We start from the raw sequence: 144,179 nt of genomic DNA on the forward strand, positions 1-144,179 counted from the left end.
ATGCATGCAGAGGCCATCCTCAGGATAAATTGACTTTTTTACAGATGACAAATCAATCCTTGCTTTCATATGACCATCGACAGAATATTCTAAATCCTCAAAACATCACAGTTTATGAATTTCAGTAAATTGTAAAAACCTATAGTAATATAATCCTGACAAGTGTGTATTAAGCTTCTTTGGATGGCTTTTAAAGAAACCAGATAACAAATATCTGACTTGCAGTGTATTTTAACATACTATACTACTTTAAAGTTCATACTGTTTAAATGAATCATAATATTTTTACAAAATATTTACCACACTATCGGTATATACGGAATTAGTACTTTAGGTAAAATATTGTTAGAACAATGTTTTGCCATTACTAATGATTTTTCATCTTAGTTATAAAATATTGGGAATGTAAATGATTTTCGTCTTTGCTCACGCACGAATTGGTTTGTTTCGAGAGTTTAATCAGTGGATGCAGGCCTGACAAATATTTTTTAGTTTACTGGCTGCCAAAAGTATCTTTGCAATCTTCTTATTCCTCGCAGGATGAAGTTTAACTTTTTTTCTACCTTACAGTAATAATTGTAACTATATAATGTATAATGTAACTATGTTATAGGCAAATAATGTATAGCCTTGTAGTATTAAATTTATACATTTTCTTTTTTATTATATGTTTGGTTGTGTAGTTTTTAATCTAAATTCCTTATTTAATAAGTAATACTATAATGTCCTTCTACTATATAAATACTACGCATAGGACATGATTTATTCTTCAACATAGTGAGTTCAAGATGTTTGGATATAAAATGTCTATGAACGTTCAATTTAATTACAACCTACTAATCATATTTTGTGAGCGGTTTGACCGTTACCGACAGTAGAGAACAGTATGTCTAATTCCTCAATAAATATGTATTCACACGTATTTGTTAACTCACAAGACAAATAAATACAAAATAAAAGATGGTAAGTGGTAACTGATTTCGATTCAACAATCCAATCATCGAACGACCCAATAGAAAAATGATTCATTGTTAAATAACAAAGTCCTACTCACAAATTTGAACATATATTTTTTAAATTATCTTCTTATGACCAAGTTCGAACTAAAAGCCCTGGTCCTGGATACTTGTACGACCGTAGAATAACGACATATTTGCTAACTCTATTTTAACCTTCTGATAGAGTATCCATATTAATTCCAGTCACGGACGTCCTGGATAACTGATGTTGTGGGATTAGCGCAGACTATTGATGTTTGACATCATCAATGACAATGTTTAATGGTGCAACACTATGTTAACCTTCTGATAAAGAATCGAAACTTAAATTTTAGTAACATACATGGAGGATACCTGCACTTTGTACGGTTGGATTCAGCCTCTGGATATTTCAAAACAACAACATAAAATGTTTTAACTCAAATAACCAGCTTTAACTTCTAGTTTAGTATCCAGCTTAACATTATAGTTATATTATCCTCGGATGCTGTACTGTAAGTTCAAAAAAATTACTTATTCATTTATTTATTTGTGATGGTTTTACAGAGTAAGAATCGACAATAGGAGTTTCTTCATCCCAGAAGAATAACTTCGTAAATTAGAAATACTATTGTGTTATTTTAGTTTTTCATTCTTGGTTTAATATTGAACTTTTAGACCAACTCTTTCAAATAGTTTATAAAAATTAGGACGTTGAATTTTCACCAAACATCAACTACTTACATTTATTTTTATAGAACTATCCTCAATGTATTTTTTAGCTATTCTTTAGTTACATTTTATGTATATTGAAAATAGGAAGTTGAGATTAATTTCTTAACTCTTGAATTAACTTTATGTGGGAGTTAAATGTACACCTACGCCACCTTTAAACCACAGAATATGTAAATCGCTTTTGCAGTTCCAAAGATTAAAGAAAATATATTTATAATCATTTCGCAGAAAACATTGTAAGTAGTATATGTTTAAAATAATGTTTGAAAAAAATCATTGCTTTATAACCATGAATATTTGTTATTGTTTTCATAAAAAGTGATTTTGGGTGTTTTGCAACAAATTACAAATTAATCCATAGTTCTAACAATATGAAAGTAAATTCTGTCCTTGTTTTACATTAGACTACAAAATAAATTGTTAGTTTGAATATTGCTCTAGTTTTATGTGACGGATAAAAACGTCCAATAAAAATTGCCCTTCTGCACATCCAATCTTTTTATCACGTTTTCATGTCTAGTAAATAAATAAAAAATAAACTATGGATTCACTATCGATGGACACTATTGATTAGTTACAATACTACAATATATACTTAAAGTAATTGACGTTTCAATTTTACGCCTCCTTTCAATTCTTTTTAGAAACGTCATGTTAAAAATGCTAATTTACATTGGATAACTTTAAAAGACTCTTAAAATAAACCTTAATCTTGTAAATGGTTTTGAATCTTTAGCTTAAAAACCAAAGCTACTTGAGGTCTAACCACAATTAAAAGAGCCCAGTTTCATTTGTCAAGCATTAGTAAGAGTTCAGTGAACAAACATAACATTGATTGAAATTCCCTCTCGAAAAACCTTTTGCAAGCGTTTTCAAAATCTTAAGAAATATACCTATACAATGTTGTTAAAATATAACAACTGTTTGGATTTTAAAAATCGAGAATAGTCTGAATTTTCGTAAGGTATAAAAACAAATATTCAGTGTTTATTTAGTATATATGTTTCTAACTTTTTATCCAGTATAAGTGTTATTATGAAAAAACCCAAACATAATCTGAATTATTTCAGATTGTACTATGTTTTAGACATATAACAAACTATAGAACAATTTAGCAGAACAATTGAAAAAGCTAGTACAGTATTGTGAATTGATTTTTTTTATGTATTTCAAATTTTATAATTCTGGGTTAAACTTTTATAGATATTTGTAGATGATAAGCTGTTTTTCATAGTATAAAAACGTAATCTAAAATTAAAAGAGGTAGAAAAGTTTACTTACAATTCTGAAAAGGTAACACACATTCCATCCCACTACGGTTTACAAGAATGTCTGCATTATTGTTCACTAGAGTGTTAACATAAGATTCCCCTTGTGAAGATGACATACCTGCTAATACATGAAGCTTGAATACTGTACATGGATGACTTTCGTTCATGGAAATCAGTAAATTTAGAAAAGCTAAATATAAATCTTCAAACATTAATGAACAACATTGATCGTGAGTGAGAGCCAATTCTCTATGAACACATTCGATATAGTGCATTTTCAAAATATACTTGCACCCGAAATAAAACGTGAAATATCGTATGAGGTGTTTTACTTCACGATAATTCTTTTATATGATGTTTTTATCTAACTATTTCAGTATTGCTGTTAATTTATCATCTGAAAACTTAAATTTAAATTATAACAACCAACACTGGAGTCACATATTAAATATTTTATAAATCAGTTAAAATAAAAAATGTGAAATACGATTAGACTACATTTTTTTCTGATAATCCCATCATTTTTTATCTTCAAAAGTAAGTTTTTATCGTTGTTGTGTAGTTTACTTTGCCAAGACCCCTATATACTCTACTTTGCCTTACAGTTTAACCAGCCAAAACCAAGGTAAAATCATCAACAGTAAAAATCACGGAATGACCGGTAAAGTTTAAATTAATGTAAAAATGGGAAAATTAAAACTCAACAAGTTGTATAACAATGGCAAGATTACATTATATAACAATGAGCTGGACACAATGCTGGGTCAGCTACCTTCATTGTCATCTTGTCTCTTTCTAGGAATAACAAATTACGCTTTCCAAAGAAAATTGCTCCTTTTTGTACCTGGTTGCCCCCAAAGTGTTTCCACTTGTATATTATTATTTTTAGTTTGTTCTCTTAGAATTTTTTTGATGCTCTAAAAGGTAGATTTCTGAAAATTGCCAAACAAAATGACAAAGGACTGGTGTTAAATTGTAATGACACTTTAAAAATATAGATTAATCACTTACCTGTTATTTCAAAGTACTTTTTGTAAGTAAATTTTGCTGAATATAATTTTACTTTGTTTTTAAAATGGATTGTAACATGGAATTTAAAATGTAGTCAAATTTGTGTAGCTTTGTTCAAATGATTCCTCATCAAGGATAATTTATGATAATTTCAATGATAAAAGAAACCTTGATTCATTACAATGATAAGAAAACTACTAAAAAGGTCTCAAGATCCAGCCAGTAAACTTATAGTTGCTATGTAACATCTTGATCAAATCCGTTGAAGATAAATAAGTGATTTACTTAAATTCGTTTTGTAAACCTATACTGCACCAAGCTAAGCAATGATCATTTATTTAAACGGTCAATTTGTTTTCTGGTACATTTAGTACGAAACATTCAAAATAAACAAACTTACAGGAATAAACCCAAAATCACTAAATATTATTAAAGTAGCACCTATCTCTAACTATTTTTAATATTTAAATTATTATTTGTGATGCTATTGATGTGATTCAGACACAGAAATATTACGTCATCAGAATGTAAATTACAGTGTAAATGTTAATTAATTACTTGTTAATTACTGTCACAAAGTGATTGTCACAAAGCATTGTACTATAACTATAACAGCTAACACACAGGAAGGTGATTTGATTAAAGCCAATGATTACTTTATTTGTGGCTTCTATAAACACTTTGGCAGGATATTAATCTATGATTGAATGTAAAATCTTGTTCAATAAAGATTGTGTAATAACAAGGTTGCAAAATCCTAGCAGGTATATTTTCAATGACAAAGTTCAAATAACTACTTTGTATCAATGAGAATAATGAATTGTTATCTAGTACCAATAACAAATAGAAGGTTTTTATCTTATTTGCGTTTGTTGATTATTCAATATAAAAACTGCTTTATCAAATTGTTAACATTAATTAATTTTAAACTTATAAGCAACATGTTTGGGCCTAACTCCAAGAAACTTTTCTCATAAAAAAGATGGAGTGGAGGTCTAACTAAAAGTGACAACTTCTCGGTTGGCGGTCATCGTCTAGTGAAATATCGCCACTTTTTACTTTTCTCCTTCTACTTGACAAATTATTATATTTCATGGTTGAATTGTAGTTTAAATTAGTATGGCAAATTTGAGGGTAAACATAATTTTTATTATTAAATAAGATTGTTAACTATAATTACGCTTACAACAAATAATTTACTGCCTGTAGGAAATTAAATTAATAAACTAATAAATGATTTAATTGGCTATTACAATATAAAAATATAAATTAATTTCGTAAAAAAATCTTGTTCTATAAAACATATAAATCATCCAATAAAAAAAATGTAGTACTGTCATAATGACTGTAGCATACCTTTATTTTTTTAGGTTGAGTATAAGTGTAAATAGAATGGTAATTGTTAAACGTAATACGACAGGACACGGTGTCACTTCAGGTTACAACAGGAAGCGAATGTTCCTAGTAGGAACCATTAGGAACAGGAAGTGCACAAGTTAGTGTAGGAACATTAAAAAACATGGGTTATTCACTGTAACATAATAATTTTGATGAAGAGGATAGAGTTAAGAAAAACATATTGTTCTCTGAAAGTAGAACTATTAAGTTATTATGCTCATACACTTAATACCTAATAAGTTTTTAATTAAGTTTTATTTCATTACAACCAGAAAACATTATTCCCATTATTTTATATTCAAGGTCAACTTCGAAGATGTTGCTAAATTTTTTTCATATACCAGACGTATCGGACACACTAAAAACTTGAAAAATCTACAGTTACAATAAATGCGTGTAGAATAAATACCCTGGAGTCTCATTTATTCTGATTTATCAGAATACAATTGTAGAGAAACAAAACATCTATAAAATGAGCAAAAAAGGTTTCCTGATGTGAAAAGGTGCACAACGATATAAGGGCATGAGTTATTTTCAACAGTAGGTTATTATTAAAATTAATTTAATTTATGATAGATTCCATTTACTTACTTACTTTAGCACATTACGCACTTGTACACTTGTAAGCACTTGTACACACGCTATATTAAGTTTTTATATTACCATTCTAGTGTCGATGTTAAGGTTTGTTTCATCAAATGTTAAGTCACGGCACTGTTACAATCATCCAAATATATCCCTACCGTAATGCAGGAACATTATTTAAAGATTTTTTAAACCTAGGAAATAAATATTTTTTTATTTACTCATTTATCTGAAGTTTAAGTGCTATTGTATTTTGAAATAATTAAACCTTTTGTTACAAAATATAAGACGAAAAAGAAGAGGGGATCCTTGGATTAAAACAATATTATGTCTCGTGACTGCAGACACAGTTAAAATAATTGCAACAATTATATGTTTTTATCGCCTTGGTTTAGTTGTGAACCTTTAAATAAATTGATTGATTTTCGTTGCACGTTAATTATTGTTACTGGCAGAATAGGCTAAAGGTCTTGTTAAAGTATTATTTCGGAAAAACTCAAACATATTAAAAACGACTATAGTATGCATTATCTTAATTGCTTAATGAACAAAAATAGTTCTCTACCACAGTCGAAAAAAATAATATTTAATTTTTACGTCATATTTACGTTTTGTACTGCCAATAAATGTCAGTAAAAAACATAAACTACATTTTATTTCAACACATTTTGCATTCAACAGTTATTTGCGTGATCCTGTCAGTACGAAACTACAAACAGGAACGGATAATAAATAATCTGTGACACACGGAAACATGGGACAAGGTTTGCATGGGGCATGAGAACCAAAACATCGTGCCTTGCATTCAATTGTTGGATCATACTGTTGTAGTTGGTGTGACTTTTAGAACTTTAGAACTTTAGAACTTTTAGACTTGTTGTGACTGTAGAATTTTATGAAATGGTAGCTAAGAAAGAATGAAACTTTAGCAGTTCTTTATATAGATTATTGTTATCTCCATCTTTAAATACACAATAAATTTCATGTTTAAAATGATAAAAATATTGAATATGTTTAAAATTTAAATGGGGCCCATTTATAGTTTTAATATAATATTTATTAATTCATGTAAATGAGTATTTAAGTGCATGTATATAAGTGCAAGTATATATTTCAGGTTTTCGTAGAACTTTTAAATTAAAAATATAAATCTTGACATGTTGCAGTTTTATTTATTTAGGCTTACAATAGAATCCTGATTCCAACCTCATTAAACATCAGGCAGTTCCATTTGTCAAGCATTATAGACAGTCCAGCAGACGAACATTGCTTTAATTGAAATTCCCAGTGAAACTCGCTTGTCCAGGCTTGTATCACTGGACTTCTTTAGTTGGGTTGCAAAAGAACTAAGTGACAAATTGTTTGCTTTGCTTTGTAAAAAACCTCTGGTTGATGTGACATACGAATATATTGTTGTTATTTTTATCAACAATCTTCCTTGCTGTCAGTATATAAAAATTATTAGTAAAAGTTAACTTAATATAGTAAAAAAATATAGTAGATTAACAAAATGTGTGTCCTTTTTTAAATATTTAAATCTACAAGCAACATTTTTAACAGAAAATTTGTTGTTAAAGTTCTGCTTCCCTTACAGCCGGTTAGTTTCGCTTTTTTCCAAAGGTTTTTTTTCCAAATATACTGGTTTACCTGTAGTAACTTTGTAATCTCTTAGTTCTAACGGTTTAAATAGTTTTGTTTGTATTACTTTATCGAAGTTAAAATGTATTTCATTTTAGTATTATTAGGTTTAAATGAAAAAAAATCTGTCAAATACAGCAGTACAGCACCGTACAGCAGTATTTTTCTGTAAATTATTATCATGAATAGAATTCGTCTTCCCCTTTTTTAGGAATAATTTTTTTGAAAATTAATTTACAGAGTCATTACCTTAAGTACATAAAGTACCATCAAAGAATCATGGGTGGAAAGGTAAATATTCCCTGAATAGCAAAGATAGAAACCTTCACCTTTGTAAGATGAGTTAAAAACTTTGTAAGGTGAACATTAAAAGAGGAAATTTCTATTGAAGGATTAAATTTATTTGTAAAATGACAATAATTAATAAAAAAAAAACATAAAAGTAGCATTGTCCATGTCAAAAATTATTCGTGCCGTAGTAAATTAAGTCTTGCGGTGAATTTCCATTTACCTGATTCAATTTTCACTCAAATATTTCCTTGAAGTTGTCATATTAATTCACTTTTTAAATAAGATTAAGTTTAATTAGAGAAGGTGATGAATTGTGTTTTTGTGAACGTTTGTTAGGTTGGTATGAAACGAATAAATTTGCCAAATTTTATCGAACTATCTAAATAAAGAAACTACAACAGCTATTCTACGTTCTCATTAGGAATAACATGGACATTTTTAAACTATTCTCCGTAACCATTTTGTGTGAAACCCCTCTTAAATTATACCAAATTATTATTTGTGTAACCTATACAAAGCTTTCGAGAAAGAAATTAATTGCAAAGATGTATATATTTAAGGTCATAAATGGCGAAGCGAGCTGGTATAGTTGTTAGAGCGCGGGACTTCGGTTTCTGAGGTCTTGGGCTTAAATCCTACCAAATCACCAATGGATTTTCTAAGTGATAATGCCGCAACCCCTAGTTCTAACCTGAAGTATTGCGAAAACTATACCGGGCTAGTGCCTAGCGTCCAAGGACGAAAGAATAAAAAAAAATTATAACCCTATTTCCACCCCATAAAACCCTGTTTCAATGGTCAGATCATGCTGATTCATGAACTGAAACTTAACGGTACAAACCTTATAGTCAAGTCAATTTCCAATACCTAATAAATGTGTTTATCCGCTAGTAGGGTATCCATACTTTAATGCTGATCACGTTCGTCCTGGGTACCTGCACTATGTCGGGCTTATCACAGCTCAGGGTATTCGAAAACAGCAAAACTACTTTAAGTAACTCAGCTAAAAGTGTAAATTTGCTGTTAAGGATTTTAGAGTTTCATTGCCAACAACAAACGCGTTAACTAAAATTGCTATGTTTACACGCTTCAGGGTGTCCACGCTTGCATGTCATGAAAAACAACATTAAAACACCACCCAGTTACACTTTCCAAACAAATATGTATTTTCTGTCCAAAAGAATTGCCCGTAGATATCTCTTATATGACGTCATTTTATTACAATCCATGGGGAACATTCCAGTAGCCTAGTGTGGCAATATTTTAACATGAAGGTATTCTATAAGAATTTTACGGAATATGTAAAGATTTTCATCATTGATTTCACTTGTATTTTTCGTAGGGACGTAAAAGGTAAATTTTAAAATATTTTATAGTTATAAAATGCAATTTTTCTACACTTACCCGACAAAGCTGGTTCCCTTGTTCTGATTATAGTACAGAAAGCTGCTAATTGTTGCATTTACTTACTGTGGCGCACACCAGTATTCCAACTAAACAACACAAAACAGCGTGGTTTTATTATATACGTAATCAGTGTTACGTTTGGTAATGGGTTAGCAACACAGATACTACTACTACTATGCTAATTGACTATTATAACTAGGATTTAACCTGCCCTTTTGTGTTTATATTGTATTTTCGTTCAACACTTGATTTGAACATAACCTAAAGTGTAGTATTTGAAAGAATAACTATAAGTGGGCCAACTTGTTTGAGAATAATGAGTTCAGTGTTTAGGTTTATTATACATCCATAAAAAATAGAATGCGAATTCAGTTGTAAAAAATATACAAATAAAATATCTAGCAGATACTGTATATTCTATGTTTGGGACCGGATATGCCGTGCATGCAAGTACAATGTTTCCGTGTGCCACAAATAATTTATTATCCGTTCTTGTTTGTGGTTTAGTGCTCACACGATCACGTATATTACGAATGCATGCAACGTTTATGAACATAAACCCAAAAATCCACGTAGAACTTATCAACAACTTTACCAAATACAATGCTTGTTATTATTGTTCCACCCTCTTGGTCAGGTAGTCTGCCTCAACTTAACATGAGTCAGCCTTTAGCAGTTACCGTTCATTTAACCTATTAGGAAACTTAAGTAACGATGTTTTGGCAGAAATTCGTATGTATTATTTAATTCAAGAAGCTAGAGACAATGCATGTTTTATGTCTTCAATATTATGAAGATACTTCTAATAGGAAGGATTTATATTTTGAGTAATGTCTGTAGAATTCACACGGTATCTTTTTTTAGATAACCTACGAACCTTTCAAATAATTTTAACAACGACTATTTAATAAAGTAACATACACGATTAACCAATTTTTCAGTAATAATCCATGATTAGAACACAATCGATATTATAACTGTATATTTTGCTGAAACTGAAAATAAAATAGTATTAATATAAACTATTCCAAGAACTTCCTTTAATGAAACGTAAATATCTACAAATATTACATCAAAAATCCAATACAACTTAGATGATGAAAACTTTGATACTACAACTATAAATATTTAACTATATATTCACTTAGGTTTGAGGGAGCCAGGATGGAACAGGATACATCACTTCCGACTTGTAATTGGAGGAACAATGACTCATTAACTCAATAAAGCTCGAGTATCGTCTAGGAAACTGGATGGGAAAATGTTCTTAGCAATATCTCTCAACCTTCGGAAAGTGTTGTTCTTTAAATATGGGTAGATTAGTTTTGATACGGAAATGGAAATGTTGCCATCACCAATTACTTCAGCAGACTTAACATGTAATCGATTAAATTAAAAGAAAATGTGAATTCCAATTGTACTTCCAACCGTTACATTTTCAATATAACAAAACTACATAATTTATATTTGTTGTCTTGATACTAAAAACAAAAACGCACTTATTAAAGAAGTTTACTTTAGATGTAGTAAGGATCTGCAGTTGATAGCAAATTCTTAATAAAACGATTAATTATAAAAAATAGAGATACCAATTATAATTACAAACTTGAGTTTTATTGTTTATTTTCCACGTTATAATTACGATTGTTAATAAAAGTTTCTAGTAACTTCTCAAAGATACTTTCAAACTTATATTTATACAAAATGGTTTGAATATATATTTGCAAATTTGTTTATGATTGATTTAGAATTGGCAATATTCAATAACTCTGAGGTACGATAAACTAATGTGAAGTATAACATGGAGTACATTCATACACATTTTTGGCTACCAGATATTCCGGAAATTAAATTGTGAAAGTATTACGTGGGTCATAAGTTAGAATATACCTACATTCACATATTCTGTTATCGTAAATTTCTTTACATGTTTAAAACATTTCCTCATTGTGAATTATCTACAGAAATTTCCTACAAGAGCGTTGTAACGTTAAGTCTTTATGGTTTACTAGCAGAATACCCGTCCTTCGTACGTCTAAAATGCTTATAGAAGTTATGCTCGTGCTTTGTGTTAGCAATTGGATAACACACGGTTGAGGAAATTTGGTTCTTTGAATTTACAGTAGGCTATGCTACAGTACAACACGTATACTGTAGCCATTATGTTCTTCCACTACATCTAAACAAAATAAATGGTATCAGCAATCTGACACATACTTTCTCCCATTAGCTTGTCAACTACCTCTATCGTAAGTGACGAATTTAACTAACTATGATATTTAAAGGCAAAATCACAAAAGATGCACTAACTTTTGAACCTTAATTTTTACAGGAATAACAGGTTGTACCAGTTTGTTTAGAATTTAAAAGGCTAAAACATACTAAATTTTTGTCAAAATAATTCAGGTAACTTTTAGAAAATCTTATTTTTAATTTATTTTATGAGTCTTAATGGGAAATATCACCATTAAATATAAACGTTAAACAAATTCAGAAAATCTTGAAAATAATAAAGATTAGGACCTACATACCAAATGTCATCAATATAAACACCACTCAAAACTCAAACTCGAAAATTTTGACGAAAACAAAACCTCTCCATATATACTTTCTCCAGATACTATGTATAGGGGGAGAAAGTAAAAATTAATAGTGCTGCACCCGGTTGGTAAACCTTAGAACTATTTAATGATATTGAATATCATAGAACCTACTTGTGTAATCGAAACAGCTGGCAAAATGATTTAATTAATTTTATAAACATGGATAATAATAAGGTTAACATGGGAATCTCCAGAGCCACTAGGGCGGAGCCCTAAATGATCTTTAAGATAAGAGTATGTCTATATGTTAATCGGGAACATAAGCTATCATGATACTAAATTTCAGCTCAATCCGACCAGTAGTTAATGCGTGATTGAACTTCAAACAAACAAACAAACTTACAAACAAACAAACAAACACTAATACACACAAACTTTCACAATTATAATATTAGTAAGATTATGCAAAGAAAATATTCACAGAAGCAATGGGTGGATCCTAAATTCCTTTACAAAACCCGCAGCTCACGTTACTTAACGATAATTTCTTTAAATATAGTTTAGATATATGAGTTCACGTTTGATTGGTATATGATTGGTATATGATTGGCATATGATTGGTATAAGATTGGTTTATGATCGGTATATGATTGGTATCGTAAATGTTTCGATACATGAAATAAGATATGTATAATATTTTTGTTGTTTTAAGGTTGTTGATACTCCCCCTTTCCAACATTTATTTCTAATCAGATATGTCTATAGTTTGGTAAATTTAAAATCTATTTTGTTGCTATTTCTTTTTTTCAACTATGTTGCATCGATCGTTTGTTTATAGTTCAATTTCTGTACATTTACGTATACATTTACGTGTACGTTTACGTGTACATTTACGTGTACATTTACGTGTACATTACGTATACATTTACGTTGACATTTACGTATTTACGTTTGTATTTTCTTGTCATCTCATAGCTTCACACTCATTTAAAAGTAAGCATGGACTGATATTAATTTTAAATCCATTTAAACGGTTGCACCCCGTATTGATTGGGACTGGGTTTGATGTAAGTACTTAATTCTAATCGGTAACTACTTGATTCCTATATTTAAATGTATATAATATCTCGTTTATGTAGTTAAAAAAATAGACAATTTTACCAAACCTTTAAATACGGTTCACTAAACTCAAATGAAATAATTTTTAAACCCCACCAAAAATGGGAAAAGTACCAAAAACAAATCGTGTTATATTTAAATTTGTGTATCTCTTGAATGCAATTGATTTTTAACAGTAAGTCCAGTGAATTTCAGGTAAATGATTACATTAATACTACACTCTCAAGCTAAAAATGTAAATATTAGGGTTGCAAAGACATACCATGTCAGGCAGAAGGGGTGAAAGTCGAGAGAGGTGATATTTCATTACAAGATGACCACCAACCGAGAAGTTGTCACTTTTAGTTAGTCCTCCACTCCATATTTTTTATGAGAAAACTTTCCTAAAGTTAGGCTTCGATAAAACTAGAGATGGCATTTTTAAATAATAAACATTCCTTTTAATAGTTGATTTTTCTTAATTGACCTATGATTCGAACAAAAATATGTGATAGTAAAATAACATGGTGTGGACCAGAACTCACTTTTATTCAAAGTGTAATAAAAAAAATAAAAAAAAAACAAGCTTAAGAACACCTTTTAAACAAAAAAAGAAATGTTTTAAAGACGCAATTTATGTTAACATTATACTAGAAAATATAAATTAGGCACATCATTGGTATTGGTAGAAAAGCCAGTAACTTTTATAAATATAGCATTACAAAATCTGTATTAATATAAAAAATAACTTAACTAGTTCTTTTTTTACAATGCATTTTGATGAAGCTGTTGCTCTCGTATTAGCATTGATTGAGCATCTTAATAATGAGTAAATTGGCGATAATTGGATAGTTTGAAACTAGTCTGGTCTAATCAAAGCTCTTTGATCAGAGCTTCAGTTTGAAATTGAGTTTGATCAAATGTCGTAACAAACTGATTTAATGTAATAAAGATTTGTAACACTGGCTGAAATAAGACACCTTATTAATTTACTTCTTGATAAGAAAGAAAATCAATAAATTACCCTCCAACACCCATCCTAATTTAAAATATTCCTATAAATCATCCTAATTTATGTTAAATTCTTCAATTATTTTGCCTGTTTAATATTATATTATTGTTATATTATTTCCCATTTCATTGTTATTGTTATATTTCTATTTATTTAATATCTTTTAAACATCGTTATGTTTTTTATATCGTTACATTGCTGTGTTTGTTTTTCTATTTATTGCATATTTGCCTTCAAGATGGCTGCTAAGTGCAGACTGTTTTTCTAAACTGATCCATTCGTTTTGTGTACATTTATGCATTTACAGTTGGAATGAATAAATAAATAAACACTAGCATATTATTTGTAATATGAACTATTAATTATAATTTGTTCGTGGGTGACCAGTTAATGTTTTAATGGTGTGTTTTGGGAATATTTTTGACATCCAACTACAAAAAAAATAATAATTTACTTTTTTACTGCAGTTTTGATCAATGACTTAGTAGTCAAAAGAGTTTCGTTCGACTAAAGATATAATTGTTAAGGAATCAGGTTCATTGATTCCGGTAAGGAGATGTGCGTAAGAGTGGTTCTCATGTCTGCGACAAAGCTTGTATTTTTCAACCACAAGGAAGGCCTCGAGTGGCCTGGCGAACCCCCAGATCCCTCCTATTCTGCCTTCTGGGCTCTATGACCATCATTCTTCTTCTTTTACTGGATCTTCTGTATCCCACACTTTACTAATGAATAACTCTTGAAGGTGTGCGTGTGCATACGAGTTTGCATGTGTGTAAAATGAGTTTAGCATTCTTTGTTTTGGAAATATATTGTTTTTCTCTCTATTAAACATTGTAAATAGATTGTAGGCTAGGATATTGTACGGTATAATATGTTTGGTTTATTTACAGGTTAAGGGTAAGAAATCTCCATTTGGCCTTAGCTTTGCCTTTTAAAATAAAGACATTTTTCATTTAATTTTTACTCTTCTTCCCCTTTATCTTAGTTTAGTTTCTGTGCGACGAGATTTTCTGCACTGGAAAAAAAAATATTAAGAGTGCGTGCAGTCGCAACCGTTTGCCGGGGATAGCTCAGCCTACGATGGCTGGGTAAAGTTCCAGGGTCTGCGACAAGGTCAGGGAAACCACTAGGCCAATCGCCGGGTCTAACCGGTATAGGACTGGCTCATACACGGGCACTGTGAACAAGTCAAAAACAAGTCACCACAACAAACGTGCAATAATCACTACCAGACCTACGCCGATTCTCCACACTCCTAGGGGGTCGTTGCTGACTACGCAACTCGGGCTTCGTCCTAACTATCCAATAGCTAAGCCCAGAGTGCCTAAAACACGGTGAGTTACACGACGACTTGCCAATAAAAACCACAACGCGAGTTATCACCAGGCGGGGTCTACTAGGCCACTATAATCCAATACACAACTCTATTGCCCAAGCTGACAATCAAACAGTTCACTCAATAATAATACCAGATAACAATACAAGTGCACTATAGGTAGAGTGACTACACCACTAGTAGCTGGTCTCAATAAATACCAAGCCAAACAAGCAAAGCTAAATGGCAATGGCACTGCTATTAAATTATTGAGCTACTTAGTAGCAGATAAATAAATATTAAATGCGTTCCAAACACTAGATAAATATATTATCTGATAGCCGGTACTCCGCTATCCAAGCTACCAAGCTAACGTGTTGGATTACTAAGCAAGCTGTTCAGGTTAAATTAAAATAATTTAATGATTAATCAATACCAACCCTACTGCTACTACCACTACTGCTACTATATCAACGTTATATTGCTTAGCCGGGCTTCTGTTAATAGGCTAATAAAACTAGCTACTAGCCTACTGGCCTCATGCTTCCAACTACGCACGCTAAATCGTGCAGCCTAGGTTTGTCGGGCCTCAGAGTTATTAGTAATATAACTAACTCTAGGTACAACGCAAAATAATATCTACTACAGTCAATTAAATTATATTATTTGCGCTCTAGCACCTGCCCAGAACCGTCAGGAATACATTTAAATATTATTCCTGGCTAATATAAATCCTAACTACCGTCAGGCTTTGACCAGCACGGTTACAACTCTAACTCTCGCAATAAAGTGTAAGATTAATATTAAATCAAATCTTAAACCAAAGTGTAAGGAACGTCGTCCACTCACCAACAGTGGGTCTGTACCGTCTGTACCCAACTTACACCAACACTCGGCGCGATCACACCATGTACACTCTGTACCTCCAACGTACGCCGGCCGTTTACACAGGACACCAACACTGCCTTCTTCACTGTCCGGGATCCACCACTAGAATGTCCGTCCTAGGCTATCCTGTGAAACTAGGATATCCCAGGCTTATCGGCACTGATAAGCCGGGTCAAAGGGCGCTCGCTAGCTTCGCCGCCGCCGCTTGCTGATGCCAGCAATAGGTGCGCGGCCAAATAGCAAATATTTACCCCCCTAGGAAAAATAACTCGTTACATCCCCCACTTACATCGGGATGAAAAAAAAGAAAACGGCCAAAAGAAAAAAAAATCTTGAACTCCGGCCAAAACAAAATACTCAAGCCCCTAACCCAATGGTGAATCCTACACCACAGGTCTCAAACTCAAAATAAAGAAAAACTCTTGTACTAGTCACTTCCAGCCAACAAGGTGCTGAATGGTTTAACATCAGCAACCAGACGGGGATTTCCATTGCAAGGGCCTTCGGGGTCTTCGTCACCAATTTTGACACTGTCTATGCGGCCACCTTGGCCAGAACAGTCATCACCCACGCCCATTCTTACTACCTCTGTCCCACATGTCACCAATCCGAGGTCTCGGATGACATCCATACCCAGAATCATGTCCGTGGTGAGAGTGGGGACATACAAGGCATCTCCTATCCACCGTCTTCCCGCAGCTTCTCCTGCTAGCCGAAACGAATACTCGGCCGTTGACTGTGTCCCATCTGCCATCCTTAGAGGAGCGGTAATCTTACAAGGCTCAATCCCCTGGCGTCGAAGATGTTCGGCGACTCCTCGCCCAACCAGGTTAACTACGGACCCAGTGTCCAATAACGCCTTAAAAACGCTGCCCATCAGCACAACTTCAACAAAGGGCCTTGTCTCCGAAACCAGCCGTTTCTCGTCTACTCCACCAACCAGGCTGTTTAGTTTTCCGAGCCACTCGGACCACTCTTCTGAGGTCGTTCGTTTTCGGTGGCCTTGCCCAGTTGACCTCCTGATGTCTGAGCTGGCCTGCCGTTTCCCTCACGACATCCACACTGGTTCACAGTAAGACCGGGTTTTCCACACCCAAAACAGGAGACGGTCCTCAGTTTGCCACAGCCTCTGGCAAAGTGACCAATCTCCTGGCACCTAAAACAACGTACATCCTTTGCACCATCTGCAACTTCCCTAGTCATTACGGGCCTTTGTTCACGGACCCGGTTAGAGTCAAAATCTACTCGCTGTCCAATCGACTTATCCTCAAGAGATGGTCTCTGAAAATAATGTCTTTCAACCGCGGCCGTTTCATAATATTTCTCAGCCTTCTTCTTGGGAACATAGGCGGTTTCCAAAACCAGCGCTACGTTTGGTGAAGGAGGAGGTCGGAAGGCGGCCTTCTCTCGCAAATAGGCCTCATAATCTTCAGCCAACTCAATCATCTCGGCCAGATTGCGGAAGTCACGCCGGCGTACCATGAGTTTGTATTCCGGACGCATGTTGCTGTAGATTAAGTCTAATCTACCATGCTCCGACAACGTACCGCTACGCCTAAGCAAGGTATTTATGGCAACAACGTAGTCCCGGAAGTGTTCGGTCTCACCCTGCGTCCTTTTCCGGATCTCCTCATCCAAATTCCTCTGATAACCAGGTGGAAGGAACTGGATCTCAAATTGATGCCGAAAAGCTTCGAATGAATACAGGAGCTCCTTGCAATTCCTGTACCATAGAAGCGCTGAGCCTTGCAACAGCTCCGGCAGCGCTCTGAGCAGGTCCTCTGATTTTATAGAGTACGAGACCATCAGCTCTTCAAGGCGCTCCAGGAACGACACAGGGTCTCGTCGGCCATCAAACCTTAAACCCCACTTCCGTACCATGTTGCATACTCTGGAGCAATCCTTTGGCTCCACCCTGCTGGCCTCATTTGAGAGCATATCCGAGCCTCGAGGCAGCTCCAAGCTAAAAGGCCGGGCTGGTCTCTCAGAACTATCATTGGGCCGCTGCCATCCCTCGGGTCTACTAGGTAACCTAAAGGTAGGCATTGGAGCAGCCACAACAGGGGACGTAGGGTTGGCGGGTCTCCCGAACCCATAGCCGACCTCATTACTCGGCGAGCCCCTCGCCTGTCGCACCACCAATGCAAGTTGTTCTCGAAGAGTCCGGGTATCAGTCTCCAAAGACAACCCAAGAATCTCTTTGACCGCCTCTAACTCCCTGCTAAGTTCCCCTATCTCTATTTGGCCCGATCCCGTATTACCCAGTACCTGAGGTACGGTTCTCAGGGGGTCAGGAAACTCCATAGTTGTAGTAGCCGGCACTATCGGTGCAGCCGCCCCAGCCGTACACAGCCTATCATCGCTGTACCGACGGGCATTCCGCTGCTTCCAAAACGACGAGAATCTCTGCCGTAATTCCGCAGAAGTTCCAGTGGTCACCAAACCATACTGGTCCATCGTCCTCATGAGCTCCCCTTTCGAGAGGTCATATATCCAACCCACGCGACCGTCCCGGGGCTGCGACCCCAAGGACATAGTCGCTGGCGCGGAATAAGTCAGAGACGTTGTCACCGTCGTACCCACGACCGATGAAATAGTCGGCCAAACAGGCGAAGACGCAGGCCACAATGACGACGTCGCCATCACCGACAGTTCGGAGCTAACCCCAGAACTAGTTGTAACAATAGCAGACGTGATAGGCGTACCGCCTAGCACAGACGTCGTACTCGTAGTCACAACCATATTTAAAATCCAAATACCACGACTAATCCGCAAAAATAAGAGCGAAACCAATTAAAATATATTTAACACCGTTATAATAAATCAAACCAATTATAGGTGTGAAAGTCAAACCACAAATACACAATAAGGGTTATCACTCAAATAATATTCAATGATAAAGCTCAATTAATTAGCAAAATAATAAATCAAACCAATTATGGGTGTGAAAGTCAAACCACAAATACACAATAAGGGTTCTCACTCAAATAATATTCAATGATAAGGCTCAATTGATTAGCAAAATTAAAATTACTAACTAATATCTATGTATACAACCACTAAATAAATTAGGGTTCACAACACACCACGCTGTAACAGAAAACAGGTTAGGCCTACCCAACCGACTATAAAATCACAGCAGGTCTGCCTAAAACTCTGCTCAACAGCTCAGGTCCGCAGCCAATCTGCACAAGTCCGCAGCAAATCTGCACAAATAAAATTATTTTGTTCGGGCGCCGTTAATACGTCAGCAACTCAGCACCACTGCCAACCTCAGTCCCTGTTCGCAGGCGCCATCTTGCGACGAGATTTTCTGCACTGGAAAAAAAAATATTAAGAGTGCGTGCAGTCGCAACCGTTTGCCGGGGATAGCTCAGCCTACGATGGCTGGGTAAAGTTCCAGGGTCTGCGACAAGGTCAGGGAAACCACTAGGCCAATCGCCGGGTCTAACCGGTATAGGACTGGCTCATACACGGGCACTGTGAACAAGTCAAAAACAAGTCACCACAACAAACGTGCAATAATCACTACCAGACCTACGCCGATTCTCCACACTCCTAGGGGGTCGTTGCTGACTACGCAACTCGGGCTTCGTCCTAACTATCCAATAGCTAAGCCCAGAGTGCCTAAAACACGGTGAGTTACACGACGACTTGCCAATAAAAACCACAACGCGAGTTATCACCAGGCGGGGTCTACTAGGCCACTATAATCCAATACACAACTCTATTGCCCAAGCTGACAATCAAACAGTTCACTCAATAATAATACCAGATAACAATACAAGTGCACTATAGGTAGAGTGACTACACCACTAGTAGCTGGTCTCAATAAATACCAAGCCAAACAAGCAAAGCTAAATGGCAATGGCACTGCTATTAAATTATTGAGCTACTTAGTAGCAGATAAATAAATATTAAATGCGTTCCAAACACTAGATAAATATATTATCTGATAGCCGGTACTCCGCTATCCAAGCTACCAAGCTAACGTGTTGGATTACTAAGCAAGCTGTTCAGGTTAAATTAAAATAATTTAATGATTAATCAATACCAACCCTACTGCTACTACCACTACTGCTACTATATCAACGTTATATTGCTTAGCCGGGCTTCTGTTAATAGGCTAATAAAACTAGCTACTAGCCTACTGGCCTCATGCTTCCAACTACGCACGCTAAATCGTGCAGCCTAGGTTTGTCGGGCCTCAGAGTTATTAGTAATATAACTAACTCTAGGTACAACGCAAAATAATATCTACTACAGTCAATTAAATTATATTATTTGCGCTCTAGCACCTGCCCAGAACCGTCAGGAATACATTTAAATATTATTCCTGGCTAATATAAATCCTAACTACCGTCAGGCTTTGACCAGCACGGTTACAACTCTAACTCTCGCAATAAAGTGTAAGATTAATATTAAATCAAATCTTAAACCAAAGTGTAAGGAACGTCGTCCACTCACCAACAGTGGGTCTGTACCGTCTGTACCCAACTTACACCAACACTCGGCGCGATCACACCACGTACACTCTGTACCTCCAACGTACGCCGGCCGTTTACACAGGACACCAACACTGCCTTCTTCACTGTCCGGGATCCACCACTAGAATGTCCGTCCTAGGCTATCCTGTGAAACTAGGATATCCCAGGCTTATCGGCACTGATAAGCCGGGTCAAAGGGCGCTCGCTAGCTTCGCCGCCGCCGCTTGCTGATGCCAGCAATAGGTGCGCGGCCAAATAGCAAATATTTACCCCCCTAGGAAAAATAACTCGTTACATCTGTTTCAGCTGAACCTCAGCGGTATCAAGTAGTGTACCAAAGAGGTGAATGCCACTGGGATTTCTAGTGTTGTTGCGTACGGAGACTCTAGGATACCCCCTGGAGTAACTACCTGGACATGTGGGGCTCTGCCTAGGCTTGACCTTTAACCTCACACAAAGGTTGACGTTTGGCATCTTTGAGGTTACTAGAAAACCAAAAACTTACCAGAACTAAATCGTGAAGTAGGCTTACTCCAGAAGCTGTACACCCAACACCCCAGGGCGCTCATAGTAAGACCCCACTCTCAAAACGAGTGCGTCAAAAACACTTGATGTGCTGATGCTCTCAAAATCAGAAACTTGCACCAACAATGAAGTTAGCTTCTTGTCGTCCTAGGACCCGAGTTCGCCCCTCGTACAATATAATGCATAACAATACTTAATTTCTACCCTAATTAAGTAAGTATAAACCGAACCTTTTTTTAATTAGTTTTTATGTTGTTATTTCGAAAGGTAAAAATATAACAATAGACGCAACAACTTCAGAAAACGAACGTATGAAGACTGTTGTGGATAATGTATAATCTAGACCACACGAATTTGGTAACTAACAAGCTAATACAGAAAAGTCATAAACTGTATATATTTTTTAATGTAGAATAATAACGGTAAGACTGCTATTAATTAACCTTCTTCAGTTGCAGTAAATAACTTAGTGTAATATTTTGCTTCATTGTACATGATTTAGTTATCAATAGCTTAAATTCATTCGTATGGTCTAAAATTTATTTTTTAGATATTACTCAAATAGATTTTAATTGTTTACTACAATCGGATAAATAAATGTGATTGATCGTAGACTGCTGTAATCCAGCTTCTAGGAAGTCACGTAATGTGGATATTTATAGACATGCACTGTGGATGCGATACTCCATGGTGTGGATTAACTTCCGCACTAGTGAGTACTACGACTATCCGCAGTACTATCCTGATAATTAGACCAATTCGTTAATTAAAAGGAAAAAAAGGTTCGGATTCCACTATAAACTGTAGATCCATTCGTTTCATTGGCTGTATTGGCTATTAATTGATAGCTGTATCTAAGGAATATGCAGGCCTTAGTCACTAAGAAGACTACAAGATCGAGCCACTCACCTACACTCCTCTCAATTCATACTTGGCTTACAATACCTACTTTTATAAGGTCACCATTTCAGATTAAAGTAAAATAAGTGAAGAGAAGATTTACCGGGCTCTGCCTTGTTAACTTGACATAAAATACACTACATCAGTAACGATTGTATTTAACACAGCTACACAGTACGGATGTTTTCTAGGTCGGAAGAGGAAGCTCTCAGCATGTGTCAAGCCTGGTTTATTGACTTCTCCCTGTTAGAGTAGATTATTAGCTGTCTTTCTCTGTGATTAAAATACATGTATGGGACAGAGAACTTTTACCTTGTCTTTAATTCGTCCAAAACACAGGGTATCTTCATAGATTTCTCGTGTTTGAGTTAGCTACTATAAGGCTTCTAGATTGTTTCACAATTAAACAAAGAGTTACAGTTTAACGAAAGAATGGAATAAAACAATGCAGTTTAAAATTAGGCTACATAAGTAAATTTACATTTGTTTTGACAACATATAGATAAGGGGTTATTAACAGTAGACAGATAATTCATTAGCCTTGTACATTCGATATATTACACTATGATAAGTAACAATATATTCAAAAACTAATACGATAGTTTATTTTTATTGTACGATTTATTTAACAAAATAAAAGGTCAATGTTAACGAACAGGAAACGTGTAAATTAGTTGTTCTAGGCAGAGACTAGCTAAATTGTTTAGTCTTAGGAATAAATTTATTCAAACTTTATTCCCTAAATATATGCTTTTTAAACTTCTGATCACTTAAGTATAGAGTAAAAAGCTTTCAGTTTTCATGGCTAAAATGTAATCTGACAATATTTTCCAAACATCATTTTCAAACAAAGAAACAATTTATTTAATGTCAATGGAATTAAAAAATTTAGCATTACATGAATGTGTATTTTATGACTATAATTTAACTTTTCACTGGAAATTAAATTGTGAATAGTTTGCTCAGTCTTATTGAAAATGATAATGAAAATTGCTCTTAATTTCACGATGCGAATATGCGTTCAATATAAAGGAATGCTTTATCACATATTGTACTTAGCATATTGTAAGTCTTCAAACTCCGAACAGACAAACCAGCGATTTTTGTATGTGATTAGGTAAAGAAGATAAGATTAAGAACAGTTTTTTATCCATCAAGTCAAGCTAAAAACATTTTCTAAACAAATTAGTTCCATAACTGATTCCTACGTTAATGCATAACAATTGTAGTTATTAAATCAAATAACTGTTTCATTGGTTGACGTAAGAAAGAATCGAATGTAAGTTTATTATACTGTAAATCTGAATATATTTTTTTTCGAGTATAAAAAAATATATATTTTATTTATATCCTGCATTAGATCATTAGACAGTAATGGATGTTTTTCAAATATATTTGTTTCATTTCAAAGAATATAGTAATAAATAATGTACGTGACCCCGTTGTTTTTTTTTCGAGGCAATACAAATAATTACAAGTTACCAAAGCAACATTTAACAAAACATTAATGCAACCATCCAGACTACTATCTTTTCACAAAACATTAAGAGTGGATATTTTTCTGAACCTGAGCCAGATGTGCCGTAGTTACATATCTTGATCCTGTGCCAAATACACAAGTTAGTTTCAGCATTGTGATTATGCTTACCATATTGTACATTCAAAGATAACTACAGCGAAATTCTTGTTGTAAGGCCAACTTGTTTGCTACCAGTTTCTTTCATGATGTATTTTAATACCAATGCCCCATATTTTTTTGTAATAAAATAACACTTTTGTATATCGTAGAATATTATAAATACGTGTGTGATTTAAATTTTTCTACTAATAGTTTTCCTTGGTCAATTTTACATGATAGTTTACATTATTACAATTATGTTGTTAGAAACCTTTACCACAATATCACAATTTTATCAATTTAATATAGAATTTTTTTATATTATGGAATTTCTTTAAAATTCTAAACTCTTTGAAGTGTCTAGTATAGTGTCACTTTCAATGTTTAGCCATCAGCCAAAGTTTTAGTTTACAGTTCAAATAACTATTTAAAAGTAGCCTAAAACATTGAGGATACAACCAGAATTTAGATAAGATAATTTAAAATAAAATATATTGATTATAATAGTACCGTACTTAAAATTTTTATCTATTTATCTAGCTTGACAACCTTGAGATCTCTGTTTGAAAATAGTTATTAAGTATTATTATTTGACAATAACTCATTATTTATTAATTTTACATCATTTATTTTATTTTCCGCTTGTTGCTTGGGACTACCTTAATAGCAAACACAACAACAATATTTTCAAACAGAAAGGATTCAAAAATATATTAATATTAAATCGTCATATTATTACCGAAGACATAGGCTACTTAAAAAAAAAAAAAAAAAAAAAAAAAAACGTTGTATACAGTATGTAATGTAAAAAAATAAAATATTACAAATCATATGTTTACAATTATTATTATTTTACTTATTTACTTCGGTGAACATTTTTTAAATAAAGTATTGTATGTGAAGAGTTTTGTCTGTTGGAAGGATTCCAACAAATTACTCTTGTGTCAGGGACATGCATCATTGTGTAAGGTCACTGACCCCATGGCTCATACTGCTCTGTATCCTTCTTTATCATAATATTGTTGAATAAATCTTTTATTTGTTTGTTTACTTTTAATAAACCAATTGTATGTGTACCATAGTGAAAACAAATTGCATTTATAAAAAAATCTACTAAATTAAATAATAAGCAAGATTTTAAATAAATTATGTGTCCTAACAAAGCGAAACAAATAAGATAATTTAATAACTTGTTTAGTTGTGTTATTGCATTTAATAAAAAAAACTAGATTAGCAATGAGTGTAATTTTTATCTCTTAGTGTTGTTGCTGTCATAGTTTAAATGGTTCATATAAAAATATTATAAATGAATTGTAATAACTTTTAGTTAAGAAATTGTATTGATTGCTTAGCATCCTACGGTGTTTTCATACTGTATGAATCAAATTAAAATAATATTAATTTACCATATAGTGTACTCATCACTGAATTCGTTTCAATAAAGAAAAAATAAAGGAAACTGAGATTGTTTGGTAATTTATTCTAAAATATTCCTTAGAGAGTGGTTATTTTAGGTTTGATGATAATCTTAATCCTTTCTCTAATGGTCATTTTGGTCAAACTATTTTAATATTATTATATTAAAATAACTAAAATATAATACGTATGTTTAAAATTGTAGATGTATTCAAACCTCTTGCTTTAGGGAGTAATTTTACTACATTATAAACAATTAATTTGTTCTTTCTTTTTGTGCCCCAACTTTATATCCTAGGCTCTACTGGATCTTCTGTTACGCTAGGTTTTAGCCTGAAACTGTTTTAGACATTAATTACTTCAGGCTAGTCCTAGAGAGATTTTGCTTGGCGGAATTCGATCCATAGGCTTCGGTCCCAATAAACAAATAACACGATTAACTAATAAAACATTTTTACAAACACACAAGGTAACCCTGTTATTTCTGACGCACAGAACATCCATCATGTAAATATAATTTAAGGTTGATTCAGTTGGGATGACAGAATTAACATGGACCCGTTGTTTGGTTTGGTTTCAACCCCTCATAAATCTGCTGCCGTGTTAGGTCGAGTCACTGTGTTTGCTGGCTGCTGTGCTCACCACGCTGATAATGTGGAACTGTAAAATCACGTATATTTGCAACACCACTCCAACACTATTTAGAATATACTATTTAGAAGTACACCTTTTGTTTTACACAGGGTGAACAACTTAACTGTCATACTATTCTGGTATCTAAAAAACTATTTAATTTAGAGAACACGTTAAAATAGAACACAAAGCCTTTTCATTTAAATTTGAATTGCACTTTTTCCGGCCATATTGGTCATTCCAGTTATGTTTACATTGGAAAAACATGAGTTAATGTTTTTTTTATGTAATTGAAAAAATAGTTTGAGATTTCTATTTAATGTTTTTCTAAATATAATTGATCTAAAGAACCAATGGCTTCTCAGTTAAGTAGTTCACCCTGTTATCTAGTATAATAAGAAAGTTTTTATGATGATGTCGAATCTTTGAATAAGTTGGGAGTTTGAAATTCCATGGAAGCAAATAGCTTAGCTTTAGGTTTTTTTTTATCTACAAAGTGGTGGCAACAAAAAAAAGGTCTATAAAAAGTGTTGGCCAGAACAGGCTGTGCACTGCACCATACAACATAAGCTTCTAACCTTTTTGCAACTAAATATTCCTGATTTTCTATTTCCGTGTCTGTGTCCTGTTTATTATTAATGTTAACGCCCTTAATTGAAGTGGAAAATAGTACTAATCTGAATATGACTCGTATGTGAGTCGAGACTAGTTTCATAATCGCAACAGTTCAGGTCTCATAATTAATTGTCTTGTTACTTACACCAAATTATAGAAGAAAGTAATATAATTTCTTGTCTTTAGTATTTAAGTATGACCAGTTCAATTTGTCCAATAAGGGGATTTAAAATATTTTCAATTCGTACTAAATCCATTTTGGGGAAAAACTGTATTTTTTATTGAAATAAAATATTTTTTTCTGAACACATTATTTATAATAACACTTTTTTAATGCTGGAGCAGCAGGTTTGACAAAAGAAAGTTCATATCCGAAGCTTAAGAAAGACATTAGGCTCACTTGTCCTTAATTGAAAGAACTATTGGAGCGGATCGGCAACAAATTAATCCCTTTTTGTAGAGCTATATCTCTAATATTGTTCTGAAAACAATTCTATAAACCATTTAGTTTTTATACAAATTTGCTTTCATGGGAAAACTAAAAAATATGGTATGTCACCGTGTCGAGTCTCCACATTACAAAAATATATATTATATATATATATATATATATAGTAAAAGGAACCTTTACCTTATAAAATTAAAAAAAGAAACTATATTTTTGAAAAGTGAACAATATTTAGACATTTTTAACCATAATATATGTGCATTTGAAAATAGACAAAAAAAAATTTATTTGTATGTAAACTACTCCTTTTGGTCATAACGTTTGACAAAACTTTAGCTTGAGGACACAGATTTAAATTAATCCCACGGGATCATTATCTACTCAACCAAATATTTTAGGGGGAGTAAAATTTGTTGCCACTAAATTGTTGCAATAAAATAAAGAACGTGAACTAAAATAAGTGAATCTAACTTTGAAAAGGGAATTGCTCCAAAAGTGATTTGTTCGAACCACCTGCCATAAAATCCATTGTAGCCCCGCAAGGGTACGACATATTGTTCCACTTGTAACGTTACAAATGTTACACTCTCGTTTCTACGTCTTTATTTCAGTCTTTCTTTCATAAGATATTGTTTTATCATCGTTTTCTAAGGACCTTGTGTCTCTTAAAACCAAAATATTTTATAATTAATTGTACAGAAACTTGTGTTTTTCGTTTATTGAAAAAAGTACGAAATGCCCAGTCTAATTAAACTTAAGTTCATGCAACCACCTAAATTCATACTTGTTTATAGCACAGGTTTAGTTCAGCGTGAACAGTTTTGTTCAATAAAAATGTTTGCAGTGTTATTTTATCAAAAAGATACATTTTATTACACTGAATAATGATGATAAAGGATCAGTTTTGTTGGATTTCATGTTCAGTGTGTTGAGTAAAGACATTAATTTACACTTTGAAAAACAATTTAAATAATAATATTTATCTTGATTTATTTCAATATTTTTTAATATGAAACTTAAGTAATCCATTTACATATTTTACATTTGCACTTTAGTTGACCAAAAGATCCTTTGCAGTAGTTTTTCGTGTTCTTCTCTCAGATTTATTTTTTCATCATACGAAACAAATGTAATAGTTTTTCGATACGTTGAAGGAAATTCAATAATACAGATTGAGATCATCAAACCTACAAAATGTCCAATAAAGGGAGTTCCTTATATTGCTTCTCTTTCAGAATTTTTTCACCCTGATGGTTTATATTTGTTACATAATATTTATAATCTATAACACCATAAATACAGTGTGGTGGTTCTTACAAAACTAAGTTCAAGTATGAAAAAATATTGTTCGTTATCATATTAAGTCATCAAAGTTTTATGTTGCATTGAATTGAGTTTAAGCTATTTCATGAACTTTAGTTCATGAAAGAACAATTACACAAAGTATTAACTTTGAAACTATTATTTATGCTTTTTTACTTTAAAAATAAATCAATTGAAAAATGCATGTGATTACATTTTGTTTCTTAGCCAAACTGATTTTAAAACAGCACTTGAATTAAATGTGTTGTTACTCGCATTTAAGTAACGATGGTAGAAAGGCAATAAAATATCACATCAAATGAGCATATAGTATATTTCAAATTACATTTTTACAACTAATACCCTGCTTTTTTAAGCACATGTCGTACTCATACATGTATACATAAACCTTTATTTCTTTTACATCCAGAAAACAGTAATTTAATACTTGTAGATGACACACCTAGTAATCTAAGTAAGAAACGAGTTGAATCCGATTAGGCCTAGACAGTTCCCTTGCACAAAAGTGGTAAATATAAATTTAAGAAAAAAATACGTAATATTATTTTTAGTGTACAAAATATGTTTATTTTTGCCATATTAACAGTTTTAATCACAAATTTGAATAATTTAATCATTGCTACTATCAAGAAACTGATTTAAATACATTCTTAAAGAGTGTAGAAAAGCCAAATATTTTACCTTTGGGTATGGAAATAAAATATACCCAACAAACTAATCCTTGATTGAATGGTTATGTTATATGTCAATACTGTTGGATTATTAACTTTGCACAATGGAATATAATTTTTAATTTAACATACTTCTTCTGTGCAGTAAAGCTTCAAACTGTTGTTGACTATGAAAACGAGTAAAAAATTAGTTTCTTGGGCCAGATACATTCACCACGATCTGGCTTGATTTTTGTTTAGATTATCATAACATTGCACTTTCAATAAATTATATTTACCATAAAATAATCAAAAGAATGAATATAATCCATCTTAAAAGAATATTTACTACTTGATTCGCATCCAATACTTCTTCAATCGATGAACTATCACTACAATAATATGTGCAGGATTCAAAATTATAAAAACATGATTGAAATATACATATTAATTCTCTTTTGAGGAAAAGTCGACAATGATGTATTTACAATAAGCGTTTCGTGGTTGAAAATGGATTTTACATCGAAAGAATGTCTTAACAATGATTTTCACATTAACACCCTTATTTTAAATTATGATATGGTCAGGAGTTTAAATAAACGATTTCACATCTATTAACACTGTACACGGTTTCTCATGGAAATAAACATATACTCAGACGTTTAATTGACTTACACGTAACCCTACGATCTAAAATCACATACTTAATACTATAGAGTATATTGTAAATAAAATATCACAAGGTATAAATAAATTTTGTTATAAAGAAAAAAATACTTTTATAAGAATTTGATTCCACAGAGCTTTTTTAAGCCTCTTTTCATGTAATATTGCGATTTGTAGAGAGAAAAAAAACAGTCGTTTGTCTTGAAATTTATTTTAAGTTTTTCTATTTGCTACTGAAAAAAATACATAACATTATTAATTTTGGATTTAAAATTTTTGTGAGAATGTTCTCAATACTCTATCCGGAATTCGATTAAAATGTTGTATTATTCATTGAATGCTGCTAATAAAAAACATCTCGATTACATGTTCCACCTAAAAGTCCAATATTTTGAATTTTAAAATACACAAGTTGAATTAATCTTCCTCTTCAACAAAATGTTGTACGGGGCTCGGTACTAATTGTTGAAGAGAGAGACCAGATAAATAATATCCACATTCTACTGCACATACAACAACAGTATCGTATATCTTAGCAGTCTCTGTACATTAAAATCAAAGTAATATCAAAATATTTGTCAAACATTATAAACAAATGTTTACATTTCGTTAAAAAGTAAAAAAGTAAAAATCATTGAAAATAATTGTACGTTTGTATCAATTTATATAATACTGTTTTTGTGGTGGTCGTTAATGAACAGCACAATGTTTTCAGCATTATAGTACAAATAAATCGGCGTACATTTAATCAAAAAGAGAGTCAACGAAAGATTGTTGGTACATAAACAAGACATAACTTATGATAGCTTCTTTGGTAACGACTATTAGAGCCATTTCACGTTTGGTTGGTTATCACAGTATTTCGTGTAGTCAGAAGATCCTCCAGGTTACATTGCACTCTCCAGCACACCACTGACCACTGTGTCCCTGGAGGAGAATGTGTCCTAGAGGTTGGTCGGAGGAAGGATGATCTTCACTCCGTTCTTCACCGGCGTAGTCACCGCGCTATCTTTGGTGTCACTAGTCACCGTGACATTGGAGCGTGACGTCATCGCTGTGGAGTGATCCGTCTTGCTGACTAAAGGTCCAGTCTCGCCGTGCTCGTCGTCCGCTCCCCCTTGGCAGATGATGGCAGTAGGACCTTTAGTAGGCCTCAACCGCTCGGAGCCTCCACGGTTATGCCTCCTGGGGAAAACACTGTTCTCCATGTGAAGAGTCGCGTTCACCTCCTTTCCTGCAGCGCAAGTGCAGGCCTTCAGGAAACTCTTCTTGAAGTTGTCACTCAGGAAAGCGTACAAAATCGGATTCATGGCTGAATTTGAGTAGCTTAAGATTCCTACTAGGAGGAAGATGGTGATGGCAAAGTGGGATTGGCATTGTTTCGGTGGTGTGTAAATCAACGCTACTTGTGTAATCCAGTAGGGCAGCCAGCAGACTACATAAACAGTGATGACAGTGAGTACTAACTTTGTTACTTTCCTGTGCGACTTTTTCTTCTCTTTTGATTTGTTTTTAGGCCCAACTGTCCTCAGCTTTCTAATCACGAGCACGTAAAAGCAGAATATAAGCATCAGTGGGATGGCGAACCCTAAAATGAAAGAGTACAGAGTGAACGCGGTCTGCCCACTAAGATTTTCCATCTCGGGCCAAATTATGTTGCAACTGTTGTTCATTATGCTGGAGTACATCACGACTGGAATCATCAGGAATACGCTGGCGGTCCAAGCAGAAAATGAAACCACTTTAGAAATCATCGGAGTTCGAATTTTCGGAGCGGAAATAGGATGACATACTGCTACATATCGGTCAGCTGACATAATCGTGAGAAATATACTACTGGTGAACTGGTTGATGCTAGTCGTAGTCATGTAAATCTTGCACATTATCTCTCCAAACACCCAGGATTGAAGACTCATCGTGACGATTAAGAATGGAATTCCTATCAGGAAACATTCGTCAGCGATTGCCAAGTTGACAATGTACATGTTAGTAACTGTTTGCATTTTGCTGAAGCGTAACACGACGTAGATGACTAACGAGTTTCCGAAGAGACCCACGATGCAGACAAGAGCGTAGAGAATTTGCGTCAAGAAGAAGAAGTTTGGCGGGTCTGTGGTACAGTTAAACTGAGTCTCGTTGCTGGAGGTGTTGCCAAACAAAGATGTGTTTACTACATCTACTTCTACTGTAAGCCAACTCGGGGTTGACATAAATTCACCAGCCATCTTGGATTTCTGCTTTAATATCTTGTAACTATCTTAATGAACGATTTCTGTACTTGTATGTAAGAAAATATTAGTTCTTGGTAAGATAACATCCATTTCACTAGTGTATTATAACTTTTAGGTGATGAATATTACTTATCGAATCAAACTCTCCTTATATACTCAATTTTGTAATGATATGTTGACACGTTTTGTGAAAGTTTGTTTCATTCTTCTGGTAAGTGACAGTGGTCCTTCAGCAGCATTGGGCAACCTGAAACAAATAAATAATTTTATAGAATAATACTTCTAATCACAATAATAATATCTTTATTGCCGTCAAACAAATTAAACAATTGAAAGCCGTGTTTAAGCCCCTGCATGAGCTGTATAATAACAAAATAGGATTTACCTTCGTCACTGCAACTCAAATTCTTGTGGTGAAACGGCCGTAACGCAGTTACACCACAAGAATTTGAGCTGCAGTGACGAAGGTAAAGCCTAATTTTAGTTAAACAATTGCATGGCATCCTTTATCATTTAATACACGCAAACTAATAACAGAAAAACAAATAAAGACAACAGCATAAACAATTCAAAATACTCATGACTAACAAATGACGCAAAATTAATCATTTCATTGATTTAGAATCTCAGAGCAGCCGAACGCACACCTACTCATTTGTATCAAAAAACTCACCTACAGTGTAACATTTCTCACCGACGGGAAATATTTAGGAGTAGTCTAAAAAGGCTAGTTTAAAAAGTTTTTCGTTTCTCTGTTTCCTTTCTTCTTCAGGAATTCAGGAATCTCACCCCCATCTGTGAGGGGGGGGGGTAAAGAGGTAAAAATAATTAAGAACTAATTAATAAGAAATAATATAAGTTACATTTTTGCTTATATTATGTTGAAAAGTTATAGAGTCTGTCAAATTATTTCATTTCTGAAGGATAGATTTTCATTTAGATACCTTTTAAACTACATTTTAAAAAGAATTGAGAAAAACAGTGATTTAGCACGGCTCAATTAAAACGAGTAAAAACCCGATGAAGCCCGTTAATTTTGTAGCTACGATTAATAACGAACGATTTTTGCTGGAAGGGTGGGGCATGTGGCAGTGAATCAACCCCACTGACACTAAGTGTAATTTGCTGGAAATTTTCCAAAACCAACGAGAAGGGGCATCTAGTGCGTTTACTTTCAGTACAGTATTTGTTGGTACAGCTACGAAACTTTCAATGATATATTATTCTAGACTAACAGTTGTGTTAATTTTAAATGGTATTTGCTAATTTAATAATTAGACTGCAAAATCAACATAAAGTCGATTTCTATTTCTATTTTCATTTTATAAATTAATTTACTCATGTTTATAATCTTCTTAATTTTACTTTCAAAGGCGGTATTATCTAATTGAAATAATTAATATATCTTCGAATTTGATACTTATTGTGAGCTATTTGCAACTAATATGAACCATCAGCTATGTCACACACAAAAATAAGGTGCCCGAAAAAAATGCAAACGCCCTAAAATCTGGTACCTAAGGGCAGGCCTCCCGTTTCACGGGCACGCAAAATCTCCCTTCCTGCAAACATAATACACAACATGACCATTGGATCCTGAGCAATGTTCGTAGTAGAGTTTGTAGAACATAAACATACACATTGTTTAGCAGACGTTACTGTCACCCCTATGGCATCAAAAAAGTGCTTGGGAAATCATAACCGTTATTATTTAACCAAACAGCTTCTTGTTACATATACAGGGTGACCGTTAAGTCTTAGGACGACTTTATAACTTTTAAACGACAAACGATATCACAACCACATGTGGTATACCGTTACTGGAAATTGTAAGCTACTTTTCTGTGTACATGGTGGTCGGATATCACCTTTGGGGGACGGCCCGTCGGGGGTCAGAAGAAAATCTTTAATGACAGCCTATGTTGAGTTGTACATCATTTTAAAGGTATACTTCAACTGAAAACAACGCCGCAAACCGCACTTCAAAAGGTTGATCCTGCGCAAAATGACAGATGTTCAAAGATTTTCAAAATTAGCCAATTTCTTTAAATTAAAACACTTTTTTAAATCTTTAAACAACTGTAATTTTTTAACGGATGGTTCTTTTGAAGTACGGTTTGCGGCATTCTTCTTTGCTTAAAATTCCCTTTAAAATGATCCCCGTAACTTCACATTCAGAGATCCAAATAACTGCAAATAACTCTTCAGGGCGACGGCCCACAAGGAGTGGGAAGTAAATCTTGAATGGAAGCATAGGTTGATATGCACATCAAATTAAAGGTATTTATTAGTAGAATACAATGCTACAAACCGTACTTCAAAAGGGCCATCCGTTAAAAAATGACAGTTGTTTAAAGATTTAAAAAAGTGTTTTAATTTAAAGAAATTGGCTAATTTTGAAAATCTTTGAACATCTGTCATTTTGCGCAGGATCAACCTTTTTAAGTGCGGTTTGCGGCATTGTTTTCAGTTGAAGTAGACCTTTAAAATGATATACAACTCAACATAGGCTGTCTTTAAAGATTTTCTTCTTACCCCCGACGGGCCGTCCCCCAAAGGTGATAGCCGACCACCATGTACACAGAGAAGTAGCTTACAATTTCCAGTAACGGTATACCAAATGTGGTGGTGATATCGTTTGTCGTTTAAAAGTTATAAAGTCGTCCTAAGACTTAACGGTCACCCTGTATATACAGTTTCGTTCAAATCATTAATACTCCCGAACTTGCCTGAGAATTGTATTTTGGCTTGGAAATATATCATAAAGTTTAAGGTAAAAGGGAACTTTAAAAGATTCCCAGTGATGCTGTGATAGACACACCATTTCACACATACTTAGCATAGGCAAAAATAAGGTTTTTATCGTTCCTTAGATAGTAAAATGACTTAACACACGGCAATGAATGACATCCTTTCCCCTCGCAACAATAAATGTCACGCATATTCTGTTCGTTTAAAGAACGTCTGGTTCCTATCGGTCTCCCTGTATTCATGTTACACATTTTTTTCTTGCTTTTCCATAAACAATATTTTATTTCGCAGATTGAATTCACCAAAAAGATCGAGGCTATAGACTTTAATGTCGGTTTTTAAGTTTTAACATCAGAAATATTTTAGAAAATCTGTTAGAAATCCTGGAATTGTCATTAATATACAGCACCGTTGATCAAACTCATACTTTTTTCACGATAATTAATACGCTCAAGCTCACATCCAGTGAAAAGTATAAGGTACTATTATGTTTCTAATATTATTTATAATGTCTTATACAAGAATGGGATGATAGATGAAATACTGTTTCGTAAGGGAAAATGTGTATAATACTACTTACGTGTATCACTCTCTATCATAATTTGTGGTAACAGCAAAAGTATTACGAAAGCGTTCGTGCCTTTGGGAAGTTACCTCCCTAACCGGAAGACAATTATAGGTCAGCCTATCACTAGGATTTGCTTTACTGACTCTACTCACGGCCCTGCACTAAACTGTGCTAACACACGACATGTTATCAACACATCCTGCTGTATTAGCTGTTTGGACAAAAACTGATGCGTTGTTTTTAGTTCGTTAGGAAGTTTATTGTATGATTTAGGAGATATTTCATTGTTGTAGGAACCCTCTTTTAAATAGATGGTTTTTATTCTGGTAATATTTTTTAAATTGTATTTCAACTCCAAACAAAATAATAATGCCTTTCTTTAAAATTTAATCAAAAAAGTGAAACACATGAAGTAGTGTAGTTATGTTCTACACACTAATATCTCTTCTATAATGTCATAAATAATTTACTTATTGTCATAACCATGTTGTCTATCTTGTTTTGTTTATGTAAATAATCACTTGAAGGGGAAGCGGAGCGAGTGCCAGCATATTTTGTTGTGGTGGGTCATAAACTGTCAAAACCGTCAGGTAGGCCCAAGTGCCAGTTGACTTCCCAGAGCATAGGAGTGATTCAGGGGGGTATTGGTGGAAGGGGGTGTAGTAGGCAGGATGTAACGGAGACCGGGTACAGTCTCTTAACTGGGCGACCCTAATATCGATCGAAAATATCGATTCGATTAGTAAACCTTCATTCGATTTTTCGCAATCAGCAAGTTTAGTTAGGTTAGGTTATAATAGTTTTATTTTATCCCTCAAACCAGTTCTGCTCATCCTGCCCTCCCCCTGGTCGACCATTCCAACCCCATACCCACAACACCGTGGGACCAGTCACTGATACTTGGCTGGCACTCTCACCACCAAGCCTCAGGTTATAAAATGACCCTCATCAAAGTTCTATGCAACTGGCACTCAAACGTGCACTCACTTAACAGGACTGCTTCTGATAAAAAAAAACATATATATGTATCATAGCATTTTAATTAGCCTATTATTCAGCAGTTTTAATATACAATTAGGAAATAAACTGGATCGTTTTGGCCCGTGAGCTCTCTCAATGTGGTTAGTAAAAACTAACAAATAAACCTAATGTAAAAATAATCAAACAAAATGAATGCATTTGAAATTAATTAATAGGTACTACCTACTTACCTCATCATACTTATTTGATTGTATAATTGTAACTGTAATAACTAGGTTTTGGGGAAAAATTAAACTTAAAATTGTTTTATTATTCATGAAAACTAAATATTCTAAAATATTATTAATAATTGTTTTATTCAAAGACTTGCCTTCATTATTAGTACATTTTCTCTACATAACAGCAACATATTTTACAACAAAATAAATTCTGCGTAACACCACTAAATGTTACGTCAATATTAATGTCCAGCCTATGTAAAAACTGAAGGTCAGGGACGAAAGTCATTTAAAGGTTAACGCTGCTGTTGTTGCTCCCTTAAAATCAATGTATGCCCATTTTTAACCTATCCCAAGCCTCTGTGGGTGGGTGGATTTAGGCGTAGATTAAGGGTGGGGGAGAAAAAAATATAATGGATTACCCTTACTTACTTATGATAAATTGTTTTCAAATCAAATATAAAAATAAGGGACCTTAATAATCACTGTTTATGCCCTTTTTCTGTACAAAAAAATACAACGTGTGGTCATTTACCTTCTTACGTTATTCTAACTTTTCTACAGTATGAACCTTTTCTAAAGATTCTACGAATTGTCTAGGTTATAATTTTATTTGTAATCTGTAAGGCAAATTATAACCCATGAATGTTGATGATTTTGATTAACAATAATCGTAACAACATCATAATAATAACCGTAATAAATCATAATAATATTTACAAACAAACTAAATGTTTTTCTAAATAGCAGCTCATTTAACTTATGTGTAACCTACCACGTTTAGTATTATTTAACTAGTTATAGTCCAGTCAAATCGTTGTGGAAATTTACCTCACTTACAAAAAATAACAGCGAAGATTTTTTTTCTGAATTCTATGTTTTTGGGGCGCTGAATCAGATTCTGAAGAGATCCAACAACATTTTCTGGTGCGTTTTGATCTAGACAGAAAAAATATGAAAATCTTCGCACTTTTTCAGTTTCTTGCTTATAACTCGCAAACTATGCGGTCTACAAAATTTTATTAAATTTGAAAATGAAAGATCATAAAATTTCCAACAAAATAAATACATATTGTTCTTTATCAAACGCATAAATATCCCGCCAGATCTATTTTGTAGGAAATTTCATGGTCTTTCATTTTAATATTTAGTTAAATTTAGTAGAACGCATAGTTTCCGAGTTATAAGCAAGAAACTGAAAAAGTGCGAAGATTTTAATTTTTTAGCATCTAGCTCAAAACACACAAGGAATTTTTGTTGGATCTCTTCAGATTCAGATTTAGCGCCCCCAAAAACATAGAATTAAGAAAAAAATCGTCACAGTTGTTTTTTGTAATATTTAACTACCGTATGACTGGACTATTAGTTTATAATTATGTTTTTCTTGCAGAGCGGTTATAAAAATATTTAATATAAATTTTCAAATTTGTTTGATAGAATGTAAGTACATCGTGGACACTATAAAAATATGTTAATATGTAATATATTTCAGTTAATATTATTTACAACTGGCATGTATGAAACAAGAACAAATATAGTAATATTTTATTTAATATGTATATTCACTGATCATATACTTACAGCAGGAAACCAACTCCCCGGCTTCAACTGAAACAAAAATACATGTTTTTAATAATTGAAATATATATTTTTAAATTTATACTAAGTTATTTTTACAAGATGCCAATGACATGGTAATTAAAGTATAAATAGTTTTTCACAAGAATGGATCAAAGATTTGGTGCTCTTATTGGTACGAAATTAACCAAATTTTATATACAGTATTTTCTTATAGTTTTATATAAATATCTATATTTTAAATATTTGTATATGCATTATATTTAACATGTATTACATTACTGTTCTAGAATTTGATTACAGGAAATTCCCTCAGTGTGATTACCTAATAACGTTTATAGCATTAATGTTTATAGCGTGTTACAAACTTGATTAACCATAAAACTAAGCCTATAGCCTATGTTTAATTTTATGGTTATTACAATACATAAGGAGTGTTATTTAATGTGGAAAGCAGTAAGGCGCACACTAGAAGTGTGGTTGTGGGGGTCAGGACTTACGTCGATAAGCTCTTTTGTGATTTGACAGCATATAGAACCCACCACTATATCCAACCCCGTCACTACACCCTGGTTAAGTAAGCAATGTATGAAGAAAATATCACCTAGCCACGACACAAATACGGTTGTTCAATACGTTGATGGTTTCTTTTTAATAAACATACAACACGAATTTATGAGACATTCGTGTGAATATTTTTAAGTTTCTATTTATACTTCTCTTAGTATAAGCAACAAGTAGTATATACAGTAGTATATTAAGCAAAAATCACCAAATTGAGGATTTTTTTTATTTAATCAAGTATATAGTACTTAATAATCTTTTTGTATTACTGTAAAAAGTTATTTTAGACTTGAAAAATAAAATAATAAAATGATTTGTTCACATCGTGTTAGGAAGTTGTACATCGGAATACATGTTAATATGAAAACTTTAATCGAACCCAAGTATATTACAAACTTGTAATGTACTTAGGGGGGCAAACAGGAAATCTAATAAATATTTCCTTAGACAGGATTCCCTTAAAAGAGTTTCTCCAATGAGTTCTGCAACGTGCAATGTTACCTCAAATTATTCCTATTTGCAGAATTTGAAAATTACCTTCAACTAAAACTATCTACATTTCTTAACAAATTAAAATCACTATTAAGTACGGTAGTACCTAATGTTGATGGTGTTTATTTCAGTAAAGATAAGAAAGGACCATTTGTTCTCCTAATCCGTGAGAGCTAAGCTATTACAGGTCAAAAACACTGTTTTTACGTTTATCCGTACAGAAGCAGAGATAAAAAGCAAGGAAACGGTGAAAGAAAAGGCTGGAGGCCTAATGACACACATAAGAGGCTACTGAGGGCCTTACAGCTGATTGATCATCTTTGCTCAGCTGACAGCTGTAAATTGTGTTTGCTGAAGACTTTTGTAAGTGATTTTTAATGAAAACATAGTTATAGAAAAATATTAATCTTATTTAAATTCTGTATGGTTAGTAGGGTTACTAGATGAATGATGCTGAAATTACTATGAAATTACTAGTTCCTCTAGAAATGTCCATGCCTCTAGAATATAAATATTAGTACGGACGTAATAATAGTGATTCTTAATAATTTCGGTATACCTGACTTTTCGAGTTCAGGTACCAAATATAAAACAAAGAAACCCAATTTTTTCTCCTGGTCTGGTGGTTAAGGTTTTAATTCATATGTCAAACCATTACGTTTTTAAAGTCTTAAGAGGTTTAATTAAAGAATAAAGGGAATGACAAAAAAGAGTTATAATTATACTTGCTAAATTCTTGTTATTAGCTTGTTTAATAGTACACGATTGTATTGTCACGAGTATATTAAACAAATCTAGAACTATTAAATGAGAAGAGTATAAGAATAACAAGCTATTATAATTCTTCAAACAAAAAAAAGTTGCCAAACAGTTTCAATTTGTTTGTTATTGATTATATTTGTTTTTTATCATAGTGCTATGTTTAAAAATAGTTTAACAACAAAATATCTACGTATGCTTTGGTTTTTAACAGATCTGTCATAATTGTATTATGACTGAATGTTTAACAAAACATTTCAACTTATAACACCAACATAACGACGTCCTATGACTTTAGGTTTTGGATGGTTGTAATTTTTTCCTGTAGGTTTAATAGGAATCAAAAACAGGGATTGTTATGAGTAGACACCTAACATTTGACTCTAGGACTGTGTGTTTGAGAGATCGTTCCTAATCAGTAAAATTAACAGATTAAACCCATTGACTTAAAGTTTAACAAATCGGCGCTATTTTTGACTACCTTTTGTCAGAATATCAAAGTGTCGCTGATTGTGGCTTTAATTTCTACCAATCGGTCGTACGTACCTGTCCAGCAATTTAAACATACACTTAAACGGAGGGGACCGACTGACTGTAAGTTCCACTTTGTACTGTTAACAGTTAACAAGTTACAAACCGGTTTCTCTGGCAAAGCACGAACAAATACCAGGTGTTAGAGTGTAAAAAACCCTGGCTACACCACTTAACATCCTCTACAGCCTTTTTAATGACGCATTATGGTAACAGCAAACATACATCGCGGACACCTTGTTCTGAACATATTTATAGTGTCCATTATCCGTATTTATAATGACAATAGTTTTTAATAATATTTGTAGCTTTAGCTATGAATGGTCGGATGATTAGTTTCATAGTTTTTATTCTTATTCACCGATAATAAATGTATAAAGTCTGCTGTTGTCTAGTTGTTAACACATGAACTTCAGTGTGGGAGGGACGGGTTCAATGTCACACATCCACAAGGTACATGGGCTTTAAATATCCTTAAAATGTCTCATTACACTGTAGAATACCACCTATAGACGATAAGATATAAAATGACATGGCTTTAGAAATATTTTTTACCTTCATCCTGTAATTTTCAGTTTAAATGTTCATGATTAATTCATATAATCATTGCGGTTATAAAGAAACTACGTATTTTTCTATCAAAACAGTTTTGACATTTTCATATCTTAAGCCCACATATTAAGGATTTGCCAGATCATATTTTACCCAAGACACGTCTGGTTTCAAGCTTGATCCCTCGAAGGAATTATCTTTGAAGAGACAACGTCGTAATACTTGTACGACCACTCGAGTTACATCCTGGTCAGCTACGCTTTATTGCAGTTGTAATAAATGGTTATACAAGTATTTATCTTAAAAAGTAATAGTACAACATGCTATTACAAAATGTATCGAATTTGAGTCTATTTCTATTAGATCCATGTTAAATATATAAAAAAATTAAAAGGTTCTTTAATATATAAAACGTAAAAATAACCTAAAAATATCTAATTAATGTACAGACAAAACTATAATTTTATTTATATAGATTGAAAAAATATTAATGTTAAAAACTGTATTCGGTGTGATTGTATGTGTCATATTTTGAGTTTACATATTTCATATATGCTCGGTTAATAATCGCTAAATGTTTGATAATGATATGGTAAATATTGTCACACTTCTCTAAGTACTTTCCTAAATGTTATACTAACGTATGGCTATATAATAGATGAGTGAACGAAGTGAACGAATCTATGTATCGTGTATAGCGGAGTCGGAGAAAAGTTGTCCGCTTGTCTGTGAGTGAGTGTGTTCGCACCAAAAACTCAAGAACCGTTGCACTTATAGCGTTCAAATTTTGCACAAATAATTATGACACCAGTGGGAAGACCTCATTAAAATTCTAGACGACTCCGTTCAGTAGTAATTATTAAAACCTTAAAAACATTTTTAAATTTGTCCCATAAGAATAACATTAGGAGCTACCTTCTTCTTCTTCTTATTTGTTTACGTTTTGCGACCAACAATTTTGTTGTCTACTTAAGACAGAGAGAACGACTTTTACTCTAAGCTTTTTTATTCATGGAGTAAACAGTTTGGCGTCTATGAATATATATCATTATAATTTCACAGGTTTCAGAATAATTTTGTTTAAGTTAATTAAATTTCACAACTTTCTGAATAATAAATTGAACTTTACAATATTAATCGGCAGTTATATACCGTTTATGTTCAGTATTAAACTTCACCTTTAAATTAAAAATATATATGTATATATTTCGAACAAAGCTGCTTTTTACATTATTCAATTTAATGTTGGCATTGAATATTAAATATTCAAAGATGTTAGTAATACTAAAATGCTATGCGAAGGGGGGGGGAACAGGTCCACGACGTAGAGAGTGGTAAAGGAAGCGGAAAGGTGAGCAGTGCGGAGTGTGGAAATCCTTTGTGACTGTTAAAATTAATATATCTGTAATACCATAGATTAAACATACTCCCTAAGGGAGTATGTTTAATCTATGGTAATTCTTATATGCTATAGAAAGAGAGGGAAACAGGTCTACGATGTAGGAGGTAGTGAAGGAAGTAGTCAAGACGAGCGCTCCGGAGTGTGGAAAGCCTTTGTGACAGTTATAATAATGTATCTGCAATTCTAAAAACACAATGGGAAGGGAGAGAAACAGGGCCACGACGTAGGAAGTGGTGAAGGAAGTAGTCGAGGCGACCATTCCGGAGCGTGGGAACCCTTTGTGACAGTTAGATTAATGGATCTGCAATTCTAAAAATGCTATGGGAAGGGAGAGAAACAGAGCCACGACGTAGGAAGTGGTGAACGAAGTAGTCAAGGCGAGCAGTCTGGAGTGTAAGGACACGTTGTGACAGTTAGGTAAATGTACCTGCAATGCTAAAATGCCATAGGAAGGGAGGGAAACAGGTCCACGACGTAGGAAGTGGTGATGGAAGTAGTCAAGGCGAGCAGTCCGGAGTGTGGGGACCCTTTGTAACAGTTGGGTTAATGTACCTGCAATACTAAAATGCCATAGGAAGGGAGGTAAACATGTCCACGACGTAGGAAATGGTGATGGAAGTAGTCAAGGCGAGCAGTCCGGAGTGTGGTGACCCGTTGTGACAGTTAGATTAATGGATCTGCAATAAAAAAAATGCTAAAGGAAGCGAGGGAAACAGGTCCACGACGTAGGAAGTGGTGATGGAAGTAGTCAAGGCGAGCACTCCGGAGTGTGGCGACCCGTTGTGACAGTTAGATTAATGGATCTGCAATAAAAAAATGCTAAAGGAAGGGAGGGAAACAGGTCCACGACGTAGGAAGTGGTGATGGAAGTAGTCAAGGCGAGCAGTCCGGAGTGTGGCGACCCGTTGTGACAGTTAGATTAATGGATCTGCAATAACAAAAATGCTAAAGGAAGGGAGGGAAACAGGTCCACGACGTAGGAAGTGGTGATGGAAGTAGTCAAGGCGAGCACTCCGGAGTGTGGCGACCCGTTGTGACAGTTAGATTAATGGATCTGCAATAAAAAAAATGCTAAAGGAAGGGAGGGAAACAGGTCCACGACGTAGGAAGTGGTGATGGAAGTAGTCAAGGCGAGCAGTCCGGAGTGTGGCGACCCGTTGTGACAGTTAGATTAATGGATCTGCAATAACAAAAATGCTAAAGGAAGGGAGGGAAACAGGTCCACGACGTAGGAAGTGGTGATGGAAGTAGTCAAGGCGAGCACTCCGGAGTGTGGCGACCCGTTGTGACAGTTAGATTAATGGATCTGCAATAAAAAAATGCTAAAGGAAGGGAGGGAAACAGGTCCACGACGTAGGAAGTGGTGATGGAAGTAGTCAAGGCGAGCAGTCCGGAGTGTGGCGACCCGTTGTGACAGTTAGATTAATGGATCTGCAATAACAAAAATGCTAAAGGAAGGGAGGGAAACAGGTCCACGACGTAGGAAGTGGTGATGGAAGTAGTCAAGGCGAGCACTCCGGAGTGTGGCGATCCGTTGTGACAGTTAGATTAATGGATCTGCAATAAAAAAATGCTAAAGGAAGGGAGGGAAACAGGTCCACGACGTAGGAAGTGGTGATGGAAGTAGTCAAGGCGAGCAGTCCGGAGTGTGGCGACCCGTTGTGACAGTTGGGTTAATGTACCTGCAATACTAAAATGCCATAGGAAGGGAGGTAAACATGTCCACGACGTAGGAAATGGTGATGGAAGTAGTCAAGGCGAGCAGTCCGGAGTGTGGCGACCCGTTGTGACAGTTAGATTAATGGATCTGCAATAACAAAAATGCTAAAGGAAGGGAGGGAAACAGGTCCACGACGTAGGAAGTGGTGATGGAAGTAGTCAAGGCGAGCAGTCCGGAGTGTGGCGACCCGTTGTGACAGTTAGATCAATGGATCTGCAATAAAAAAAATGCTAAAGGAAGGGAGGGAAACAGGTCCACGACGTAGGAAGTGGTGATGGAAGTAGTCAAGGCGAGCAGTCCGGAGTGTGGCGACCCGTTGTGACAGTTAGATTAATGGATCTGCAATAAAAAAAATGCTAAAGGAAGGGAGGGAAACAGGTCCACGACGTAGGAAGTGGTGATGGAAGTAGTCAAGGCGGCAGTCCGGAGTGTGGCGACCCGTTGTGACAGTTAGATTAATGGATCTGCAATAAAAAAAATGCTAAAGGAAGGGAGGGAAACAGGTCCACGACGTAGGAAGTGGTGATGGAAGTAGTCAAGGCGAGCACTCCGGAGTGTGGGGACCCTTTGTGACAGTTAGGTTAATGTACCTGCAATACTAAAATGCCATAGGAAGGGAGGTAAACATGTCCACGACGTAGGAAGTGGTGATGGAAGTAGTCAAGGCGAGCAGTCCGGAGTGTGGGGACCCTTCATTAGTTAGATTAATATATATTGGATTTTTAATCATTTTTAGATGATATAATTACGATATTGTTGTTTTAAATCATCATTGAAAGCCATACGATATTTTTTAGGAGATTCCTTACATCATGCTTTGTTCTAGGTTAAGTTAGATTAGTTTAGTTTGGCTTAGTTTTGTTTATGATAGGCTTCATAACAAATATGGAAATAGGCTTCATTTAATCAAAAGACATGTTGTACAGGAACGATGGCTTTACCTCCTATCGATAACTGTTGGAAATCCATTACGTATATTACCAATGACTTTGTTTAATTAATGGATGAGAAGTTAGGATTGTTGTTGACTAAGATTTGGTTGATTTGCCCATACAAATAACACTGTGTTCACCAGTGACACCGGTAGGTAGGCTAGGTGTGGGTGGACTCTTTCATTACTGCGCTCATGTTCACTCATCCCGTTACGCGCAGAATAAGCGTACTACTAGTTTATAAATACGTCGGAAAGGCTAATAAATATACCTGAATCACTTACAAATCTTATAGACACATCTTTAATATTCTATAAATACTGCATTCGTGGTGCATGTTCTACACATATTTGGTTCGAATTTTAGTAATTTAAAATATTTTAAACATTTTAAAGTTAATATATGGTATACACCTTTGAAATATCTTATTGCATAATTTTCTAAATATCTTATAAACGGCTAGCTGACATGTCACTAGCAGGAGTGTACGTAGGACGCGCCTTACTGTATGGGTGTGGCAGGGCTGGTGTTGCTCAGCGTTAAACGCTTTATTTGTTCCTGCTTTGTCAGCTTGTGTAGAATATATTGCTTGTTGAGAGTTTACTGGAACACAGGTCGATATATCACTTGTAGCAGCAAAAGAGAGATAATAAATAACGTGTTTCTATCCGAACAAGGCAATCGGTAATGATGTCTACGGAGTATGTTTCTAAAATAATTTTGTTTGTTTGTTAGAAACATATGTTTTATTATTTATTTATCATACTATACGAATAACGTACACATTTTAATTACCAATAGATTATAACTAACTAATAGGCCTACATTTAGAAACTGAAAAAGCAAACACGAAACCACGTTTGACAATAAGAGAATCATTACAAATGTAATAATCAATGAGGTATAAGAATATATTAATAATGAATAGTTGTAAAACTAATAGTAATTGAGGTGTTAGTTGGTGTATGCACAATCATAAATTTACTAAACCTGCTTACCAACAGAAATAAAACTAACACACTATGCAAGTTGATCAAAAATATGACAAAAATAAATTATTAATATTTTTAAATACGGAAACTTAAACTTGATACGATGTTTAAAACACAAAAAAGAGAGCACTTTTAAAAGTAAGAGAAAATGCACGCACAAGAACGCAGGATTTCATATATCATATAATATGAATTATTTTTTTTTTAGAACACAAAGAAATGAATAAAACGGTTGTAATCTGTTACTGTATTAGGAAGAGCTTATTGGTTATGTCCTTCTTCATGGGACGGTCAATCAAAAATGATTCTGAATGGTCTTAATGAACACAATTCATTCACCAACACGTGTTACAACTTTGAAGGGGGCTTGCTTCAGTTTTACCCATCGATATATAACAAACATGTGTTTATATATCGATGGTTTTACCTTGAACACATCTATTTGAATCTTAATAAGCATTTAACTCTCTTTGTTACTTATCTGTATATCCTGTCAGTGCAATAGCTATAAATATTTTTCTAATTATTCACCTTTACAACTTAATCGTTTCCAAAAAAAAATTGAGATAGTAAAAAAAACCTCGGATTCAAATATGCACATCATATGTCACACGTCATTTCGAATCTATTGTCCTATAAGACATAGGAAATACATCGATCCCAAGAGACTTTGAACAAGTCTTATGTTATTACGTTTGGAGTCTCACCCTGAGGTGAGAATATACTTCCTCTGAAGAACAATGAGTTTTAACTGCAAAAGGCCATCTTTTACTAAAAGTCAATTCAGCCAAAAAAAATTTAATAATTTTTGAAAAGGCTGTAGTAATAAACGCATTTTGTTTTTAATTTAATTTTTATTTTTAACAATGTAGGAGGTCACAAGCATTTAACAAATTTAATAACGAAAAGTGGATTTTTCCATGATTCAGGAACTTATTTCACTAATGATTTTCAAGTTACATGACAACAATTCATTCGATTGCTATTATAACATATATATATATATATATACAATAACATCCTAATCTGATACTCTTACCAGAATTTCAATTTCTGTAATGAGCTAAATTTTAAATCTTGATTCCAAACAGATCTAGTTAAAATACGAATAAAACTTTGAATAAACATTGACAAAGGAAAATTATCTAAGAATATTAAACTACTAAAATATTGGCTAGAGTGTATTATTGGTATACTAAAATAAGGCAAACGGGTTATATGCCTACATGCTTAGAATGTTGTCTAGAATGTTACCAACATCTTATGTCCCAAGTCAAGATCCAACCAATCACAAATTGACTCTGGATAGATAAGAAATCCCATCACCCAGGGGTTCGACTCCAGCTTGTTGCTGTAGGTAATCTTATAAATAAAAGTGAAATTGATAGATCTCTCATATGACGATAATCTTCTCACCATCGGAGAACTTTCTTTCCTCACAGTCAAATGTTGTGGATTATGAAAATAGTGTCAATAATTCAAAAATCACACAGCTGATCAAAAGCTATTTTTACTCCAGTAAGATGAGTTTCTTTGTAAAACACCTCCCTCTAAGTCATGGAAAGTTTCTAACTGTAAGTTGACTTGCCACGAAAACAACTTTATTTCCCCATCTGAAGAGAGCTTTATTGAGTGTGTTTCACACCTTAACAACTTTGTAAGCTGTCAAACGAAGTTTCGCTCAGTTTCCCACGTTCTACGCCGTTCAGACAATCAGTTGTGGGTCTTGAGGAGGTGAAACTTATACGAAACAAGAACAAGTTCAAAGGCAATGTTAATTAAGATAAATACTTGCTAGAAAGTTTCTCCGGGGAGTTCTAAAAGCACTAGAAGTTTTATGTAAGTCGAATAGGTTTCTAAAATTAGATATCAGACGGATTAAAATACGTTTTTCAAACTATAATATGAATCAAAGAGTATTTCTTTGTATTTTTTTTCACTAATCTTTGACGCTTGTTAAATATAAATATTAGATTCTTCAGAGATCCAATTTTTTGGAGCAGTCCTTAGCAAATCAAGTTAACAACTTGGAAGTGAAAAAACATTAATAACCCCTCCGACAGTCAATTCACCAAATGTTTGATGGATAAGTTATAACTTTAGAATAATATTAAAACTCATACAACCTCAATCATGAAGTAATTCCATACACGTTATCGTTGACATGATTATTTATCATTTTTACTTGACGTCATACCTTATGCAAAACGATTACATTTTTCTTGTATTGATACATAAGAAAATATAGATACAGTTATCTTAATAAATACAGTTTCTCTTACCTTAAGAAAAATTGAATTGCAATAAAAGCTTGACAATGAGAATTCAATTTAAGGTCTATAGCCATTAAGTTAATCAGGTGAACGATCAGATTTAAACTAATCCCTAAAGTGGTAATAAAGACCGTTCCAGACACAAATGCACTTCCACTAATGCACTAATGCACTTTGAGTCAAGGGAAATATAAGACCGTTCAGACATCACAATCTTATTAACTGAAACCCCTTTTATGCTTTACTTATTTTTTTGGTCATCTTTGTGATGTTCAATATTTTAACATGAGCGGCATTTTAAGCGTCTCCTGAAAGTACTATTCGTACTATATACGGAACTATATGAGATGATACTGATAATTTATTTAAGCGATATATTTGATTGTAAAAATCAATTGTATCATTCACTCATTAAACAAATTCATATTGTTGTATGCAATTGAGATGGAGCTCACCAATACTAAAACAGTTTTAACAGCATGAAAGGTCCACCCTTTGTTTGCTAGATTATTGGAGTTCAGGAGTTGGACTTCGAACCACATAATAAAAACATTAATGTGTTACGTAACACTACAGATCTGGCGAATAAGTCTCTTGATTTTGATAAGCTTTAGTCACAGACGTAATTTAGCCACAGGACCAGCCATGTTCAATGGTAAGTCAGTAACTCTATGTTAAGAGTTCACACTGTTATCACTATATGTGCAAAGGTTAGTGTAGTAGTGAGGAGTCATACTCTATGTTCAGAGGTTCACACTGTGATCACTATATGTGCCAAGGTTAGTGTAGTAGTGAGGAGTCATACTCAATGTTAAGAGGTTCACACTGTGATCACTACATGTGCCAAGGTTAGTGTAGTAGTGAGGAATCATACTCTATGTTGAGAGGTTCACATTGTGATCACTACATGTGCCAAGGTTAGTGTAGTAGTGAGGAGTCATACTCTATGTTGAGAGGTTCACACTGTGATCACTACATGTGCCAAGGTTAGTGTAGTAGTGAGGAGTCATACTCTATGTTGAGAGGTTCACACTGTGATCACTACATGTGCCAAGGATAGTGTAGTAGTGAGGAGTCATACTCTATGTTGAGAGGTTCACACTGCGATCACTACATGTGCCAAGGTTAGTGTAGTAGTGAGGAGTCATACTCTATGTTGAGAGGTTCACACTGCGATCACTACATGTGCCAAGGATAGTGTAGTAGTGAGGAATCATACTCTATGTTGAGAGGTTCACACTGTGATCACTACATGTGCCAAGGATAGTGTAGTAGTGAGGAGTCATACTCTATGTTGAGAGGTTCACATTGTGATCACTACATGTGCCAAGGTTAGTGTAGTAGTGAGGAGTCATACTCTATGTTGAGAGGTTCACACTGCGATCACTACATGTGCCAAGGTTAGTGTAGTAGTGAGGAGTCATACTCTATGTTGAGAGGTTCACACTGTGATCACTACATGTGCCAAGGATAGTGTAGTAGTGAGGAGTCATACTCTATGTTGAGAGGTTCACATTGTGATCACTACATGTGCCAAGGTTAGTGTAGTAGTGAGGAGTCATACTCTACGTTAAGAGGTTCACACTGTTATTACTATATGTGCCAAGGTTAGTGTAGTAGTGAAGAGTCATACTCAATGTTGAGAGGTTCACACTGTGGTCACTTCATGTGCCAAGGTTAGTGTAGTAGTGAAGAGTCATATTTAATGTTGAGAGGTTCACACTGCGATCACTACATGTGCCAAGGTTAGTGTAGTAGTGAGGAGTCATACTCTACGTTAAGAGGTTCACACTGTTATTACTATATGTGCCAAGGTTAGTGTAGTAGTGAAGAGTCATACTCAATGTTGAGAGGTTCACACTGTGGTCACTTCATGTGCCAAGGTTAGTGTAGTAGTGAAGAGTCATATTTAATGTTGAGAGGTTCACACTGTAATCACTTCATGTGCCAAGGTTAGTGTAGTAGTGAAGAGTCATACTCAATGTTGAGAGGTTCACACTGTGATCACTATATGTGCCAAGGTTAGTGTAGTAGTGAGGAGTCATACTCTATGTTGAGAGGTTCAGACTGTGAGTGCTACAAGTGCCAAGTTCAACGCCAGATGTTTGTCTCCAGCTGTTTGAACTGCTTCCAAAATATTATCTTGTCGATTCTAGATATCTTTATCAATTACTCGCCATCGTTACATGAAAAATAATATCCTATTGTAAATTATCACAGCTCATCGTCTTAGTCAGCATTTAATCCAATGTTTTTGAATTCATTTCCCACATACACTGGAAACATACGATGTTTATTTATACTACCACTGAATTATGAGCTAATTTATTATAAAAAAGGTTCTAAATACTTTTTAAGCACTAGATTAATTTTCTTAATAATTTTACTGAATATTATTTTCTTTTTGTAAAATGTTTGTTTCGATAAAGGTTTGCTGACAATAATAATTGTTCCACATACATTTTTGCGTTTTTCCTAATGAAAAACTTTCACATGGCCACGTTTGGGTTAAGGTTACTAAACATTTTGTAAATGAATTCGTCAATGCGATCAAATTTATTACCCACATTTAACCCTCAGAGTAACTTTTTAAAGTGTAAATCTCACAATATGTCCGAAAAGTAATAGATGTAACTTGTGCATTTCCTTTGGGGCACATTTATTGTTAACTTATTTAGGCATTTTGTTAATTGCATATGTGACATCATTGTTACAATTAATATTATAGCTTATTGTTATCTTCCTGAAAACAATAATTTGGAACAAAGATCTCACATGCAATGAGGTTTTAGAATGTTCTGTGCAAGGCTTTGTAAAATAAAAGCATCTTATGTTTTGCTCACATTCAACGCACACACGATATACTTTTGTGAGAGGAAATGTTAAGCACTGTCGAGGGAGCTAGAAGAGGCTCAGTGGGTTAAAACCTCTCTTCAGCCTCTAGATTCCCTGGAGTTTAGAAGAGGTATATAGCCAAGATATTTTGCTTTACTTTGTGATGTAAAGAAAGGAAATTTCGACTTTTGAGCGTCTACTATTATATCAGGCTAAAATCTGTCTCAAATATGTCCAGAGTTTAGTATATGGGGGTTTATTGGATTTATAAAATCTATTGATTTGAGAGAGACACATTTTTTTTCCTTATAAAATATTACTATTGGCTTAAAAATCCTGTGACTTAATTCATCTTATTGTAAAATAAGAACATTATTTTTATTCCTGTTTAACGTTTGATTTTACTACTTATTTGACTATGTTTTGTACTTATTCAGGATAAATATGTTTACTCTCCTTTAGTCAGATATGAGGACATTATTTGCAAAGAATTTACAAATAAGTGGTAAATTTCTAGCAAAGAAATATGCATAGATCCATTGCAGCTTTTTATAATCTATTTTATTCTATTTTTCATGCGTTATAGCAAAAATATTCAAATATTAATAATAATGGTTTAATTTGCCTCTGTCAATATGCGTAGTTTGTCACTACCGCAGTTTCGTGCTCGTGGAGCACATCTTCAGGTGAAGGTCACAAAAATTTTATAAAAAAAAATTTAAATAAAAAAAAAATTATTTTTGTGACCTTTACCTGAAGATGTGCTCCACGAGCACGAAACTGCAGTAGTGACAAACTACAGAGGTAAATTTAACCATTATTGTTGCTGTGTGGTCCAGAGGCTACCCATCATTAAATATTAATTACAATAACAAATCAATACAATCGTACGCCTGTAGCCTGTAGGACTTTTACTTAAAACTACTGACACTAAACATTAAAACTCTTACTTTTACAATGCCCTAGGGGTTTATAGGTTTTCTTTATTACTGTCTAATTTAACCACTATAAAACAGTCAAAAAGTAACACTGACCACAATAGTTTATACAAACAACGAGATATAATGAAATTTATGAATATGTCATAAACAGATATGATGCTCGCTGATTTTATTAAAGGAAGAATCAATGTTTCCAAAGAGAGCCGTGGCGTGAATATCAATTATAGAATCAACAACTTCGATCATCTGATATTTGCTTACAGTGTTACAACCAAAAATGAAGTTAAAATGTTAGTTGATAGTAATCATCACTATGTTATTTATTTGTTTTATTCATACGAAATGTAGGTTTAGGTTTGTAGATTACAATGTGTAAGGTTGGTTGAAATCTGAATTGACTTGCTGAGCAGATATATATTTCCATCACATCCTCTCATATATATTACATATCTCGTGCAGTAGACCTTTTTAAATTACCCAGGACGTAATTATTCAGGAATAATTTTATTTTACAGAGACAGAAAATAATGAAATATAGGATGTATACCTAATTGCATTATTGTTTACAATAAGTATATGGCGTTAGATTTATACAACATAAACCTACTTACTTAAGAATTTTGGCGTACATACAAGTACATATAAGTTGGCGTATTATGTTGTAAAGACATTTTCAATTTACCAAACACAAAGGCTTAAGAACCTAAACAAGTTAATGCTTGGTAGTTTTGATCCAAAAAGTGATACCAACCAATTCATACATACTGTATACTACGATATATAAATCAAATCTTTCGTCTTTAGGAGTTTAGTAAATCGAACTATTAGTACATAAAAATGCAGTGATGGTCTGTAATCGGTATTTTAAATATTCTTTTCACTAAAATACTTTGAAAACCCCCAAAAATTACCCACCATTGTAAGTTTTAAGATGAACAAGTAAAGGAGAGGCATGAAGTTCCAAGGTTTTGTCGAGTGTGGAATTCCTTTGACTTCCTTAGCCTATATTAAAGGGATGGCCGAGAATTCCAACTTCAGTTTTTCCTACTTATTACACAATGGTATTTTTTGAGCATTGACACCACGAAAACATTTTATTTTCTGCTCAGAAATTGTGACTTACTACATAAACAATCTTACTAACTTAGGGTACATAATATAATAATATGTAAAAAAAATAGTAAATTCAGTATACTACAATATACTATCCAGTTAGTTATGTGGTATTTTAATTATTTTAATCCACATCGATTACATACTTTTAGTTACTGAACATTGAAATAGTGTATTGCATTTAAAAATAACTATGATGTCACAATAGTTTTTTTTTTTATATTTGAAATCAAACCATTTAAATTTATTATTTCAGGAATTGGAAATTTTATCAAAGCAAAGCTAGGAGGTAAAATAAAAGTGCTCGCTTTGTAATATATTGATCATCGGTTTAGTTCTACAAACTGTAAACCATTTGCATTTCTTCAAAACTAAACCCAGGATTTAAATAAAAGGGTCTGGCTATACAGTAAAACCATGTTTTCAGTATCAACGTTTGTCTTACTCAGGAATAATAAATATAATGTATTTTCGTAATATATTACATATTAGTTTAGACCACTACCAATTGTGAAAAATGCCATCGGTGTAGACAAAAACAAAGAAAATATTAATTTTTGATACATGCAACAAGGTTATTTTACATATCAAATTACTAACACTATAAAAAATAACGTGGGGTAATTGTTTGTATCTACCATGTAATTGCAGTGTAAGTGATAATGCTTGCAAACATAATCAAAATTGATAAAAGTTTTGCTGTATTAAATCTTTTGATTGTTGTATAATATTATTTAATGATAGTGCTTATTTTCAATTACTATACTATACATTTTGAATCCATACAGACGGAGGGTTCATTCAACTTTATATCCACATATAGCTGTAGTTCGTAACGGCAAATAAAGTTCGGAATGAGTTCCCCAGCCTTACCTGCGGATCAAGTATAACGACATGGACCTCAGCCAAATCTACTTTTATATTTGACTCAACACATTTAGCTTTTCGTTTTGGAAAGTTAAATTGAATTTGTACTTACATATCCGTGTTGTACAGTAAAACTGCCGTTTTTGATGTTAAGTTAAAAGAGATTTTCTCGTGCTACGAAACTGAAGTGTTTTAAGGATGTGGATGTTTTGTTACTATGACCGTGTGTTAAAAATTTAAACATTTGATTGTGACAACAAATACAATGTTTTATTCAATAATGTTGTTTCCAATGCCATTATTTCCATTTACAATATTTATTATTATTTTTAGCAACAGTAAAAAGTACAACGAATATAGAAACTTATTTTAATGTATAATTTTAAGATTATGTATTGGCATACATTTTTCTAGTTTCAAATTGGGATACACGTAACTAACTTGTGTCGAAACAAATGAAGCAAGTTAAAATACAGTTTTTCATAATGGCAAAATGGTACTCATTTGGAATCCAAATACTGTAGTCAATATAAAATGAAAAATACCTAATATAAACAAATTACAGGGTATTCCAGAGTCGACCGGTTTACAAAGAACTACCTTTGTCTCAATAAAGTTAAACAGTAGGCATGCGAATAGGCCCTAACAATTGGATAAATCTATTTGACAACTTGTTGTTGTCAAATAGCATTCAACATGAAACGCCATCCGTATGTTTAACTACATTGTTTATCCAACTACTTTGGAATCTCATTACCATACAAATGATTTTGTTTAAAATAGGAATTCTTAAATGAGCTTTTCGTCGAAAACAGAAAACAATTGAAAACTATGATTGAATAACAACAAAATTAATTAATTTTCGCAAATGGTTTTGATAAATGAATATGAGGCCTTCATTGATTGTTTTTAGACAGCTGTCAAAGTTTTAATTGAATTTTATTATAGTTTAAATAGTTTTGCTAACATTTGACATATTGTGTTACAAAATGTATATATTAACGGTTCAATTAACGCTTCAATGCTTGGATTAAATTTGAAAACAAACTGCTGCTGCTAAATAACTAACTGGGTAACAGCCGATTAAGAAAGATCTGTATTCCATGAAAGAAGAAAAACTCTTATGCCTACTCTTAAGTAGTTATCTAATTCGTACTATAAAATTCCTGCAAAAGGAGATAATTTTAAGTATTTGATCTTTAAAGTAACCTAAAAATGACTCCAAATTATATACCGAATTAGATCTCGTTATTTATAAAACTCATTATTCTATAAACAATGGTATTAACATCATTTGATTTTTTTTTAGTTTGAAGTTAAATAAACTTTTCAAGCTTGATTTGTTCAATAACAACCTATAAAGATTCCCATTATTTTTCTCCAAAGGCTTTAGATATAAATATTTACCTATTTTATTAATCATGGCCATTATCTTTCAAAAGCATTTTCAGGTTAGTCACCAGTCACAGACGAGAAATTGATTATTTCCTTAAAAATATTTTGTGATAATTATTAAAAACTGAATTTCAACACAAGTAATATATACTTCATTGATGTGTAAAGCAAACGTCACTATTGTTTACTTTGAAAGGTAAATTATTTTAAATGACACGAAATAACCATTTACTACAGATATTAAAAATAGACAAAAAAGAGTATTCAATGTTTTGTATCTGTAAAAAAGATAGATGTTATTTACAAAAAGGTAACTGACCTATGAAGCAATTTGTTGGAAACTACATCTTTGCGCACCCGACCACCCAAACAAGCTTTAAATCTTAGAATCGTCCCAACATAGGATAAACTACTACCATCACTTCCCTTCAGACTTCACTGCATAAAACTTTAACTTGTACATGAAAATTTACTATATTTAATATGCACGAAATCGGCCATGGAAAGATTTAATTATTGGCCTTTTGCTTATTATACATCTAGAAAACAATAAAATCGCCCAAACAAAAATTTATTGATTACAAGTATGCAAAGTAAATTTCTATTTTACCTTTAATATGATTGATCATTGCTTGTCACACATCTGTAATATGCAAAAAAAAAGTTAAATGTGTTTATTATACAACGAATGATATCTCACGAAGATTTTATTATAACTATTGACAATTATTTAAAGTTTGAGAAAATAGTTGAATATAAACATATTAGGCAAGTGAATCTAGGAAACGATTATACTTTTCGAAACAGCTTTACTTCATATACAACGTCATTATCCATGTATAACCATATCTTACAATATAGGTAACAAACCAACATAATCTGTAAAAACAATGAGGCTTACAGGGTAAAGATGTTCAGCAAACATTACCTTCCATTGTTTCTATCGTTGTATTGTTGTCTGAACAATACATTCAGGTAGATTAACTATATCTCCCTAAGGGCTTGTCCAAGTAGTGTAGGCTTGAATAGTGGTTGAAATGCTAGGCTTAGACATGACCATACTGAATATCATGAACAAAACTGGTTACAATACAAATATTTAATTAGGTATTGGTTAATTATTTTATGCTTGCGATATTTTCTACAGTGATCTTATTCTAAGCCTGTAAACAAAATTACTAAGGCATGAGTTAAACTATTTAGGTTTTGTAATAATAATGTTGCTTGCGTAGGTTGTCAACGAAGGTATGTAATGCAACAATTTTATTACATATTGTTAAACCAAATTGAATATTAGGTAGACATTCTTGATTAACTCTAGGCATAAACATGTGGGCGGGGTTTAAGAATATTGGTGAGGTATGAATCCACTTTTAAATTTGTTAATTTGAAAAGTAATACATGAAAACGCAAAAAAATTATAAAATCGCTAAAAATGCATAATGGTATGGTCAAAGTAAAACATCTTTGGCAGAAAAAAAGTACAATATTATGGTGCTTAGGTATTATTATTATGCTTTCCTTCGACTCTGATTCAAAAATTTCCTTCCAGCTTGCCAAAAATTTGCTAGAGCAAATTGTGTTATAAATGCTTCGAGGAAGATACATGTTGAAAGAAATGTGCGCATTATTGCCATTATGAATGAACAATCTTGAGCAAGGGCCAACTTAAGTTAGGATTCTTCCCAACTTTATACTTGGACTGTTGCCAAACGGAAGACAACATGATTTTAGTTGACCACTTTCCACATTTTGGTCTACTGTGCCACTGAGAATGAAATAAAAGTATCTCATGGTTTCATTTTATAAATAGAGAATTATAATGGAACTATTTTCTTAATAAGGAAATTGCGTTTTAATTTGTAAATCATTGTCCCAAGTACGAGTGAAAGCTAAAGAAACTGACACGCCCTCTCGAAAATTATGTATTGTAGTTGTTTTTAGTTTCAAATACTGTAAATACGCTTTTATTTAGTTTCAAACCACGATTTTTAAAGTTTCTATTTACTGTTACGTTGAAATACATGTTTTGTAACCTTTCTCTTATTTCAGGGTAAGTTGTACTGATTTAATTTTACAGTGAAAACGCAAAGGGACGAGATAGGGGCTATATTTCATTAGTAATAGTTTTTTTTACGTATTGGTGAATTATCAAGAGTTAAATAAAAAATTAAAATAATAATCGTTAACATTCCTTACAGAACCTTAAATCTCTTTGCTGATCAAACTACACAGCAATCTACCTAAACAAGTCAAATATTTTTGGAAAACACAATAAATAACAAATAAGGTAATAATCAGTTATACAGAGCATGCAGTTCACTAATAACCTCAAGGATTTATAAAGGTACTAAATTTTCCAATTCTGAATTTAGTAATAACAGATTATATGTATTTTCTTATTTTTTAAACATATTTTTAGGGGTATTGTTAATGAAGCATATATGGTAAAATCTATATCAAAATGATCATACAACCTGTTTTTAATTCTCGTAATATACTGAGTTGACCGAAAGAATGAAAACAAACCTATATGTGACCATTTCATCGTTATTTATCAAATAGTTAATTTTGCCCATACAATTTTAACACAAACAACTACTATTTGTTTCAATGTGCCAACATTGTTTTCTAGAAACACTAGACGTTTATTACTGTTTTTTTCTCCTTCAATTGCAAGTTAGGCACTCCAAAAAGTAATAAAGACCAAACCTAACGCATGTAATTGTGATGGTAGGACGACTTTAATTTTGGGGAAGTATGTAATTTAATAATAAACTTAAAAATTCATATTGTAAATGATTTTCAATCAATCAAACAATTGTAGAAGTATCAGTTACAGCAGTTGGTTGTGTAAAGTAGATTGCTGAGTGTAAGCAGTTTTGTGCTGCTTCTTGCATTCAGTAGGTTCAATACCCAACAAATTGCTGATTATGGCCTTACCCTCTCTCTTTGCAGCCAAATTGAAAGTACCATCGGTGGTAGACCTTTTACCAATAACCCACTCTTCCTTAGGAACCAGCGCCGGCTGGCCAAGGTAAGGCCGTTATACTCTTTTAATATTTTTTGGACTTAGAGCACAGATAGATTTGAAATACTAATAAAGACACTTAATACTTGTCATATTAAATTCATACTTTTAATAACACAGAGTTATTTGAAATAATATATATATATATATTTACCAATTTCTATTGCCTCTTTGGTTGAATAGTTATTTTGAGAATAATAACATAAACAATTATATTTGATTGGAAATCATATTTTGTCATTTAGTATTTGCCATTCATTGTTCTTGATATAATATCTATATTCTATTATTCCTTTTATCTCTGTAATTATAAATAATACTTGTGTTGACAATATAATATAGAATTTTGTATAATCGAATCTCGAGTACCTTTCTTTGTGCTCACTGCCAAGCGAGCTCACCCCCCACAATATACTATATAGTAATAAACATCATTTAAAAGAAGTAACACGTAAAAACTAACCGTTACATAATGAAAGGTGGGAATAGGGTGGCTAAATTCAAGGGTTGACTGAGTCAATATTGAGCTAGAACCCTCTCAGCGATGTTGCTCCAGCTGATCACTTTTACTTGCCACTTATGTGTATTAATTGTCTGCTCTTATGACGTTTACTTATAACCACTCCTGTACTTATCAATTTTGTGTTTATTGTTATCGTAGGTCTACTTATCACTTGATTACGTTACCTAAGATAACTACTTACGTGTAAAAAACTGTTGAACGTATCACATGTTTTCTAATCACTTAGATAAGCTTCAATGCATCTCAACTGTCTTTTGTTCTTACCACTATTCGCACTTTCCATCACTTGAGTCCGTTTCGAATATTTTCACTTTATTTGTTTTATAAACACATGTTTTGTTATCAATTTATAATCTTAGATTGTGTACCTATCACTGGTGTTACTATCACTATACATATCTATCAATTGTGTCTATATCCTTCTTGTTTGATAGTCAATTTCAAAATTGCACTTTATTTATAAGATTAGCATGATCACATATGCGTTTATAATCTGTGAGATCATGTTTTCCTTGTATATATTGTTCAGCAATATTTTTCTTAGTTCAGCAATATAAAAAATGTACAAGATTTTACTAATTCTTTACTGAGTAATACAAGTTATGCATCAGGTAAACACAGTTATAGGCCAGGTACACATATTTTTCTAAGGTACGAGTTATAATAGTTCATTAATTATTAATTATACTACAAAGATATCTAGATAACTATTGTATTCAATTGAGTAGGTATAAGATTTATGCTCAGTTTCTCTTTTGAACTAGGCTATAAACTAAATATAATCTACAAATGCATTAAAACACCTTGACAACTGGCTAATATCAATCAAACTATGAAGGTCTTACATCAGTCTATAAAAACTACTAACAAAAAATCAATTACGTTTGTTGTTTTGACGTATTCAATCATACCTTGTTCAATTGTTTTCTGATTTCGTCGAAAAGCTAATTATAGAGTTTCTCTTCAAAACAAACTCATTTGTTTCGTAATGAGGTTCCAAAATAGTTGGTTAAACATTGTAATTAAATATGCTGATGACTTTTCATGTTGAATGTTGTTTGACAAATCGTTGTTTAAACTTTGTAATGAATAATATTGTATTGCATTGAAGTTTGTAACAATTGTAAGGTAAACTATAAAATGTTATTCAAATTTAAAAATTTTGCTTGGGGGAAGTAAAGGAGTATCTGAACTGATATAAGAGTCATATTGAATATCACGCATCAGTTTTGCTGCGGGCTGAGAATGATGGTATGTGCTTTAACTCAAAGTTTTAGTTTATTGGAAAGTATGTATATTATTATATTCAAAGTTGCAAACTCTGATTTAAATATACTTCGTAGAGTGTTCTTGACAAGACGAACAACTTATTTATTTTGCCTATTACAGTAAGTTATTGTAATAACTGTAATAATTCTCGTGTGTGAAACATATCAATAGGGGTTTTTTTTTATATAAATATAAAATGAAAATAATATCAAGAATTTGTATTTATTCCTTGTACTAACCAGGTGGGTTACTATAAGCAAAATGAGCAAACAACATTTTTCGTGATATCACAGGCTAAAAATATGGTTTCATAACTACAAAAAAATATTATTATACATTTGAAACCAAAGCTCCTTATCACATAATAATAATATAACATAATATAATAATAATAATAATAATAATATAATAATATCACATAATATATTTAAATAATGTGAGATTGAGAGCTTATAATAAAAAAAATCTCATTCGTCGATAAAACATAAAAATCTGGCGTGTTAAAAATATACGGTTTTAATGCACTTCACACATTTTCACTACTGTTGAGGATTTAAATACAAAAAAAATCGTATTACCAATACAGTTCTTATCTAGTATCAGACATATTGCATAAATAAAATTTTAGTTTAAAAGTTTGGATTGGTTCCAGGAATATAAAAATATACATAAATATGTTGTTTATGATCCTCTACACTTGAACTTTCTTACAATCTCTGCAATATGATAGTGAATGGTTTCCGAACATGCGTTTCAAGAGTATTTTAGAACCAGTTGAAGGAATACCTTCATATATTGGCAGTTATACAAGAAATATGGATTGTAATATGGATTGTTCTTATACAGTAACTAGGAAGTTCACCTATAATAGTATTCATAAAACATTGTGTAGAACATTGTTTACCTTCTTAAATGTTAATCATTACAATACAGAATATTCAATATACAAGGCTTAGAAGAAAAACCAATTAAATTTAAAACTAGTTTATAAGAACGTTTCGGAGAAAAATACAGCCCTAATTTAACAAACTTTTAAAAAACAAGAAAACATATAATTTATCAAAAGGAAATAAATCTTCCCTGCTGTTTTTAATTACTATAACAAACTGATAAAAAATCTGATGTCCAATATATCTGCCAAGTGGCTTGGAGCTGCCTCATTCTTCTAATAGCAGTCTGGTCGAGGTTTGAATTTAAATTAGATTCTTTGTTCAGCCATTATAAATATTCTGCAAAACCAACAGTGAAATTGTTGCCTCTGATAATAAAATAACAGTTGCATTATAAAGTGTATAATATTAAAACCACATAATAATATCTTTACCGATTATTTGGTTGTAGTAGGTATAAGCTATATATACTATAATTAAATCACTAGTCGAATAAGAAATGTTTTTAATATTCTTAATTTTATTTTCACTAATTATTTTTTTTTATATTTATTAAGAATTTTTAATATGTTTGTATTTTTGCTCTATAAATAATGAGTAAAATTATGCTGCACTTAGCTGCATTTAGCTGCACTTTATGGAATAAATACACTGGATTCAACTTGGGCTTTTACTTAATAATCCATAATTACTTGTATATTATAAAGTGAAAATCAAACTATACATAATATAGGAACATTTTTAAAGGCTATGCAATTCAAATGTTCTGCAGGTTCAAAAATACATGAAAAAATACATATTGTAACCCGTAAACGGTCATCTTAAGATATTAGTTTTACGATAATCAATTAACTATCTCACGGTTAAAGAAATATTTTCCAAACTAGTTTTTAAGTATAACTCATTATTTTTTTTATTTTTCCAACCACCACATTATGTCTATTTTTTTTTTTTTTTTTTTTTTTTTTTTTTTTAGGGTGAGGAGGGAAAATGCTTTTACGCACACAGGTAGCCAGCCTGTAGTGTGAGACTCCTGAGTTTATCACAGACTACTCACTAAAAAACCCCCTCTACTCTGTTGGACACAGACCTGGAATTGTTTGTCACATTACTTCAAGTCAGGCCAACATGTGACCTAAGCCCACAGGGCTCGCACCGTTTCTGGCATTATTTATTTTTTGACCTACACCGCATCCCGGTCGAGGTCAAGCTTCTTGGCGCGGAGAACACCCTGGATGTAAAGTGACACACAGGTCCAATTGTCCTCACCCTCCATCATCATCGGTATGACCGTGTCCACCGACAGCAGTCCTACGAACTGTTGAGCCTCTAGGCGGGGCCTTTCCCAATGCTGGCAGTGGAAGAAAGTGTGTTCCACGTCATCGGGAATGCCTGGGCAGTATATGCAATCGGGTGACACGGCTTTGCCCATCCTGAACAAGTACGACCGGAAAAAGCCGTGACCCGTCAGAAATTGGGTGAGGTAGAAGTTCACCTCTCCGCACCGCCGATTAACCCAAGGTTGGACCTGTTGTATCAGTCGCCTGGTCCAGAGCCCCCTTGTCTCCTGTTCCCAGCTCTCCTGCCACAGCTGGAAGGTCCGGGTGCGTTCCTCAATACTTGCCTGGTCCTCCCCACGGCGCTGATAAATTGCCTTCCTCTCCGCCGCCAAAAGTTTGACGGGGATGACTCCAGCAACCACCAGGACGGCGGGTTCGGACACTGTTCGATAGGCAGATGCTACCCTTAGTGCTGCCTGACGCTGCACTCGGGCGAGCCGCATCCTATATACCTCCTTATTGAGAGCGTCTGCCCAGACCTCCGCACCGTACAGGAGCACTGACTGGACCGCAGACATCAACAGCCTTCTGCGGCTGGACCGTGGACCTCCGACATTGGCCATTAACCGACTAAGGGAAGAAACCATTTTAGCGGCCTTGTCCGCCGTACGGGTGATCTGGTCTCGCCAGCTGAGCTTGCTGTCCACCATGACCCCAAGGTACTTTGCGGCACGAGTGGTTTGGACTTCAACGTTCCCCACCATCAAAGGCACGATGGTGTCAATCCTCTTTTTAGTCAGAATGACAATCTCAGTTTTGCTCAGAGCGAGCGAGAGACCATGTTCTGCCATCCATGCGTTAATGGTTCGCATGACTCGATTTAGTTTCAGCTGGGCAAGCTCAATGCTACGTGCAGCTATTAAAGCCGCAACGTCATCTGCATACCCAACTAGGACGGTTTCCTCAGGCATCTCGGATCTCAAGAGGCTGTCGTAGGCGACGTTCCAGAGGTCCGGGCCCAGTATGGATCCTTGAGCAGCACCAGAAGTTACATCCATCGTCCTGGAGCCTTCTGTAGTGTCGTAAATGATGAGGCGGTACCGGAGGTAGTCCTCTATCATGCGCATGAGGTATGCCGGGACGTGGAAAGTGTTCTCCAGTGCGTCGAGCATATCGCACCACCTCGCGGAATTAAATGCGTTTCGCACATCAAGTGTTACAAGCAGCACAACCCGACGAGAATAGTTGTTAAACTCCTCAGCTCTCATTACGGCTCGCTTTACCTCCTCAATAGCGTCAACCGTTGACCGTCCCTTCCTGAAACCGTACTGACGAGGGGATAGATTCCCTGCAGCAACCACGGCTGAATTCAGTCGGGAACGGATCAACTTTTCCAAGACTTTCCCAGCAGTGTCCAACATACAGAGAGGTCTGTAAGAGGAGGGTAGGTCTGGGTTTCCTTTTCCCTTCCCCACGAGCACAAGCCTAGCTGTTTTCCAGCAGAAGGGAAACTTCCCCTCGGCCAGACAGGCATTGTACGTGCTCAAAAGGATTTGTGGGTTTATTGAAAAGACTTTCTTCAGGGCCTCACCAGGTACCCCATCCGGTCCAGGAGCCTTGTTGTTCTTCAGGGACAGAACGGCCGCCTCCAACTCCTCGAGACTGAAAAGCGGTACGTCGTCCACCCTTCCGAACTCCCGCAATGGACGCAGTGTGTGAGTCGGGAAAAGGGACTTTACGATCCTCTCCATAGAGGCCCCGTCCATAACGGAAGGTGGAGAGCGGGTGCCAAGCTTCTTGGTTACTATCTTGTAACCAAGGCCCCACGGATCGGAATCGACATCGTCCCTTAATTTCTCCCAGCAACTGCGTTTGCTCCGGTTAATGGCCCGGCGAAGAGACTTCCTTGCCACCTTGTAAGCGTCAGACTTAAGACGTCTATCTTCAGGTTCTCTAGCCCTGGTAGCAAGACGTCTGGCTCTCAATGCTGCCCGTCGTAGTTCTGCGATCTCGGTTGTCCACCAGTACACAGGTCGCTTATCGCACCGGGATATCCTGCGAGGCATTGACTCTTCGCAGGCCGAGACTATCAGCCTCATCAATGATGTAACTGATGTCTCTGCGTGAGCCACGCCGGATGCAGCAGGTACCACTGGCTCTCCCCGTAGTATGACTTCGGTGAATTTGGCCACGTCCAGCTTTTTGGTGTTCCACCGAACGGGCACCTGCCGAGACACGGTAGCTTGTCTCTGATGACTATCCATGACATCAAAAATGATGTACTGGTGGTCACTGGCCGTATAATCCTCTAGGACTCTCCAGGCTCGTATCCTCGGCAAGAGGGACTCAGATGCAAGCGTGATGTCTGGGATCGTTCCCCTCATTCCGGGACGCTGGAAAGTTGGCGTGTTGCCCTCGTTTATGACAACAAGTCCAGCCCTGGCAGCAAAGTCCAGGATGTACTTCCCCCGGGAATTAGTGAGAGTCATTCCCCACTCGACAGCCCTAGCATTGAAATCCCCCGCCACGACAACGTGCCCGGCGGTATCGCGCACGCTCTCTTCCAGGCGGTCTATCTTTCCACGAAAGTCACGGATAGCCTCGTTGGGGGTGAGGTATACACTAAAGTAAGTGACATCCCCGCACCGGACCCAAACGAATCCTCGGCCCTTCGCGTGACTCCTTACCTGCACTTTAGCTGTATTACGAACCCAGAACGCAGCAGTACCAAGTGTATCGGGAAACCAAAGAGATGGGTCCCTGTCCCGGTACTGGTACTGTTCGCTGACCAAGAGCGCGTCAACACCGTGTTCGAGGGCAAGCTGACTGAGAAGCGCGTCAGCCGTCCTGGATCGATCTACATTGCACTGGAGGATCCTTATCTTCGTGGTTGGGCTTTCGCTTGTTGTAGTGCGCCTTTAAATGCACTGCACTGCCCAGACCCAGCTATATGTTTAGCGTTTTTATCATTGAGGCCTTTCTCCTTACAGAGGAAACAGGTCTCAACTTTACAGTCCCTACGAGTGTGACCCACCTCCCCGCATCGAAGGCAGTTCTTGCCTCGGTCGGGCCCTTCGCAGTTTCGGGAGGAATGGCCGAAATCAAGGCATTTAAAACACCTCGTTACTTCCACCCTCCGTCTCAACCTGCAATTAACCCATCCAACCCTCAAATGCTGGAGTGCCAAAACCTTACTGGCGTTTGCGTCTGCCATTTCGGCGACCGCCATCCGCTGTTGACTCCGGTTTGGTTTCGTGAGCCACACCCTCAGACTAGCCGTTTGTCCGGCAAGCTCGGGGACAGCTTTTTTTAGGGCATCAATGACGTCATCCTCCGTTGACACACAATCCATATCCCGAACCTCGACGGACGTCTTGGGTTCGAGAGCACGAACGGTGCCCTGACCTTCCACAGCTGCCTTTAGTTCGGCAGCAAAGGCGGCTTTATCTTTAGACTTACCCAGTTCGAGGAGGACGTCCCCGTCCCGGGTTTGTCTAATCGACCGTACAACCGTGTCGGTTTGCTCTGGCTTAGCCTTGGCCTTGATAACACCCAAGACTTCGGCGAATGATCTTCCCTCCAAAGGCTTGACCAAAATTGCCTCAGTCCTGGGCTTTTTGGGCCGCGACTTTTTAGCGAGTGCCGAGCCAGGCACAGCTTGGGCCACGCCGGTCGATTGCGCCCTCACTGCCACATATGTCTTGGAGCCGACTTCCGCGTGCCTCAATTTCCTCTTCTCCTTTTTCGTAAGGCGCTTTTCCCACACAGTCCCAGATGGTGTTTCTACGACTGACCCCTTTCGGGAGCTACCCTCAATGGGTGTCGCAGGTTGCTGTGGCTGTTGAGGTTTCGCTGGAGCGGCAACTACGTCAGAGAAGGACCTAGAAGTCTGGGTCGCCTTGACCTTAACTTTAGGCTTTGCTGTCTGAACAACCTCTTCTCTTTTTGGAGGGCTTTCTGATGTAGGCCTCCTGCGTTTCTTGGAAGGTCGCGCATTGTCGTCAGGTAGGGACACCACCTTCTCGGCGATCCTTTCCATGGCCGCCTTGCTCACCAGCCGGCAGGCGAAGACAAAACCAAGGTCGTCCTCGAGCTTAGCCATGCCATTTTTAACCACTTGGTTAACTCCTCTCTGCGTCTTAAAGGTTTCAAGCATTGCCTTTATGGTCTGCTCCATGTTTCGAAGCCGGTTTTCAATGTCATTTTCTGCGTCGAGATATTGCTGACGCAGAAGTACCATTCCCGACACTTCCAAATCTAACGCTGTTGTTAGGGATTCCTCCGGCATCCCTTCACCAGACTTAGAGGGTGGTCCACCGTTTCCTTCTCCACTTGTCAAGGGAGATCCCAAAGTCAAGTCTTTTGTACACCTGAAAGATGCAGGTGGAGGGGACGTCTTCACGCCTTTCAATGTTGGCGATCTCTGGACCTTGGAGCTTCGCCCAAAAGGGTCTCGCTCTACTTCCGACTTCTTTTCTTGCTCATTCGAGCTACTTATTAAAGATGTGTTCAGGGTATTTGTTATAAAAGCCATCTTGTGTTTACCAGCGCATCGTGCGGCAAGGGGCGGCCCGGAATAGTCAGGAACGGGTATACCCTCGGGGACAGCGCCCCTACCCCAGTTCCCCGAGGCCCAACCTCCGTTTTCCCAGCACCGGATACCTGACGTGCCGGGGGTCACCCGTCACAATGTAGAGCCCGACCTCTACATCCATGCCGCACTCCCTGACCAAGGACCGAAGTGGCTGGTTTCTCACGACTCACTGAGAATACCCATCGGCAGTGCAGAGCACACATCAACCCCTGCAAACACAACAGGGGCACTCCCAAGGACTCCCAGTGAGAGCGTCGGTCACCCTTTTAGTCGCCTCTTACGACAAGCCCGGGAAGGCTGCGGTTCTATTCTAACCCCGAAACCGCAGGGGGGACATTATGTCTATAGTAAAGTGATTACATTCAATTATTAAAAAAAAATAGTAAAGTGATTACATTCAATTATTAAAAAAAAAATATATTAAATTTAAAAAAAAATTCTTATTACTTGTAAAATTTGTTATACGTCTCACAAATTGAATATACAAAAAAACTTATAAATTCGATCCTAAGGTCTTTAGACTTAGCTCTATGTATTCATAAATTAAAAGTTTCGATTGTTCGTCCAATATTGTTTAAGCTTGAAAGTTTACTGTATTGGAAATATTTTTTTCGCAAACTTTCTATGAACTCCGACAGTCTCTTGTAATCGTATAACCCACCACAACTTTAGTATGAAACTTTGACAACATGTTACGTTGTTGGGGTTATGAGATTAACACTTCAAAACTATGTTTTAGATTATTCTGTACATCTAGGTGGAAGTTTTGAGTAGCTAGTATACAGTAATATTTAGAAGAAACCGTGTATAAAATATTGTATTAATTTAAGATTTTTATGGATAAAGAAAACCAAAATATCGTTATTGTTGTCACACAAAAAGACTGATTGGTAAGAGATACTTTGAGTAAAACCAATACAAATATGTAAATATAATAAAATATGTATATTACTGAGAATTTAAGAAGTTTTAGTGATAATTATGCTGTTTACAAATCTAAAAATCTAAAAACTCTTTAGTGTGAAACCTTGTTTAGCATCATTTATATTATTAGTCCCTCTAAATGATAAAATATTCAGATCTGAAGTTCTACTTTCTAAGCTTGAATATTGATCACAACGTTCCACCAAACCCATTACAACTTAGTTTTGGCTAACTTGTATCTCATTGTGTAATCATAACAGACAGCTGAAATGCCTAGAACATTAATGTAACCAAATGCCTCAGTAGCACGAAGATCTCAAAGGCATTATTCCATTATATCCAATAAGCACATTGTTTCAGTAGCTTCTGCAATACAGCAATGCAACAATAACAGCTGTTGTAAGAACAATATCTTCTGTGAGAATTTGTAATTAATAGTTTGAACATTTTATTGCTACACAAGAATCAGCGTGATCTTAAATCAGAATATAAGAAATAAATATGATATTAAAGACATTTTTCTTTGTATGACTTAACATTAATTGGTCATGGAGATTGTTATTAAATACACTAGTCGTATATTCCTATTAAACTAAAAACTGCAGATATTTATGGAGTAATTTAATCAAAGTTTTAAGCTTTAAAGTCCCCAAAAAAAAAATTAATTGTTAAAACTTTTTTGTTTAATTTTGCTAATACTTCATCTGTGGAACCTATTTTTCCTTCAGTTTCTCTAATAACTTACTTGATTTTCAAAATAAATGTATGAAAAGAAGATTGGTAAAAGTTTTTTGGTAACCTTCCGAAGGGTTTTAATGTGAAAACTTTTATAATCATAAGTAATGACTTTAGATAATTTATATAACTCTTCATCCTTGTGTTTATGACGAAATACGTATTTATACTTTTTAAGTAACCTTACATCATTCTTATTACTCTTTGCTTACAATGATAAGTTTTCAAATGTATGGTTGCTATTGGGATTCATGGTTTAAAATTACTCAACTGAGACATGAAGAAAATGACTATAATACTGTAATTAATTCAGCGATGAGCTGAAGTGTTACCAGGTGTAACAATACTATAAAATCATAATCCGATCTACAAGAATGATAAATCCATAGAGGAGATGTTTAATCTAAGGCTATTCATTCCCTTAGAAAGAAGGTGCCATGATCAATTCCTGTCTGGGTGTCAACAACAGAGGTATTGACGACATCCCTCCCCCCCTTCTAACAGCAATCCCCCTCCCCCAACCAAACACAAAAATGAGCTGCAGAAGTCACTGACTACACGTACATAAATAAGCCCGGACTGTTTGAAAATGTAGAATGTGTTGCTAATTTATTTGTTTGGAAGTTCTTTATTTTTTTTACAGTTTTTGGTCTTGTTAAACAATTGGACATGTTATTTCTAAATATATGCTTATATGAATATAGTTATCAGACCAAATTGGAGAAGTTATCGTATAATGTATTTCAAACATACTTCAGAAACAGCTAAATAATCTGTCGATGTTTTGATGGATGGTGTAGATATATCAAACACGATAAGTTCCATCGTTCACATTTCACATAAAAGTTTATGCAGGTTATGTCTTACGGCTTGTATACCAAATTAAGTGGCTGGGAGAGTTTCAATATATCATATAATATTTTGTTTTAGGATTTTCTTGTCCATAGTAATTAAATTTGTTTGAACTGATGTTTTGACGTGTTGTCAACTATAAACTAAGCGTAGCCTATGATCGACATTGGTGTATTTTTTGCGTTTTTCCAGAGACGTTTGACAAATTTATACAAAATTTAAACATTTTAATATGCAACTATATAAATCTGACAGGCCAAAAAAAAAAAAAATAAATAAAAGTACAGTAAAATAGTTTTATAGTGTTAAGGATAAAAACCTTTTATCCAAAAAGGATTAAAATGATCTGAAAGGGAATACCCCCCAAGATTTTCTGTTCAACACAAATATAACTAAGTTTTTAATTTAAAAATATTTTAGTTACCAATTTCCCCGCGAGACTGTAAAAATCAAAAGCAATTCTAAGATAGAGCTACAAAATATCTTAACTTATGTATTGATATTGTATTCGGTATCTAAAAGATGTATATAGTGAACGCTTAGCATTAACATACGATGAAAAGTCAATAGCATTTATCAATATAGCTGTCTTTCTTCATTGAGCTTTAATGAAATATGCCCCAGCTTAGGAAAAATCTGATCTTACTCATCAACCAAACCATAAAGATTATTCACTCCATTCCACATTTTCTCTGAATTGATATTCAGATTAAGAAAGTAAAACAAAGTAAGCCACCGTCAATGTTAAAGTGATTTAGTCAAGGTTGGTTGTACAAGATTCAGTATCATAGTTTACCAGTGTAATCTATACAAGCTGGAAGGTATTAAGGATATGACTAGGAAAGTAATCAACCTTAATGAAGGGGAGGATCCAACTCATATAATGTAAACATCCGTGGTATGAAGTTACTTTCCTAACACTAGATATTACTTTCAGTCTGGTTTGTTGTGGCTGTATGCATAAGATGTATTTCTCTTGGCTTTCGGTACCTATAGGATGTTCCTTAAAACAAACGCATTTTGTATTTTTTTTATTATGTGGATTTACAGCTAAGGATTAAACTTGATAAAAAGCATATTAGTTTACCATCATCTTATGGGGGAATTTGCAAGGTTCACAGAATAACACAGTACTTTTAGAAAAACAGACTATCTCAGCTCATATTCTCATTAAAAATTACAAAACTACAACACAGCGATAAGTTTTACAGTATTTACCATAATTATTTTACCCATTGTATAGAATTTTAAAGTTAAAAATTCTTCTAAGCTACTTTTCACAATCTTAGCGTACTTACAGTTTCTTCTGTATCTGCCAAATATTCCTTGGTATTCCTGAAAAGTAAAAAGAATTGTTAATCATTTGTAAAAAATATCCGTTTCAATACTTTGTATATTTGCTTTATGTTATTCTGGATTCAACGATACCTAATCCAGCAAATACTCCTGTTGATGGCAGAATCAGATTAATTAAAATCATACTGTACACCCACGACAAAGAAGGTGGTATTTATTGTATCATGTAGATTTCATATACTGTTTGGAGAAAAGCATGTAAGATATCTTTTACTTAAACATATTTTGGAAACAAGTAATACCACAGTTTAAGTTTATTTTACAATTGTTCTTACTATCTAAGATACCAGTATACCAATTGAGTTTCGTTCTTTTCACAGTCAAAAATTATGTACTGTACTAACAAAATAAGTTGCGTGACCCTACCGCAAATCTTTAGTAAATTTGGTATGGGTTCAAGCCAACTTCCGCTGTATTTTTAATTTCATTTTTCCTGGACTCTTCATCGTCTTAGCTATTTTAAAAGGATCTGATTCAACAGTGCTGTACAATATATTTTTTTTCTCGCGTGTGGCTATAATTCCAAACTACGACACAGTACCCTATAGTTACATAATAGTAACCCAACATACTACCTGACGAGCCCTGAATAACAAACAAACGGTGAGTCGAGCCCACAAACTCCCACAAAAATTATGAAGGATAATTTGTCTCATCTGACACAACCTTGAGTAACAATATTTCGACATTTCTTCCCCAAGCATTAAACCTCACGCACTCTTGCATGGTGAAACACACAAAGTACATTAACATCCACCCATCCCTTCACTACACCATTTATCACCTTGATGTATTAATGTTTAGTCTTTCCTTATCCTGAGTTTTCAGGCCAAGGATCTTTGTAATTGCCCATCAACAATAGAAATATTTAGTCAATTAATTTAAACGTAAATTCTGAATTAATAATCCTCTACAACATTTCTATGCTTTTTATAAATGCCATAAAATGTATTGAAGGAATACATTTTACTCAAAATGCGTATATTGTTTGGTTTTCCTATATTTTATTATAATAAATTAGATGAAGTTAATGTAACAATAATATCATAGTTACTTTAATTATTAATTAATTATGTCTGTTCATCTTAAGTTAACGCATTATATTGTAGAAACTTAAATATGTTTTATTACTATGGTTGTACAATAATTTAGGTTTCTCAAGTGGTCTCAAAGGACCACATTTGTTGATTTACCAAGCAAGCCCGTCGCAGTAGTAAATTATTAGGCTATCTGTTTAGTTATATATTTAATTTTATAACTCAAGTAGATACAATGTTATTTGAAGTGCAAAAGCTTATATCAATGTTGAAATAAGTAGTGTAAATTTAGTATTTACCTGCGATATATTTACTACAGAATACACATGGTCTGTTTGACATATAAATAAAATATTGTATACACATATTTTAATACTTGTTTCATTACCTTAAAATGTACTTATTTTTAACTACTTTTACCAAGTTACCTTATGGCTACTTGGCTGAAGTTTTCTAAACTTGTATGTAGAATGTGCTCCTGTATTTTCATATCTCTCAGAGCCAAGCTACATCAAAGAGTAAGTATATCGCAGGTCCTGATTGCGTCTCAAAGCACACGGAGCCAAAATTTGTGAGAGCGTTTGTAAAATCAAATGTACAGGGTGAGTTTCTACTGACCGTGTTAACTTCGCCAGTAGGTTCTACTCTCTAAAAGGAACAAAAAGGTTCCTAAAAAAATGTTCCAAAAAGGTTCCATGTCCGATTTTCAACCGTTTGGCTGTAATAGGGGACTTTGTGTTTTTCTTATTTTATTAGACTTTGCTCCACAATTTATGTAATAAAAACTTAACTAATTACTTTAGAGAGTTATAGTTGAAATCATTGGTAATACTATTAAATTTGCTATAAATCAAAGGTTTAGTTCAACAATTATACCATTACATAGTCCACGTTATATCCAAAATAAAGTAAAATTTTTATTAAATTAATTAATTACGAGAATTTTTATGGGCCCACTTTGATACATAAACGTGCATCTATGCAATGTTGAAATGCATAAAAAACTTGGCCATTTAAGAATCTTTCGAATGATATGCTATTCAATACTATTGATATAAACCAGTGAGAAATTAGCAATAAACTACAATAAATCACGGTTTACAGATTTTTTTGCACAGTTTTACTGTTAATAATAATTACCATATTCATCATGTTGGCATACTCTTGATTGGTAAAAGGCTCCATAGTTTAATAAATTTTGAAAAACTCTTAATTGACTTGGAAATACAAAGTTAAAACAGCAAATTACTCAACAATGTATGTTCAAACAGCTGAGATATCTAGCTATAGATGACAAATCAATAAAAGCTGACTTAATCAAGCACGAGGTAAAACCTTTGACTATTAATAAAATAACTAGACATTCCATCCTCATGTTAAAGTTGTAGCCAGGTTTTTAATAAAATTTGTCTTAGTTGATGTGAGCCACCTACAAATTGCGCTGATCTAAATTACTGCCGTTACATGATGGTTTTTAATTTTTACCAAGTCAAACTGATGGAAATTACTTATTATGAGCTATAGCAACTGTTGTGACCCAGCAACTATGTCAGGTACGAAAAATAAGGTACAAAATAGAGTCTTAGACACTAGCTCAATCTGTGACTGGCTTACACAACTACATTCTTTTTTAGTAAAACATTGGCGACAGCTGATCTTTATAGATAGGATGTCTTCTTTTGTATTCAATAGTCAATGGTAAATCTCATTATACAGCATTTAAGAATCAAACAAACTACATCTTTGAACATGCTAAAAAACTTGAGTTTATACATTTTATTTATTCAGTTATTTTAACAAATATTTAAAAGTTAAAATAATGTAAACATTTTATCATATTTTTCAATATAATACAACATGGAGTATACAGTAATTATTATTAACAGTAAAAACTATGCAAAAAAATCTGTAACCCGCGTTTTGTTGTAGTTTATTGCTAATTTCTCACTGGTTAATATCAATAATAGTATTGAATAGCATATCATTCGAAAGATTATTAAATGGCCAAGCTTTTTATGCATTTCAACGTTGCATAGATGCACGTTTATGTATCAAAGTGTGCTCATGAAAATTATCGTAATTAATTAATTTAATGCAATTTTTACTTTATTTTGGATATAACGTGGACTATGTAAAGGTATAATTGTTGAACTAAACCTTTGATTTATATCAAATTTAATATTCTTTCCAATGATTTCAACTATAACTCTATAAAGTAATTAGTTAAGTTTTTATTACATAAATTGTGGAGCAAAGTCTAATAAAATAAGAAAAACACAAAATCCCCTATTACAGTCAAACGGTTGAAAATCGGACATGGGTTTAAAGGAACTTTTTTGTTCCTTTTAGTGAGTAGAACCTACTGGCGAAGTTGACACGGTCAGTAGAAACTCGCCCTGTATAGTAAATATTTTTGTAAAAGAATCTTGTATCCCTACTTGTTAAGGCCTACAAAGATAAGAACATGTTGTAAACTATATAGCATGTAAAGATTACCAAACCGAAGTTCTACAATATGTCATATATTGTATAAATACAAGGAAGTATTATTTTATTTTGTATCCTCTTATTTCCTGGGTTAAATTTAATAACACGTGAAATTAAATAGGTGCAATGATTACACCAATAAACAAAACTAAAACCATAACTTTCTCCGAAATAAAGTTATTTTATAAAATTTGTACGTTAACTGGAAAAAAATATTTTATTTTAGGCAATTTATTTATATTTCACCGTAAAAATATGGCTACAAAAAAAATATATATTTTAAAACTATTTACTTAGGTTGGTGTTCTTTAGGTCATAATATAGGAATAAGGTGAAACATTGACCATATATTGAATAATTAATACTTAATATTATATTTTAGTCTTGTTGTACTTCAATTACTAATTATTACTTAATTTTTAAGTTTATCACACGCCATAGACCTTTACTTAACAAAAATTTTATAAAAAAAAATTTTCTTACAAGTAGTTTGTGAACAAATTGCCGTAGGATCCAAAGATTTACAAGCCCGTGTAATCCGAAATTTCTCCAACGTTAAAGATAAAAAAATATTCCTTATGTGTGTATTTTCACCTAACAAAATATAATATTATTAAGACTAAAGGGAACATCTAGATGTTCGTAAGTTTGCCTAACAATGCTGTTGTCTAAGTCTATTAATAACGCCCGCAGGTACATAACCCCTCCTAAGAATTTAGAGGTAATATTCTAGACCTCATTGTTCAGCTCTCTGTTAATGTTGCAGGCGTTGATGAATGGACCGTAAAGATATTCTTGTACAATCCACAAGCCAACAGAAACGTAGCACTTTAGTACTTACTTAATGCATTCTAGCCTTCCTGCTGAAGTGGCAATTGCACAGTAATACTGAGTTTGGTTTACCAATAATTACGATAAATAACTGTCGTACTTGTAACTGTTGACTTATTTCGGGAACGTTTTTCGATTCTACAAACTAGTTAAGGACTATAAACTTTCAAATTGACCAACATTAGTAAGGTAAAACCATTTACTTTTGGGTACTGAAGTAGGATGTAGCTAATGTTGCAATTGAAAAAAAAACATTATTGAATCAGACATTTATAGATTAATATTTAACATGTTAAATATGACCGATTATGTTTACAGTTTACAATGGTACATCCGCAGGCTTCGTTGAAATATTAAATATTATATATTACTAGCTGGCCCGACAGACGTCGTCCTGTCCTAATGTGGTTTTATGTCAAATGCTCGTTCATTTTCAAGATGAACTCGTTCGCATGGCTCAATCCCGTCCTGGTTGAAGTTCGTTCACTATGCTCACTCACCTTAAGGTTGGACCTCGTTCGCTACGCTCACTCACTTTTAGGTTGGAGCTCGTTCGCTGCGCTCACTTGCCTTGAGGTTAGTTCGTTCGCTACGCTAACTTACCTCCAGGTTGAAGTTCGTTCGCTACGCTCACTCACCTTTCATAAATAAAAAAAAAATTACAGTGCTGCACCCTGTTGGTAAACCTATTAACTTTTTAATGCTATTTAACATCACAGAATCAAATTGTTTGGTTGAACCAGCTGTTAAGATTCTTTAATTCCATTTAAATATGAGTACTCATAAGGTTAACACGGGAAACTCCAGAGCCACTGGGGCGGAGCCCTTTTGACGGATCTGCACCAAACTTCACACAAACCATCCTTGAATAATGATAAATAATGCCGGAAAGTTTCATTACAATCTGTCAAGCGGTTTCGGAGTCCATAAAGGACAAACATACAAACATACATTGGATTTTATACAGGGTGAGTTTTAATTGTCCCCCCCCCCAACTTTTTTCTACATGTTTCAAAATATCAATGCCAGACCACTTCCAAACATTGTTGGGTAGTAAGTACTTCATTTTGACAAGGTGGTCATTTCCGGCCGCCATCTTGGATCCGCCATATTGGATGCAAAATTTTTTTTCAAATGTAAAGGTAGGGTTGTGACCCATTATTTCGAACTAGATTTTTACCCTGACTTTAATGCCGCAAACTGTTTTTAAAAATCTTGATTCATTCTAAAGTTATGAGGGCTTTTTAAAACTTTATTTTTGGCCCATTTTAACATTGCGCATTTACAAACTAATACCATAATCTCAAAATAGTGCCAGATAAAGATAAGTATACACTACCAGTAATTGTCGACCTATTTTCACTTGGTTATGACTGATGTATTTTTTTCGGCCGCCATCTTGGATCCGCCATTTTGAAATGTGATAAATTATTTTAAATATGAAGGGGGTGTTGTGACCCATCATATCGAACTACTTTTTTAAGCTAAACTCAATGCCGCAATCCGTTTTTTGTTATCAAGTTTTATTTATGAAATATTGCAATTTTTTTGTAAAAAATGTCAAAATTTAAAAATCAAAAAATGAAAATGAAAAACGAATTATGGAATTAAGTTCAGCTTAAAAAAGTAGTTAGAAATGATGGGTCACAACACCCCCTTCATATTTAAAATAATTTATCACATTTCAAAATGGCGGATCCAAGATGGTGGCCGAAAAAGATACATCAGTCATAACCAAGTGAAAATAGGTCAACAATTACTGGTAGTGTATACTTATCTTTATCTAGCACTATTTTGAGATTATGGTCTTATTTTGTAAATGCGCAATGTTAAAATGGGCCAAAAATAAAGTTTTAAAAAGCCCTCATAACTTTAGAATGAATCAAGATTTTTAAAAACAGTTTGCGGCATTGTAATCAGGGTAAAAATCTAGTTCGAAATAATGGGTCACAACCCCACCTTTACATTTGAAAAAAAATTTTGCATCCAATATGGCGGATCCAAGATGGCGGCCGGAAATGACCACCTTGTCAAAATGAAGTACTTACTACCCAACAATGTTTGGAAGTGGTCTGGGATTGATATTTGAAAAAATGTAGAAAAAAGTTGGGGGGGGGGACAATTAAAACTCACCCTGTATATATAGATTTATTTTATATCAATCAATCAATTACTTACAATGGGGACGCCACTGTGTGCGTACTTTAACCGAAATATGAGTGAAGGATGAGTGTAGGATGAGTGGCACGAACTTGTGGTCTTGTTAGTTACTAAGACCAAGTTGTTCCTTAGACACAGCTGTTAAATAATAGCCCATACAGTTAATGGCAACTAAGGGACCTACAGTGTATAGTGGAATCCGAACCAAATTGTTTCTTTGTAATTAACGAATTTGTCTTATTATCAGGATAGTACTGCGGATAGTCGTATTACTCACTAGTGTGGAGGTAAATCCACACCCAGGAGTATCACATCCAAATTACATGCCTATAAATATCCACAATGCTTGACCTCCTAGTTGCTGGATTACAGGACGACGCCACCGTCCTAGTCGTAACCTTAATCATCCTTTTTTGGAAACTCGATATACTACCTCCCTCAATTTGTATACCAAATACTTGCACAAACTTTAACTTACAAGTGGAACACCTAGTTCTATCCATAGCCAACATAATACTCGTACCAACGTTGTCCAAGATGCAGCCCGAACTAACAGACCACCACTTTACGTTACCAAACGTAGATCCTTCTAAGTACAACGGGATTTGCTAGTCAATGCATCTTGGATATTCCTAAGATTCACATGGAGCTTCCTTACTACTTTACAAAGAAAAGCTCTTACTTCCTTATACACCTTTTAAGTATATACGTTTTCAAATATTTTCCTTAAAAGTGAGTAGTTTCTAACTTGATGAGCACTTACATTAAGGAAAGATGAAGTGACGGTTATATCTACGTGGTTACTCACGGAGTAAACAGTTAACCCAGAAGATCAATGTTCTTTCATTTACTTGCACGATAAGGATGAGTTGAAAGTTCTTCTTGATTATATAAAGCAAAACTGAAAACAACCAAAGTTTTGTGTTCAAATTATACACCAGTGACACTTGAATAATATTTTAAAGGTTTTATTCCACTTACTGAGTAGTTAGTGGTAGAAAAGCTCGTAAAAAAATGTTGTCAGTGTTGTAAAATTAGATGATAATATTGGTTAGAAAACCTATAATAAGGCTGAAAATGTTATTAATTTAGTAGTAGATTAAATTTTTTTATCAGAATAAAATCTAAGTAACGTTGAATCAAAACATGTTTTTTTTCTTGTGTTTTCTTGGGGAAAAGTGTTACTAGAAAGAAGAAACGTGCAGCAAGAGGGAAAATGTCCTCTTAAGACCCACAAGCTCTTTCAAGATGTACAATTAGCTCTTACAAGTTTCATCCTCTCTACTCTCATTTGGGCTCATGTTGTATGGAAATGTGTTGTTCTTGTAAGAAAATAAAGGTCTTATTAGTAAATATTGTAGTTGGAAATATGTTTGGTCTAAAAATTCATTTTATTATTTTTATACTCCTGATATTATTTGCTTGTTTTTGTAAAGCTGTTTGATTACAATCAGTACAAATATCTGTGCTTAAACTCAATAGTATATTGTTGGCATTTGGTAATCATACTTTCTTTAAAACTTGGCACAGTATAATAATATAAAAGTTTTTTTTTTTCGTTTAGCGCAACTCAGAGGACAATAATCCTTGAATCCGCATTGATATTCGTTACATACCCATTTAAACAAATTGTACACCCTAATTTTGTTAAACCATTATCTTTAGTTTTTTTTTTTATTGTTTGTCTCACTGGATAAAATGTATAACTCTTTCAACGATAAACAAAGTAATAAAACAATGTACATGGTAAGTTTTGTTTGCTTATAATCAATAGTTACTCAATAAACCTATTCAAACAACATTTACAACTTTGATGATCATGGAACGTAGCTGAAAGGACTTTAGAGACATCAATATGCTTATTGGTTGGCTGGGCTTATGATCTACCCTTAAGTAAATTTTAAGTCCATTCAGTAAATGAATTTTTGTTTCCACCAATAACAATGGAACCGGTAGAAAACCCCATTTTTTCCTTTTTATTTTAGCTGACAACAAAATAGTGTCACGTCTAGAATACCAAGTACTAAAAGTTAAAAATGAAACCAGTTAAAAAGAGTTGACTTTCTCAAGCCAGCCGTTTGTTTTGCTATGTGGATAATTGGTTTTAACGCTTCACTGACTCACGCCCTAAAGAATAGCCTTTATCTCAAGTCCATCATAAGATAGTTAGTTCGAGAAAAATATACTCCATATAGTTTAATTGGTTAACTCATAAAGAAGGACAATGATGGAAGCCAAACAACAATGGTATGAAAACACTGTTATATTGTTAACATTAACTCATTAATAACCATTGTACAATTAAATGGATTTTGTTACAACAATTACCCTACAGTAGTATATATAGTGTAATATCTGTTATGTAAATTTTATATAGTTAAATTAATATTTGTTCTGCAGATGTATTAATCTTAAAAAATCCGAGTTTGAAGAAGTTACTTTTTAAGTTCGTGTTCACTCAATGATCTCAATTGCAAATGTATAACCAGTTAGTTGAAGCTAAAACAAATTGAACATCCTAGTTTTTTAACCTGTGAAAATGTTTCTTCTTAAATTTATTAGTTCATCTCAAATATATGTATTTTACAGCACCTCGGGTCGCAGTAAACAAAATAAATGATTTCTCTTGCAGCAGCATAGTGGCCCAGATCAACCCTACGTGAAGGCGTTTCCCCATAAACAAGGGAGGCTCCGACATCCCCTCCCCTTAATTTCCCTTCCCCACCCTCCTAACCCTCCCTTGTCACTTACAGTCATTGTCACGTCCTTCCTAATGATATTGAAAATGTTGCTTGTTTATTTACCTTCGCTTAACGTTTTTTTATATTTTACTCTGCGGATGTTCATTTTGACCTTAAAAAAGTAAGTTTGAGATGGGGTGGAATTAAAATGATTGTTAAATCCTCCGTCCAAAGTTATAAATATTAAGTGTTCTGACGTTTCAAATTAATGACGTCGTGATAGTTATCTGTTAAATTATCTTTATTTTTTATGTTGTTTGCATTGTATTAGCTAAGCCAAATAATTATTTCCATCCATTAGTTGTTACTAAGTTTTCTATACTGTAATAATCATTTTTTGTCGCCTGAGTGTATTTAACACTGTAATAGGCTTAAAGCATTGACATTTCATATTTTCACACGATGACTTAAGAAAGTAATTGAACTCTATTTACTTTCCTCATACAATAAGAAATTAACTAAGATATGTAAATATTCTCGTAGACACCTAAGAGATAAATGGTTTCTTTCAAAAACCGTACAGACATTTATTCTGAAAGATATATCCAAGAAAGTTGTGTGAAAGTTATACTACAAATGCATTGATAAGGTAAGTGTTTGCTTACAGTTATGTATTCGTAAATCTGCTTACCTTCTGAACATATATTCTCATAACATAAATAAATATAAGAATTAATTTTTTTATAAATAAGAATCAAACATAAAATATTATTATTAATACACATCTTGTTAAACAATATAAAAATGTATGTATTAGAATTCGTTTAATCATGGTGTTTCAAGATATCAACCTGAGTTTAAGAGGAAATTAAGGCAAAATATTTAATACAAAAAAACATTTTATTCTAAAAATATTTTAATATCTTATTGCATGTTAGCTAAAAAAAAAACAACATAAAAGTGAATATAAAATACGTTGTGCATTACTTAACCATAAAATATTTAGCTTGACTAAGTACAATAAACTATAAATCGTGAATTCATATTTTCATAATTCAATACACAATATTTTCCAACGCAATTAAAAATTCCCAAGAGACGTTCATGATTTAATGTATTTCTAGCCAAGGCATTAACTGAGAAAGAGGAATTAAAGTTCAAACTCATAACTGCTTTGTCGTGTTCGTTCTTCCATTAAAACTTTCTTATTAGTTTTCTTGGAATATAAATACATATAGAATAAATATTTACAGTTTTCAAACTGTTGTTAAATAAATCAAATTTTCATTATAATCTAGTTAAGTTGTTACATTCTTTCTTTTCACGTGAAGTTTATTGGTGTTGCTTACATGTTAGCGTGACTACCAGACCGAAATGTCTTCTTGTTTTAAAGGTTATCAAAGAAAAGGGGGTTTGATCAGTTCTAAGCGATAAATTTTTAGTTTCATTCAAAGATATTGATTGTTGATTTTTTTATTTAAATGAAAAAGACAAGCCAAGTTTTGTTTAGTAATAACACAGTAATACTTATTATTTATGACGGTAAACTAAATAGAAATTGATACACCAATAAAGCTCTACCTCCTAGTGATAATTGCTTGTGGACGTAGATAATTAAATAACTATGCAAATCGCTACGAAATGAAAATAACAAAATGTTAAAATAGCTATTTACCTTACAAGTGTAGTAAGAGCGTTTTTACATCATGCAGGAGAATGTTGTGCAACGAGCGGAAGCGAGTTGCATAATTTATCTAAGTGATGTAAACACGCTGTCTTGCGTAACGTGTAACGTACAAGATTTTACCTGACCTGACAATATACAGGGGGTTACGTACAATATTTTTCAATATCCACTTCAATCATCTTCTAAGAGTAATGTTCTTTTACAAACAAAGGCTAGGTTAGGAAAATTCCTTAAAGCATAACATTAAAATTCAAGCGCACAGCTGATATCTAGCGTTAAACGTCGTTGGCTCTATAGAGGTATATTTTTTAAGTTGAGCACTCAATTTTATTGAAATGGGTTTCATTACTTCGCCGAGTGAGTTTTTGAAACTTTACATCGCTCGTGAAGTAAAGAAGTTGTATACATCACGCTTGGGATAGGGAAGTTTAACATGGGTTAGGTAAAAGATCTTTTGATAAGAAACTGTTATAACCCTGGAGTAGCGTCCTTTTGTTATAGTATAATACCATTAATTAATAGCAGACATAAATATGAATTATTGTATTGAAAGAAAAGTTGTTGGAAATGAATAAGTGTTATTATTTAGTCAATGAGTGATTACGTTTGGATTAAGAAACATAAACAATCAATTTCGGGACTTTTAAATCTTTGACAAGTTGGAAGATAAAGTCATCCACGTGTGTCAGTATCAGTCTCTGAACAATATTGACTTAAGTTTGGGGGGGGGGGGAGATGGAAGGAGGGGTCCGGGTCGGGCTTATATTGCTTTCTTATATGCTATAGCACGATTCCTAAAAGGTTAAGGCATGCTTGAGAAAAGTAAACCTGAGAAAAATACATAATAACGTATATTTTTAATTGCATTCATCTCTTATACTTTGAATTTCATAAATATTTTTTCATAATTTATTATCCTTGACAATTATGTACAAAAACTCATAATTTTGAAACAACTTTAAGATAATTTAGTATTATGTAGTCAATATTATCCAGAATAAAAGTAATTTATGACTATTTAACCTATACGTATACCATGTTAATGTTTGTAAATTTATTTTAGGAAGAATAGGTGAAAAACAATAATAAACAGATTGAATATAGTTTTTAGGCTATTATTATCTTTTATTCAGATATATCTTCAGCATAAATAAAAGTATAATCACGTTCAGAATTCAATAAGAAATACTTTTTTTGGTTAGGGTAGTATATGTTATGTTAAAAAAAATACTGCTAAGTATGTAAAAACATTAAATACCAGATCTGGTTAGCATGCCCAAAAGTCAATATTGTTTTACAATATACATATTTTGATGAATGTATGGTATAAACCAATCTATTCTAAACCAAAATTTATAGGAGTCTAAACATGCAACTATGGAATTTGTATAAAATATTAAGAAAGGGCATGAAAATCAAACTATCTTTTACATGGAAGAAGAATACCCCTCCCTTTTCTAACTTCACACCTAATTTTATCACACATAAATACCAATCTCACACTTTAATAACGTTAACTTTGACAAGCATGCTGGAAACACCTCTTCGTCTTTGAAGCTGCAAACAATAAATTAATTGTTACTTAAGTAACAAGACTTCTAACAGAAGCTGCGACAAGATACAATAAAGATCAAAGTAATTAAGCCCTCATCCCCCCTCTCTGTATATTATCGTCTTGTCTCTCTTCCCCTTTCTACTGTTCATACTTCATTTTCTCCTATTTTCTCTACGTACTAGATATTACATACTACATATACATACATCAATTATTTTAATTTGTAAAGTACTAACAAAATCCAAGTTCCACAATATACTGAATGCCTAGGCTTTACCACATTGAAGCTAGTAAGGAATGTCAAATTCTTCAATAGTAGTGCAATTAATGTACATAAAGGCGTAACAATGTTTTTTTAGGAAAATAAGGAGTTAAATAATGTAGACTGTAAAACATTGAATTTTCATCGGTGATATTCAAAAGGTAAGGAACTCGATTTTGAGAAAACGAAAAGCATTATAATATTTTTATTGTTTATTGTTGGCACATAGGCCTTTGGAATTGGATTTTAATAAATAGTTTATTAAAAAACTAGGCCGTAAAAATATAATAGTATAAAAATAAAATATATTAGTCTGCATCTAAAGTACAAAGAAAATATATTTCCTTTTTACACTCGCCAAATACATAATAGCACTGCCACCTTAATGAAATGGTTAAGTAATTATTTGTATCAGTTCTTAGTCTTAATCATAATAGAATAAAAAATCACATTGGTTTACAAACTGAATATAATTTGAACTGTAAATTTAAAGTACATTCCAATAAGGTAGGCCTAACCATTGGATCGTGGCATTATTATTGGATAGTCATTGTATGGTAGTTTTACACAAGTACTTTGTAATTAAATATTAATGCTCTAATTACTACAATATAATAGTAGTATGATTGATCCCTATTCTAACTCATGTTTGGTTCCGAAATCATGCATGATCAGTTCCCTTCCACTCTGTTATTTAGGCTCAAACTGCCATACACATTGTCAGCCGTCAAATTTGATCTGAATTGCTGCCAGCGTGCCTTGTTTCCTATGTACCATTGCTGCATTTTTCTCTTTGCTTGCCATATTTTCTATGTAAAATTAAATATTGACAATAATAAATGTATATGTCAAATCATATGAAAAACTAGCAGCTAGCACTGCCTTGTCATGGGGTTAGTATGCAAAAGAGACAATGTTGCTTCTTTGAAAATGCCTTAAAATGGTTTCACTACTACCACTGAAATTAGAAACGAATTGAACTGTATTGCTTAACTTGATAATAGTACGTTTTTATTAACTAAGACTGTGAAAAGTTATTTAGGCTACATAGGATAAAAAATCAAGGATAGATTTTAAGGTACAATCAAATAACGTGTTGAATGGTTTGTATTGTAAACAAATATCCATCACAATACTTCCAAACCTTTCAAATCTGTGTTGTGTTAGTTCAATTTTCTAACATTATTTAGTGAAATTATAATCAGGCAAATGGAAATTCAAATAGTCTGCAGATTTGATGTGACAGGGGCTCTTAATTACTGTTTACCCAAATGTATATCTTAAAAAAATTGTCTTGTATGTGTCCTCAGAGCATTTGCTTTATTTTTGTCCAATTTCAGCCCAGTCGGTTCAGTAGTTTTTGAGTTTATCTTATACAAACCCACACACAAACAGACAGACACTACCTCTTCTTTATAATAGTATAGATATATAGAAGATAGATGGATAGATAGATACAATGAAATTTGGTTAAAATCATTACATAAACATTTTAGGTGTAGTTGTAGATTATGTTTTCTTTTACAATCCTTTGGAAAAGTTTGACAAAATATTGCTCAACGATATATTACATTAATTTAAGAGGCCTGTTTTAAAATTATTGAGCATTCAAATCCATCACAATAGAGTTGTGGGACATAATATAAAGATTCCGTTAAAACATACAATCCAAAGCTTACTGCTTTAACCGGTTATTTTGATAAAATAAAATACGTAATTTGCAGGCCTACGGTCGATATTCAACCCTTGACCACAAAACTGATTGTAAAAACTTACTTTCTTTTGTTGCTATTGAACACTGTTTAGGTTTTTATATATTGAATTACAGAAACATCAAGTTATGCTACCAATATTTGTCAACTCTAAAGGCTTTCTTACAAATATCCACTATGGACAATATGGATGTTTTGACAGCGTTTTTTATCCTACAGTGTTGTCCCATCTTTGGGAAATGATTTCTAATACCAGTATTAATTTAACATTCATCTTACTCAAAGTTTACAGTTTTAATACATTTATCTGTTTGTAATATTAATAACAACTTATTTGTACGAAATTGTGCAAGTTAACAAACTATGGTTCGATATTACGATAAGCGTCTAGATTATATAGTTAAGGTTTTTAAGAATAAACTTTTCTTTGATTAAAAGTTAAATATACAGGAAAAGAATACCTATACTCTGTGTAATATGAAAGTTTTATTTGTCCGGCAGGACCTGTTTCGCTGGACACGGGAGAGATTTAAGGCTCGTTTGCTGTCGAGTCCAAACAATACTTCGTTTCACTCTTTGTTTCCCAGCGATGCTGGGTTCTGAGGTAGGGGGTACAACAAGCTTATACTTACATAAAGGCATTTTACTTCACAAGTAAAATAGAAACTATGTAAATAATGAAAAATCATTTTACAAATTAATTGTTTTAAGTGGTGTATTAACGTTAATTTATGCAATCAATGACTTATTGTCAAATGAGTACTATAATAAATTCTCACTACGTTATATAAAAAAATGTTTCGTAGTTTGAAAAGTGTCAGTGGCCTTTTACATTTTTCTCATGCTTAAACAAACTAACATAAGTTTTCGTTTACAGGGTGTCAAAAAAACCGACTCAGCATTTTAGGATATGATTCCTTATCCCAGAGACAGAAAAAAGGTTATGTTTATTTAAAGTTAAAGTGTTAAGTAAGTGTGTGTGTGTGTTAAGTAAAGTGTTGATATGTTATTATTTATTTAGGAATGAGGAATTATATCCCAAATTCCTGAATCATTTTTTACACATTTTTCACGAAAACCAATTTTAGCGTAAGCATGAGGAAAGTAAAAAAATATTAATGATTTACTTACAGAAAGAAACCAGCTCCTCGGCTTCAACTGAAACAAAAATATGTGTTTTTCATTAAATTAAATTTTTTTTTATTCATAGTAGTTTTATGTAGGGATGGATAAAGGGTTTAAAGGCTTAGATTGATACACATATTAAAAAACATTTTTTTACACTTTACCACCGTCTTTAACCACTGGTAAACATGCATTGTATTAAAAATATATCCAATTACTTTTCTCTTAAAAGTAAATTAAAGAAAATTCTCTCTGTGAGATCACCCATAAAAATTAATAAATATTTCCATTAGTAGTGTGTTACAAACTTGGATAACCATAAAACTAAGTATATACGCTTGATTGTATAGATAGTATAACACATAAGTAGTATTATATAATGTGCAAAGCAGTAAGGCTCACACTATAGGTGTGGTTGTGGGGTCAGGACTTACGTCGATAAGCTCTTTTGTGATTTGACAGCATGTCAAAATAACCATAATATCCAACCCGTCACTACATCCTGGTTATTTTCATAACTAGAGACGGGAATCTACAACTTAAATTCTGCGCGATGACAGAATTTTCAGTAGTAAGCAATTACTTTTCACTATCGATATGCGCAACAACAAAATTAAAAATGTCGGTAAATAAATACGAACAATTTTCAATATTATTAGGAAGCACGTGACAATTACTGTAACTGACAATGGGAGGAAAAGGAGGCTGGGGAAGGAAAATTGAGGGGAGGGGATGTCGAAGCCTCCCTTGTTTATGGGGAAACGCCTTCACGTAGAGTTGATCTGGGCCACTATGCTGCTCCAAGAGAAATCATTTATTTTGTTTACTGCGACCCGAGGCGCTGGAAAATACATATCTTGAGATAAATAAACAAACTGAAGAAGAAAAATGTTATGGAACAATAAATCAGTTTCTTCAATTGTTTTTGCATTACTTAACCAGTTTTATAAGAGCATGATGACATTGTATAATCATTGACTGTACTAAGTTGATTGAGTCAAAATGAACTTACAAAAATATTTTAACTAGTTCTTTAGTTAAATTAAATACGGTAGCAGAACAAATTCAACTATAAAAAGTAATTTGACTGTAATTACACTAGTGGTATTGAAGTGTAAGTGTTACCCTAAATTGTACCAAATATCGTACGATGGTTATTATTGAAAAATGTTTAACAATAACGGTGGTTTTTTATTTAAGCTGGTTTTTCGTCACTGTTCTGTTCTTTTATGAGTATCCAATGAAAATTAACAAAATGTACTTTTCTTGTTTTAGAACGGATTTGAGATAGAAGCTATTTATAGAGTGGGATAATATTGTATAATAATATAATTATATTATAATAATATTATAATAATATAAGTAGTTTAAAATTATTAAGTAACTGTTGATTATCAAAAACAAAATCAATGTTTACATTGGTTTATTTACTTTGTTTGCATTTACAAAAAACATTGTACATGTTATTCTGTACCACGCAAGATTAAAAAATACAAAATATATTTGTGAAACAGATCCAGGTGTACAATTAATTTTTAACGGGGTTCGAAACAGTTATCAATGCAGATTCAAAGATTCGAGTTATTTTTCTTTTGAGACTTGCCACCCTGTTGAGGTCCAAAGAATAAAAACAAGTTTTGAATATTATTTTACAGCGTTTATACTAAAGTAGGTGATTACCAAATGCCAAAAATATACTCTTGAGCTTCAAAAAAAGACATAGATAATACTTGAACAGCATTACTGATGCAAACCAAGAGGAAAAGGCTAATTAAATAGCAACATTATATTTAAGGCAAAACCTTTTCCCAATTACAATATTTACTAATAATACCTTTGTTGTCTTACAAGAACAACACATTTCCATACAGCATGAGTCCAAATGAGAGTAGAGAGGATGAAACTTGTAAGAGGTAATTGTACATCTTGGAAGGGCTTGTGGGTCTTAAGAGGACATTTTCTCTCTTGTGGCACGTTTCTTCTTTCTATTAAACACTTTTTCGAAAGACAATCCAAAAGTAAGAAAAATTCTTTCATTTCAACATTATTTCAATTATATTAAGATTATATCATTTATCTCAAACAAAACAAAATATTGAATTATAATGTATTATCAATTCAACACAAAAAATAATACAAAAATTTAATATATTCTATTATGCACTAAAACCTAACTATTTTCAGCCGGAAATTATGTATACCATAACTAAAATAAGGTTAAGCATTGAACTTAAATTGGGCTATAACAAATTTTCATTGTTTGTAGTGCATGTGTAAATTTCATATTGTTTGATCTGCATAAAGGATCATTTTGTAAGCCAATTTTCTAATATACGATAGCTTTTATTTGGAATAGTGTGAGTGACTCATAGAAATCAAGTAAATTCTTCATCTGTGTTTCAAATTTTACAGCTGGTTTGGTTGTGCAGGTGACGTGGGTCAGTGTTAACTATTAGTATTCATTTTATCGAAACTGATTAGTCTAATTCATATACATGTTAACGTTTTTAAGTAACACAGACTTGATAAAACTGAACTATAAGTCTGACACACATCAACCACACACTTTAATGTTGATCTGATGAGAAATAACAGTTTTTTATAACCCCTCTCTCTTAATCTATTGATACAACTGGACAAATGTTTACCTTTAGCATGTAATATCCAATGTCACTAATCTCAATATAATCTGATAACATTATAAATCTTAAATTGTTTATATCAGCTGATTTTTTAAATTTTTGTTATGGTCGCTTTAAATATATGTCCTTGGGTTGACCTTTTGAAGCTTTTTAAAGATTTTCTAACCAATATAATTATTTGTATATGTCATTGGTAACCCTTTTATTAAAAAACGAGCGTTTCTACACGTTTTTACTTACTTAGTTTAACAAAATCTCTCAATTGAATTTCAAGTACTTGTGTAAGTTTTGATCAAAGAATCATTGTTAGATGCTGCCTTGCTTCATTAAATTAAGAGGATCTTCGAGCTCATTCTTATCATGCAAGTAAACAGGAGGACATTTATCTACTGGGTTAACTGTTTACTTCGGGAGTAACTCCCGGATAAAGAATCTTCCCTTCATCTTTCCTTAATGTAAGTGTACAACAAGTTAGAAACTACATACTTGGAATATATGTACATACAAAAATACACTTAAAAGTGTATAGGAAAGGTGTTTGAAAACGCTGATGCAATTATTAACATAGATGAATGGCTAAAACAAATAATCCATTCAAAGTTAAATTTCGTGCCATATTCTTTTTAATATAAATATTAATTTAGGTAGTACATTGAGTCTCCGACAAACAAGCTAATGTAGGTTGCCACTTTCTGTCGAAAACGTCAATCTTCAATGAATTTGTGGATAATTTATTGTAAACTGTTACATAATCTTTTATGTCTCATAATCTACCAGAATAACAATTTATTGGAAGAAAGTGTGTGTACTTAAATCTTAGCACACTTTCTAAGTGGCTTATTCGAAAATGTATCTTTTAATAACAACAGTAGCTCCTGTTAGTTCTTATAAATAGGATGCCCACTTCAGAGACCAAAAGTAAATGGATTGACCCCTATAAGGTTGGTGGAATGAAATGTTATCTTTAGAGGTGACATTTTTGTATAGTCGGTTACCGTTGCTAAAATTGGTCAACACGTACGACATTTAACTGTCGTAATTATTTGCCAAAGCAAATTCTGTGTAACTGTGCAATTGTCAATCAGCGGGAAGGCTAGAATGCATTATGTACTAAAATGCATAGTTTCTGTTGGCTTGTGGATTGTACCAGAACATCTTTACGGTCCATTCATCAACGCCTGCAACATTAACAGAGTACTGAACAATGAGGTCTAGAATATTACCTCTAAATTCTTAGGAGGGGTTATGTAGCTGCGGACGTTATTAATAGACTAAACAACAAACTGTTTTGTTAGAAAAATGTACGTACCTCTGGAATATTTCTTGTAAACTTAAGATTATGTTTTGTTAGGTTAAAACACGTTGGTAAGGAATATGTGTTCTTTTTTCAGTTATAAAAATATTATAAAGTATTAACTACAACAAGGTTTTATGAAATATATATAAAGCATTGGAATAATGGCAAATGCCATTACACATTTTCATGAATTATGACTCATGAACACCAACGCACTGTGAAACAAATTTAAAATATTTGTGGAAATATATTACCAAATGTTAAAAGTAAAATGTGAACAACGGAATGTGACCTAAAATAAAATTTAAATCAGCAGTTAACATAAAAACATTTGAAGGGATTAGATACAAGACCCTATCTTTAATATTTAGGTTTATCTCGATGCTATTGACTGCATACCCCCAACGAGGCTATCCGTGACTTTCGTGGAAAGATAGACCGCCTGGAAGAGAGCGTGCGCGATACCGCCGGGCACGTTGTCGTGGCGGGGGATTTCAATGCTAGGGCTGTCGAGTGGGGAATGACTCTCACTAATTCCCGGGGGAAGTACATCCTGGACTTTGCTGCCAGGGCTGGACTTGTTGTCATAAACGAGGGCAACACGCCAACTTTCCAGCGTCCCGGAATGAGGGGAACGATCCCAGACATCACGCTTGCATCTGAGTCCCTCTTGCCGAGGATACGAGCCTGGAGAGTCCTAGAGGATTATACGGCCAGTGACCACCAGTACATCATTTTTGATGTCATGGATAGTCATCAGAGACAAGCTACCGTGTCTCGGAAGGTGCCCGTTCGGTGGAACACCAAAAAGCTGGACGTGGCCAAATTCACCGAAGTCATACTACGGGGAGAGCCAGTGGTACCTGCTGCATCTGGCGTGGCTCACGCAGAGACATCAGTTACATCATTGATGAGGCTGATAGTCTCGGCCTGCGAAGAGTCAATGCCTTGCAGGAGATCCCGGTGCGATAAGCGACCTGTGTACTGGTGGACAACCGAGATCGCAGAACTGCGACGGGCAGCATTGAGAGCCAGACGTCTTGCTACCAGGGCCAGAGAACCTGAAGATAGACGTCTTAAGTCTGACGCTTACAAGGTGGCTAGGACGTCTCTTCGCCGGGCCATTAACCGGAGCAAACGCAGTTGCTGGGAGAAATTAAGGGACGATGTCGATTCCGATCCGTGGGGCCTGGGTTACAAGATAGTAACCAAGAAGCTTGGCACCCGCTCTCCACCTTCCGTTATGGACGGGGCCTCTATGGAGAGGATTGTAAAGTCCCTTTTCCCGACTCACACACTGCGCCCATTGCGGGAGTTCGGAAGGGTGGACGACGTACCGCTTTTCAGTCTCGAGGAGTTGGAGGCGGCCGTTCTATCCCTGAAGAACAACAAGGCTCCTGGACCGGATGGGGTACCTGGTGAGGCCCTGAAGAAAGTCTTTTCAATAAACCCACAAATCCTTTTGAGCACGTACAATGCCTGTCTGGCCGAGGGGAAGTTTCCCTTCTGCTGGAAAACAGCTAGGCTTGTGCTCGTGGGGAAAGGAAAAGGAAACCCAGACCTACCCTCCTCTTACAGACCTCTCTGTATGTTGGACACTGCTGGGAAAGTCTTGGAAAAGTTGATCCGTTTCCGACTGAATTCAGCCGTGGTTGCTGCAGAAAATCTATCCCCTCGTCAGTACGGCTTCAGGAAGGGACGGTCAACGGTTGACGCTATTGAGGAGGTAAAGCGAGCCGTAATGAGAGCTGAGGAGTTTAACAACTATTCTCGTCGGGTTGTGCTGCTTGTAACACTTGATGTGCGAAACGCATTTAATTCCGCGAGGTGGTGCGATATGCTGGACGCACTGGAGAACACTTTCCACGCCCCGGCATACCTCATGCGCATGATAGAGGACTACCTCCGGTACTGCCTCATCATTTACGACACTAGAGAAGGCTCCAGGACGATGGATGTAACTTCTGGTGCTGCTCGAGGATCCATACTGGGCCCGGACCTCTGGAACGTCGCCTACGACAGCCTCTTGAGATACGAGATGCCTGAGGAAACTGTCCTAGTTGGGTATGCAGATGACGTTGCAGCTTTAATAGCTGCACGTAGCATTGAGCTTGCCCAGCTGAAACTAAATCGAGTCATGCGAACCATTAACGCATGGATGGCAGAACATGGTCTCTCGCTCGCTCTGAGCAAAACTGAGATTGTGATTCTGACTAAAAAGAGGATTGACACCATCGTGCCTTTGATGGTGGGGAACGTTGAAGTCCAAACCACTCGTGCCGCAAAGTACCTTGGGGTCATGGTGGACAGCAAGCTCAGCTGGCGAGACCAGATCACCCGTACGGCGGACAAGGCCGCCAAAATGGTTTCTTCCCTTAGTCGGTTAATGGCCAATGTCGGAGGTCCGCGGTCCAGCCGCAGAAGGCTGTTGATGTCTGCGGTCCAGTCCGTGCTCCTGTACGGTGCGGAAGTCTGGGCAGACGCTCTCAATAAGGAGATATATAGGATGCGGCTCGCCCGAGTGCAGCGTCAGGCAGCACTAAGGGTAGCATCTGCCTATCGAACAGTGTCCGAACCCGCCGTCCTGGTGGTTGCTGGAGTCATCCCCGTCAAACTTTTGGCGGCGGAGAGGAAGGCAATTTATCAGCGCCGTGGGGAGGACCAGGCAAGAATTGAGGAACGCACCCGGACCTTCCAGCTGTGGCAGGAGAGCTGGGAACAGGAGACAAGGGGGCTCTGGACCAAGCGACTGATACAGCAGGTCCAACCTTGGGTTAATCGGCGGTGCGGAGAGGTAAACTACTATCTCACCCAATTTCTGACGGGTCACGGCTTTTTCCGGTCGTATTTGTTCAGGATGGGCAAAGCCGTGTCACCCGATTGCATATACCGCCCAGGCATTCCCGATGACGTGGAACACACTTTCTTCCACTGCCAGCATTGGGAAAGGCCCCGCCTAGAGGCCCAACAGTTCGTAGGACTGCTGTCGGTGGACACAGTCATACCGATGATGATGGAAGGTGAGGACAATTGGACCTGTGTGTCACTTTACATCCAGGGTGTTCTCCGCGCCAAGAAGCTTGACCTCGACCGGGATGCGGTGTAGGTCAAAAAATAAATAATGCCAGAAACGGTGCGAGCCCTGTGGGCTTAGGTCACATGTTGGCCTGACTTGAAGTAATGTGACAAACAATCCCAGGTCTGTGTCCGACAGAGTAGAGGGGGTTTTTTAGTGAGTAGTCTGTGATAAACTCAGGAGTCTCACACTACAGGCTGGCTACCTGTGTGCGTAAAAGCATTTTCCCTCCTCACCCTAAAAAAAAAAAAAAAAAAAAAAAAAAATTACTGCATTGTAATAATCGTCATAAATAATCTAATCCGTGTATTCTAAAATTGTATCCAGGAAATAAGAGTTAGAAAATAAATACTTACTAGTATTGTCCCTTACAATATATAAAATACTGTACTAGTTAAGATTAGAAATTTGTTCATGCTATATAGTTAAAAGCACTTTCTAAGCTTTGTATACAGGTAGAGATGCGAGATTCTTTTACAAAAATATTTACTTCAAAGATGGAAATATATATTTGGTTTACCAGCACTCACCTTAATTTTGACTCTGAGACGCAATCAGGACCTGCGATATACTTACTCTGATGTAGCTTGGCTCTGAGAGATATGAAGATACAGGAGCACATTCTACATACAAATTTGGGAAACTTAAGGTAGATCAAAAGTAGCCAAAAAGTAACTTAGTAAAAATAGTTAAAAAAATATATATATATTCCACATAATTTGGAGATCAGTTAAACATATATTTTCTTAATAATTACCTGATGAGCTTAAAATGTAAAATATAATGAAATAAGTAATAGAATTTGTGTAAATAATATTATATTTATGCCAAAATATCATATGTATTCTTCAGTTAAATATTGTAAGTAAATACTAAATTTACACTACTTATAACAACATTGATATTAGTTATTGCAAGTTAATGGGTTTTCAGTAAAACAAATTATAAAATGCAAACAGTTACTTATTTTTAACTAACAGATTTATTCGTGCTTTGCTAACGCGGCTTGCTTGCTAAATTAACAAATTTGGTCCTTCAAAACCACTTAAGAAACGTAAATCATCGTATCAGCCCTAGTAATAAATTATATTTATGTTTCCACAATATAATGCATTACCATAAGAAAAACAGACATAATTAATTGAGTTAACTATGGTAATATCGATACATTACCTTAATCTTTAAAACCAATTGCGTAACATAGGAACTAACGTTTTTACTATATATGAATTGATTAGTTGCAGTAGTTTAGGCTATGTGTGATAGAAGAACAAAACTCAGTAAAAATTACCTGTATTTGATAATAATTGGACAAAGAAGATTAATGAATTATAGATGTTTATTAATTCAGGAGTTGCATTGAAATCAATTTACTAAATATTTCTACTGTTGATGGGTAATTACAAAGATCCCTGGCCTGAAAACTCAGGATAGGGAAAGACGAAACCTTAATACATCAGGGTGATAAATGGTTAGGCGAAGGGATGGGTGGATGTTAATGTACTTTGTGTGTTTCAACATGCAAGAGTGCGTGAGGTTTACTGCTCGGGGAAGAAATGTCAAAATATTGTTACTCAAGATTGTGTCAGATGAGAAAAATTACCCAGGGTACATTTTGTAAACTCAAATCCGTGTACTTTTATTTGTTATTAAGGGCTTTAAGGTACTATGTTGTGGTTTTACGTTCGAGCCGAATGCGAGACAACAGATAATATTTTACAGACTTGAGTAATCTTTACGTTTTAGCGAGTTTCCCTATAGGGGAGTAGCTATTACCATAGGTCTCTTGGTAAGACCTGGACCTGGAACTGATATACTTTTTCATTTTAAAGTTCCCGTTGGTCAAAAAGACATTTTGTAGACATTTATTTATATACATAAATTTAAATCTAATTGATTGAATCTATATGAGCATCAGTTTAAAACAAACTCACTCATTGGTATTACTGGTTGCTAAAATTGGTTTAATTAATTGGATATTCACATTATTTCGTGTATATTACAGTTATTCAAAATCCACACAATACAGAAACACACCATTCTATTTTTCGTGGGTATACAACGCGATTTAGATTTTAAAAATTCCGCCAGTAAAAGGAGAACTTTTATGATTAGAAAGCTTAAAATATAAAATAAAATACAGAATAATGTTATTCATATTGGAAAAACTATTTTGTTTCTAATAACTAACAATTTTATTTATTGGTTTTAGGAATACCAAGGAATATTTTGCAGTTACAAAAAATACTGTAAGTATACTAAGCTCTTTCTTATGATTTTATCATAATTATGTAAACGTTTCAAATGTATTTATTAGTTAAATAATATTGTATTAAATACTCAAAACAATATTGCAGTGTATTTTTGTTTATATTTGTTACAAAAATCAGATGTGACAGTCTGAACGTGGAACCAAAAGTTTTTGTTTGATTCCTTCTCAAATTTCAAACTTAAATTTTTTCCCCTAAACGATATTAATAATAAAGTTACGTATTATTCAGGTCCAATCTTTACATGTGAATCTCAAGAATTCCAAAATTTGTGTTTGTTTTAAGAAACCCTTTCCACAAAAATTAAACGAAAATATTTCATGCTCACATACATTACAAAAACCAGTAACCACCAACAAACCAGGATGAAAGTAATATCTAGTGTTAGGGAAGTAACTTCATACCACGGATGTGTACATTATATGAGTTGGATCCGTCCCCTTCATTAAGGTTGATTACTTTCCCAGTCATATCCTTAATACCTTCCAGCTTGTATAGATTACACTGGTAAACTAAGATACTGAATCTTGAATCTTAAGAAACCGACTTTGACTAATTTACTTGACATTGAGAACTGCTTTCTTGGTTTAACTCTACATATGTATTCATATACACTTTTTTAAGTAAGCATAATTTAAGTCAGAAATTTTTATTCAAAAACCGATGAATGAAAGGAGTTGTTTATGTTAAGTTATTTATATTTTTTTAGATCCTCAACCTTTTTGGTACAGTACTGTTGATATGTTGAAACTAAGCTTTGACTATGTAAAACTCACAGTTTTTAAATAAAATACATAAACATAATTAAAAATGTATGTTACTTTTACTTTTTAATCGGCTTTTAATTTAATTTCGTCCTAAGGGGAAATACGTTATTAAAATAGTCTTTAATTAAAAACTTAGTTATATTTTTGTTGAAGAGTGGATCTCAAGGTTTCCCCTCTAGGATCATTTTAATCTTTTTATGTTAAAATTATATTATCCTTAAGGCTATAAACAGATTTTCCTGTATTTTCTAAACTGTAATTTTTCTTTTTACGTTTTTTGGCATGACCGATTGTTGCAAATACAGGATTATTTTAGTTATAAAATTCTTTGAACCGTCTCATTTTGAACGCAATATATTAACAAAACCACTTATGTAAATAGGGTAAGCTCAGTTTATGGTTTACTACGTTCAAAATCTAGAGTAAAAAAAATGGAATTACTATTAAAAAGTAAATAGAAAAATATATTATTTGATGTAGCAAAACCATCACCAGCTATTTTATTTGGTATACAAGCCGTAAGATATAACCTGCATAAACTCGTATGAGAAATGTGAACGATTGAACTTATCGTGTTTGATGTATCTCCACCATCCATCAAAACATCGACAGATTATTTAGTTGTTTCTGAAGTATGTTTGAAATACATAACACGAGTTATCCTCTGGGTAACGATGTTAAGTTTCCACAATTTAGTAATTTATGTTTTTAAGTTCTTATCAAACACCACATGAATTATAGAAAATGTAATACAAATTATGGATCCATTTTAGGAAATATGTGTATATAATTCGTTATCAGGTTGTATTTATTCTTTAAGGTTTGCAATATCAAGTTGATTTGTCTAAATTATTGGACACCGAAACATAAGATTCATTAATTCCTTTTAAATATGAAAAATTATAAGATTAACATGGGGAACTACAGAGCCACTGGGGCGGAGCCCGAAAGGGTTTTTGAGATAAGAATATGCTTTAATGTTAATCGGGAATGTGAGCTATCAGCATGCCAAATTTCAGCCCAATCCGTCAAGTAGTTTATGCGTGATTGAGCAACACATACACAAACATACACACAAACTCACAAACTTTCAGATTTATAATATAAGTAAGATAATTCGTTATCAGGTTGTATTTATTCTTTAAGGTTTGCAATATCAAGGTGATTTGTCTAAATTATTGGACACCGAAACATAAACAGGATTTTTTTTTTTACTATAGGTAAGATTCACTTACTTTTGCCTGAAGGTGTCAGATGTTAATATATGCTGTACATGTTTCGAGCTACTTACAGCTCATCTTCAGCTCATCTTCAGCAGCATTCTTGTGTTCTTTGTATATATTTCCGTGTGTTCGTGTGTGTATATATAAACTGTAAATAGTTGACAAACATCGTTTGATGTGTATTTTTTAAATTCAAGAATGCTGCTGAAGATGAGCTGTAAGTAGCTCGAAACATGTACAGCATAAGTAAACATTTGACACCTTCAGGCAAAAGTAAGTGAATCTTACCTATAGTAAAAAATAGATTAAAGGTGTCAAAACTGATATAAAATTAATAAACAGGAAGTATTTACATATTTATCCATGTTTTGGATGTATCTATACCGAGAACACAAATATGAACACTATCTAAAGTAGAAATGAAATAATTAACAATATTTCAGTTATATGAAAAATATGTCAAAACACTACATAAAATGTCCATATCCAGAACATCAAACAAACATGCACACTACGCAATAAATGCTGGTGATTATAATGAAAACACAAAAAAAGGTTTAGGCATTATTTTAAATACTCATACATTAATTTTAGGCATTAAAACTATATAGTATTTTTAGGTATACAATTACTAGTATAAAAAAACTTAAAAATCAATAAAAATCAAATAAGCAACATATACTGAAATTTCAAAAAGGTCATGTATATAACACGTGTAGTCAGTGACTTCTGCAGCTCATTTTTGTGTTTGGTGGGGGGGGGGGGATTGGTGTTAAAGGGGGGGGGGTGTCGTCAATACCTCTGTTGTTTACACCCAGACAGAAGTTGATACTGGCACCTCCTTTTTGTGGGAGTGAATTGCCTTAGATTAAACATTCTCCTATATGGGTTTATCATTCTTGTAGATCTGCTTATGATTTTATAGTTTTGTTACATCTGTTATTGAATTCTCTTTAGGTTATTTGATAAATAAAACAAATGCTATATTTCCCCATATAGAAACCATATGCATACATTATAGATCTTATGATTTTCCTACATACTGAAGAAATAGAGTTAGTCATAAGTGTACTAAAATCATATTAGTAGAAGTGAATCAGTTTTTTGTCAGAACACACAAAATAAGCGTTAGCGGATGTATCATCTATTCAAATAATTATTTAGAATTTTCCGAAAGAATGAATAATTTCTTTTATCCATCGAAAGCCAACATGATAGCTTATATTTATTAATGTGCATGCATTAAGGCAACACAAAAAAATACAAGCAAATGTTGGCTAATTTAAATGTTTATAAATAAAGAAAATCCTATAGGTTGTAGGAGGCCCCGCAGGTAGCAAAAACACCATAAATGAATCTTAAAAGCAAACTTTAGATTAGATTGGATAAATAAAACGAGTGTCTCTTCTATGATAATAGTTACTTGTTGTATTCTGATTCATGACCACGCTTGATTCTTGTGTAGTTATACAATGTAAAAAATATTAATAATCACGATCCACTAAATAAATATATAAAAAAATATATTGTTCTAAATTACATCAGCTGTTGTTATTGTTACATTGTTATATTGCACAAGCAAATGAAACAATGTGCTTATTGGATATAATTGAAAAAAATTTTGATCTGTTCGTACTATTGAGGAATGTGGTTAATGTTCTAGGCATTTCGACGGTCTTGTTATGATTACGTAATAAGGTACAAGTTAGCCAAAACTAAGTTTTAATGGGTTTGGTTGAACGTTGTGTTCAATATTCAAGCCTAGAAAGTAGAGCTTCAAACCTGAATATTTTATCAACCTGATTAATATGCCTGACAGGATTAATATGACTATGAATTCTATGAAAAACCTGTTTGACTAAAGAGTTTTTTGCCCTGGAGAATTATTTACTAGGCCTAAACTTGTTTAATGCTCACCAAATTATATATTTTAAAATATTTTTAAATATAAATTGTTTGTAATCAAAGTATCTCCTACCATTTAATCTTTTTGTTTGGCAACAATATCGAAATTTTAGTCATTTATATTCGTGGAAATCCTTAAACGATTACCGTATATTATTTTATACACTTTGTAATCTAAAGCTCACTATGTATTCTACTCATAACTTCTACCTAGATGTACAACATCTAAAACACAGAGTTTTGAAGTGTTAATCTCATAACCTCAACAACTTAACATGTTGTCAAAGTTTCATACTAAACTTGTCGTGGGTTATACGATTACAAGACACTGTCGGAGTTCATAGAAAGTTTGCGAAGAAAATATTTTCAATACAGTAAACTTTCAGGTGTATAAACAATATTGGACGAACAATCAAAACTTTTAATTTCTGAATACTTAGAACTAAGTCTGAAGACCACATGATGTCTTTTATAAGTGTTATTTCAACATTCCACTTGCGAGATATATATAAAGTATAAAAGTAAATAAATCACTTTTATTAAATAATATTTTGTTATACAGGGTGGCAGAAAAGTAATTTGCACCCCCACTTAACTTTTCAACCATTTGAGATATTTGAAATCGGTTTGCGGCAACCTTCTTAGATATGAGGGGCTACAATAATTATGGTCAATTTTAAAAATTTTGCCCTTAGGGGTAGCGGGGGTAGGGGGTAGCTCAAAATTTTCAAATGACAAGAATAGTCGAGTTTGGTATCATTTTGTAGGTCTTGACGAAACATAACAATTAACATAAAGGAAATAGAAATCGGACCATTAATAACAAAATGGCATTTAAAAATGATTAAGACAATGGTTATTCAAAGTAATTTTGCGTTGCCATTTAGTTATTAATCGTTCGATTTCTATTTTCTTTATGTTAATTGTTATGTTTCATCAAGACCTACAAAATGATACCAAACTCGACTATACTTGCTGTTTGAAAATGTTGAGCTACCTACTACTCCCGCTACCCCTAAGGGCAAAATTTTCAAAACTGACCATAATTATTGTAGCCCTTCATTTCCAAACAAGTTGCCGCAAACCGATTTCAAATATCTCAAATAGTTAAAAAGTTAAAGAGGGTGCAAGTTAATTTTTTTGCCACCCTCATGGTTATTTGGATTTGAAACGTTTTAGGGCGCCATTTTGTTATTAGTGAGCCGATTTTTGTTTTCTTTATGTCAATGTTCATGTTTCGTCAAGACCTGTAAAATTATACCAAACTTGAATATACTTTTTATTTGAAAATGTTGAGCTACCCCCTACCCCCGTTACCCCTAAGGGCAAAATTTTCAAAATTGACCATAAATATTGTGGCCCATCATATTTAAGAAGGTTGCCGCAAACCGATTTCAAATATCTCAATTGGTTGAAAAGTTAAAGGGGGGTGCAAGTTACTTTTCAGCCACCCTGTATAATTGGAAGTAACCACAATAATATAGTCGTAGTGTAGTCGTTGGCAGAATAATAACAAAAAGTAGTCTCTATTTTGTTTCGAATAGTTCGTTAAATATGTGGCAATTGAACATTTTATGTGGTCAAGTATCTTTAAATGTACATGAAATCACAATTAGGGGTTGTATTTTGGTATTTACGTGTATTTAAACTTCACGTCATGTCATCAAGAATACAAAATCATTGTTTGCACGCCTTATGAACAAAGCGTGACTGCTTTGAAGAAAAATTCACTAGAAATCCAAATACTACAGAAATATTTACTATGGTGTATGAAACACCACCAACGAATGACCATCCTAGAAAAGGTTTTGATCCCTTTCTGGCCACTTTGAGAAAGAAATTATCAGTTTTCAATCATATGTCTGGAAGGAAGCAGTTCAGGTTTAATAAATATTTGGATTTATTAGTTTTATGTGAAATATTTCTTATACAGTGCAAAAAATAGTTTTAATTAAACATATTTCTAATGTCAACGATTATTTTCATTGTAATATATACAGTATATACCTACTTCAACTAAATAAAAAGTCTTTAGTTTTTCTAAGATCCCACACATGTGGTTTTAATGTACACTTGAAAATTCTATTATTATCATACTATCAGAGGCATTTATTTCGCTGTTGGTTTTGCAGAATATTTATAATGGTTGAACAAAAAATCTAATTTAAATTCAAACCGTGACCAGACTGCTAAGAGAAGAATGAGGCAGCACCAAGCCACTTGGCAGATATATTGGACATCAGATTTTTTTATCAGTTTGTTCTAGTAATTATTAAAAAACATCAGTAAAGAATTCTTTTTTTTTGAGAAATTAAATGTTTTCTCGTTTTATAATGGTTTTTAAAATAAAGGCTGTACTTTTTCTGAAACATAGTAACAATATTCTTATAACCTAGTTTTAAATTGAGTTGATTGTTCTTCTAAGCCTTAAATATTGTGATTCTGTATTGTCGTGATTAAAATTATATAAGAAGATAAACAATACTGAACACAATCTATTTCGAATAATACTATGCATGAACCAGTTAGATATAAGAATAAAATTGACCGTTATAAGAGTATAAAGATTTATGTTTTTAAGGAATATCTAGTTATTTTTATAAATAGCCAGCAAGTAACAACCAATTAGTGTTGAGTTAAGTGGAACCAGTTAACACATTTCTAACACGAAATACTGTTATTGAAGAATATTTTTTATTTGTAAAATCTAGATTACACAAATAATAAACATTACTAATAAAATGTGTCCAATGATTTAAGAAAATCTTTTGGTACCATTAATTTAAATGAAGATTTTTATTTTTAAAATGAGCAATTAAAATGGGCAATCAATTTTGGATTGTTAATTACAGTTTAAAATAATTCAACTGAAAACAATTAATTGTTCTTTAATTTTTCATAGCTTTTTCTCACAAGGTGATCCAGTACAATCCATACAAGACGCAATATTCTTGTACAACTGCCAATCTATGAAGTTATTCCTTCAACACGTTCTAAAAATACTCTCAAAACGCATGTTCAGATACCATTCACTATCATATCGCAGACATTGTAAGCAAGTTCAAGTGTACAGGATCATAAACAACATATTTATGTAGTTGTTTATATTCCTGGAACTAATCCAAACTCTCTGACTAACAATACATTGATGCAATATTACTGTTACTAGATAGGAACTGTATTGGTAATATTATAATTATTTAGGTATTTATGTTATCAATAGTAGTGAATTAATAATAACAAACGTTGACCTTGGATTTATTCCGTATATTTCCGATTCGTCAGAGTTTATTTTTAAAATATTATTTATAAACATCACATGACATATTAACATTATTTTTTCCCTGTAACATAAGCTAAATCGTTAAAAAAGATTTTACCCCATGATAAGTAAATAAATAAATAAATAAATAAAAAAGGCCTTTATTTGCGAGCGAGTTTCATAATACATGGTTTTCAAACTAACTCAAGTCACTAAATCTAAACTATCCTAATATATTTACATAAGTATATACAAACAAATTGCAACAGAATAATTACAATATACATTTTACATTTGTTTTTTTTTCATTGCGGCCCTGAATGTGTTGTACGATTTTGAACATTTGATCTCTTGAAGGAGGCCATTGTACAACCGCGAGTATCCTATAGGTATCATATAGGTGTACGCTAGGGTATTTAAACACTATCAATATTACAAGTTCTACGCGAAAAAAACAGTGTTTTATCAACGACTGAGTTTTTCCTAAAATATTAGTATATTGCTATTGGTATATTAGAATATTGCTAAAATATTATGCTCAATCTCATATTACATAACAAATTATGTTAAAAGGGTACACAAAGCTTGGATTACAATTAATTGATGATTGTATTTTTTTTGGTTTAAGCTATTGAACCATATATTTTAGCCTGTCCTATCATGGAACAACATATGTTTTGTCATTTTGCTTATAATATCCTACCAGATTCGTACAAAGAATAAATGTTGTTATTAATCATATTTTTGTATACTTAAAAAATATTGATATGTATTGAAATTTACCATAATGGGCAAAATAAGTTGTTCCTCATGATAAGAAAACTCTACGAAGTATATTTACATCAAAGTTTGCTATCTTGGAGTAGAACATTATATATAATCCACTGCATACTATCCTATAAACTAAAACTTCCTATCTCGTTGAGTTAAAGCACATACCATCATTCATAGCCTGAGGTAAAACCTGATGCACGATATTGAATATGAGTCTGCAGATACGCCTTATATCAAACAAAGTTTAGAGATTGATTATAATAAAATTAATCCCTAAAATAAAATCATATAAAATATTACTTTATATTTTACCAAATCTGTTACTGCTTCAACACGATACAATATTATTCATTACACAGATTAAACGACGAGTTGTAAAACATCATTCAACTTGAAACATCATCTGCATACTTAATTATAATGTTTAGCCAACTATTTTGGAATCTCATTACGAAACAAATTAGTTTGTTTTGAAGACACATTCTAATATACCCCTCAGAAATCAGAAAACAAATGGAAACTATGATTGTATACGTAAAAACAAACGTAATTGATTTTCGCTATTGGTTTTCATAGACTGATGCAAGGAACTCATAGTATTATTGCGTTTAGGCAGATGTCATTGTTATTGTATTTTTATATAGACTGAATATTTTATTTTGTTTTTGGCTAATTCAAAAGAAAAAACAGACCACATACTTTAAGCCACACCTTACACTTACTTGTACCTTACACTTACTCAATTCAATATGGTTTTTTTCAGAGTTTTTGTAGTGTAATCAGTACAACTACCTTAACTCATACCTAATAACACATACCTTAAAAAAACCTAGTATTGCTTAATAAAGAATTACTAATCTGATTCTTGTTTTCTATTGCTAAACGATGATAAGATAAGTGGATACACAAGGATAACATAATCACACTGTTAACAAACTTATGTGTTATATACACAAAAGCAAGAAACACGGACGTGCTAATCACATTAATTAAATACACAAGTAACCAGAAAAAAATTAATATAGACACAAGTGAAATATGTTCAAATGATAAATACGTGCGTCCAAGTTATCTATAAATGTACACGATGTAAGATTCAAAATTAATCAGAAAAAGTTATTATAAAACAAATCATGTGAAAATATGTGGTAAGTACACAATGGATAAAAAAACATACAGTTGTAACACAGTGATGGCTACGTAAGTGATAAGAAACGGTAAGTACATCAGTTTTTAATAAGTAGTAATTAACTTAAACGTAATGAAGTGATAAGTCTGCAAAAAGCAAACTTGGAATTGATAAGTATTAAATGATAATTGGACATGTGAGAGCTGATGACGTCATGAGAGCAGACAATTAATACACATAAGTGGCAAGTAAAAGTGATCAGCTGGAGCAACATCGCTGAGAGGGTTCTAGCTCAATATTGACTCAGTCAACCCTTGAATTTAGCCACCCTATTCCCACCTTTCATTACATGCGTTAGGTTTGGTCTATAATTCTTTTTGGAGTGCCTAGCTTGCAATTGATGGAGAAAGGAGTAGTAATAAACGTTTGGTGTTTCTAGAAACTAATGTAGCCCCATTGGAGCAAATAGTATTTTTTTTTCATGTACATTATTAATAATTTTGTCTATGACTAACCATGTAACGGTTAAGTATAGGTTTGCTTTTAATCTTTCAGTCTACCCATTATATACTTACAGGGATTGAAAAGGTTTATTGATCGTTTAACTAAGATTTCACAAAATCTTCTTCAATAAAAATGCATAAAAAGTGGCTTGTTAAGTGGCACTGAGAGCATTTTGAGAATCTGTTAGTAGCAAACTTCAGAATTAGAGAAGGTACTATTTCTATACATTCTAGGAACAAATTTAGTGTACAAAAAATCTGTACAGCCGGTAAAATGAACATACATTTTGTAATTTACAAAGATCGTTTACAAGGAATGTTTACAGTTCATTATTTTCATTGACAATTTAGCTCTTGTTAATCTGACCAACCTTATAAACCTTGTTTTAAAATAAATAACTACTTATGGAATATAGAAATATAGCTTTCCCCTTGTAATAGTAAAACGTGACCAGTAAAAATTACCCTGAACTGAGAGAAATTTTAAACAACAGTGTATTAAAACGTAACAGGAGATAAAACGCATATACTTATATTTTGAAATGGAGTCAAAGTCTAATTGCAGTATTTGCAAATAGGTTCTTTGGCGTTCTAAATCCTAGTTGGGGCAATATTTCGAGAATGAAAACGTAGATCCGCAATGAAGAACGTAATTATTCCTTTTTATCCTTCTCTATTGCTAAAAACGAAACTCCAACCTACTTGTATTTTATTCTCAGTGGCACAGTAGACCAAACTGTGGGAAGTGGTCAACTAAAATCATGTTGTCTTCCGTTTGGAAACAGTCCAAGTATAAAGTTGGAAAGAATCCTAACTTAAGTTGGCCCTTGCTCAAGATTGTTCATTCATAATGGCAATAATGCGCACATTTCTTTCAGCATGTATCTTTCTCAAAGCATTTATAACACAATTTGCTCTACCACATTTTTTTGCTAACTGGAGAACATATTATTGATTCGGAGTCATTCTTAAAAGTTTATACCTGAGCACCATAATATATATTGTGCTTCGATAATACTTGAATTATATCAAATTAACTCCGTCTACACCGATTATGCCTATAGTCTATTGAGAGCGTTTAACTAACATCCAATTTCAGGTTTAAATGTATAGTAAATTTATTGAAGTGTCTTAAAGTACGTAATTTACGTATTTTGATCGTCCAATACACAAGGAATATTTTATAATCCATTAATAATTTGTAATTTTTCATTTACACCATCATTTTGTTTACTGGTTTAAAATAAAATTACAAGTTTTTCAGGAAAAGATACTTTACAATTGCCATTAATTGAATATTTGAATTGGAACCAGCTTTGTTCATGATATTCAGTATAATCGTGTATAAGCCTAGCATTTCAACCACTATTCAAGTCCACCCTACTTGGACAAGCCCTTAGGGAGATATAGTTAATCTACCTGAATGTATTGTTGACAACAATACAGCGATAGAAACAATGGAAGGTAATGTTTGCTGAACAGCTTTACCCTGTAAGCCTCATCATTACAGATTTCATTGGTGTGATTGTTACCTATATCGTGTGATATGGTTGTATATAGATAATGACGTTGTAAATGAAGTAAAGATATTTAAAAAAGTAGAATCGTTTCCAAGAATCACTTGCATAGATAGTATATTTTTAATTCAACTATTTTCCCTAACTTGAAACAATAGCCTGTATTTATAAGAACCAGTGGTCAAAAACTTGTAAAAAAATGTAATGTACAGACTTCTCTATTTTCACCCCCACACTGTAAATGAAACATGTGATGATTGTGTAGTAGTATTCCATTTGTTTTGATTTTATGTTTAGTTACCGATGTTATTTCGTCACCAGCATGGCAACCCAAAAGGTTCATGTAAATTTCCTAGAATTTTTAATTCATTATTTGTGCTTATTTTTGAGCCTTTTTTAATTTTTGAAGGGATTTTGCACTTCTGCAGGAAAATATTCTAAGACTATCCGTGGATTTTACCTGCAATGCACACGAGCTGAGAAAAAGGATTTTCAAGTAACATGGTTGCCTATTAATATATTTATATCCTTTCAAATGGGTCATTCTTTCTTAATAAAAAATAAAAATAATTATTAGTTATTTTGATTAAATTTTCTTTTCTCAAATTTACAGTGAGGCATAACATTGATCAATAAGTAGCATTATATGATGCATATTTGTAAACTAAATATTTGGTTAGAGAATTTGTTCGATCATTTTCTAGATTTATAATAAGCGCAGAGCCAATAAAATCTTTGTATGGCCGATATCGTACATATTAAATATATTAGATTTTCATGTACAAGTTAAAGTTGTATTCAGTGAAGTCCGGAGGGAAGTGATGGTCGCAGTTTATCCAATGTCGGGACGTTTCTAAGATTTAAAGCTTGTTTGGGTGGTCGGGCGCGCAAAGATGTAGTTTCCAACAAATTGCTTCATAGGTCAGTTACCTTTTTGTAAATAACAAATTCTATCCATATTTTTTACGGATGCAAAATATTAAACAGTCTCTCTAATTTATTTTTATTAAATATCTGTAATAACTAATTATTTCATGTAATTGAAAATAATTTATCTTTTATATCAAAGAACAGTGATATTTAATTTACACGTCAATGAATGATGTATTATTTAGTCTCTAAATAAAAGTATTTTTTTATAAATAATTCTTTCTAGATATGATTAATAGAGATATTTTATTTCTAATCTTTGTCTGATGAATAAACTGAAGAAAATTACAAAACGCTACCTTAAGGATAGATTGATAAAGAAATGTGTACATCTAAAACCTTTGTGTAAAATAATAATCATATTTGCTGTTAATGAATATTAAAGTGCTCTGGCATCAAGCAAATATTATATGCTAAAACGTTTTTTACTTCAAATTGAAAATATAAGAAAACTTTCATACATGTTGTTCATATAATTGTTCACATAATGAGTTCTAATTCTTTAGTTTACAAACACAACTTTTATTTATTTTTGGGTTACTCTGTTAAAAGACCAAACACTTAAGAGCATCACGTTTTGCAGAATTATAAAAGTACGAATAATATGCGAACTAAGAATAGGTCTAAAGGTTTTGTTGTTTTTGAATTTTTATTGAATACAGATTATCCGTAATCGGGCGTTACACAGTTTGTTATTTGACTGCAGCAGTTATTTGTAAAAATGTAAGTTAATCTAAGTTTTTTTTTATAGTGTCCCTATAAATTGTCGTTACACAATATTTTTAATGTTAACAAAACCATTCAAACTATAATAAAATACAATTTAAATATTGACAGCTATCAAAAATAATTTATTCTATGAATTCTTACATTTATTAATCAAAACCATTTGTGAAAATAAATTTATATTGTCGTTACGTATCACAGTTTTCAATTGTTTTCTGATTTCGTCGAAAAGCTCATTTCAGAGTTCTCACTATAAACTAATTCATTTGTCTGGTGATGAGATTCCAAAGTAGTTGTCTAAACATTGTAGTTAAACATACGGATAGCGTTTCATGTTTAATGTGATTTGACGACAAGTAGTTGTCAAACAAAAATTTATTCAAATGTTAGGCCCTCTGTTTAAGATGTTTATGACAAAGGAAATACTTTGTATAAAAGTGTTAAGCGGACAACTCTGGAGTGCCATGTAATTTTTTATATTAGGCATGTTTCATTTACTATTGTTTAAAGTATTTGGATTCCGAATAAGTACGGCAGAATGTATATGAACAGTTTTTTACTTGCTTCATTTGTTTCGACATAAGTTAGTAACGTGTATCCAAATTTGAAACTAGAAATATTTATGCCTTTACATAATTTTAAAATTAGACATTCAATTCAGTTATATTCTATCTATGTTTGACTGTTGCTAGAAATAATAATATATAGCATATAAATGAAAATAACGGCTTTGGAAACAACATTATTGACTAAATCATTGTATTTGTTGTCAAAATCAAATACTTTTTAACACAAGGTTATAGTAAGCAAACCTGGAAATACAATAAAAGAGTTTTCCTGTACAACACGGAGATGTTAGTACTAATCCAATTTAACTTTCCAAAACGAAAAGCTAAATGTGTTGAGTCAAATATAAAAGTAGATTTGGCTGAGGTCCATGTCGTTAGACTTGATCCGCAGGTAAGGCTGGGGAACTCATTCCGAACTTTATTTGCCGTTACGAACTACAGCTATATGTGGATATAAAGTTGAATGAACCCTCCTGTCTGTGTGGATCCAACATGTATTGTATAGTAATATGACATAAGCACTGTAATTAAATGAATATTATTAAGCAATCAAAAGATTTAATACACCAAAACGTTTACCAGTTTATATATATATTGTTTGTAAGCATATATTTTACACCTCAATTACATGGTAATTACAAAAAATAACCCATCGTTATTATTTATAGTGTTAATAATTTTATCTGGAAAATAACCTTGTTGCATGTATCCAAAGTTAATATAATCTTTGTGTTTGTCTACACCGATGGCATTTTTCACAAGAGGTTGTGGTCCAAACCCATATGTAATATATTACGATATTCCATTATATTTATTATTCCAATGTGTAAGATAAATTGACACTAAAAACAAGTTTTTACTGTCCAGCCAGACTCTTTAATTAAAGGCCTGGGTTTAGTTTTGAAGAAATGAAAATGGTTTACAGTTTGTTGAAGTAACCGATGACCAATGTTTTGCAGAGGGAGCACTCTTAATTTGACATACTAGCTTTGCTTTGATAACATTTCCAATGTCTATAATAGTTAATCTAAATGGTTTGATTGCGAATAAAAAAAAAACTATTGTGGCATCATAGTTATTTTGAAACACAGTACACAATTTGTATAACTTAAAGTATGTAATCGATGTAAATTAAAATGTAAATACCACATAACTGACTGTATTTAAAGTAACTATTTTTTACATATCATTAATGTACCCTAAAGATTGTTAATGTAGTAAGCCACAATGGTTGAGCAGAAGATAAAATGTTTTACTGGTCTCAATGCTCAAAAAATTCCGTTGTGTAATAAGCAGGAAAAACAAAAGTTGGAATTCTCGGCCATCCCTTTAATATAGGCTAAGGAAGTCAAAGGAATTCTACACTCGACAAAACCTTGGAATTTCATGCCTCCCCTTTACTTGTTTATCTTAAAACTAAAAACCTAAACTTATTTTTCTATGAATAAAACATACAAATAGCATAGTAATGATCACTTTCCACTCATATTTTAACTTCGTTTTAGGTTGAAACACTGTAAACAAATATCAGATGATCGAGGTTGATTCTACAATTGATATTCATGTCTCGTCTGTCTTTGGAAACATTGATTCTTCCTTTAATAAAATCAGCGAGCATCATATCTGTTTATGACGTATTAAGAAATTTAATTACTTGTCTTTGTTTGGATGAATTATTGTGGTTAATGTTGCTTTTTGTGTGTTTTATAGTGGTTAAATTAGATAGCAATAAATAAAACCTTAAAAACCCTAGGGTAATAGTTTTAATGTTTAGTGTTGGTAGTTTAAGTAAGAGTCATACAGGTTAGAATGCTTTAGGCTATAACGTATGAAAAATAGAATAAAATAGATTATCAAAAGCTGCAATGGATCTATGAATATTTTTTTGCTCCAAATTTACCAGCCATTTGCAAATTATTTGCGAATAATTTCCTCCTTTTTGACTATGGGATGGTAAACGTATTAAGCCTGAAAAAGTATAAAACATAGTCTGTAAAAGTTCATTCAAATGTTCAAATTTTAAACAGGAATAACATGATTTTATTATTTTACAATTATATTAATCAAGTCACAGTTTTCTAAGGCAATAGTAATATTTTATAAGGAAAAAATGTGTCCCTGTAAAATTAAATGTTTTTAAAAAAAGCCCATATACTAAACTCTGGACACATTTGAGACAGATTTTAGCCTGTTACGGGTAGATGCCCAATGGTGAAATTTCCCTTATTTACATCACAAAGAAGAGCAAAAGATTTTGGCTGTATACCTCATCTAAACTCCAGGGAATCTAGAGGCTGAAGAGAGATTTTAACCAACTGAGCCTCTTCTAGCTTTCTCGACAATACTTAACATTTCCTCTCATAAAAGTATATTGTGTGGGTTGAATGTGAGCAAAACATAATATGCTTTTGCCTTACAAAACCTCGCGCAAAACATTCCTAAATTGCATCGTGACCTTTGCTATTGAATTGGAGTTTTCAGGAAGATAATTCTGACAATATATACAGGGTGATTAAAAAGTCAAGACCCCCCATCTAATATTTTTCCAAGTAAATATACAGAGATATCCTTTTGGGGGTCATGCAATCTTAGCGACAAGTTTCTTTTTATGATTTTGAAATTTTTGAGTGTCCCCCCAAAAGGGGGGATTCGGGGGGTCACTCAAATATTTTAAATGTAAACCCCCTTCAAGTGACACCTCATTTTAAAGTGTTTACACAAACTTAAATAATGGTGAAAACTAGAGGTCGCTATCTCTTCTCTGTCCAAAATGGTAGCCCGTCAAATGTTGTGGAAAATCAATGGTAAAATTGGTTCGTAATTGTAATATTGGCTACCATTTTGGATAGAGAAGAGATAGCAAACTCTGGTTTTCACCATTCTTTAAGTTTTTGTAAACACTTCAAAATGAGGTGTCACTTGATGGGGTTTAACATTGAAAAGTTTTTAGTTGCCCCCAAATCCCCCTTTTGGGGGGACACTCAAAAATTTTAAACGTAAACCCCCATTTAGTAACACCTCATTTTGAAGTGTTTACAAAAACTTAAAGAATGGAGAAAACCAGAGTTTGCTATCTCTTCTCTTTCCAAAATGGTAGCCAATATTAGCCAGTATAGCTAAATAACTCAAACTTATACAAATAAATAGCATGTATTATAAACTAACGCTGGCACTGAATTTTACTATGCCAAATGTGGTTTATGTAGAAGCTAACTAATATTTGCCAACAATAAGCTATAAACATTTACAGAAGGACATTATTTCTCATGTATCAAGAGATGGCAAGTTAACGGTAAAGATATCTAGAATCGTAGAGATAATATTTTGGAAGCAGTTCAAGCAGCTGGAGACAAACATCTGGAGTTGACTTGGCACATGTAGAAATCACAGTGTGAACCTCTCAACATAGAGTATGACTCTTCACTACTACACTAACAGAAACAGCTTAGAGTTATGATGAATCATTTTGTAAACAATTATAGCAATATACAGGGTGTATATAAAATACCGCACGGGCTTAATATTTTCTAAACGACAACAGATAAATCAATAAGGTTTGATACATCAACACCACACCTAAATATCTCATTTTTTAAGGAACTATGAATTTTCTGTCATATCATGGGGACGTCCCACAAGGAGTCGGAGGAAAATCTTAAATGGAAGCATAGGTCAATATGCACATGAAATGAAAGCTATTTTTTAGTAGAATACAATGCCGCAAACTTAAAAAGGTTGATCTTGCGCAAAATGGCAGCCGTTCAAAGATTTCTTGAATTTGCCATTTTGATTTTTTGAACGACTGCCATTTTTTACTCAGGCGTTCTTTTGAGCTTGAATTTACGGCATTGTAATCTACTAGCTAAGACCTTTAATTTGATGTGCATATCGACCTATGCTTACGTTAACAATTTTCTTCCGACTCCTAGGGCTGTGCCCCCTGAGGAGTAAGCGTATAATAGCAATACAAATTAAATGAATTTTCGAACAACTGTCATTCTTGGCTCGGTTGTCCGTTTGAGCAATATATTCTGCTAGTAAAGACCTTTAATTTTATGTACATATCAACCTATGCTTCTATTTAAGATTTCCTTCTGTCTCCTTTTGGACGTCCCCATGATATGACAGAGAATTGATAGTTCCTTAAAAAATTAGATTTTTAGGTGTGGTGTGTGATGTACCAAATCTAATTGATTTATCTGTTGTCGTTTAGAAAATATTAAGCTCATGCGGGACTTTATATACACCCTGTATATATCCGTGACATTGCTTTTTTGGAAACTCTCTGTGCAAAACAAAATGACAAGGTTATTTAAGTTATAGTTACAAGGCATGTGGTGTAAAAAAGTTACAGTCTCACTATTGAGCACGGCTGGTCTTGTGGGTAATGAACATATTACTTAATTTAAAGCTTATCAAAAACTAGAGACTTATTCATCAGATCTGTGTGTTTTTTGTTTGTTTGTATAAATTAATGTCCTTATCATGTAGTTTAAGTCAAATTCCTTACCTAAAATTGTAGCAAAAAAGGATGTGCCTTTCATCCTTTCATGCAAAGAAATCTCGTTATGCATTAAAAAACTTCTTCCAAATCGCATACGACAATTCCCCCAGCTATTGTCTTGTTCATTAAACCACTTATACAATCCTTAGAAGAAGCTTGAAATGGTTTAAACGTGAGAATATTGAATATAGTAAAGAAAATTGAAAATATAAGTAAAACATAAAAGGGGTTTTCAGTTAATAAGATAGCGATGTCTGAACGGTCTTATATTTCCCTTGACTCAAAGTGCATTAGTGCATTAGTGGAAGTGCATTTGTGTCTGGAACAGTCTTTATTACCACTTTAGGGATTAGTTTAAATCTGATCGTTCACCTGATTAACTTAATGGCTTCAGACCTTTAATTCAATTCTGAGTGTCAAGCTTTTATTAAACTTTATTTCAATTTCAGGTAACTATTGTGAAAAACATAAAAAGATTTTCTAAAGGATCAATACCAGAAAAGTGTTATCATGTCAATAGTAACGTGCAAGAAATCACTGCATGATTGAGGTTATATGAGTTTTAATTCTAATCTCAAGTTATCGTCTTATAGGCAACAAATATTTGTTTAGTTTACTGTCTGATTGGTTCTGAGTGATTTTTACGTATGGTTAATTTTCTTGCTTTGCCAAGAAATGGTCCTAGGTTTTATCCGTTAAGTGTAGAATTATTATTTAATAAAATTTAAGATACATTGGTAACTAAAACAGAAGTGTGCAACTAAAATATATATTGACTCTTCTTGTTACTTGAAAAGAGTGTAAAGCGTCCAACGTCTAATTTTTCAAACCTATTCGATTAACATTAAACTTTTAGTACTTTTAGTACAACCTGGAGAAATGTTCTAGCAAGTATTCATCATAATTAGCATTGCCTTTGATCCTGTTCTTCTTTTGCATAAGTTTCACATCCCTCTTACACGCAACTGATGGTCTGAACATTGTGGAGCGTGGGGAAACTTCGTTTGACAGCTTACAAAGTTGTTAAGGTGTGAAACACACTCAATAAAGCTCTCTTCAGATGGGGAAATAAAGTTGTTTTCGTGGCAAGTCAACTTACAGTTATCAACTTTCCACGCCTTAGAGGAAGGTGTTTTACAAAGAAAGTCATATAATTATAGTATAAATAGCTTGAGTTAATTAGCAGTGTGGTTTTAGCATGTTTGTCACTATGTTTACCATACCCAGAATATTACTTTTAGTAAAGAGGGTTCTTTAACAATGGGAAAAAATTGTCTTCTCGTGAATGGTCCATTCATTTCAATTTTCTTTATAAGACCTGCTACAAGCTGGATCTGAATTCCCGGTTGATGGGATTTCTTATATATTTTAATTCCATTTGTAATGCGTAGGATCTTGCCTTGGAAGTTGTAAATAAAGTCCTGCTCTAACAAGAGTCTTGTGCGTAATTTTATCTTAGCGTTTCAAAAATAAACTCTAGCCATAATATTAGTAGTTGAAACTTCTTTACTAATTTTCCTTTTTTGATTTTAATTCTAAGTATTAATACAATGCTAACCAGATCCATAGGTTAGCAAGATCTAATATTTAGCCAATTAAAAGAAATTATTGAAATCGTCGTATGATTATCAGGTAAGGGCGTTGTTGGAACGATTTCTTTTACGTTTAAGTTACAAATGTGAATAATATGAAGCAATATGTTTAGCTATGTACACTTTGAGGTTATACTTATAATTTAAAATTATATATAACACGCTTTTTCATTCAAATAGATGTGTTAAAGGTAAAACAGCACTGAACCCACTCCAAAGTTGCTTCACGTGTCACTGATTGAATTATTCATTTAAGACTTTTCAGAATAATTTTGGAATAACTATCCTATGAAGAATCGCAGAACCCAAAGGTTCTCTCTTATAACAGTCTGCAATAATTTGAATTATTTTATTTCAGTGTAAAAAAATAAAAATATCTTCTATAAATTATGCAATCTTGCATATGTTTGCATGAAATATCATTCATTTTATGACAATGCATTTTTTCTGTGCATTTCTGTAATTTTTTTGTTAAATTTCTTTCATTGGCAACTTGATAATTATTTCTTTTCGTGACATTAAACTTTTTAACTTGCATAGGGTGTTTTATTTTGTTACTCATGTTGTAGTATTTTGATGATGGTGCATACAAAAACACCTCTATTAATTTTTTTTTAATGATTCATAGTTATAATTTTAGATTATTATATGTCATTAAACTTTTTTTTTAAATCTTTTACCGTTTAACGTGGCTTCGTGTAAACTTGCTTCTTCAGCTTATTAAACTTGTGAGTTATGTTATCATTGTTAATTATGATTTGCACGTTATTACGTGTAATATGATGAATAAATGGTCAAATATATGTTTCTATCAAACGAACAAAAACTTTTATACACATACTACGTAGACATCATTACCGATTGCCTTGTTCGGATAGAAACACGTTATTTATTATCTCTCTTTTGCTGCTACAAGTGATATATCGACCTGTGTTCCAGCGAACTCTCAACAAGCAATAAATTCTACAGGAGCTGACAAAGCAGGAACAAATAAAGCGTTTAACACTGAGCAGTGCCAGCCCTGCCACACCCACACAGTAAGGCACGTCCTACGTACACTCCTGCTAGTGACATGTCAGCTAGCCGTTTATAAGATATTTAGAAAACAATACGATGAGGTATTTCAAAAATAGTTTGCGATGAATTTTTTTAACGTTTAAAATATTTCTTAATTACTTAAATACGAATATTTGTTTATAATATGTAACAACAATAGGAATGCAGTGTTTATGACATACTAACTATGTGTCTATAAGATTTTCAAAACGTGTTAAAAAAAAAAATATAACACAGCTGGAACAAGTTTTTAGGTGACTTACAATAGTTTTAAATGAAGTGATTACTAATCAAGCACATATGAAATATAAAATAAACTCAAATTATGACACGTACAAATACTATAAATACATTAATAAACATAAATATTTTTCAAATATTTATTAAGGTTTTTTTTATAACCTGTTTAATATTTGAAAATATTTTTATGAGAACAGAGTTAGGATAACATCAATAAATTATCTATTACTTTATGTATTTGGTGTTATTACGTTTAACGCATGTGGTATATTAAAATCTTAAAAAAATACATTTTCTTTCTGACATACAGGTTTTTTTCTGATTAATCCCTTGGTTTGGATAGTCACGATAAGACGGTTAATCAAACTAATTAACTACTATTTTAAAATTAATTTTCACCTTTCTTCACCATTGCATTATATTTAACTCGTTCCTTTAACAACTAATTGATATGAATTAAATTTCACTAATTTTGAAATAACATGTTCATATGTTTACTTTGATTTTATACAAGCATTCTCATAAGTTGTAAGAGAAAAATAGGACCATTTATCACAACCATAATAAAACGTAGTTGACCAGGATTTAACTCGAGTGGCCGTGGAAGTATTACGACATTGTCTCTTCAGAGATAATTCCTTCGAGGGATCAAGCTTGAAACCAGACGTGTCCAGGGTAAAATATGATCTTGGAAACCCTTAATACTTGTGTTTAACTGATGGAAATGTGTAAATTGGTTTTGATTGCAAATGATTTTTATTTTCAACCATAATAACATTAATAATTAATTATATAGGAATTTTAGGGATAGGTAAAACCAAACAAACAATTATTTCTAAAGCCTTGTACAATTGTACACGCAAAAAACAAATCTGTAACGTTTTCGTTTTGTTGCATATGCCGGTGGTATTCTACAGTGTAATTAGAGGGTAAGAAATCTATGCCTAGTTTTGTGGATGTGTGAAATTGAGCCCGTCCCTTCCGCACCGAAGTTTATGCGTTAACAACTAGACAAACAACTAACTTTTATATTTAATATCGGCGAATAAGAATTTAAATTGTGAAACTAATCATTGAACTATTTAAAGCCAAGCTATGACTTTTATTAACAAACTATTCTTAAAATGGTTTACAATACCTGCATATAGTAATCCTTTGTTGCTGATTTAGGCAACTAGTTTCAGTTCTTGTTTTGAACCATCTTCAGGCCTCAAGGTGTCAAGTGATTACTTCATTCGAAGGTCGTTAACAGAGTTCAATAAATAAAACATATACAAAACACGATACACGGAAAGGACACACATTACAAAAAACACGAAAAACACGAAGGGACATTGACAATCGATCGTGAAGCCTAGACTTTACCTCAGCCCGGTCACGATCGTCAATGTCCCTTCGTGTTTTTCGTGTTTTTGTAATGTGTGTCCGTTCCGTGTATCGTGTTTTGTATATGTTTTATTTATTGAACTCTGTTAACGACCTACGAATGAAGTGATCTCGTGACACCTTGAGGCCTGAAGATGGTTCAAAACAAGGACCGAAACTAGTTGCCTAAATCAGCAACAAAGGATTACTATATGCAGGTATTGTAAACCATTTTAAGTATAATACAGTAATCCGGAGGCTAAACAACTATTTTAAAACATACTATTGTTGTTTTGAAGACGAAAGTGTGTACATGATATAAAGAACAGAACGATGCGAACATGATACATTTGCTGTTACTATAATGTATCATTAAAAAGAATGAGGACCTGGTTAAGTGTAGTGTGGCTAAGGCTTTTTACACTACAACACCTGGTATTTGTTCGTGCTTTGCAGTTTTTTAGCTTGATAACTCTAAAAAAAATATGGATTTTACAGTGGTTGGGTCCACTAATTTCAAAGTGTATGTTTAGAAACTACTTTTTTAGTTGATAGTGATATAGTACGACCGTTTGATAAACATTAAAGTAAGAATAGGCCCCACTTTAATGAACCTTCTGTTAAAAAGTATAGTCAAAGGTATGTAATTTTAGTCGATTTAAAGTCGATAGGATTAATCTGTCATGAAACAAGTTAGGAGTTATTTGTCTAACGCATAGACTTAGAGTTAAATGTTAGATATCTTTATGAAACAGTCAGTCATAGTATATATACATCGATGGTCATACGTTGGATTCATAACAAATGAGCATAAGTAGTACATATCTACTAAACTGTTTGTAAATACATTAATATGAAAAATGACAAACATAGTCAATGTAAAAGTCTTTAAACAGCACGGATTTTTATTAGAATTAAAACGTAGACGCTGAAGTACCTCAATTCAAAGTACTCATTCACTCATAATATCATATAATTAAGAACAGTTAGTTATTAATACGTCCGTAGCAAATTTAATGATCTAAGGGCATTATTTAAGATAACTATTTATTTTGGGGATATTTGTCATCTATTAATCCTACCGATCATGCAAATTTCAATTTTAAATGCATTATTTTCCTGCTACTCAACGACAAAGGGTGATGTATAGATCTGCGTTTGCATATACAGTATTAAGTTTTCACGAAACTTCTCAAACACGTCTAAAAAAAAACACAATTTAATGTCGTCTGCAGAAAAACACAATTTAGAGCTCTCAGCTGAGCAGAGATGATCAATCAGCTGTAAGGCCCTCAGTAGCCTCTTATGTGTCATTAGGTAGGCCTCCAGCCTTTTCTTTCACCGTTTCCTTGCTTTTTATATCTGCTTCTGTACGGATAAACGTAAAAACAGTGTTTTTTTCCTGTAACAGCTTAGCTCTCATGGATTAGGAGAATAAATGGTCCTTTCTTATCTTTACTGAAATAAACACCATCTAAAAATATATACTCAAAAAGTTCACTACTTAATATTAGTATTATTTTTTTACGAAACAATAATTTGTATTTAGGTTAATGTTTAAAATCTCTAAGGCAGAATAATTTAAGGTAAATTGCACGTTGCACTTCTCACTGGAGAAACTCTTTTAAGGGAATCCTGTCTAGGGAAATATTTACTATACTTCTTCTTTGTCCCAAGAACATTACCAACAACCATGGGTATGTGTCTTGGATAGATTATAATTTCTTTATACATTGCTTACCTAACCAGGTTGTACTGGCAGGGTCGGATATTATGGTTCGATATGCTGTCAAATCACAAAACAGCTTATCGACGTAAGCCCTGACCCCCCCAACCACACTTCTAGTGTGAGCCTTACTGCTTTGCACATTACCCAATACTCCTTATGTGTTGTACTATCTATACAATCAAGCGTTATAGTCCTAGTAGTACGGTTAGTAACACACCTCTAATATAGATATTTATTAATTATTTTTCATGGTAGATCGTTAACAACACGCACAATGCTGATCAAGAAGTTATTTTTTAACCTAACAAAATTAATCTTAAGTTTGGAAGAATATTCCAGAAGTTTATAATTTGCCTAACATAACAGTTTGTTGTTTAGTCTATCAATAAAAGGTACATAACCCCTCCTACGAATTTAGAGGTAATATTCTAGACCTCATTGTTCAGCTCTCTGTTAATGTTGCAGGCGTTGATGAATGGACCGTAAAGATATTCTGGTATAATCCACAAGCCAACAGAAATGTTGCATTTTAGTACTAAATGCATTCTAGCCTTCCCGCTGAAGTGAAAATCGCACAAAAATACAGACTTTTCTTTGGAAAATAATTAAGATGGTAAAATCTACTTAGAAAAAATGTTTAATAGAAGGAAGAAACGTGCCACAAGAGAGAAAATGTCCTCTTATAAGACCTACAAGCACTTCCAAGATGTACAATTAGCTCTTACAAGTTTCATCTTCTCTGTACTCATTTGGACTCATGTTGTATTGAAATGTGTTGTTATTGTAAGACAACAAAGGTCGTATTGGTAAATATTGTAATTAGAAAAAGGTTTTGCCTTAAATGTAATTTTGGTATTTAATGAGTCGTTTACTCTTGGTTTGTATCAGTAAGGATGTTTAAGTATTGTCTTTGTCTTTGTTTGAAGCTCAAGAGTATATGTTTGCCATTTGCTAATCACAGTATATTCAAAACGCTGTAAATGAACTAGTTTTTTGTGTAGACCTCAACAGGATGGCAATTCTCAAAAGAAAATAACTCGAATCTTTAAATCTACATTAATAACTTATTGGTAACCCCGTCAAGATCAATTGTACACCCGGATATTTTTCAAAATTTTGGTCTTTTTTAATTGTTTGTCTTACAGAACAACATTCATCAAGTTTTTTGTAAATGCAAACAAAGTAAATAAACCAATATAAATTCTTTTTTTGAAGTTCATTGTTGGTGATGGTGAGTTAATGTTGTTCAAAGGTTTATTGTGGACATTTAACATCACGATGGTAAAAACACAATTTTTTCCATCGTGATGGAAAATGTCTGCAATAAACAAATGTAAATGTCATTGATTTTGTTGGTAATATTTAAAAGTTACTTAATAAATTTAGGCTACTTATCCCACTCATCCTAACAGATAATAATCCTACAGTCTAAGAATATTTACAACTTTGGTAGTTCATGGAACGTAGCTGAAATGACTTTAGAGATACGCTCATTGGTACGCTGGTCTTATGACCTACCCTTATGTAAAGTTAAAGTCCAGCCAACAATGTAATTTTTGAGGTCACCAATAACAATCATACAGATTGAAACTCTCCTATTCTCCTTTTTGTTATTTATAGCTGACAAAAAGGTTGTGTCGTGTTAGACTACCAATTACTAGATGTTATAAATTAAACCAGTCTTATAAGAGCTGACCTTCTGAAGTTAATCGTTTGTTTTGCTTTGTGGACAATTGTTTTTAACGGCATGCTGGCTCACGCCCTTAACAGTTTTTATTTCAAGTTTGTCCTAAAATAGTCAATGTAACAAAACATATATTCCACGAATTTAGATTGGTAAAACATAAATTAAGACAAACCCGTAATAGAAGCCAAACAACTAAGGTATAAAACTTTTTTATTGTTAAAAAACACTCATTACATAACCACCATACAATATTATGTATATTTTTGGATACAATTTACAATACAATAACAATTATTGTATTATTAATTTCAAGATATTTTTTCTATAGATAAATAACTATTTGCTATGCTGACGTACTCTATCAATTAATTTAATAGAGTCAATTGTACAAGCTCATCATAATTTAAATTTCACAATCCGTTAAGTAATGATAAACATATTAACAGTTTTCTTGTTCTATAAAGATTTTCTTCTTCAAAATGTTTGCTCATTTCAAAGATATGTATTTTCCAGCGCCTCGGGTCAAAGTAAACAAAATAAATGATTTTTCTTGGAGCAGCACAGTGGCCCAGATCAACCCTACGTGAAGGCGTTTCCCCATAAACAAGGGAGGCTTCGACATCCCCTCCCCTTCATTTTCCTTCCCCACCCTCCTACCCCTCCCTTGTCACAGTCATTGTCACGTGCTTCCTGATAATATTTGAAATTGCTCTTGTTTATTTACCGTCGCTTTTCGGCTTTATTTATTTAATTTGCTCTCTCTTGTGAAGTCCCATGAGCATTTTGACCTTGAAAAAGTAATTCTTCCGAAAATTCTAACATGGGTTGGAATTCAATCTATTTATTTAGTCAATTTAGGCCCCGGTTTAGTCAATTTAGTTAATCCTCCGTCCCCAGTTATGAAAATTAAGTAATCTTAGGTTTAAACTAAATTAGTTCATGGTAGTCATATATTTTTTATTTAATATGGTCCGAGGTTTTTTGTGTTTCAATACCCAAACCTAATAAGTATTTTGTTACATTGGATGACGTAGATAAATAATATAACTTCGTTTATATATTTTCCCCATACGTCTACTAAATACTCGCGCAATAAAATGGTTTCATAAAAAAAAACTAACAAACTTAATATTTTAATGGAACAACCTTAAACTTGACATTTGTTGTAAAGTTAAATATTTGTTTACAGATATGTATTTGTAAAAATGTTTCACCTTACATACATCGTCATAACACTAAAAAACCTACGGTTTTATTTACATCTTAACTAAATCTATCATAAAACTTTACTACGATTATTGAAACATAAAAATATAGGTATCAGATCAAGGTGTAACAAGAGATCTAATCGAGTTTAACCGGAAACTAAATATTTTAATATTGACAAAATAATGTTTGAAGACTTCATAATATCTTAAAAAGTGAAAGCTGAAAAGTAAACAAATAAATTCCAACATAAAAGATTATGAATGAAAACTAACTGTGTAGTATATACCCATCAAATGTTTAACTTTAATAACCAAAATAAATTACAAACTATCAATGTGACTCATACATTTTTAATAATTTGCAAACAAAATATTCACACAATTGAACATTCCCAAGAAACATTCATACTTTCATGTACATGTATTTCTAGTATTCTAGTATTCTAGTAACATTCATGTATTTCTAGCCAAGGCAATTGCTAAGAAAGAGGAATTTAAGTTCAAACTCATAACTGCTTTGTCGTGCTCATGCTTCTATTGAAACTTCTCTTATTAGTTTTCTTGGAATAGAAATATGTCTAGAATAAATGTTTACAGTCTTCAAACTTTTGGTAAATTAATTGAATCTTCGTAGAAGAAAATATTTGTGGCTATAGATAAATGTTGGCATGCCGAAAAATCATTTGTTTGTTACTTTTTTTCATATCATGTAAAGTTTATTGGTATTGATAGCTTCTTTGGTACTGTTAGCGAGACTGCCAGATCGAAATGTTGTCAAGTGTTTTGGGTTATTACAGAAACATCTGAACAGTTCAAAGCAGTATTTTAATTGGAGTTCCAGGAAAGATAGAGATTGTTTATTCAGATATAATGTTAATAAAGATACAAAGGAGGCTGTGGATATAAGAACAGAAAACTAAAGAGACATTATTTATGACAAAGTTAAATAGAATTGTTAAAACGGTAAAGCTCTAACCTGCTGGTGACAATTTACTATGGAAATTAATGAGGAAATATTTGTTTATGTTGCTACGAAATGTAAATATTTTTTTTTTTATTTTTGAAAAGAAAACTGTTCGAAATGTGCTCTTACTATCTATTTTGTTAGATAGCACAATTAATAATGATTGATGGGAGGTGATGACGTTTTGGTTAAGAAATTTAAACAATCAATTACAGAAGTTTTAAATCTTTGACAAGTTCGAAGATAAAGTCATCCACGTGTGTCAGTATCAGTCTCCGAACAATATTGACTTAAGTTTGGGGGGGGGATGGAAGGGGGTCCGGGTCTGGCTTATATTGCTTTCTTATGCTATCGCACGATTCCTAAAAGTCCAAGACAAGCTTAAAAGGAGGAAAAAAGGGTTCAAATATCAAATTTACATATTGTTTAACTGTAAATATATGATTCACCTCCAACCTCCAAAATAAATTATTTCAAATTATTTTCTACGTGTATAATTCTTGACATCCATGGAATTAAACTATTCAAATATATTGACACGACTTAGTTGAAAGATACTTGGAAACCCTTTCAACTTTGGGTATTATGTAGTCACTTTGATTAAGACTAAAAATAATTAAATAAATGAATAAATGAGCTTATTTATTTAAAACTTCAAAGGAAAATTAATTTATTATTGGAAAGACTAACTGGTCACTTTTAAAAGTTGTGTGGTCAGCAGAAAACTGCTTAACAAAATAAAAATAAACATTAAAATTTTAGCCAAGATCAACATAAAAATAACACTTGATCTCTAGAATGTTTGCTTAACAATCCGTTCCTGAATTACTGATTTGTTACAATACTTTCGTATACCACGGTAATGTTTGTATATTAAATGGATACGTGTAAAAATAATAGCTCCTAATATACTGCCAGATTCATAATATAAAATATGTTTTTATGTTCAATTCATAAATGTTTACTAAGCATATTACAGATAAACTAAATTTATAGTTTGTTAATGAATACTTTTTGATCAACATGGTATAATGGTTTTTCCTAAAAGTTAAATAATTGCTAAATATGTAAAAATATAGAAAAATATGTATTAGATCTGGTAAGCAATTTTAATAGTCAAGAACGTTTAAGAAAAAAACCAATCAACTGTAAACAAAAATTTATAGAAACTAAAAAAGTGTGCAACTATGGAACTGTACAAAATTTAAATCTCCATGAATACTCTAAGATGTGATTATAACTAAAATTAAAAGAAAGGAGACGATATTAAACAACTTTTGAAGACTACCCCCCCCCTCCACCCACGACTGCACCCCTAATTTAATCGAACATAAATAGTAATTACACACTTTAATTACGTTAACTTTGACAAGCATGTTAGAGCACCTCATCGTCTTTGAGGCTGTAAATATAAATTAATTGTAACTTAAGTAACAAGTAAAGAAGCTGCGACAAGATACAATAAAGATCAAAGTAATTAAACCCGCATCTCTCCTCTCTATCTATTATCCTCTTATCTCTCTTCCACCTTCTAGTGTTCTTGATTTTCTTCAAATTTCTTCAAGTACTAGATATTACGTACTACATATAATACAGCAAACATTTTAATTAGTAGGGCACTTTAAGGATCCAAGCTGCACAGTATACTGAATGCTGAAGCTCTACAACACTGAAGCTATGTAAGTGAAGTCAAATTGATTCAATAGAAGGGAAATCAATTGACTTTATAACGTAACAATTGTTTTTCGATAATAAGGTGTTACATAATGAACACCGTAAATAATTATTTGTTTCAAAATTGTTTATATTTAGAAGGTCAGTGATTTAAACTTGAGAAAATGCAGAAGCATTATAATGGTTTATTGTTGGAACATGGGCATTTGAACTTGGAATTTTAATAAATGATCGATGGTAACATTTGAATATTATTCTTCATCAAAGGTACAAATAACATCGTATTTCTTTTTACATTTACATAACATTATTGCTTGCCTTGAAATAGAAAATGACACCTCTACCTTTATGAAACAATTAAGTAATTTATTGTATCAGTTTTTAGTCTAAGATATTCACATTGATTTTAAACCTGATATCATTTCGACTGAACATTTAACATCTATTCATATGTGGTGGTGAGTGGTTGCCATTGGATTGAGGCATTATTATAGGCTAGTCATTGTGGGGCTTACAGTTTTACTCACGTTGATTAAATATCTATGTTATAATTAATACACTATAAAATTAGTTGCATGATTAACACCTTTTCTAGCTCTTGTTCAATTAAAAAACAAAGCATGAATGGTTCCCTTTCACTCTTTTATTTAGGCTGCACATTCAAACTCAATGTCAGCCATTAAATTTGATCTGAATTGCTGCCAGCTACCCTTGTTCACAATGAGCCATCGTTGAATGCTGTCCATATTGTCTATGTAAAATTAATTATTGATACTATTGATAGGATATGACAAATCAAATGATAAATTGCACTTTGGATTTAGGTAAAATCATTATATGAACATTTTAGATGTACTTACAGATGTACTTTAGGTTAATCATCTATATACTATTACAGAAACTATGTTTCAGTTTTCTTTGTTTCCACAACGAAAAAATCCCTTTGGGAAAGTTCGATAAAATGATACTCATTATTGTACGTTCATTAATTAGGCCTGTTTAAAAGCTCTCGAGCTTTCAAATACACCAATCCAGACCTGTCAAAATTATCATTATATTTCTTACAGGACATTAAGAAAATTCAAATTCTTACAGTTTAAACTGAGCACTTTAGTATAGATTTTTTTCTTTATTAGGGGTATTATTAGTTTTTTATTTTAAATATTTTTAAATAAGCGTCAAACTACTAACATTGCCATTTTGTAAAAACCTTATGTCAAATTATACATAAGTATGTATAATTTATGTAAGTATGTATTATGTAAGTATTTCATACATAGGTATGAAAGCCTTTAAAAGCATTTCAGTACCCAGAACCTATTAAAATCTTGTTAAACCTAGGATATTTTCTGATCAAGAAAAGAAAAGTAATGATATTATTGCTCTGAATTTAAAGTGTAAATACCTTACGTTATTTCTATGTAAATAATTCAACGTCTTAATACTCAGTACGAAACTATACAGATTAACAAATATGATTCAACATAGTGGTGAAAGTCCAAACTACATTGTCAAGGTTTTTAGGAATAAACTTTTTTTAATTTACTACCTAACTATGCACGAAAATAATACGTAGACTCTGTGTAATATAAAGGTTTTATTTGTCCGGCAGGACCTGTTTCGCTGGACATAGGAGAGATTTAAGGTTCGTTTGCTGTTGAGTTCAAACAATACTTTATTTCACTCTTTGTTTCGCAGCGACGCTTGGTTCAGGGATAAGGTTTAAAACAAACTAATATTTACATAAAGGTGGTTTACTTCACAAGTAAAAGATTTGAAACAATGTGAATAATAATAAAACATTTAATTTTTTTAAATTAGTATATTAACATTTATTTTTATAAAGAATGAGTGGTGATGTAGCGAAAAGTCAAATCACTGCTATTAAAATTTAACTCCAAATGAATTATTACACCCTCAGAACCTTTGACAATTAATAACTCTCTCTTGGTTCGGAATACTACAACCAATCGTTGGTATACTAACCAATTATAGGTTTAATACATGCTAAGTCAATGACACGCTCATCAAATGTGTAAAACACTTATCGATTTGGCCATTCGCCTTGCCTTGAATGAGAAGGACTTCTAAAAACTCTGTACATAATTTGTTTTGAATACAGTTGAGGAGCCATACGCCTTGGGAAGGGGACAGTTCAAAGGCTATACTGTATTGGACAGTGATGAAAATCATCCCTTTCTCCAGTCCCATAGCTGCTTTGACAGACATATTAGTATTTACAAAAAACTTTTGATTCCATTATGAGGAAAAATAGGGTAAGTGCCAAGATTCTTTAACAAATTCTACAGAACTCACTATTTTTAAATAAAAGATAATGATGTCCAATGGTTTGAAAAGTTTTAAGGACATTTTAAATTTTTTTTAAGCTTAGCCACTCTAAAATAGTTTTTCCTATATCGTAGAATAGATCATAGAAAGATTTTGCTTCCAATAGTTAGATGTAAAGAGGGCACAAACCTTTGGTACACTTTACTTATAAAACCTTACATTATATACCTTGTGACCATTGAATGTATTTAATCGGTCGAAAAATGTAGTGGTTTTAAGACAAATGAGTTAAAAAAAGCTTTATTTAAGTTGAATAACGGTAGTTTTTAAAACTATAAAATAACAAATTGACTTGGACTTTTCAACAAAGTTTTGACGTTTAATTAAGCTTGATGAAACGAATGAAGCATGCAAATTTTTGTTTTGTTTAGTTGCTGTGGATCCGTGTAATAAATAAATTAAATTAGCTTTGAAACTCACCTTTAAAACTCACCTTGAAACTCACTTAATTACGAATAAAATTTAACAAGCTTTTATCAAATTGTAAAAAAATTGTAAAACCTTATTTTTTTATTAATTGACAAAGTTCATTTATTAAACAATATTTTGGATAGAGCTGTGTTCAGTTCATTAGAAAATAATAATTTGTAAAAATTAATTTATATCTGTTGTACACATTTACCGAACAAATCAGACATAAGCTGATAAAAAAATTGCCTGACTATAATTTTCAAGTAATAAATGTTTCTTGAATTTCGAATTGTAAATTAATACATCTAATGTCTTGGGCAAAATCTACTTGAAAATATACCAACAAATGATATCAAAATTAAATCTACGTTACAAAATATTTCATTGAACGTAAAATCTAACAAATAATATAATAGACATCAAATATTACATGTATCAATGCAATACATACAATTTGTATGTATTTATTGATATACTGTTTCTAAAAATTTAAAGAAAATCCATACTAAAAGTTGAATTGCATTTTACACATTTTATTTTGTGTAAAAATTATTTAGTGTGGCTAAACGCAGATCCATGACGGTGACAATTATCTGTTTGGAAAATCACTTGACGTAGTTTCAAAGTTTAATTAATGATGGGTTTCAAACTACTAATGGTAGGTAGTTTCAAACATAGAAAATAGATTACATGTTTGAAACTCGCACTGATGTTTGTCTCTTCATACACTTGTAATTTCCTCATCATTGTGGAATATTAGCCTAAAGAATAAAACACATATTTCCACGCTTCGGTCAGTCCAGGTGTGTACATTTTGTTGAAGAAATGTATTTGAGCATTTCCCAAAATATGTTGATCTAAATTTAACATTTAAAATGCTGCAACCTCTTTTACAAAGCACGTCATTTTTTAATTATTTGATTCAATTTCGACTATTTCAAGCATTACCAGAAGCTCTTCGACAGACATTTCTGTATGTGATTCGCTGTTGAGACTTGTTGAGACTAAATAAAACAACTTTTTACGAGTTAACAGGAGTAAAAAATAAGTTGTTTCCTATTAGGTTAGTAGAATACGTATATAATATTACTCCTCTTAATAAATTTAGCTAAGCAAAATTTTTCCAGGGTATAATTTTTTAAACTTTACCTATTTATGTTTAAAATAATGTAACATAAACTAGAACATTTTGTTTTTATTACTGACTATGAATTATTGGATTTTTATTTTTACAACAATAATTTGCTAGCGTTTTCATCGTTGATTATTTTCATCCTTGAGGAAAACATTAAAACAATATTTTTACACAGGTTAATATTCCAAATATTTTAAAGCTGCAGGATGAGCTTATCAACAAAATATTGCCAATCTTAAAAGGGTGAATATAATGTGTTGGGTTGTTTATAATCATTAGTTTTCACTACAGACTCATGCTGTAAAAAACAAACTGGTAAAGTTAATATTGCAACGCATAAATTGCACTCGCATTGGGATTACAATCTCATTAGCATTATCAGCCACCGTGGGATTAAATTTACAATGTTTACACATCGTTGTGTGTTTGTTAACCAGAAAGTGCTGGAAAGTTTACAATTACTGTTTGTCATTAGATTAAAACTACTTTCCTCTGTGCTAAACAAGTTTCATATTTAAATATTTTTTAGGCAACTATTTTTAATTTTCAGGATCTTAAAAAAAGGTTTACCTCTGTGATAACTTATTTTTGTATGTCAGTATGTATGCAAGCTTGAAAAATATTAAGCTGAATTGTTTATATTACATCGCTTCGTCAAGTAGTCCTTTAAAGTTGCACACTACTATAGTTTTGGACCTCTGAAGTCCATCATCAGATGTGACAAAAATATCAAGTCAATTTTCAAGTTTGGTTAGTTCCGTCGTTATTATTGTAGAACATATACACAAACACAGACAAAATAGGAACGTACACCAGAAGTCAAAACATTTAGTTTTCTTTTCTTTTTTTTAAAAAAAAAAGGTTGGCGGCCTCTTTTAACCTTGCACTTGCCCGTCCACATAGACTAAGCGCCCGTGCGTGGATCGTTTACAGCAAAGCAAGGAGTGAGCCGGTACAGTACAATGGTGAACTGTACTGATAAAATGTTATCGGCAGTGACCAGGATCCGAACCCACGACATCGCTGCCTTGGGCCCGAAGTCCGCGACGCTACCGACTGAGCCACCGACTCACCAAAATAGAAATCATCTCTTTCATAATATGTTCTTAATGTAGTTATGTACTATTATAACGAAACTCTTGCTGAAGCAAGATAACATCAATCATTTAGGTTAAATGACACAGATGCTACCACACAATGACAATTGGCATTATTTTACTTATTATAAGACTATTTCGAATATCATTAACGATAAATTAGACTACATAGATACAACAGAGGCTATTTATCTTAGTTTATGAATAATTTAAAATTGTAAATGTAGTTGAAGGAGCTCATATGTCATTTGATTTTAAATGGAAATTTATTAAATTAAACTATTGAATAAACCGTATTAGTTTAGCTTTAATTTACAAAAAAAAAATATTTTCCTCAGACAATTATATTTTAATATATTTTTTTATATTGGACATTCGTTTTTTATTCAGTTAAAATATTTAAAATGTTGATATTATTTATTTCATTTATTGACAATGTTCCGAAGAGTAATACTACTGAAGATAATTTATATTAAGTAAGAATTCTGCTAAGATGAATTATATAGTTTGTAACTATTTTATTTACTAAAATCTATCACCAAACTTTTACAATAAAATATGTTCTAAGAGGTGGATGAAATAGTAAATGTGAACTAAGCCCTTAAACTATATTTTAAGTAGGTGTGTGTAACATGAAATAATGATAAATCATTTTCATACCATCTGTCAAAATGATATTTATTTTAAAAGAAGCATATTTTATTAAAGTAATTTCTTGTAAATAAAGTGATGCAAGTGGGCAAAGAATTGAATAAAGCTTCCTTTCATCCGTAAAATAAACTTAGTTTACAACCACTTAGATACCGTCACTGAGAATTTTCTCTGGGAAAACTGAGTTCTTTATTGAATTTATTTGATGGGTAATAAATACACAATAAACAGTCGTAGATTTGTTTATCTAGAATGATTTATAAAAAAAAGTTTATTTTAATTTAAAATAAAACCCGTATTTATTTTTCTTTTCATAATATTTATACTAATTAAATAAATTAACAAATAAAATAAATACAAACATATTAAATGTATTTAAATTTAACTAAAACAATTGTCTAGTATTATTATTGGTCGTAAATTGGTAGTTTCTTATAGTTTTAATAAATTAAAGATAATTTCCTTACTCACTTGAATTTCACATATTTCGGGTAGAAGTTTTTCAATTGTGTGCTTTTGAGGACATTGGTTACATTTTGCATTCATCCAGGATATACGTAATTCTTCTTAATTTATAGTATATACAATTTTTAAGTGTGACATAGCATTGAGTTTATTTTATTTGTTTGGATATTTTAGATTCGATATTATTATAAATACTACTCTGACCTAAGAGTCCAAACTTGCATCAGTCAGTAATATTTATTTTTAAAGACAACGTGTTTTTTATATTAAGTAAAATTATTGTGAATAAAAACAATATCAGGTTTAACTAACTAAGTCTTAATTCAATGTCAGCGTATTTTAAAGTAAATTGTAAACGTAAGTACGAAATGCTGAATTATTTTAACTACGGTACATTATGTATAATCTTTTATGATTTCTAGTAAAAGTTAACAAATATTGTTTTTTTATAATTTAAGCACTTTTTATTTTTGTACAAAGACTTATAATATATAACTAATAATAAAACAAACACTCCATTAATTTAAGATTAGTCTCTTAATCCCTTTTTCAATAATTTGCAAAGGAAATGTTTTTAAGAAAAGAGTCTTAACACCTTATGAATCTGCTGTTGGGATAAGACAGAGGTTTAGTGTCATGTCCTATGACTACAAAGTTTAATCTTTGTATTGAAAACTTTTAAGGCCATGTTAATTATCTAAAAAATGTTAAAGCTAAAAATTAAACTTTTAATTTTTTGTTAATTTTTTACTATTAGTTTTCTTTAAAATACAAATTTCGTAATTGATACAATCAGTGTTTTAGTGTTTTATGTTATCCGATCAGGAATTTAGTAAAATTTAAAACTAGAATAAAACTTTATTACATGGACATAAATTAAACAAACAGCAGATAACAGTTTAAATTTTGTTAAGCAAGGAGAAAATAAGTTTCATTCGGTTTTTTACGTACGAAAACGTTCAAAAGTCATTCTTAATAACTTTGAAAAAAAAACAAGCTGTAGATACAGTCTAGTTTGTCGTTTGACTTTAATTACTACAGTTTGGCTGTAGATTAACGTTAGTAGCATCTGTCAGACTCAGAAATTTGGACTGAATCCAGATTGTATTTTATGTGAGTCTCAACACTAACATAAAGCCATTGACTCAATTTTATTGCTTCAATTGATGACACAAGCTGTGATATTTTTTTTACATTTAGTAGCTTTGAAGTAGTAGCTTTGAATTCTCTCGGTCATTCTGGTATTCGAGTTTGATAAAGTGAGAAGAAGATTGCCCGAAACATTTCACCTGCTCCTACAGTAAAAAGACATTTTTTGTAAATTATATCTATCTATAATATTAAAACGAAACAGTGTTTTTTTTTTATTTCACGATTCTGAATCAACCACTCGACGGACTTTCATGATTTTTGTGTTGAAAGAAAGATAATTTTGAGAACTAGGGAATGTCGAAGCCATAAATTTAGTTTAGGGTCCCAGTTTTTTAGAAATTAATTTTTAATTTTGTTAAAGTCTAGCAGCCGACGCGAAGATTCTAAACTAGCTTTTAGCATTAAAATAATTTGCTTAACATAACAGCTGTAAACATTCAGCTTTTGTGTCACAAATTCAGCATTTGGATAAAAATGTAAAGACATACTTAGGGTTGACTTATTTATACTATGTGTAATGCAAATCATTGATACGTTCAATTTTTCTGTAAGAGGATGACAGATTAATTCAATTATACATAGTAAAATACTAGGATGTTCAAATTATTTTTTAAAGCAATCTTTGTAATCTTCGATTTGTTTTGGAGCAGTATAATTCGTTTTAACTAACAGCTGGTTAAATATAAACTATGGAACTATGAGGTTATTTTATTTTTGTCATTGATCATAGGAAATAAGTAAGATTAGTAGAGATAATTAGACCACAGTTTAAAATAGTTTAGACCAAAATTAATTAAACCACATTACAAATTGAGGCTCTGTACACGAGTCTTAATAAAAAAGGATAAATGCAAATTATTTTACTATTCCACTTTTCGAGGAAAGAATAGAAAAATAACAATGTTTACATTGTTTAATTTTTCATGGTAGCTTTTTGTTTACAATTAATGTTTGCCTGCTTTAACTTTGTTTGGATTAGGCCCGGAAATATTGATGTTATAAAAAGAAGATCAAGAATAATCACTAATCACGATTTTAAATTACCACCACAACCTCAGCCAAGTTTTATACAAAAATTGAACACAACGTCAACATTGACCTAGGATACTGCAATTAGACAAACCATCCTTTTATGAAATCGTGTTCAGTGTGGTGCATATCAGCGCCCCCAAACGTGAAAATATCACTTTTATTTCAACTATGAATATATTGTAGTTTAAATTAACTAATATGGGAAATTACGATGTACACTTATTCAATGAGGGTGGGTAATTATTAAGGATAGAACTGATAACGGTATGGATAATAAACATTGACAATTACGTCATTAGCTTTACTCGCGTGTTTACTTTTTATATTCCTTCTACATGTGACCAGTTCTTTTAGTAATCGTGAGTTCTTTTTTTCAAATGAATGTTATTTGAACCAAACAGCTGTTTCAAAACAAACTGTTATTGTTTTTACTTTTCTTTGTATACACTTATTTATTTAGCAATTAATGCAGTGAAATTGATATAAAGGATAGGTGTGACGATTTATGTGTACTGTGAATTTTATTGGATATTATCGTTTTATTTTAGGTCGTTTCTATTCAGACCTACTGGAAATTGTGTATAGTAGTTGTATTGTGGTGATAATAATTATGTAAGAGGCAGGTATGCTATGGAAGGTGGTATCGTTGACTAAGTCTATACACTTCTCAATTGACTGTATTACTCTCTCTACTGTAGGCTACTTATAATCAGTGTGCGTCTGTGCGAATCGGCTGCAAATCTCACTTCAACGCTTTTCACATCGTAAAAATTGCAGAATTGCTGTTTTATTGTAAAATTATCGGATTTAAAATGCATATCGTATAGGCCTATGATGGAATAAAAACATATTTTGTCACATAACATTTGTTTACAAGATGATTTTTCACATTAAAACTGCAAGACACTTTGTCTTTATATGTGTAAACTAGCTGATCTGAATTGTACTTGGTTTTAACTGACTACTGAATTCCCGTAAGTAGGACGGGCTAACACCTCGTTGTTTTTTAAATTAATTGTGTGTATAATTTTAATATCTTTAGATTGTACACAATTATTTAGGTGAGCTGGTTCATCAAGTCTTGACTGCTCTAGGTCTCACGTAAATTACTTTGTAAACCACTTAACGTCCTAGGACGTGGAGGGAGAAAGTATCATAATTCTTTTAAGATTATTTACATTTATACAGATTTGTTACATTTAAATTCTACACGGCTACTTACGGTGAGCAAATACGTTTTAAGTGGAAAATACTGCATTATAATAAATGTAGAGAGATAAATTTTCTTGAGAGAATTAAATTATATTCTGCAAGAATCACCAGATATCCTGTATATATACTTTAAAAAAATGTATGTTAAACTGATAGCATGCAGAAAACATACACTTTTCACTTAAGATTTCTTTAATTCTTCCGAATAGTTCCATCGTAAGAATCGCCTAAGTTTGATCTTGTTCTAAGGTATACTTAACTATTTTACAAAAAAAAAAAAATACTTATATTATAATAGAGTTAAACAAATATTTTTTTTTACAATTTGTAATTTAATTATGAAGTTTTATAGGGTCAATCCTTTTGACACACATACATTTCGTACCATAATGAAATTTATATTACGAAAAATAATATATTAACTGTAGTTATAAAACTACTTAGGCCTACTTACCAAAATAATAAGAACAAATCAATTTTCTTTACTTTTTTACTAACGCATAAATTAAATTGTATAAACTTTTTCTAAGCAATTTTAATAAAAGAGCAGATGTCACACGAAATAATTTTACCTTCATTAAACAGAGCAATGGAAAGAGTTGCCTGAGAAGTCGAGAGGTTATGCTTGCCTTCTAATCTGGATATAGCTGATTTGACCTCAAATTTGATTAATTCTGTACTTATTCATTTGGCTAGTTCAAAAAAATCAACATCGGTTAGTAATAGAAAGGTAATAGCCTAACCTTGTCCGTTCCATAAAAATACAATAAAACCAAAAAAGTTGTTAAATATGAATGCAGCAGTGACATTATCTCTTCGTTGATGAAATAGAATAGTCTCAGTATAATGTAAATTCAAAGCTCTTTATTATTGTATCATACGTGTTGGAGTAAAACCACCAACAAAAAAAAATATTTAAACGTTGTTTCAGATTCATTTTTATAACGGTGGGTTTGTTTAGAAAAAAATATTTCGACATTATCAAGCGATACCAATATTTAAATCGTGATATATTTAATAACGTGTAAACATGATAATACTTTGAAGACGTAATTCAAAACTAGCCATTTTATTCATATAATCATGACACAGAAAATAGCAATGCTCAAAAGAACTATTTTACTGCCTACCATACAGAAATTATCTCGGGCAAATGGAGAACAATTTTATATATTTTCATTCTTATCGGGGAAACCATTCGGTAAGCATTAAGTATATTTTGAATAATACCCACAGATTGAACGTATTGATATTGTTTTTTTTTTTTTTACTTATTATTGTTTTAAATACCACAGCACAATGCCAATATAAAGAGAGTGAGATACAATGGTTCTGTGTGAGGAAGAGAGAATGTGTGATTTAAAGATTACATGTGGTGTGCGTACGCGAGTCAAGTTTTCGGTCTAGTGACTCTGGGCCGGAGCCAGATCTAGATTTATATTTGTCTCAACATATTTGTACCTTTCCTTCGCAGCTGTAGTTGATTATGGTCATGCGTTATGTTTTCCGCCAAAACATCCGTCTATTTTGCCAGTGGTAAACATGATTTAACTTTTACACAAGACGACTCGTTTACATTTGTGTTTGTTTTTTTGCTCTCAAGCTTAAGTAAATTTTGCTAAAATACACTGGATAAAATGCTATCTAACATTGGATATCAAATTATTTAAATAATTACTAGCTGATTTGTTTTTAACGGTGCTTTATTTAAATAAAATATGTTTTTTACGACTAAATAAACAAAATCACAAAGTTTCCTAAACCATGCGTGCATTTTTGTAATATTTAGTATTTTAACATTTTATGGAATTATAAGCCTCTTTGATCCCTCCCCTTACTATAATTTACCTCCCTTATATGGTTTATTTGAACAATTTATAAACTGCATAAAATGAGATAATATGATCAATGTTGTATTTCAATGCTGAAAAATTTAATTTAAGCAATACTTTACCATCATATATGCTTCTATTTCTATAGCTCCACAATTTAAGCTTTTAGGGTAAAACTGATATGAAACAGGTATTTCCGAATTTTGCTATATCTCGTAATCAATATATGTATTCCAACTCTTGGAATATGTAGAAATTTAACTTTTATTGAAATGGTGACCAAAAAAAGTTGGTATTTTAAGCAAGGAATGAACGGAGATGAGTGCCTTGTAGTCTTACCATATTTTTGGTATGGTATTAACGACTTGGTCTAACTATCAGGATAGTACTGCGTATAGTCGTAGTAACTGTAACTACGTCCCACCTGGGTTATACTTTTAAATAGAACTATAAACTTTATCCAAAGAAACCAACATACTTCCTTTTTAATGATATTTATAAAATGATAATGAGTTCGGAAAAATACAATTAGGACAATTATAATTACACATTTTAAGTTAGTTTTAAAATATTGTTTAAAAACCTTATTCATGTATTAGTATTATTTTTTCTCTACAGTAGACTAAACAAAGGAGTTTGAGAAGTTGCACACGCAGCAGACAATATTATCTCTCTCTCTGTCTCTCTCTGGGCTGAGTGCAAGCAAAACAATAGGTTATCATTTTTCTGTTGACTTAAACACAATCCAAAGCTCCTACAGTCGTATCCAAATATACATTGCTATAGAGTCCGATGTAGAGTATCTTTTATAGTATCTATGTATTTTTGTAGTACTGAAGCTAATTAATTTATTATTTATATTCGTTCAGTTTCAATGACTATGAGCAACGATTATGTTGACAAGAATACGTCATTACAAAGCAAGTAAAGACATCCTAAATTAAAGATCTTATATTGCAAAAGAAAGAAACAAGACATTCGCATTGAAAACCCCTAAAAATAAAGCGTATTACACCACATGTTAGGTTTTTCCCATTTACAAATCTACATAAATAAATGAAAAAATTAATGAAGACCAAAAATATATTGTTCCTCAATAACCAATAAACAGATTTTTAGATGTTTAATTGTTTTAATTTACGTTGCTAACTATTGTAAACTAAGATAGTATCATATTCTATCTTCATAGATTCTGTACAAAAACCTTGGATGAAAGTAAATACCATTTACGTCTATCTTTATAAATTGTATACAAAAACCTTGGATGAAAGTAAATACATTCAACCTAAACCCGCCCCTCAATTATATTTCTCTGTTTAAAATTCACAGGATTATGTAGTGGGAAATACTACTCGTATTTAATGTTAACCAGTTCAACCCCTACTGCTATGCCATTGAGTATACCATGAACTATAGCCATCTTTTTAACCTGACATCCGAGATGCCAACCACGCTATACACCTAAATTCATTAATTAATTTTGTTAAAATAAAAATCTAAATCTTTAACGAATGTTGTTTACGACTAGCAATTCAAAACAAAACACCCCCACTAATATAACGCCTTTGTTACAATCGTTGTAGACGGAGGTAACAATGGCTTTGTTATAAAGCTGGTATAACGGTTCCAATATAAAGGAAACAATAGGGAATTCTGCCTCTGGTTGTTATGACTCAAAACCACCCTTACCTTGCAGACTACCTTCAATATTATCTTTGTGCTAAGAGAACTAATCGTACCGTACATTGAATAACACTGATTATTTTAATAATCGAGCTACTTTGTACGTTATTATTTTACAACAATAGTTAAGTATAATTATTTTCGTAATAATATCAAAATATCTAAATTTTAGTGTCATAAGTTTCCCAAATGGTCAAATTGTTAAATAAGACTTTTAACAGCCGAGTTTAGACAATATATACTGTAAGTAAGATCGATAGGGGAATAATTACGGGAGATATTAGGCATACAGACAACATTCCATGGTTTACTCACAGTCAAAGATGCTTATATTACTTTAAAATATTACATTAGTATAGATTATTTTACTAATTATTAATACCAAATTTAAAAAAAATGGGATTAAAACTATTATCGTTTGCTAAGTTATGATATGTAATGTTCTATGTTTTTGAAAGTTTATAACACGGTGCATTTTTTTAACACACCGCATTGGTGCGGTAAATGCAAAAAAATCTAAAAATAGCTTCAATTACCATGTTAATGAATTTATTTACAAAAAGCGATGCCATCAGTGTGTAAACCTTATTTCAGGCATATAGGCACCATGACATGCTTAAAAGAAACACTGTCTAGAAGTTCAATTGACGTATAACATCTCGGGCGTAATTTAAATGAAGGTAAATTGAGAACGCTATCGAGCAATAATAGAAAACCTTGAATTCCTCAATGGAAAAAACCTACACTTAGACGAGCTTTAGTTTTTAGCAAAATGGAACAATGTTCCTCACAGCAAACGACACAATTTGCCCTTGTATGCTTTATAAACACGTAGATTTGTATGGATTTATTGTTAACTAAATGGTCTCCACAACCATTTGATATAGACGGTTTATTTTGGGAATATTTTAGTCACATGTCTATGCTGACAAGGCAGAGACTCTAGACTAATTTGAAGTTAAAATTCGTTAAGTTATTCCCGGAATAAGCCCTAGTTGCTAGTGCAATTGAACATTCTCCTTCCAGACTGTATTTTCTGTGAGCTGTTGTGCCTACATACCCGAAATAACGTTTAAACACAATTTGTGTGACATTGTAACATAAATAATTCATAGCCGTTGTAATAAAATTATTTTTCAGTGTCGAATTTAATTTTAAAATTCGCGCTACCAAAAAATACACTTTTTCGCCACAAGGCTGACAAGTAAAACTTAACAAGACTCACAGTCACGCGGGAGCTATCACGCTCGTACATTTCCCCAGCGAATCACATGCATTACTTTTGCCACACTACCAGCAACATATAATATACGGAATAAAATCAAATAAAAACAAGCAAATGTAATCACAATATGCACTGATTGACAAAAAATTCACGCCCTAAAAAAAGTTGATGAATGGATAAGTAGTAATAGTATATTACGTTACTAGTCTGTAAAATAATTGTTTACCATACGAGTACTTTAAAAACATTTTGGATGAGTGAGGTATATTTTTCACCATACTGCTCTAAACTAACCTAACTATATAAATAGCTTATTCCCTATATGGGAAATTCGCTAAAACTGTACAAATCCGTCAAAATATTTCCTACAAATAGATTTAATTAAGAGGTTATGTTTTCATTTTTAACCACTTACTGCCAATTATAATTAGCTGGTGTCCAGTAAAAGTTTATTGCAGTACGTTATTAAATCCCATTTGATTAAGCAGGTGGCAAACATCTGTTTTCCTACTAAATCGTTGCTTGTAAATTCCATTAAAACAGTTCAGTGGGGTAAAATATCATATTTCACCCCTAGAGCGTAAAGTAACTCTTTTCGACCCGTGCTCAAGTTTTGCCATAGTTTTTAGTTTAAATATACTTTTAATGTAAAGATGACCATTAACGACTTTCAACTTGTTTTCAATTTGGCTAATGCCCAATACCCCCCAGCATAAAAAAAGTAAAAATAAGCTTGCGTAAAAAGTTGTAAACTGCAATTGCTTACAATCCCATGTTCCGAAATTATTTATCAAATAAGCTAAGCAGCTGTTTTAAGAGAGGTTAAATCTTTTCTACTAATACAATTGTGTTACTGTTCATTATACTATCGATGTGTCGAACTATTGACAATAATTTCAAAAATAAGCTTTAACAGATTTAATCAATCGATCAATAATTTCGGAACATGGGACTGTAAGCGATTGCAGTTTACAACTTTTTACGTAAGATCTTTACTCCCTAGGGACTAAAAAGGATTTTTAATCCTTGAGGAGTGAAATAAATCATTCAGAACCACAAAACATGTATTAAAAACGGACGTTTTTTTCTGCAGTATGACGAAAATATATTTGGTAAAACTGCTCCATTATCTTATTATAATGCCCGGCACTAAAGATCTAAGCACTAAGCTGCTCTGGTCGTGAAACACTAGGGTGAACAAGCTGACTTGGCTCTCTCGTGATAAAAGACCCGATAACATCACTTCTTTTCCGGCCTCCTCGAGCCTATATTTAACGGAATTTAACAGCTTTTTAATATTCTTTATTTTATTTTAATTAATTTTCATTTCCACTTTGCTGTAAAATGTGTTCACAAGTTAATTTTTTCCAATCTTGCTATGCACGAAACTGATTGAAAAATATGTATCCTTGTAGCTATTTATTTTGTGGTATACTTAAAAATTTATTTTTGTATTTAAAAGACTGCGCCGCACATTGTGGTGCACATTTCAAACTGAATTTGAACGTAAGGTAAGTAAAAAGCCAACAGTCGTTTAGAATTAATTAATATAATATCGTTGAATATAATTTCAAGCTAGAAGGGAGTACAGAGTTTATGTTAATAATATAGACCTATCTTCATGTCTTTACTCCCAATTTATCATTCTTAAATCCATCATAAGCAGCGTTTATGAACTTCTTTGTATTTCCGGATATATTTTGTATCATTTAATTGAATCTGCACAGTCATTTCTCAAGTTAACTAGTTTTCAGTATGTAACATAATTTTCCAGATAAAATGTTGTAAACATTAATATTCTATTGATAATAATGTTTCTTATACATAAGTTCAAAACAACGTAATTTTGAAATGAGAATACTGCACGTGGTATTTATTATAAATAATATTAACATTATGATAACTTCCACGTATTGAAGATATGAGTTTTAATTATCCGAACGCCTGAATCAGTCGAGCATGGTTCACTAAACAAGTGTCATTATGTAAAATTACTCCGTTAAAGATTAATCATACAGAAAAATGTATCTTTGCTTATTTACTCATACTGAAAAATGTATCTCTGCTTATTTACTTATACTGAAAAATGTATCTTTGCTTATTTACTTGTAAAAGGTAGTTTTGTTTTTATTTTCAAAGTTTTTCATGTAAAATATATCCTTGGAAGCCAATTGAAAACTGGACAGGAAATAATTTAATTTATGTATTTAAGAAAATCGTTAGTGATTTATTTACCATATTGCTTGTAATTTAACCAATAATAAAAAAATTTACCCAAACAAAACAGTATAATTAAGAGTAATATCTCTAATTTTGCTATTGAAGACCCAAGCGTACTTTTTAAATTAACCATTAAAAGGGAATAATATAAGTAGCAGACATCAGTACCTTAAAATATCACTGTATATAAAACACAGGTACTTCTAGAGAGTTCAGATTCTAGAATGAAACAACATTATTCATTTGATTTGTGAACGATAAATACATTACTTAAAGGTTTTCTAACGAATCTTATCGTACAAAAATATGTTTGCTAGTAGTAGTTTGAAAAAGTTGTAAGGAAGTAAGAACCAGGAAACATGAGTTTTATTGCAGTAGAAAGAACCGTCCCCATCCCGAAAGGCTATTCCCTTAATTGGCACGTTTCTCTGTGCAATGTTCGAAATAAAATCCACTCCATTTGCAGTCCACTGAAGCGGACGGTTGTATTCCGTTATTAAGCCTTTAACAGAGACATGATCGTACACTAATTACTAAATTTGATTGGTTCACTCTCAAATTAAAGTGTTTTTGATCAAACATTCCCCTTACAGTTACCTGACAAAGTGTGCTTCCTTGCACTAATTATAGCACGTACAAATGCTAATTGCTGCATTTACATACTTTTACAGCACTTGTTTTATTTCCCGCACTCATTTTATTAACAGCATTCATTTTTGCCGCACTTATTTTTTCCGTATACCTTAAAAAATATAAGTAGACGACGCTTAAAGATACACGTACTACCACTACGATCAGCTGGTGCTTCGCTTCCGTTTCGTTCAACGCTTGGATTTAACATAACCTAAAAACGTATTGTGTAGTGTTAGAAATACTAATTATTTATATGTTTTATAGTAACTGTAAGAAAAAATATAATGTGTAATACGAGTCCAGGGTGCCATTTCACACACTAGTTACACAATTAACTGTTCTGATTAAAAACACGGCGTTTATTTTTGCGATGGGAGTTATTCTAAATCTTGAGGTAGTTTTATTCTAAAAAGAGACCATCACCGTTCGACGAGACACATTTTTTGTTCTCTTGATAGATGGACCAAAAGATGATTTAAGGTTTGCTTAGAGCCATCAGTTCCAAGGTACCAATTTCCTCATAGCTTATAATTAATTTCGATTAACATGGTTTGAACCAAGACTTTTCAGACATAAATACTGTGCATTCCAGAGTATACTACTGGTAACCCTCCATTATACCTAGCATTTTTCTCATAATAAACGGTCCTGATAGTATACTAATATTAAATTTTAGTTTTTTTTATCATTTTTCTAGTTAGCCTACATTTATACATGTGTTATGTTGAATCAAATTAAGCAGGAATCCCGGTTTTACAGTTTTAAAATTCCTTTAACACAAGGTCAACTAACTACCATTATCAATAATTGTATTAATTAGCACTAGTGTCACGAATGTCTTATATAAAGGTTTGTACTTATTAAGAAAATGGAGCTGTATTTTGTATCTAAAATAAAAGCAAAAAATTAAAAAAGGAACACTATCAAGTCTTTTTTAATACTTTTAACCTAGTAGATGGCATGGATACCTAGAAGCTATACATTTCATTTTTACGTCCATGCACAAACTTAACAGTATGTAAAAAATATACTACTAAAAATCTACCTATCAAACGAAAACCAGGTGATTTCGTACAAAAATGTAACTTAACACCATAAACTTTTGAGCTAATATTTTTACTATCATCAACCAAACATATGCTGAATACGTCAGATACTGAATATATCTAAGATATTTTTAAAATGTTACATTTAAGAGTATAATGAACTATTCTTGTTCACCATGTCCAAAATAAATAGCCTAAGTCATGAACCCTTAACGCAGAGGAAAGACAAAAATATCTTTACAAGCCGTACATCACTGCCAACTTCTGAAGAGAAACTAAATATCAGCTGACAACTACAGAGTAGACAGCAGTACGTGCTGTAGTCTTCCAGACAAATGTTGAAAACTGGAGATCAAAGCTTGTGCAGATTCAATGAATTTGACATTACTTTCAAATCTGGCAAGCTTAAGGCTTTCTTGGTATTCATTTTTGACTCGCAGATATCTTGCTTTAGCTTCAGGAGTTTTGGATACCTTGTACATATCATAGGTTAAAAGTTTCCACTTTCTTAAGGTTAGTAGAGTGGGATTGTCTGTATAGGGCTGGATGGAGTTTTTTAGATTCTTACGGGGCCGGAGGGGTTTTTTGGGAAACCACTCGTTAACCAACATTAGAAAAGTATTTAAAAACTGGTTAAATTTTTGGTTAGCATTACCACCTTGAAGTAGAGCATACCAGTCTATGTTAAAGAGATCACCCACAAAGCTATGTATTTTACTTACAGGAAAGGGCCTATACAACTTAGATATAGTACCATGCTTCGAGACGTTTCCATCTGCCTGCTTATCCCTTATGCTAAACTTAATTGCTTCATGGTCTGCAATGTCATAGCTAAGGACCTCTGCATTAAAACAGTCATTAGATAAATCGGTTGCTACATTGTCTAGGCAGGAAGTGCCCCGAGTAGGCTCCCACACAGAACAATAGAGGTCAAGGGACCTTAAAAGGTTTAAAAAATCTTCGGAAAGTCTGTTTCTTACCAAGATGTTCACATTGAAGTCGCCACCTATGACGACACTGTTCGCAGATCTTCTCACACTTAAAGAGAGGACTAACCTTTCAAGGCTATCTAAAAACCTGTCGGGATCACCGTCAGGCGACCTATAAATGCCAATGAAAATAATACTGCAACTATGCAAATGAACGCAAACATATTCATGATGCAGGTCAACGCAAAACTCACTAACATCAATAACAGTGATTGAGTCCATTATGTTAGGTGTCCCAAAAAGAGCAACCCCACCGTGCTTCAGAGAAGTTCTGCAATAGGCTGAAATAAGGCAGAAGCCAC

At 32.9% G+C, this 144,179-nt stretch overlaps 1 protein-coding gene across 1 annotated transcript; it reads right to left on the bottom strand.

Moving 5' to 3' along the window:
* Window positions 1–28,430: 28,430 nt before the first annotated feature.
* Window positions 28,431–86,166, bottom strand: LOC128990239 (somatostatin receptor type 2-like). Its single transcript, XM_054412544.1, has 4 exons — window positions 86,143–86,166; window positions 70,542–70,578; window positions 37,781–37,807; window positions 28,431–31,928 (listed from the first exon to the last, which is right to left on the bottom strand). The coding sequence occupies exon 4, from the start codon at window positions 31,673–31,675 to the stop codon at window positions 30,395–30,397; it is 1,281 nt and encodes a 426-aa protein (XP_054268519.1). The 5' UTR covers window positions 31,676–31,928; window positions 37,781–37,807; window positions 70,542–70,578; window positions 86,143–86,166; the 3' UTR covers window positions 28,431–30,394.
* Window positions 86,167–144,179: the final 58,013 nt, after the last annotated feature.

Source organism: Macrosteles quadrilineatus, unplaced genomic scaffold (assembly GCF_028750875.1).
Source record: "Macrosteles quadrilineatus isolate MER2022 unplaced genomic scaffold, UCM_ALF_1.0 Scaffold_1__1_contigs__length_201487025, whole genome shotgun sequence".
Lineage (NCBI taxonomy): Eukaryota > Metazoa > Arthropoda > Insecta > Hemiptera > Cicadellidae > Macrosteles > Macrosteles quadrilineatus.

Excerpts from the sequence above, each read along its gene's own strand:
- LOC128990239 (XM_054412544.1), bottom strand. The coding sequence starts at position 31,675 with ATGGCTGGTGAATTTATGTCAACCCCGAGTTGGCTTACAGTAGAAGTA.